General features: G+C 38.5%; 5 protein-coding genes, 4 long non-coding RNA genes and 1 pseudogene across 13 annotated transcripts in view; 6 read left to right on the forward strand and 4 right to left on the reverse strand.

Moving 5' to 3' along the window:
- The window catches only part of LOC146481178 (ubiquitin-conjugating enzyme E2 E2-like), a 14,339-nt gene extending 12,232 nt beyond the window's left edge, over positions 1 to 2,107 (forward strand). The window contains exons 5-6 of the mRNA XM_085108849.1: positions 292 to 394; positions 1,458 to 2,107. Of these exons, the coding sequence (XP_084964975.1) occupies positions 292 to 394; positions 1,458 to 1,555 (201 nt within the window). The 3' untranslated portion in view covers positions 1,556 to 2,107. The remainder of the gene's footprint in view (positions 1 to 291; positions 395 to 1,457) is intronic.
- Positions 2,108 to 10,701: 8,594 nt separating this feature from the next.
- LOC146481179 (mitochondrial assembly of ribosomal large subunit protein 1-like) lies at positions 10,702 to 38,140 on the forward strand. Of its 2 annotated transcripts, XM_085108866.1 has the most exons (4): positions 10,702 to 10,929; positions 11,047 to 11,279; positions 19,460 to 19,550; positions 37,526 to 38,140. In XM_085108866.1, exons 1-4 carry the CDS (start codon positions 10,731 to 10,733, stop codon positions 37,705 to 37,707), a joined length of 705 nt encoding a protein of 234 aa, XP_084964992.1. In that variant the 5' UTR covers positions 10,702 to 10,730; the 3' UTR covers positions 37,708 to 38,140. The 2 variants fall into 2 exon arrangements, with proteins under 2 accessions (XP_084964992.1, XP_084964991.1); XM_085108865.1 differs by having other exon boundaries at positions 10,702 to 11,279.
- On the reverse strand, positions 25,392 to 31,400 carry LOC146481180 (uncharacterized; annotated as a pseudogene). Its single transcript, XR_014864574.1, has 2 exons — positions 28,937 to 31,400; positions 25,392 to 27,046 (listed from the first exon to the last, which is right to left on the reverse strand). The product of XR_014864574.1 is annotated as an uncharacterized LOC146481180 (transcript).
- Positions 38,141 to 38,312: 172 nt separating the features above from the next.
- Positions 38,313 to 39,760, forward strand: LOC146481181 (uncharacterized). The gene is made up of 2 exons (XR_014864544.1): positions 38,313 to 39,108; positions 39,623 to 39,760. It is a non-coding gene; the product is annotated as an uncharacterized LOC146481181 (long non-coding RNA).
- An 8,653-nt stretch (positions 39,761 to 48,413) lies between these two features.
- On the forward strand, positions 48,414 to 54,556 carry LOC146481182 (uncharacterized). The gene is made up of 2 exons (XR_014864543.1): positions 48,414 to 48,648; positions 52,790 to 54,556. It is a non-coding gene; the product is annotated as an uncharacterized LOC146481182 (long non-coding RNA).
- Positions 53,943 to 68,468, reverse strand: LOC146481183 (uncharacterized). Its single transcript, XR_014864545.1, has 2 exons — positions 68,292 to 68,468; positions 53,943 to 54,917 (listed from the first exon to the last, which is right to left on the reverse strand). It is a non-coding gene; the product is annotated as an uncharacterized LOC146481183 (long non-coding RNA).
- Positions 62,423 to 68,034, forward strand: LOC146481184 (uncharacterized). The gene has a single exon (XM_085108850.1). The coding sequence runs from the start codon at positions 62,431 to 62,433 to the stop codon at positions 67,774 to 67,776; it is 5,346 nt and encodes a 1,781-aa protein (XP_084964976.1). The 5' UTR covers positions 62,423 to 62,430; the 3' UTR covers positions 67,777 to 68,034.
- A 124-nt stretch (positions 68,469 to 68,592) lies between the features above and the next one.
- Positions 68,593 to 99,441, forward strand: LOC146481185 (dnaJ homolog subfamily C member 7-like). 3 transcript variants are annotated; one of them, XM_085108858.1, is made up of 16 exons: positions 68,593 to 68,753; positions 68,835 to 68,929; positions 75,168 to 75,292; positions 77,034 to 77,147; positions 78,468 to 78,542; positions 84,538 to 84,656; positions 85,192 to 85,261; positions 88,869 to 88,952; positions 89,438 to 89,602; positions 90,037 to 90,128; positions 91,398 to 91,471; positions 92,138 to 92,284; positions 93,017 to 93,075; positions 93,649 to 93,733; positions 96,854 to 96,931; positions 98,103 to 99,441. In XM_085108858.1, the coding sequence occupies exons 1-16, from the start codon at positions 68,659 to 68,661 to the stop codon at positions 98,162 to 98,164; spliced, it is 1,539 nt and encodes a 512-aa protein (XP_084964984.1). In that variant the 5' UTR covers positions 68,593 to 68,658; the 3' UTR covers positions 98,165 to 99,441. The 3 variants fall into 3 exon arrangements, with proteins under 3 accessions (XP_084964984.1, XP_084964985.1, XP_084964986.1); XM_085108859.1 differs by lacking the exon at positions 93,649 to 93,733; XM_085108860.1 differs by lacking the exons at positions 88,869 to 88,952; positions 89,438 to 89,602.
- A 38,629-nt stretch (positions 99,442 to 138,070) lies between these two features.
- Positions 138,071 to 139,188, reverse strand: LOC146481186 (uncharacterized). The gene is made up of 2 exons (XR_014864489.1): positions 138,911 to 139,188; positions 138,071 to 138,375 (listed from the first exon to the last, which is right to left on the reverse strand). It is a non-coding gene; the product is annotated as an uncharacterized LOC146481186 (long non-coding RNA).
- Positions 139,189 to 139,403: 215 nt separating this feature from the next.
- Positions 139,404 to 142,656, reverse strand: LOC146481187 (uncharacterized). The gene has a single exon (XM_085108593.1). The coding sequence runs from the start codon at positions 141,667 to 141,669 to the stop codon at positions 141,130 to 141,132; it is 540 nt and encodes a 179-aa protein (XP_084964719.1). The 5' UTR covers positions 141,670 to 142,656; the 3' UTR covers positions 139,404 to 141,129.
- Positions 142,657 to 144,179: the final 1,523 nt, after the last annotated feature.

Raw genomic sequence — 144,179 nt, forward strand, 5'->3', positions numbered from 1 at the left:
CAAGAAGCTCTAATATTCAAATTGTCAATGTGTACAATCTCGTTTTTCCAAACCCAAATATGAATTACCAAAAAGCATAATCAATAAAAGCCTCTCCAGCCAAAACGTTTATTCAAAATATAAACAATACATATGCTTTTACAAGTACAAAACAACTCTCGATATTATTGCGTATGTGCAAACACATCATGTAATTTTTGCAGACACTTCTTGATATTTCTTCTTCTTCCATATTCAGTTGTCACCAGGTATCTTCAAAACCTAATAAAACATTCATCACTGTTGTTGCAGGGTATGATCTGTCTGGACATTTTGAAAGATAACTGGAGCCCAGCTCTCACCATCTCTAAAGTTCTTCTCTCTGTTTGTTCGCTTCTCACCGACTGCAATCCAGGTATACCTAAAAGTGGTAGCCATAAGATTCCATTGACCAGTTGCTACTTTTTCTAAACTACCCATTGGTGAGATGAAATCTGTAGCTACAAAACCCTTTCCATTGCTCAGAAAAAGTAGATGTTTGCAGTGCCAATTCATGCTTTCTGTGTGTTCATAAAATTATTGTCACATGTGTCATTGGTTGTTTGGGAGAGAAATTAATGCTTATCCCAGATGTTTTGAGTTCTCTTGTATGATATTATAACTTTATGAAAGAATTAAACGTTTTCATTTGGTTATACCCAAATTAATTTTTAGCTTTTACACAGTTTTGATAAATTTATATTAGGTAAATACACCAATCCTAGAAATTTAACAGACACAACATCCATTGTTAGTATATTTCTTTAAATTTTAAATAAATAATAATGAAAAAAGTACATGTTGATACAACTTCTTAATGGTTTATCGTACAGAAACTCCAGGGCCCAGTTGTTCGAAAGGCAATTAATGCTAATCCAAGATTAAAAGTTGAAGTTTTTATCTCGCTTGTTTAACATGGTTTAAAAGGCTAATTTCAAGCTAAAGCTTAAGAAAAGTCTAAGTCAAAACTGAGGGACAAAAATCTTTTGGAGAATCTTTATTAATTAGTAATTAAACTCTAATCAAAAGTTCTAGTTAACCCAGGATTAGCTTAATCGGGCTTTGAACAACTGGGCCCTGGTGTGTGTTATGTAGACACTAATGGACTCTTCACAAACCTTCAGTAGTTGTGCAGTACTTGTGACCAAGGGTTACCAAATGAGTATTTGCAGACATCCCACTTGAATTGTTGCCTCATTAGCCTGTATTTTTTAGAATACCCAGAAGCTAATCTTGTACCCAGATGTTTTGTCTTTGGAGAAAACATTTTTGAAGCAAGTATGAGGCAAAATTGGAATTTTCTATAGTCCTGAGTGGGTTGGGTGTGGGTTGTGGATATTTTCTGGGCTAGATACAAATATATATGAGTGGACTTCCTACAGCATCCGACCATGTAAGAGAACAAGATAACTTATGTTGCTGTTTTTGTTTCTATTTAGCTGACCCACTTGTTGGTACTATAGCATCACAATATGTTACTAACAGAGAAGAACATGACAGGATAGCAAAGGATTGGACAAAGAGATTTGCCACATAATTTAAAGGAAAAAAAAACATTATGCTATTTATTAAGAACAATTATGTCAGATTCATTTCTAAAAACAAACCTGTATGTAGAAATTATTTTTCATCTTTAGTGGTGTAATTAAATATTATTGTGAATTTGCATTGAAGATGACTTGCAAATACGTGACTATGGTATTTTTGCTGTTACTTGTATTTTATTGCATAAATAGATTTTTGCTATTTCTTTCCTTGTTATTTGTTACATTTTTAAAATCTTGTTTTGTTGTGAAGCATTAAATGTGTTTACCTGTATTTGTAATTGAGCAGATCCAATTTAGACCCAGAGAAAGTGACCGAGACTGTGGCACAAGTTACTTGTTACATGTCAAAGGCCCTGTGGCATTTGTTTATTCTGTATTATTTTTCGTGCCACATGGGGAAGTAATAAGATGTTTAGTAAATTACATTTGGATTTATTTAGATGACTATGCGGCAATTTATATGTGAAAACTTGTAAAAAAGCTTGACCTTAAAAAATATTATATTATTTGATATATTAAAGTATTTATGTCCGATTACCTTAGCTTGTTTCCTTTGGTGTTTTCGTACGTATAGATGGAGCTATATATGGTTAGACCTATTATTATTCCCTTTGTAAACTGCGAAGTAAATATGTGTGATGTATACCCACTCCCGCCCTACTCCTCAAGTGGGGTGTTGATTATAAAGCAGCCAGCGTCGCTCTTAGCTTTTGAAATAAGTTATATTTAAGGACGTCGACGTTGCTTCCAAATGTAAAGGTATTTCTGCGTGGTTTATGACTGTGAGAGAGTAGATCTTAGCGAGGGCTATTGAAACGCAAAAAGAAAATTGAGGGTAACCATGCATTTTTCAGAGATAATGAAGTAACAATAATTCAAAAAGGCTTTAAAAGACAACAATGCATGGCCTTTTACCCCTAATTTTCTTTTTTCGATTTCAATAGCCACTAATTTTAAAGAAATTCTTTTCCTGCATAGTCTCAAACCGCGCAAAACATTTTTGAATTAGTAGGTTAGCGTCCTTAAGAAATGAAGGTTTCTTGGACCGTCCCAAATAGCGCAGAATGTGAACGCAGTAGCAAAAGGACACTTGAGTAACGTTTCTGCTTTGCAGGCTACCAAAAGCAAAGAAATAAGGATAAAGAACGTGAAGTCTTACAGCATCAAATTTACAACTAGCTGACTTTCTTTTCAAGGGAGGGAGGGGGAAACTAAAAAAGCATCCTCTGGTCCTCCTTAGGGAGTTCCTGTCACAGGTTATATCAATCTTACAGCAAAGTTCACATCCAAATGATCCCTAAAAGGTCTCTATAGGTGGCATTTTTATGCCATTTTGCAGTGTTTTATGCAGCCGAAGATCAGTGAAGTGTATGAGGATTGAAGCATGTGACATTGTAAGTTTCAAGACATCAATGCATCACATTTTCCATCTTGTTGGTTTGTTACCGATCGGTACCGTTTTCATTACACATACCATTCCGAGTTACAACTTGGAATTTTGCCGACATAATCAGTCGAAATTGGAACTCTATTTCAGAAGAATGTCCTTAGGTAGGACACTGAACAACTGAGCCTTGGTCCAGGGGTGCAGCTTGGTTCTCCAAACCTTGACCCTATTTCAGACCAAAATATGGCATTACCCTTTTTCAGAGTTAGTGTCACAAAGCGGACACATCTCTGAACCTGGGCGTGTTTTCTGGAGTTATTGTATGTCTTCAAAACGATTTTATCGCACTCTCAGATTGTGTTACTAATCCTCAGTAAACCACTTTCAGCCAAATGACCCAATAAGCGTTCGAGAAAATCTTTCAGAGGGCAGAGATTGGTTGCAGAAAACTCCACTTGTTTTAAGATGCTTAACTTATGTGACCCGGCCCTGGCCTCTAAAAATTCAAACCTGTTTTCAGCCGAGACTTCATCTCTAGAAACCATGCCGCCTGTCTCTGTAAAATCTATAGTCGTTTTTAGACCAAAATGGTTAAAATCTATACCCATTTTCAGACCAAAACGGCTCAAACTAACAACTGAAAATGTAGTGCTGGCACAACGACAAAGGGCAATTTTATTTGCGCAAATATTTCAACTAGTACCCCTCAGTAGTCTTCTTCATGGCTCTCAAAAAATTTAAATTGGAACGTGAACGATAGTGGTAAATAGTTGACTAGTGTGCATGACATAGGCCGGGCCAGTTATTTACAAGTCTAACTTAGGAGGCGGCTTAAGACAATCAGTGCACTGATTGTCTTAAGCCGCCTCCTAAGTTAGACTTGTAAATAACTGGCCCGGCCTATGTCATGCACACTAGTCAACTATTTACCACTATCGTTTACGTTCCAATTTAAGGACCTCCAAATCTGTTTATAAGTGGTTTATTTTAAGTAGATAAATAGTTTGCTAGTCTGAGATGCAAGCCTTCTTGTTACCGTCAACAGCAGACGATGTTTAGATATGACTGGCTCAGAATGCGGTTTTGTTAAACACCGTCTAAACTGTCTTTAAATAACTGACCCTAGTGTTTATAATGGGTTGTAAGATATATACATGTAAGCGAAAAAAAAAAAGACCAGAAGTGATTCATGACTTGTCTGAGCCTCCCTTGCTTTTCGTCGGGATTGTAGTTCCAGAGGAATTAATCTAATGTCTGTAATTAGTGTGACCTGGCAAGTTGGCATGCATAGGAACTGTCGCTGCGGATCGTGTCGAAAAGTACACAAGAGTGACCACGAGTGAGAATGCATCACTGATGCATAATTTACCGCCTCCGTTACCTTTAAGTCTATCCCCCCTGGAGGGGAAGTGTTAGGAAGGCGTGACAGAAGAGGGCGGAAAGTAAGAATCTAAAGGTGGCGGGAGGCGGGAGAAATAGGAAAAATTACACAACATTACATTACAACATTAAATTACACAAATCGTGAATGGAGAAGTTAACAGTGGTAACCGTAACACAGTACTCACATCCAACTACGTTAAATCTAACGATTCGTGGACGACATACGGAAGTGTGACCTGAAATGTATAAAACATTTTTCGCATTGTGTTTGGTTAGCCCAGGACTCCAAAAATAAATCGTTTTTAAGAAGTTTTAAGAAAGTTTAAATTTTGAAAACTCGTTGGGGCCTTTGCAGTGGTTGGCTTTTAAAGGCAGAAAAAAAAGGAACTTTCCCAGAAATAAAAAGATTCGTATCATCAGCAAAGAAAATAGTGGATAGGTCATTGGTACAATTAGCCAGGTCATTGATGTATATTAGAAAAAGTAAAGGCCCAAGAACCGATCCCTGTGGTACCCCACATGTGATTGGCATAACTGCAGACTTTTCTTGGTTATACTTAACAATTTGTCTTCTGTTTGTGAGATAATTCTTTATTTATAACAATTGCCAGGTATGCCATAGAAATACAATTTTCGCAGAAGAATGGAGTTATTGACAGTATCAAAGGCTTTTGACAAAATCTTCCAGTGCTCTGTAAACTGATGCATGCGATTCCACCAGTTATCAATCAGTTGAATAACAGTTCCAATAAAAAGACAAATAATTGCCCTGGCGTGCAGGAATGCACGAAAACGAACTCTATCAAATTTAGCAGTATTCGGGTTTAAAAAGTCATTCATTCTCGCTGACGGTTGAGTTCAGATCTTGGCTTGAACAAGAGTGATCGAGTGCGGTTCGATTTCGCTACGAATCTAAAATGTATTAGTAAATCGGCCATCCCGATCCGTATGATCTTCCGTGACTCAAAATACCAGAGAGTGATAACATGTGATAAGTATTTTTTTTTTTTGTTATTCAGTTTTGGAGGTTTAATATTCAGTACGTTATTTTGTACCTTGCAGATTGGCGGTGTTTACTTTCCATCTTGGATTTCACTAGGTTCCTTTGTAAGTGTCCTTGTTCTACTGAGACCATACAGCCACACACTGGTCGGACGCAAATGACACTCTACATTGATTCATCAAAACGTTTAAACGCCGGAATATTAATCTATGCTGGAATAATATGATTCGCGCACCAGTTACCAGAGTAATCATATTAGCTTAACTGAATGAAAGCCATGATCTCCTGAGACCAGAACAATATTCTTCTGGCTTAAATCTAGAAAATAGCCTAGCGGGCTTTTTTTAAGACAGTATAAATTTCTTGTTAATTTGCAAAAAATTAAATAGTTAAACAAATGAGTCTAACAAAAGGTTAAAAAGAACCAAATCTGCGAATTTTTCTACATAAAAATGGTAAGTCATATGGTGCCTTCAAACAATTTCAAGCGTAGACCTGCAAAACAGGACCTGAAAAACAGTTCCATGGGGCACTCCAGAGATTAAGAGAATAACAGAAACTGGTACTAACTGTTAATGGAAACAAATTGACTTCAATTAATTATAATTTGAACTACAATGAGTGCTTATCTTTTAATTTATGGTTTTGAAAGTTGCTGATAAAACAAGATGTAAAAGAGCAACAACACTTCAACAGGCAATAGCCCCTGATATGTCATTCTACACTTTCACAGGGCTCAATCCTGGAACAATGTCATTGCAGGGGCGTAGCTAGCCTTTAAGCCATTAAGCACGGGCTTAATAAGAATTTTCGTAATTAGTTTTTTTAATGGCGAATACCCGCTATACCAAAGTTTCATTTTGAAAAATAAAATAATGGCTTTTAATATTATATATGAAAAAATGCTGAAAGGTTAATAAAGGAAAGAAATGTTTATACTATAGAACTTTGAAATAGTTTTGAAAACGAAAATTTAGTCGACTGTTGATTTCCGCCTTACAGCGGCTTTGACAGCTATGCGCCTGTAATTGTTAGAAAGAAAGTAGAACGGACATAAGCTGATCATTCAAAATGCTTGTCAATGACTTCAATCAAGAGATCCTCTCTTGCTTCAATTGATCAGTCAGTAAGAGTACTAAATAAAGCGTGTTATTTCGCAAATACCTGGAGGAAATCTCTATTTGCGTTCGTTTTGTGCACACACGAGAGGACAACAAGAAGGTGCAGGTACGGCAGGAGTTCCTTGGGTTTGTACAAGCTGAGAGTAGGACAGGCGCTAGCCGAGAGGTTTCTAGAGACGCAGCAGGGATATGGCCTGGATATGGCCAGCAGGGATATGGGCGCAGAGGGCTATCAGTTATGGGGCGGCAAACATGGCAGGGATCGCGTACCAGACGCAGTTTATATATGTCCATTGTAAGGCTCACTCCTTGAACTTGTCAATTGGACATGCTTGCAAGGAGCCCTTGGTGAGAAACATGCTCGGAACCCAAAGCAGATAGCTTTTGCGTTTCATTACTCTGCAAAGAGACTGTTGGCGTTTCAGGAGTGTTTGTCTCAAGATGCGGTCAGTACGGGTTGAGATGGAACGGCGCGCGTGAGACACGATGGGCGTTAGTAGGGCTGACTCGTTGTATACCTTCCGTACAGCCTTGCCAGTGGTGGTACAGGCATTAGAGAGCCTTGCAGAGGATGGAGACGCTGAGGCGAGAGGGTACGTGATCTCCATCCTGCAGTTCGACTTTATAATTGCGCTATGTGCAAAAGAGCATGTCCTTTCAAATACAGTCGCACGATCCACAATCTATCAACCTCATTGAGGCAGCCAAGGAGTCAAAGGAGGAGAGAGGAGGAGAGAAACGACAAAACGGTTAGGAGCGAACTGTTTGAACGTGCAAAGGAGTTAGCAGCAGGTTGTGAAATCGAGCCCAGTGTGCCAAGAATGTCTGCAATCCAGCGTAACCGCGCCAACGTACCTGCCGTTACACCACAGCAATATTGGTTCAGAGCCTACTTGCCCCTTGTTGATCATCTTATTCAAGAGGTCAATGACAGGCTGCTCAACCACAATGACCGGTTCCTGGGTCAATACCTCATACCTACGCAGCTCAGATCACTCAACAGAAACTACTAACAAGATTTACAATACCTACTCCCACGACTTGAGTCATAGAGTGGCCTTCGACAACGAGATCGTTTGATGGAAAGCGAGATGGGCGCTTGCTGAGGGGGAGAAACAAAACAACCTGGGGGATACACTAAGCTTCACAATTGAAGATCTCTATCCGAATGTTGCCACCGTGCTTACCATTCTCCTCACCATGCCAGTGTCCACTGCTACACAAGAGAGATCATTTAGCACCATGAGAAGAATGAAAACATACGTGCGGACCATTACGCTGCAAGAGCGACTATCATCTCTAGCTCTTATGCACGCATACAGGGAGATGCCGATTGACGTCGAGAGTGTCATCAGCGACTTCTTTGCGAGCAAACCAAGAAGGCTTGCATTTGAGTAATGGTTAGTCCGTAATAGTCATGCACATGATCATGCCAGGCAGTCTTTATTAATTTTAATTTTACTTTTAATATAACAAAATCCCACAAGGAAAAGGAATCGGCTGTGCATCTGTATTAAAGCATTATATTGTTGACTGCCAAGGATAAAATCAAAGGCTCCTGTGAGCCAACTCGTGAGTGCAGATGACACATAGTAATTGAAATTTAGACGGCTACGGAAACTTCCTCGAAAGCTAAAAGAAATTATATCTTTGCCCGATTATGTAACGAAAAATGACCATTCTTGTACTATAAAAATGATTGTCAAATTATTCTGTACAGATTGAATAAGCCGATTATTCTGATGCGCCGATTAAAAAAAATCACGTGTTTTTTTATTCAAAGTTCATAGAAGCACGCCATGTGCAGCTACGTCATGCAAATTCGTGTCCCCGATAGTCCGGGGCTACTGGATTTCGCGATCGGGCTAGTGGATTCAAACCATCAGTTGCCCTATGGGCAAGTGAAGTTTTTTTGGGAATTAAAATTGCAAATAACTGTAGGGCAAGCCGATCTCACAAAGGGAAATCTGTTCAACAAAGTATCGCATTACATTTCATGCCCGACATAAATGCGTGATGTTTTTCCTTTGGAGTTCAGTCCACGCAATCCTCAAGTAAAAATAATGAACTATGACAAGCTCTTGCTAAATAAGAATTATTTATCGACCGCGTCCTTTTGCTTTCCCATAAATTACCAGTTGTAAATTTCGAAAATGAAACATTATAATTTTGTTTACGACGTCAATGATGCGTGACATGGCACGTTCCGCTTTCGCGTGAAAACTGACAAATTAAATTATTTTTAATTAAATTATTTCTAAATTAAATTATTTTTAATTCTTAAAAGAAACCGCACTTTGTAGAAAAAAACGAAAAATCCTATAACTTTGCTCAGATTCAACAAAAAATCTCCATTCTTACACTAAAATGATTGTCAAATTATTATCTACATATTGAATAAGAATTTCCTGATGCGCCGTGAACAATAAATGTTCGCGTGTTTTTTCCACTAATTGAATTTAAAACTCATTCACTGCGCACGCCCGAAAGTTAACGACAAAACCGACCGACCGACCAACCAACCAACCAACCAAGTCAACAGTCAGCTATCGCTATAACTCGTTCATTGCGCTACGCGCATTCTCGAGTTAACTAGTAAGACTACCTGTTCCTACGTCAGTTGGACGTTGGCAAAGTTTCATACATATGACTTACGCTGTACAACTTGGGCTTAAGGTCATTCCCCTGTTTTGCAGTGCGCAACTCTACTGTGCACAATGGTAAAATAAAAAATTTACGCTCATTTCTAGCTAACTACTGAGTATCACTCAATCTGACTTGCATCTAACAACAAAATTCTTGATTTGCATTTTGCGCGGAAATTAAGGTGTTTTCATAAGACTCACCCCAGTCCCTTCGCGGAGAAACCAGTTTTGAAGCTCGATTTACCACTGCTTTGTGAAATATCTGCGAAACCAACCTGGTGAAGCTATTTTCTCTTTTCAGATTTCTAACCACAATATCGTTTGCCAACAACCGTGAAAATTTAAGGAAAATCCTAGTGTTAGAAATATCAAATTTTGGGCCTAATATCTAGCCAATGGCAATGAACATTTTGGCCTACCTTCAGAGGTAACGAATTAGATTATTTTGTTGAATATCTCAGTAGTACTGGTTAGGAATACTTTTCAAACAGTTTTCACATTGAAAATGATTTATGAACAGGGAAAAAATTCTATGAAATGAGCCGTTAACTGTTCTCTTCAGAAAATAATTCCTGTTTTTGGCAAATGCTCTATTATAGTCCTTTTTGTCCAAACATGCAGAACTTACCATATTTCAATGCTTCGTTGCTGAAGAACAAGCATGGTGACCCCCTCTTTTTATTTCATTTTCGCAGTTTACATATAGTGACTACGCCCCTGAAAGTAAAGGAACAGCATAGTGACAAGAAAACAGGGTATTCAGCAAAGTAATAACTACGGTAACAAAGTAACATCGTAGCAAGGTAACCAAATAACAGAGTAACAATTCTAACAAAGTAACGGGTTAAAAGGTAACAAGGTAACAGAGAAACGTGGAAACAGAGTAACACAATAATAGAGCAACAGAATAGGAGGACAACACAATGAATGTCAAAAAGTTGGGAACATAACAATAGGCCATTTTACAGTTGTGTGCTTAGTGACCTGGCGTTGAATTGGAAGCGAGGCTGGGGGTGACCTTGTTTTGATACAAACCTCACTGCTTTTCATATGTAGATCATGCTGTTCTTATGCTAACTAGTTTGCATTTACATATGAAAAACAGTGAGGTTTGTATCAAAACAAGGTCACCCCCAGCCTCGCTTCCAATCCAAGGCCAGGTCACTAAACACACAACTGTAAAATAGCCTATTATTACCATATATACAGTACCTGCCCCCGACATCTCGAGGCTGACCTGGCAGAGGACGGACGCAGGCAATCTCGTGCCCAGAGTCCTCAGGCTTTTTGGTCAGGGGAGAGACTCTAGCGTACCTCCAAAAAATTCAAATTTTTTTATTGGCTGTTCCGTGACGGTTTTCCATTGTTTTACCGCAGAAATCTGCATTCTCGTCCCCAGAGCCTCCTGTCCCTCTTAGCCGGCGGGAGCCTGCGGAACCTTCGTCCTCGTGCCCAGCCTCCAGCGGCTAAGAGGCCCAGGCGGCTCTGGGGACGAGAATGAGAAATCTGCAGAAATCTCTCTCCCGGCGACTAACCGCTGGCCAAAGAGCCTGAGGACTCTGGGTAGACTCTGGGTACGAGATTGGGACGCAGGAGACGCAGTGGTCCTGTGCGTGTTCATCAGGCATGTTTATGCGAAGTTTACTTTGCGGTCAAGCAAGTAGGGCTTATCCATTTGCTACATCACTATGCGTTCGGTTTTGTTGTTCACACTTTTCTAAGAATCTCACTGTCGATAGCTCAAGATACTTTCACCGCGAGCCTCGTGCGACCAGCTTTGATATTGATAGACTGAGGAAAGGATTCTTCAGATTTTCGTACAGAGGTATTAGTACCGGACATTGCTATCGCAAACAACGCTTTACATCTTATGATAAAAATGATGACCTTTCAAGGGATGAAGATGCAAACATTTCTAATATTTCGGTTTTTTCCGAAAAAGATGATACCTCATCCCGTACGAGGGTTAGTTCCGCTGTCGCAGAGTACACTTTAAACGAAGATGGTTACATGGACATACAAGATCTCGTGGATTTTCTTAAACGAGAGAGTGCTATGGACATTTGTGTGATCAAGACTGGTGGACACAGACGAAGCTATGTGGATTACTTCGTAGTTGTTAGCGGAGTGTCAACAAGACATCTGCGGGCTATGGCCAAAAACCTGGAGCAGCTGGTAGGTCGATATCTCTTTTTTTCGTGGGCTGAAGGGACCTGAGACAGCTAAAGCCAGCGACACACTCGGCGATTTTATACGCCGATCGGCGAAAATCGCCAGGTGTGCCCCGTGCAGCGATTGCGATTTTCGCCGATCGCCGCGATCGGCGTATAAAATCGCCGATATCTGGCGTGTCAGATATCGGCGATTAAATTCGTTCCCGGGATTTTCTGCGTTTATTGCTGCGAATCGCCAGTAAAGCCAACCTATTCGGCGATTTTATCACATGAGTTTTCGAAACTGCCACATCGCCGCGATCGGCGAAAAAAATCGCCAGGTTTGTCGGGAATTCACCTAAATTTACATGAAATTGAAAGAGGTTTTAAGAAGGGATAGAGTATAGAAAACCCAAGGTATCCAATCGATAATCGATGACAATCGATATCAATCTATATAACCTTTATTTACCCTCGGCAGTGTTTATAGCACAAGTGCTAGTGGGGCCGAGGATTAAACTTCATAAAGAAATAATACAAATTGAAAATAACATGGTTAAAAATCCCAACTGGCAGGAGGCAGACCAGCTGGCTATTTACAAGCGCAGCCGAGGAGTTGAACTTGGGGCTACCGAGAAACAACTCCAGCTAGTAGTCAGAACGGGACTTGAACTCGGGACCACCGGATTTCAAGTCCGGCGCCCTAACTACTCGACCACGCTGCCTCCAATCAATGTCAATTGATACCAATTGATGTCAATTAATCGATTGATATTGATAATCGATGACCAATCAATTCGTGTGGTTATCGATTGGTATCGATTATCAATACCAATCGATAGATAAATTGCTATCGATTGGTTGCAGATTGACGGAACCGGAATCGATGCATAAAAAACACAACTTTGTACGCTGTAATTATAAACACATTTCATTTTAATATTAACAGGAGAACAATACTCTCTTCTTTCTCTTTAACGTTAATGCCCCGTTCACAGGAATCCGTTTTTTTTGACAAATTTAAAGTTTGTTCCATGGGTCAATCTATTGACTTCATAAAACGGAAAGTGGTTGCATCGCACCTTCACAGAAAAATTCTGGTAACAGAAGTTGTACTTTTGCAAACAATGAAATTGCCAACAACAGCAGCATGAGTTGTTGCAAAATAATGAATAAAGCAGCAATACCTAGCCTTATAATAATGAACCTAATCACACATACAAACTAAAAAATCTATGAAGGCGCCAATTGTGTCTAAAAGAAATAAAATATTCAGCAGAAGCTAAAAAAGACGTTCCTTTTTTTCATCATACAGTCGAACCTGTATATAATGGCCACCCTCGGGACTTGAGTAACTGGCCGCTTAATACAGGTGGCCGCTTAATACAGGATCACTAAAAATACTCATTGGGTGTGGTCTATTGTCAATTTTAATGGCGTATCATACAAAAACACTTCATGCAATAGGACAATCAACACTCTTTCAAGTGATCAATACTTTAAACAAAGTTCAGTGCCAACTTGTAACTTAACGGCATAATATACGTAACATCGTGTAAATTGTCCTCTACTCTCCTACGGTATACAGTGCTGTATTTCTATGACTTACAGTTCACAACAAAATATCTCATGAATTCCGTCATTTCATAGTTGTTACGCTCAATGTTCAATGTCACATGGCTGAAGAACAAGTTAATTAAAGAGGAATTTCTTGCTAAAGAGTGAAGCATATTCAAAACAAACTTTTTTAGCGTTCGTAATACGGTACTGTACTTCAGCACTTTGCGGACATCTGAAAAGCGTTAACTATATTAAACGGCCGAGTATCAGCTTACAGTAGCTTTGTACATGTTATTTCTTTATCGTGATGCTGAATCGCTTTTTAAACACAATAAAACACCGCATAAAATAACATATGGCTTAGTTTCCATTCAAAAGTGGCCACTTAATATAGGTAAAAATAACAAAGAAAGACAAACATAAGACTGCCACAGGGTGGCCGCGGCCGCTTAATAGAGGTGGCCGCCTAATACAGGTAACAAATACAGCATTTGTATGAGCAAACAATGGGGACTTTGAAAACTGGCCGCTTAATAGAGGGTGGCCGCTTAATACAGGGCCGTTATATACAGGTTCGACTGTAGTAGTAAGGTCAGCAAGCAATGAGCCATTTTAGTTTTGGTGTTTGGTATATTCTGGGTCGGAATTTGTTTTACCAATTTCGTCCCCAGGGCTTCCTAAAACTGGCGGATGATCAGACAGGTAGAGTGCGTGACGTCTGTTCAAGGTTGCTGAGCCAATCGATAGCAATCAATGAACGGTTTTTGTGTGGTTATCGATTGGTCATTGATTGACCGATACCAATCGATACCAATTAACTAATTTTATCCATTGATATCGATTGATCGATTGAATTTCCGATCATCGGTTTCCATCGATCGGATACCCCGGGAGAAAATGTATTTTGGAACACCAACAGACAGTACTGTTGATACCCACGCAAGAGCACCCCAGGTTGCCAGTGGACTAACTACAAATTCTAATTTTAAAACTTCACTAAATCTTCAATATTTCTTATTACTCGGGCCGTAAGGCGGCACGAGTTAAGGTTTTGGTAGCATTATCAAATTCTTATTTGTTTTTTGGGGTCGCGATGGGCTGAGAGATAAGACTTCGGGCCACAAGTTAATGTTCTCGGTCTCGTTTTTTGTACTCGGGTGGCACGAGTTAAGTTTTCGGTCGCGTTATCAAATTCTTTAAATTCTCGGTCGCCTGAGGCGCCGAGTCTGAAGTTCACCACATTACGTGTCACATACTGGATGGCAGATGCAAGACACAAATGACTAAAAATTATAAGACTTATTCCTCTAGAATTTATCAACTTTATCAGAAACGGCATTCGCTTACCTAGAGAGGCATTTTCTATTTCCAAGGCGAAGACTCTTAAACTTAATGCGATGAACAGATGCGAAGAAACTTAATCTGTTTACATGTCTATTTTTATAGTGTCGTTTGTGCATCTTTTAACTTTCCAAGTTTTTCAACCATTCGTATTTCATCTTACCATTACTAGCACTTTAAAAATTCGAAGGTTTTTATCGTTTTTTATTTACTTAGCTTTTTTTAGTTCCTCAAGGTTAGTTTTGTTTAACCGAAAATTTGGCAACTAAATCAGCCTATGACCCCGCGGGCCAAGATAGATAAAGAATGATGTCTCACGTTTACTATAGAAAAACAATCAATGTAGAAACGGTTTCTGTCTTCAAATGAAAGGTGAATAACAAATGCTTTCCCCTGAATTTCATTTAAAAATATCAACAGCGAAACATTGAAAAACGTGCGAGGATAACGTACGCGTGATGCGTAATGTTACTCTAGATCATACCGGAAATTACGATCCATCATTGACCCGGCGTCACATACATATCAGGACCGTACAAATGGTTTCTGTCTCTAAATGAAAGGTGAAATCGTAAGGATTAAAGCCCGGGGATTATAAAAAGCATTCAATATGACAAATGTCGTTTTCCCCTGTATTTCTTCCTGACTGCAAGAAATGCAATTCTATCTGGTGGTTACTTAATGCCTCACTATATCTCTGTATCTATCTATTTTGGGGGAATTAGCGATGCTGGAGGTTATCACTGCTAAAAGATTGTAGGCTTACGACCCAAAAATCACCCAAAAATTCACAAAATACCCCACAACACAGATCCACGGGATAATGATAGGGTTTTTGGATTGCTTGAAATGTGAACAAGATACTTCCATTAAAGCCATGTTAAGTGGTAGAAAAATGGTGTTTTGGTGAAATCCCCCCTTAAGACGAACATTTTCAAGAAAATCGTTGATGTAATTGACATCAACCTAAAAGATGTAAAGAAATCCACGAGTTCAAGACTTCTGCCAGAGTTGTGAATGAAAACAGTAATTTTATGACGTTATAGAGTGTTTTCACATGACGTCATGGTAGGCTCGATTTCCGCCGTTCCCTCGGGTCCAGCTCATTTGCCTGAACAGCAGCTGGTAATCGAGCCTACGTCACGGCGGCCATGTTGGCGTCCCAAAACAAAGAAATGGCAGCCATGGACACCTCTGGGAATTGAGCTCTAGTTTTGTGTAAATACTTTCTTTTGTTTCAGTAAACCAATATGGCCGGTAGTCACGTGAATGAAAACACTCTATAGGACAAAAACAAGCTTTGCACCAAAACGAGGCTGTGCACGTCTAAGAACATGTGTCCCACATGGGAGGAAAAGACGCTGCCGTGTCTTATATAATGTTTTCAGCATCATCAGGTTATTAAGAGCTTCCTCGTGTGTATTTCCATTAAAGCCATGTCAAAATGGTGTTTAGGTGAAATTCCCCTTTAAGGAGGCATTCTTTTGGGCAATTTTGGCTATTATTATTATTCCGGTTCAAGAACAACAGAATAATAAACAGAACAACATTAGTTCCCAAATGAATGCAATTCCTCCTATTCCCATAAAACTGAAAACCTTCACAATAGAATGCAGTTCCTCTTATTCTGAGTATTCTGTATTCCACTCATTTTTCTATCAGGGGTAGATTGAACATAATAGTAATAAATAATAATAATGATTATATCCTTTTTAACTCGTGAATGCGCGCATGCGCAATGAACGAGTTATAGCGATGGCGGACTTTTCGCTTGGTTGGTTCTGTCGTTAACTTTCAGACATGCGCAGTGAATGAGTTTTAAATAATTAGTGGAAAAAACATGCAAACATTTTTTATTTATGGCGCATCAGGATATTCTTATTCAATCTGTAGGGAATAATTTGACGATCATTTAGTGCAAGAATGGAGATTTTTCATTAAATCTGAGCAAAGTTATAAGTTTTTTCAGTTTTTCAGAAAGTCCAGGGTCGTAAACTCAATTAGTGGAAAAAAAAAACAAGGAATTTTTTTCACGACGCATCAGAATAATCTTATTCAATCTGTAGAGAATAATTTGACAATCATTTTAGTGTGAGAATGGAGATTTTTCGTTGAATCTGAGCAAAGTTGTAGGTTTTTAGTTTTTTCCACAAAGTGCGGTGTCTTTTAAGAATTTAAAAATGATTTAATTAAACAGTAATTGAATTTAAAAATAATTTAATTTAAAAATTCAATTAGTGAAGTGTCGGCAAGACCTTGGGATAAACAAGACGCTTTTTAGAGAGTGTTTACGTGGCATGCATTGATGTATGTTTAGCACTGGTGGCCTTATTTATTGTAAGCCTCACTGATTTTTTAACCTATCCTCCCTTCGTGATTGAACTAACTGAATAGTTTAAGTCAGAAAGGTTGCGCGATATTGCATTGCGCTACTTGAAATTTTGCCGCCAAAAAATATTTCCCGCCAGCAAATTTCTTCAGCTGAAAGAAGCACTCTTAACTAAAAGTTCACTGCTAATCATAACTTTTTGCATACATGAAAACTTGACATCTTTCATCATATTTTTGCTTCTCATACAAAAGTATTACATCAAGTAGATTAGTTTTCTAAAAGAATTAGTTTGGCTGTCAGTTTTCACGCGAAAGCGGAAAGTGCCATGTCACGCATCAGTGACTTCGTAAGCAAAATTGTGCAAATTTCTGGTGAAATGGACATTTTTAGATCTTGTCAGCTTTCATAGAGGTTTCAAAGGGAAAAAAGTTTTCATTTTCGCAATTTACATCTGGCAATTTATGGGAAAGCAAAAGGATGTGGTCGATAAATTTTCATCAACTGTTTAATACATACCGTGTAGAATTTATTGAAATGCATGTGAACCATGAACGCAACTGAATAACTTTCTTACCGGAGTACAGGATCAAAACGTTTTTGGTACATTCATTGAATAATGAAGCATAATACAGACAACTAGCTTTCATTGAAATAATTCTTATTTAGCAAGAGTTGGTCATATTTCAATTATTTTTACTTGAAGATTGCATGGACTGAACTTCAAAGGAAAAATTTCACGCATTTATGTCGGGCATGAAATGTAATGCGACACTTTGTTCAACAGATTTCCCTTTGTGAGATCAGGTTGAGCAAAGTTATGTTTTTTTTTGTTTTTCCACAAAGTGCGTTGTCTTAAATTCAATTAGTGAAGTGCCAGCATAAACTTTGAATAAAAAAAAAAACAGGTGAAAATTTTTTAAACGGCGCATCAGAATAACCTTATTCAATGAGTATGGAAAAAGTTTACAATCATTTGTATAGTACAAGAATGGTTATTTCTCGTTACATAATTGGGCAAAGATATAATTTCTTTTAGCTTTCAAGGAAGTGTCCGTAGCTGTCTTAATTTAAATTACTGATGTGTCACCTGCATTCACGAGTTGGCTTACAGAAGCCTTTGATTTTAACTCCTAGGCTCACAGGTTACCCTGTGCAGCTTTGTAACTAATTTTAGCATCCAGTTGAGAACTATGCTACCATATATATATACCTCTATATTGTGCAGTTATCAATAAAAATTTCAGCTGCGTATTACAATCATCAGAAAATAGTAAGAGAAAGAAAAAAATTAACAAAAATACATTTAAGGAGGCTCACAACAGTTTTTCTGACATTTCTTAAACCTGAAACTTGCTCGAACATCAGAACAAATTATTCTAATGCCTCGGAATAATTAATAAATTTATTGTGAGGTATTAGAATAATTTGAAATTATTTTTCAATTATTGAAAAGCAAAATCTGTAAGGGCATTTTTGAAATATTTTTATTTATGCAAATTAAGAGCCTTTGGACTTATTTTAGCATTATCAAAACACATTCAAATAACTTGATATTGTAGCCAGTTTAGAAGCTCAAGCCTGGTACTTTCAGAATGTTTTGCTGTGATAAAAGACCTTTGGACAGAAGTGAGAAGTTATAAGTTTTATTTTTCTTGCGATTTAAACAAAAAATGTTGCAGTAACTAAAATCGGCCCATTAAAAATTATTAGTTATTAACTTGAAAATGTTCTTACTGATTTAATTTTGCCCTGAAGTTGTCTAGGTTGAGTAGTTTAAATCCTGAAAGTTTCGTTGTAAAGTGTCTGACCAGATTTCAAGATAATCAACGTTATTTTAAATGAAGTGCTTTACGTTACCATTGCTGTGGTAACAGCTGTTGCTTGGAAACCAACAAAAACATAAAATTTGATCATAGAAGCTAGCGTTCCATGTGAAACATTGATTAGAAAGGATTCACCCCAATTCCAGAAAAACTGTTGCGAGCCTCCTTAAATCGTTTGTAAAGTAAGTGAATGTTCATTCTGAAAACAGGATACATGTAGATCCCAAAAGAACACGAATAATGTCTATTATTATATAGCTGAACTGGTCTGTGCTGAAAAGGAGCATTCTGATTGGCTCCCTGAGCAATCTGAATTTTCCTTTATGGACCTCTAAGATGAATCACTTGTGTTTGTACGTTTGAAAGGAGAAAAGCATTTCAATTTTGACAAAAAAGGAGCAAAAATTTAGTTTTAAATTGAGCTTGGACTGTATGAAGTAGGGACTGTTCAAACCGTCATGTCAGAGTTTTTACTTTCTTGCACTTTCTCTCGCACTGCTTGAACATACATGTAAACAAGTTTCACATGGACTAGAAAGCAACAAGACCAAAATTTATAAATTAAAAACCTTACTGAACTACATGTAGCTTGTTCAGTCTGTATTGGGAAAATATTGTCTCATCCGTTTCTTCGCAACTTTCTGGGAGCAACATTTTCCCAACATGGAGGTCACGTTAGTTCAATAACATAATTGTTATAAAAATTATATTTCCCTACATTCGTGTTCTGGAATAGTCTTAAAAGAACATACCCTAAGTCACATAGTGGAACCCTGATACAATGCAGGTCAGAATGGTGAAATGAGTTCCCAAAACGTGTAAGAATACACCAGAGGTAAGTCAGTCCCCACACAAAGTCTTATAACATATTTAAATTCTCAATGGCCGCATACTGCTTGCGCTCAGAGGTCATTGTTCCACTGGTAATTAATTATTACACGTTCCCTAGTAATGTAAGCTTGGGTTGCCTGTGATTTTTCTCACAAATTTTACTTGTGGAAAATTATTTTTGTACATATTTGTCATCACATTGGTTATTTTGCTTGTGTATTAAATTTGTCATTAGCATGTGTATTCAGTTTTTTTGTTATTGTTGTTGTTGTGACATGGGTCCCATAAAATTAATGAAAGCCATCTTCATTGTAGTTCAGAGGCCTTGAGGTACGTGGTATTGGAAGAGATGGTCATGTTGTTGTGGAAGGTTTGGAAAGTGATCATTGGGTGGCTTTGGATATTGGTAAGCAGTCTATTAGCCTCTAATTACAGCTGCCTCTCTACATGTTCAAGTGATAGAGACAGCTATATTCACAGGCTCACATTAATTAAGTCAACTAAATTAGAATTAAAATCAGATAGAGGGGTTTTCAATAATTATTGAGTGTCAAAAGTAATTTCGCGTTTGCTTTGGTTTGCTTTGGTTTTTGCATTACTCTGTGATTGCAGGTTAACAAAACTTGTGCCACTTTCTCAACCAATGGGAATCCAAACCAAAACCAACTGTGTTTTCACAGCACACATTTTCCCATGCTTGGTGCCAGTTACATGTATTTGCTTCAAATTCTGATTGGCTCGTTGTATTGTTTACATCTGGTGCGATTGGCCAGAGTAATAATTATAACTTTTATTATTACTTTGGTTTTGGTTTTACGACACTGAATTGGAAACTGCTCTATCTTATTAGGTGATTTAGTGTGTACTATCACTGTATATGTTTACAAGTTGTGGCCACAGGGGTCGTCAGCACAACTTGTAAAAATGTACAGCAGTACTACACACCAAAACATCTAATAATAGATTTATTACTCAATTTGAGCTGTTTTGAAAGTAACAAAGAAAACTATGGGGACAACTGAAAAAAGTGCATGTATACACCTTAGAAAGCCATTTTTATGGTCAATTAACCTCCAAACCGGTTTTCTACTGTACAGATAACTAACTGTATGAATATTGAGGCATATTCATATGTGCCATGTCTTGCATGTTATTTGAATAGGACTATGTGGAAGTGGATAATAGAATGCTTTGTCTCTTAATGATAGTCTGTCAACAATTCATAAAGCCTACTGTAAGTGAGAAGATGTGTGTTTGTTTGAAAATAATGTTCACATTGAGAGTTAGTAACAACAATGGTTATCATTATAAAGAAAGTATGATGTACAAGGGGTGTAGACTATTTGTAGATTAACATTAATTTCTCCTTAATCTTTCTATTTGGTCAACTTTGTGAGCAATTCATCAAGCCAGAACATTATACTTTGCCTCATCAGTTGACAAGTTTTTTGGCAAAATGGGAACTTGTTTATAAACTTCACAACTTTGTCATTAATTGCCATACAGCTGTACATAAGACCTTCCCACAAGTTAGATGTTTCCTTACTAGCGACTGCCAATGAGGCTGTTATATTTTTGAATGTAAACATGTTGCTTTTGTTACATGTTCTTTCTGTTGGTTTCTAAATTCTTTGTAATTTCTGCTAAAATAACTGGTTGATGATGTTTGTTCAATTACTGTACATGTCTTTTTTATGTAACATGTTTTACTGCATCTTTGCATTTGTCAGTCATCCCTTCCAATACTCAAGGCTGGTAACTGTCCGGTTTTTAGTGTGGCTCTTTGTATCTGTTGTACTGACTTGACTTGACTTGTTGCTTCTATCACTTGGAAGGTCTGACAGATAAGCATTCAAGCATGTTGTAACTTGTTTAAAGAAATCCAGTCACGTAGCCGTAACAGTGTCCTATTTATCTTCATGAAAATGATCCTGCTCTGGCAGCACTTTTTTTGTGGTGTCACCACAGGCAGACCACCCTCTGTTTTTGTGGTGTAATTACTGTTTGGAACTTGAGACTTTATATTCACGCCACACAATCGGTTGAATTTTTTACTGAGTGGAGATATTTAAAGTCGCCTTTTACCTTTATCTTGATTGAGTCATGCATGGTATTTTTTTGCCATTCCGAACCATAGAAACCCAGTGGTGGTTGGACACGGGCCACAAAGCATGCTGGGGTGAGTTGTCGGTTTGAGCTCAGTTGAAACAAACCTTCGTGCTGTGCGGATCTCAAGGAATGACAAATTTTCACTTCGAAAGGGCAGAAAATCGGTTAATTCAGCAATTTATTCGATAAGTTTTCTCCAGTTACCGTTAGCACACATCGACTGACTAATTTAACGCTCAAAACGTTGGTTTTACACGGCGATCCTAGGGATCGATTGATGGAAAGCCGGTACAGCCGAAACTGCCCCATGTAATTACCACTTCCATACAATATTGCAAAACCAATCCTGTCGTCCTTCTATGAAATCGTACCTTTTGAATTATAATGTACGATCACAGGCTCGAAAATCTGGCATTGAAATATTCAGAGTTCATAACTACTGGAATCCTATTCTGAAGTAAACACGGATTGTAGGGAAATGAAGATTTTCAAGGCCTTGCTGGATAGGAATTTTGTTTTATCATTCTGTATACTGACCTATACTGGTTGCCAATGAGACTGGGACATGGAAAAAAGCTCTCACACAAGTTCAGCTTGCAAGAGTCATAGATTTTAGCCACACAGGAGTACTAAATATATGTTTGATATAATAAGTTCTTCAATAACTGTTTTATTACATCACATGTTGCATGAGGGAAATGAAAACATCAAATAGGCCATTTCCGAGTTGCCGTAAACCTCATTTTGAAAGTGAGGCTAAGTGCAAAGCTTTTCATATGAAAATCAGTTTTGTTTGCATATGAATGAAAACTAATTTTCATAATAAAAAGTTTGCACTTAGCCTCGCTTTCATGGTGAGACTTAAAGCAACTCGGAAATGGCCTATAGAGCATTTTCATTCATGTGACTACCGGCCATATTTGTTTACTGAAACAAAAGAAAGTATTTGCATAAAAATAGAGTTCAATTCCCAGAGGTTTAGTTTGGGACACCAACATGGCCGCCATTTCTTTGTTTTGGGACACCAACATGGCCGCCGTGACGTCATGTGAAAACACTCTAAATTAGTCAAAAAAACATTGTAAACAATGCCAAATACTCTACCTTCCTTTACTGGGCAGACCCTTACTTTGTATGAAAGACAGTGTATTGGATAAAGGTGAGGGGCCCTGGGTGCATGCTCCCTCTTTCAAATATTTAAAAGAAAATAAGGCCTTTTAATACAAACATCAATACACAAAAGAATGTTATGGAGATTATGTACATTAGTACCCTCAAACATAGAGAGTGTGAAAGCCAAATGGTAAGGTGGTAAGGAATCACAAATGAACAATAACAATTCAGAGTAAGTACAAATAGCTACTCAAGAATGATTACTCGTTTCTATAGTATAACAAACTATGATAGCAGACAATGACTTCACAAAAGTCCCCCCCCCCCCCTTCCCCATTACTACAGTGGTTCAGCCTTATGAAAAACTCCAAAAAAACTGTGAGCAATATTCTCTTTGATCTTGGAAGATTTTTAGTTCAGTATAACAAGACAGGCTACCAACAGATGAACTATCAAATCTCTGTTTTTATTTTATTTTAATAATAACAATCATATTAATAATGAAAACTGCTGCACATATTGCACATGTAATTAGTAACTTGGCAAAGGGGCACAGTATTATAGTCACACTAGATGTCCTCCTCTCCTTTACATACACTTGTCACTTTAAATCTACAACATATCCAATAATTATGTAATTGGATTGGAGAAATTTTGAAATACAAATTAAGGGGAACTCTGCTCACAAGGCATGCCCCCCACTCATAAGCTAAGGGCCTGTTTACATCGCAGTGTATCTTGTACACCAATGTGACGGTGGATGACTCGACATAGTTTGCAGAACATACCAGAGATTTCAGCCACTGACAACAGTCAATTACAATTGAGATCAAACTTGGCAAAGGGCGATAGTCACACCAGATGTCCCCTTCTCCTTTACATGTACTTGTCACTTTAAATCTACAACATATCCAATAATTATGTAATTGGATTGGAGAAATATTGAAATACAAATTGAGGGGAACTCTGCTCACAAGGCATGCCCCCCACATAAACTAAGGGCCTGTTTACATCGAAGTGTATCTTGTACACCAATGTGAAGGTGAATGACTCGACATAGTTTGCAGAGCATACCAGAGATTTCAGCCACTGACAATAGTCAAGTGCAATTGATCAAAATATTAGCATACATCTAATTTGAAGGTCATCTGGTAGAAACCTTTCTCTGGCGAGTTCACTGTTCAACAGTGTTGTCGGCCGAAGGCCGGTACTAGAGAGAGGGAGACAAGGCAGGCGAGAAGCCGCCGGCGACCGCTATGGGTCATTTACACCCATCTCAAGTTAAAGCACGCAACGTTTGTTTTACCATATCAAAATTAAAAAAATAACAACCTTTAATCGGGTTTGAACGCACCCAGAGTCTAGTCTTTTAGAATTGCAAATCTTATATTTCTAACAATATTTCTCACGGTAGCCGTACAAAACAGGTATCGAATTTTTTTTTTTTTTTTTTTAATTTTTGTAATTTTTGCATTTTGATTTTAACAATATTTACAAATTTCATGGTTATCAAGATCCTTAATTACATTTTCACCTTGGGTTTTAATCTCGGGTAACGGTACAGCATTTAGCTTTACGAATCTACTGCTCAATCCTGAACAACGTTTTTTTGTGATGAGTATCATTGACTCCATCCCAGTTCATTGGCGCACGATAATAAAAGAAGCTTCATTTCTACCAATAGTTTTTCCAGTCCCAGATGTTCCCACCATCACTGTTGATGGAAGTTCTTTAAAAATTTTTGATGTCACTTCTAAACAAATTTACCGCCAGTTCCAGGCGAAGAAGCAGGAAGTGCCTACTGCTCAAAAGAAATTGTCTGATAAATACCCACACTCTGCTGTCGATTGGGAGAAGGTCTATTCTTTATCCTTCTGCTCGTCCATGGACTCTAAATTAAGAGAATTTCAGTACAAAGTTCTAAATCGAATTGTTTTTACAAATGAAAAGCTCTTTCGGTTTGGCATTACGCAATCACCGCTATGTACTTTCTGCCAAAAAGAGGACGAATCCATCGAGCACCTACTCTTTTCCTGTAAGGAGCCCTGTGAATTTTGGAAACATGTCTTGTCCTGGCTCCGAGATAAGGATATCTACGTTGGCGAATTAAAGGAAGTTGATCTAATTTTTGGGAAATTCGACATTCAGGACGATTTTACTTTAATCAGTCATATTCTCTTGTTGGGTAAATACTATATTTATTCTCGGAAATGCCAAAACGCCAAGCCTTCCTTAAAAGGGTTCATTGCCAAAACGAAGAGAGTTTATTCTATTGAGCTCCATATTGCCAGGAAAAGAGATAAATTAACTTATCATTTAAAAAAATGGAAAAAGTTAATCAGTGTTATAGGTAGTTGATCAATGCTCTAATTGAAGTACAAGCAATCGTAATTGTATCTAGTAGGTTTTTTTTCTTTCGTCTAAGTAGCCTTCCGTAGATGTGTGTGAGAGAGAGAGAGGTAGATTGAAGGGCACTTTTGTCACGAAAAATAGGGCACTTATGTTGCATTAGGGCACTTTGGTCACGATAGGTAGGGCACCTTTGTAACCTCAGGGCACTAAAGTCACATTAGGGCACTTTGACAACGTTGAGTAGGGCACCTTTGTCACGTTAGATAGGGCACTTTGCAACGTTGCATAGGGCTACTTTATCACGTTGCATAACGCACTGTGTAACGTTACAGAATGCGTGGTGCCTCTATCTGAAAATGTTATCTATCAAGTATATTGTCTTGAATCATGTTTCTGACAATTTATAGAGTAGTCTGAATTTTTAGGCATATATGAGTTATATTTCGCAAAAGGTTTTCTTACCACGCTGTGCTACCTTTCCAAGTTTAAAAACCTCATTACTATGTTAAATTATTCTCGTTGCATAACGCACTTTGTAACGTTACAGAATGCGTGGTGCCTCTATCTGAAAATGTTGTCTGTCAAGTAGATTGTCTTGAATCATGTTTCTGACAATTTATAGAGGAGTCTGCATTTTTAGGCATATATGAGCTATATTTCGCAAAAGGTGTTTTTAGCACCCAAACAACGTAGGAGACAGCACCACTCGTGCAGGGCCATGTGAGTCTACAGTCTTGTGCTTCTTCACACTAATGATGTAATTTCCTTCACTTTGCTTTGCTTTGTTGAACTCATCCATGGTCATGTTGGCTAACACGCCCGATCTATGGGCATTCGCTACTGTTATTTGAGTTAGGATGAAATCTCGAATTAGTGTGTACTCTGCTTGGTTAACTTGAAGGCTGTGAGCCCCACCAAGTTGACCGATGAGGGAGATTGCCCTTCGCGTTGCTTCACTCTGTTCAAATTTGGCAACCATTTCGGGTGATACCAAGTTAGGAAGATCTTCATCCTGTTTCTCTAGATGCCTGCGTTGACTATCTTTCTTGTAAGATGACGACCACAAGCGGGCCTTCTCGTCGATTAAGGTAATGGTAGCATCGTCCACATTCACGCCTTCAGGACGCTCTGTTAAGCGAAAACTGCAGAAATATCTTAGACTTAACAGGTATGATTTAATTGTGTCCGGCTTGAAGGTATTTTCTGCATGTTTTTTTTTAGAACGTGTCGCGAATAAGTTTCTTGTCAAATAGTGACGCCACATCTTCCTCCGGATCAATAACACCTAGCATCTTGTCTAACTGTGAAGCATGTTGCTTTGATATCTTCTCAGGCTTCCTTCCACCATCAGCTGTCTGCAGCCAGCTGGCGAAAGAACGAAAAACTCCCTTGCTAGTTTCCGCAGTGCCAGCGCTTCCACCTTCACTTGTGATTCACTGTCAGATTTGCCTTCATAGCCACAGTTATCAGTAGTATCACCGCTACTCTCTGACCCGTCTTCTCCGCTAACTTCTCCACTGTCTTCTTGAACACTAATTCTTGCTGCACTGTCACTGTCACTTTGGTTACTGAGCCTTTTCTCAGCTTCGTCAACTGTTTTTGAAACTCGTGCTGACGATCGCCACGGTTTTATTGGTCGAGCTTCCTTCAATGCTGCTTTGTATTCCAAGGAGCCCTTCTTTATTCCCTTGTGTACTTGTTTTAAATGGTGGGACAACCGCTTTACTACTGAGCAACAGCCTGGAATAGGACACTTACGGTGGTGATGATAATCTTTCCACTTTTTGCTTTTCCGTTTTCCACGACCTCTGAAGAAAATCTTTCTCTCATTATAAAATGGGATGTCGCTTTTTGAGCTTTATTGCGTGCCCACTTATGAACATCTCTCAAATGGCGAGGAAGATCAACAACCCGCGACTTACATCCTTTTAAAGGGCAAATACGCTTTTTTCTGGGTTTAAAAGACACCTGACGAGACTTTTTCTTTCCTTTAACAGCACTGTCGTTCTCAGTTGTCGGATTGGATTTCTTATTTTCCTTTATATTACTGTTTTTGTGGGATTCCTGGCTAGATTCCTTCTCTTTTGTAAACTCACTATTGTTGTTATCAACTTCTACATTAGCATTTTTAAGTGTTTCGCCGGCGTCACTGTTACTGGGAGTCCAGCCAGTGCTAATTACCACCTCCTGAGAACAAAGATCATCTGAATCTCTGCTGCCAGGCAAAAAATACTCAACGTCATAATCCTCTTCATCGCAAGCTTCATGTTGTGTAATCGGCTCTGCCCTTGCCCATTCATTTCTCTTGTCTTCCAATTTTCTTCTGCACTGCAATTTCAGCAAAATAAAATGTAAGTTAATTTGTGCTGTCACTAAGACACGTATGCGGCCTCACCTCCAAAGAAATATTTTGCCAGTAGGTAGTGACCGCATTCAAGTGATACATATTGGAGTTGATGAAAATAAGTTTCCAGTTACGTGAGGATATCGTAGATAAACGGAACATTAGAAACTTGCAGTTCCCTTACCATAAAGCTTTATTTCTTTCAATCAAAATGTTGCTGCACGGTATGGGGTAATGTTGCTGCACGGTATGGGGTGGCTTGATGCAATGTAATAATTAGTGTTTCATTGCTTGTTCAACTAGTAATTGATTTGTTAAACAACACAGATTGTCAACGGACACTTTGAACTGAATGAATGGGAAACATTGAAACAGGGATCTATTTTCATTATCGATCGCTCAAGCCATTTCCGCTGCGCGCTGCGACTTTCAGCCGCTATAGAAAGATATGCGACCGTTCCGGCCCTTTACGGTCAGTTATTTTCTAAGAAGATTAATACCTGCAGGTGCATACACCTGAACTAGATATTTGTTATTTTCACGGCCTTAAAAAACGGGTCATGATAAAGTAATTATTATTCAGTGCCTCTCTGAGCGCCATCTTAGCGGCAGTGTAAAGGGCGACTTTTCTTTTGATATTTTAAAACAAGCAGGCATTAAAAAAAATATATAGTGACCAAAGCTTTCGTCACCAACGACACTGGATACGCCCTTTCAAGAAAATTATAAATGGCAAGAATGAATGAGAAATGGGGTTAATTTGCTATAAACAATGAACGCGCATTAACAAGGAAATATCTCGTTCGTATCAATGCCTGAAACAGCAGTTGGCACATTATGAAAGCAAGAATCACAATCGAGGACAAGAAGACAGCAAAAAAAATATAAGAAAAACGAAAAAAAGTAAAAGTTGGATCATGACTCAAACTTGACTCGGGCTCAAACTTTACTCGTGCTACGAGTAACCTCCCTTGTAACGGGACCGTTTGCCGTACATGTCCCCACGTCGATCTGTCTCCCACAATAACAACATCCAAAGGGCAGATTAATGTCACAGGGCATTATTCCTGCGTCACGGACAACGTGGTTTACTGTTTGACATGTACCAAATGTCCATCAACAGTTTATATCGGAGAGACTGGTAGTAGGTTGGCGGACAGAATCAGAGAACACCGCAGGGATGTCATCAATGGGAGAAATGACCTTCCTGTACCCGCCCATTTCAACCAAGAGAACCACACACTCGAAGATCTAAAGGTTGCAATTTTGAGGGCAGGCCTAGCCAACCAACAATACCGAAAGAAGCAGGAGATGCGGTTCATTTTCAAATATGGAATTGTTAGTCCGAGTGGCATGAATCAGGACTTTAGTTTTGCTTGAATTCGTTTTTTACTTTCTCGCGCGCCGGAGTGCGCCAGCACGTATGTTGCACGCACGCGCGCTTTTAGTAAATTTAACGAACTTTTCAGCGGTATAGTTTTTGTACCCTGAAGAAGGCAGCATTGCCGAAACGTCGGTTTGAAATTATCTTTCAGCGTCTATTTTATAACTTTTGAATTCACATGTACGAGTAACCTCGTTGGGAGAACTCGGATTTTCTTTTTCCGAGTATGCCTGCGTCACTGACTGCAAAAATGAACCATTTATTATTTATTCACCAGGGCCCAGTTGTTCAAAGCCCGATTAAGCTAATCCTGGATTAACGCAAACTTTGACTTGAGTTTAATTGCTAATGAACAAAGATTCTTCCAAAAGATTTTCGGCCCGTCAGTTTTGACTGAGACTTTTCTTTACCATTAGCTTGAAATTAGCAAACATAACATCACATTTATTTCACAACTCATTGTTTAGTTTTAAGGTACCTATCTTCTTACCTCTTCAATTCTTCTTTTATTACCAGTCATCAAGGCTTTTGCCAGATCCGACTTGCCCTTTGTTATGGCAAGAAGCAAATCTTTCGTTACTTCTTCCATGGTTGTTACCTAAAAACGCACACAAAGAAAGAATGGTCAATCTTAAATGTGGCTGTGAATCGATGGTGTTAAGGTTCTGTTCATACGGATTTTTCGCTGCGCCCTTTATTTGCCTTGCAACAACAATTTCTTGCTGAGTTAGTGAAAGGCAGACTGTCTTCTTCTTTTTGTTACTTTTCATAACCATGTGGCATGATACTTGTTTTTAGCAATTCCGGTGCAATGCTGGTTTCATTATAATTGTGTAGCAAGATGTCAGTAAAGTTGCCTTGTGTAAGGGGGCCCTCGAGCCAGTGGAGTGTTTAACCAAGAGGGTGTGCCAAGGGTTGGGCTGAGAGAAGTTTAGGGTTATAAATGAAAATAAATAAATAAATAAAAAAAAATGCCACACCACTCCACAATCCTAGTTTCACATGAGCCCAGTCCAATTTAAGTAAAGTTTCCATCTCGGCTGGATGGCCGGTTCATGTGCGGCTCTCAGGCGGTGGGAAAAATACAAACAAAAACCGTTTCATGATGCAAGGACTAACACTGAATCTTTCGACAATTGCAGTTCTTTCCACCAACGCCAACATTTGCTTAAACTGATTTTCATGTGATCGCTGCCAACTTTGCGTTTCACTGTCATCGATCGACCACATGGAAACAGCGTTCAGGTTTGCTCCAATCGAAAATCGTTTAAGATGCGTTGTAAAAATAAGCTGCAAATAACTTATCTGAAAATCTGACGCTGCATTTACATATTTTTTACCATTCAAATAGTCCTTTACTGTGGAAAAAGTTATTTATTTGCAAACCATAAAAAAGCACGTGTTACTCACCTTCAAAGTTTTCTTGAAAGGGGACTTTAGTTACGCCTCACAGAGTGTCATAGTTAATACGAAAAAGTTTTCCCAAGAAAATGTCGTTCAAACCGAAGAGCCAATTACATATATACTGGAAATATGAGAATAAAATCATTATCTAGTAATAAAACTAACGTTACAGAAAAGCCTAGAACGGTTATTCCTGGAAACATTGTGTGCTGAGATGAGATGTTTTTTTTTCTCGGAAGACGAACTATCGCAACACTGAGATCTTTATCGCTTAAAACAAATACCCATGAACACTTCAGCACCATCAGAACTGCTTTAGAGTTGTTATTGTTCGTTAATATTGTTAATGTAGTTCATGAGCAGATTTGGGGTAGTTGAGCTGAAGTGAAGTTTTCATTGAGTTACGGGAAAGCCCTACACACTCCGAAGGATAATTATCTGCTGTGGGTATGGAGCGAGGTTGCGTTTTCGTCGAGGTTTTTTCGAGCCCAGTCTTTCTGTATTTTCTAGATCTAAACCTGTATTTAGTTAAGTTTCTTTTTCACGTCCTTTACTTGAAATCTTTCTTCAGCTGGCTTCTTTTGTAGCCATCTAACCAAGAACAAATCACTTCCCAGAATTTACCTGCGCGGAAAATTTCCAAATTCCCGAGCCTGTGGTTGTAAGATAAAGGATACACTGTATATTGGCTGAAATTTTCTTTTAATACAGGTCCAAGAACACAAATCGAAAATAGTGACCAAGTGACGAACAATTTATCAAAACATCCCACTGAAAATGACGTGCTATAGGCAGAATTGACAGCCACGCATAGGAGATTGAAAAACGGGGAAGATGGAGACACCGTGCTTGCTTTTTTTCCCGGCGTGACCGTTATTGTAAGATTTTACTGAGTTACGCGAGAAATGTTCGAACTTAAACAACCAAAACAAAATTGTTTTTATGTAGCAAAAACTATGAATAGTGGTGAAAGCAAGAGCTAACTGAAATTGTTTGTCTGGGCTATAATGTCTCAGTACAGTGGTTTCAAATTGCCCGATCTTGCAAATAAAGAAATTAATTGCATTTTGAGCGAAAAAGATTGCATTGTGACACTGCCATGTAGAAGAAATAACCATTTATATTTGTTGTGCCAAGTGTGGCTGTAAGAACTCAAATATTTACAGAGTTATAACTTCATTTTTGTGACCGTTACAAAAGTTCCTGATCCCACTTCTAAAATCATACTTGTTTATCTTCTGCAAAGAGAGCTATTTGTTTTGATAAGTTTCGTGGATTTAAAGTTATATTTGAACACATTCTTCTGACGTGAAGAGATTTTCAAGAATTACAAAAAGAGATAATTTTCATCGAGCCTTAAAACATACTTGACAATAGGGCATTTATGCAACGCGGGATATCTGCAAAGCGGAAGTGCTAATATTTGAAAAAAAATTACTTAGTCACTTTCCTTTCAGCAATTCTTTTTTGTGAATGAAGAACATAACATTCTTTAGTCTTCTGTGGATTTTCAACTGAAAACTCTGCAATCTTCCAGAGATATAGTATCTTCTTCCTAAAAACAGTTTCTTCCTGTTACGATTTACTCTCGCTACTTCGCAAGTCGAGTAACAAGTATACGTTATCACGGCATTTTTTGTGCGAAGCAAAATCTCGGGAGATAAGACTTGTGGATGACGAGTGAATGCCCAAAAACAGTTTAGTGGGTTGGATACCCCTCAATCCACACAAAAAATCACTAAAAAAGCCGTTTAAAAGTACCATCCACGGACTAGGGAACTTACGCAACGTGGCAATGCGTTTTTAATTCCTTAAAAATTCTGAAATGCAAGTACAAAGTTAAAACTGTGTGTGGGTGTTGAATTGGTCGTTAGCAGTTAGGAAATAGTAAACATTAAATTCCATGAATCTTTTGAAGAAAGTTATAAAGAAAAGAGAACACGTGACCGAAAGTGCCCTACTTTCAATCTCCAGAGAGAGAGAGAGAGAGAGAGAGAGAGAGAGAGAGAGAGAGAGAGAGAGAGAGAGAGAGAGAGAGAGAGAGAGAGAGAGAGAGAGAGAGAGAGAGAGAGAGAGAGAGAGAGAGAGAGAGAGAGAGAGAGAGAGAGAGAGAGAGAGAGCCAGAGGCACGGGCACTTTTGTAACGAAAAAAGGGCACTTTTGTAACGCGATAGGGAACTTTTGTCACGAAGCTAGGGAACTTTTGTAACCCAGGGCACTTTTGTAACGTTACTGGGGCACTTTTGTAACGTTCGATAGGGCACTTTTGTAACAATAGGGCACTTTTCTAACAAACTGGCACTTTTGTAACTGGCACTTTTGTATCAAGTTGTACAAACTCTAACTGTTGTTGTTACCACTATTTAGAAAACAGGTTATGCACATGATTAAACGCGATAACCTAAAGTACCGTATTTATTCGAATAAACGCCGCGGCTTTTAATAAATTTTTGGCACTTAAAGGGGAAGTATCACGCAAATTTGCTGTCATTTCAAAACCCAAAAATGTTTTGTCTGTCAGCAGAAACAACGAAATAATTGTCAAGTTTGTTAAGAATTATCACCCCAGTGCAATAAAACTGTCGATTAGTGCCTCTGGCCAGTGACAGGTTTGGCCGGTTTGGATTGGACTTGAAAAATATTAGGTTAATGTTTTTCAAGTTCTCGCTTTTTTGTTTCCAAAATGCGCTAGAACAGATCACAAGTTGTTTCTTTCAAGAATTGAGTTGATTTCGTTCCTCTCGTCATTCTAGAATTATTTGGCAGCTGATTAAAGGTCTTATTTCATCATTGTTAACAAAAGATATCAAAACACCCATGATACTTCCCCTTTAAGATGCGGCGTTTATCTGAGGGCGGCGTTTATTCGAGGGCAGCGTTTATCGCAAACCTTGTAACAACAATTGTGATTTTATTGTCATTTAAACGTCTGTCGAGCTTATTGAATAACTTCCTACGCGCAAACACTGAGAACAACGTATTTGCAAAAGTCACTGGCAAAAGAAAGAGAGAAATCAGACTAGTTGTACCGGCAAGATTCTCGGCTGTTACCACGGAATTGCGCATCGCAGAAGTTTTAGAGAGGCTGAGCTAAGCAGCCAAGCTACGAAGTATAGCCACTTTGAACTGAATAACATTACAGTCGAGAAAAATAAATTTCCACGACTGGTTTAGATTGAATGTTGGCTTTTGTTTTTAAAGATGGGTACTTGAATTGCTTATATTGGTGATAAATAGATGCTTCGAATAAACGCCGCAATGTCGAGAAAGATCGCGGCGTTTATTTGATTTTTGCTAGTCCCTGCGGCGTTTATTCGAGGGCAGCGTTTGATCTAGGGAGGCGTTTATTCGAATAGTTACGGTACACTTATTTCACTTTATGACCGAGAGGCTGAAGCACACATTTCAACTTTTTGTGTATTTTAAGTATTGCTTGTGTTACGTCACTATTTTCAAAAGAACAAGATGCAATTTAGTTACTTTTGTTAACTTAACTGGAACTAACATATTCCTTTATTTCATAGGAAAATCAATTACAACAGAGTTAATAGCTTATTGATGCTGACGGGATATGATAAACGTGCGAGGGCGTTTGATTGCCCATATCCTGTGCTATGTTTGTAAAGAAAATAACTTCCTGAAAATTTTTAAAGTCGAGCACATTGGCTATAATTAACAAGCTTGCCGAATACAAGTTACAGTTGAAATCTACAATCTACCTTTTTAGTAATAAATGAAATTGAGTTTTCTTAATTCAAATTGTTGGCAAAGCATACCGTGAAAAAAGTAGCAATAAACGCAAGCTACATGAACTATCATACATTTTCAGGTATTCCCTAAAGCCGCAGCTACAACATTTCTTCTTCTTCTTTTTTTCCTTGTAAAGGTAATATGATTTTTGGAAATATTGTGCCACTAGCGCGTGGTAAGAATGGTACGTACAACAACCCTAACAGAGCTGAAGAAACAGCTTAGCAACTAACCTAAATGTCGAGTGTGTTTACATCATCCGAGTGCAATTTCCGCTACAAGAATATTCCAAACATTGCGTTAACCACGCAAACAAAAGAACAAATCGTGTGGCTGCGGCTATCTGGGTATTTTTCGACAACTGCAACGTTTTGCTAAAACAATGAACAATCTCGCATGCACTTGGATCAAGTGTCTTAATCATGGGCAATAGAGCGGTTTTCAGGTCAACATCAACAGTTATTGTTGCTCCTTTGGGTTGATGAGGTCTGAAATTGAACAGAAACACCGCGCGCTAATTTATTTTTTTACTGGCCAAAGTACTAAACTTTGTGCTAAAAAGTATTGAAAACCACTCCATTACCTAATGTCTTTATCATGCTTAACATTAACTCAACCGAACGAGAACAAGATAAACTTATTGCAAATACTTGCCATAGAAGAATTTTACAACAATCCGAGGTACAGCAAGTCCGCGAGAGGTGTAATCCTTGGAAAATCCTGAATGCCTCGTTAACTGGGCCTATTTAGATTGTGATTGGCAACTTTTTGCAACTTTTCGGGGAATGTGAGAAACTTTGTAGCAAAGAAGCAAATTCGTACAACATTTCCTCCGCATAGCAAATACTTGCCATAGAAGAATTTTACAACAATCCGAGGTACAGCCAGTCCGCGAGAGGTGGAATCCTTGGAAAATCCTGAATGCCTTGTTAACTGGGCCTGTTCAGATTGTGATTGGCAATTTTTTGCAACTTTTCGGGGAATGTGAGAAACTTTGTAGCAAAGAAGTAAATTCGTGCATGCAACATTTCCTCCACATCGAAACATTTAATTTTGAAAGCAACTTTCAAGATTTGTCAGAGATGCATTTTGTACGTATTCCAATTATCTTTTTATAAGCGATCTTTTGGAGCAAGTTTGACACAATCTTGAAAGGCCTACTCTAAACTAAGAAAGTTGATCCCACTCGCCTTTGGGCCCTTTTATTTATCTGCTTGTTAGCAGGCGTAGGTTGTTCATAAGGCCAAATTATCGCTTTTACGCGTCAAAGTTTAAAAATAGTGTTAAACAACCCTAAATGTTTTTAGGTTTCCCCATCTTGGAAGCCCTACTTTGACACCTTTCATATTTTAACCGTTTAACCGGTTGACGACCGTGTCCAATGAAACTAACAACGCTAAAACCATGAGAAAAGAGAATAGTTTCTTGGTATGGCCCTTAATAAATAATACGTATAAATTATGGCGTGAATTAAACTGCATAAGTTACATCTCAGACGGGCCTCTTGTGTGTGTTCCTTTAAAATGAATGAAACACACCCTTCGTTCAAAGTTTCACGTCGATGTTGACTGTTTGGATGTGTTCACACTTGTAAATTTCAATTTTATGATCTTGGGTCGCTTTGTTCGCGGCTTCGTCGCCTATAGATTGCGCAAGCAAATAACTCATTTGATACCGATTCTGGAGTTTTTTGAGAAGAAAAAAGGGGTGGGGTCGTTTGCATTTCGTCAGCCACCGCCTCCTTGTTTTAACCTAAGCCTAACTGGAAATTTGTCCGTAGACAACTAGATGTATTGAAATTCTGAAAAATCCTCTCAAAAAGAAAAAATTGAATAAAAACAAAGATATAATGGCAACTGCAGTAATAGAAAAACGCGAGATATACGCAAAAGGCAATTATAAGTAGTTAGAACAACAAAGATTTACAGGGCTGGTGCACCGTGCGTTAGTTATCGCAGTGCCTTCTGATTTCCATCATTGTCTTTAATGAATCAATTGAGTCCATAGTATCACTGCTACTTTATATTTTCTGAATTGAATTTGAACCTCACTGAGGTTTGCCTTGGAGCCTTTAGGGTGTTTTCTTGACACCGACATTGTGGTCAATCTATAATATAAAGGCTCTCACTATTAATTAAAACGTTCCTTTCGGATACGTTTCCGGATGTAGAAAGGCACAACAGCAATTTTTCGCATGTAAACCTACTCCCATTATACCTTTCATGATCATTCACCGATGCAATGAGTCACACATTCAACTATGTAAGCAATATATCAGTATCCTCAATAACGCAAAATGCGGCAAGGTTGAATAAACCCTTTTCACAGTGCTAGTTCCCTTGCATTTTATAGGAAAGACGTAAAATTTTTATCACTTATTTCTACTGTGGTTATGTCTAGATTGATGCCCCTTTTGGTTCTTATCTCTAAAGAATTTATGTAGAAATCACTTGTTGGAACTTCTAGCAAATAGGGACGTTTTGTAACGTTGCCGGTTTTAAGACATCGGTAACTTAAAAAATTCATAAAAAAATAAAAATACATCCAATTCACTTCAATCTTTCTTTGTCAAATTACCAAAGGACGTCTTAATCTTCCCTCAAAATCGTGTGAATGCTGGTTAGTTCAAATTGGCTAAATCGCTTTTCCAAAGTGACGATGCAAAAAACGGGCTTTTTCCGAATCGTGATTCTTTTCATGGACATGAAAAGTCAAACACAAACACGGCGAAATTTTCTGGGCCGAAATATCTCCAATTTAAATTACTGTGGTAATCGAGAGAATGGTATGGCATAGAAATGGTAAGGCAATAGCTACAATTTGGCAGGGAAATCGATCAAAAAGCTTTTTAAAAAGTGCTTACCACGGAGTAGGGATCTTTTGTAACCTCCTAGCCACAAAAAAGCGTCTTAATCCCTTTGATTTTAAAGTTACTTCTTGAATTTTGGCCTGCAAGGGGTTCATTATGAAAGGCTTCCACTGAAAAGGTGGTGTGCGTTACCACGTAAAAATCGGCAAATTATTGCAAAAGGAGGGAAATGTTACAAAAGTGCCTGACGATACCTATGGAGAGAGAGAGAGAGAGAGAGAGAGAGAGAGAGAGAGAGAGAGAGAGAGAGAGAGAGAGAGAGAGAGAGAGAGAGAGAGAGAGAGAGAGAGAGAGAGAGTGTGCGTGTTTTTGACAGTGCATGTTAATTGTAATCTTTTAATTTTCCTTGGCTGTATATATAATACTGTTTGTATGTTTGTTTTACTTTGCATATATACATATGTGTTATCACTTATCAAATATAAATGTAAAAAAAAAAAAAACTTAAATGAAAGGAATGTTAACATGACGTAGAATTGAAATAAAGTTGAGTATTTAAAAAAAAAAAAAAAAAACCTTGGGTTTTGTGAGGAATTAAACTGATTTTTTTGTTTTTTGTTTTAGCGGCAACGTTTTAAAATTGCGCGTGAATATTAAGGTGGGGTACACCTGAAAGCCGTTTTCACGCCGCTTAAAATCGGTCAAATGGAAATATCTTGTTTGCATTTCAAGCAACACAAAAACCCTCCATTCATAACACAAATCAATGATTTGGGGTGTTTTATGAATTTTTGGGTGATTTTTAGGTATATTTGGAAGGAAATAATTTTTCTTGAAGGATTGGTAAAATTAAAAGAAATAAGAAATGTTGAAGATTTCGTGAAGTTTTAAAATTAGAATTTGTAGTTAATAATTAATAGACGGATGTTAGTGTTCCAAAAATCATTTTCTTTCTTTTATCCATTCTTAAAACCTCTTCAAATTTCACTCAAATTCAGGTAAAGCCCCACCTTAACATGGTCTCAAGTTCCAAACTGTAATTACACCACAAAAACAGAGGGTGGTCTGGCTGTGGTGTCACAAATACAGTCAAACATGTATTTTCTTAAATTACAGGTAATATTGTTGTGCATTTCTTTCTCCCTGACGTGCGAGAAGTTTATGAACTGGAAAAGCTTTGGACGTTAGGACCCAAATTTGACGACCAGTCAAAGGCTATGTTTGAGCGAGAGGAATTTTTACGGGCTGCTGAGCTTGGATCCACACAGGATGAACATGCTGGTGCTGTTGATGAATAGAATGATCTCCATATGTTGAAAGTACAGTGAACCAGTTAATCTGTTACTTACTATCATTTGGAGGAGTATTATTAGAGCGACAAAGAAACAACGAGTGAAAGATGGCTTTAGATCGTCCTAGGCAGAGATAAAATTAAATGTAAAACAGAATGGGTGAAATCCAAAGCGACCAAGCTTATCATGGCGGATAAGAGAGTTGAAAACACCACCCATCACAGTGTTCTTTGTTTTTGTTACGGATGAGACCACTGTTATCGATATATCGTTTCAAACAGGACTCGTTTTGTGTGAGAAATTAAGGCTTAAAATCTGAGACTTTTTAAGCTAAAACTTTCAATGGTGATCCTTAATGAGCTTGAGAAAGTGGAGTGTTGGTGATTCTGCCAGCCATCCGAACTTCCGAATGATGAATTAAAAGTCATAAGTCGAAGTATAGATGGTTAATTGCGTGTCAGATTCATTGTTTGAAAATGTGCTTTAAAAGACTGCTTAGAATGATGCCCTTCCCCTCCCCTAATAACTTGTTCCAGGTATTCAGATAATGGGGTTCGACGCGAAGAAAATTTGCGATGTGTGCTAATGGTAATCGGGAGGGGGGGCGCGCAATTTTTTCCACGCCTCTTCACACTATCTGAACGCCTCGGACAGGCTACTTCCCCGATGGCTTTAATCTGCTAGCCTGACGTACTAGATTGATTATTCCCTCTTTATGTCAGAGGATGGTTGCGCTTCAGTTTTAATGCAACCTTGAACATGCTTAATAGGGAGTGGCTAAAAGTGCCTGGCAACTTAAAGTGCCCCTAACCCCTAAATTTATTTTAAATTTAAATAAAACTCCTTTTGCTTTGGATCATTTTGGCGAAAAAATGTCAGCCATAGGACTTTTTCTCGATTTTCTGTGATTTTTCAAAGTTCGTAAAATTGCCGCCACTTTGGTTCATGACCGTGAATTGAGGAGAATGGGTCTAGTTGTGGTCTGTGACGTCAACCGGGGAAGCATTGTTTGACACTCGAAGAGGAAATTTAGTGTGAAAGCGGAGTTAAATGCCAGATAGATGTGTTGTAGTTAACTATAACTACACTGTGCATGGTATTTCCGTTCATACGATTCCTTTCGTTGGCGATTTGTGCCCTGAAGCGAAGAAACGACGCTAAAATATAGGTGGACTTCGTAAAGACAAAAGGAGCTCAAAAGGAACCTACGAAGCACTTCGGACTTTGTTTGCATCACTTGAAATCAGGCCCCAGTTGTTTAAAGAGCGAACAGTTATCTCTTATCTAGCGGATAAATCGCTATCCACAGGACAAAATTCCTCGACTCGCATCATTTCGGTTGTTCGAAGTTTGGATACTAAAGTGTCATCCAGCCGCTATCCAACGGATAAAGTTATTCACAACAAGGTAGGTCGCATAACTTTTTTTCTTATAATAATCCACTGGATAGGACTGTTAAAAAAGAGACATGGCTGTTTGAACAATCAACAATTCAGTTGAGCAAATGAAATAACATACGTGGAAAAAACTTTGAAATGAAAGAATCAAAACATGAAGAAAATTTTCTCACAACAATTGATCGATGTTATTGCTGGCATTTTGTTTTCTGGGAAAACCACCCTTTGATTGCCATTTGTTTTAACATTTGCATAGACTGGTCAAGTCTAGGGAAAGCTATCTTGGAGAACAGTAATGATCAGGGCCTCATAACCTTCAAAGTTGAAATTAAGCGTTATTTATCGAACGCACAATTGTGCGTTGGTCACTCAGCTCAAAACATTAGCTAGCGCTGCCTAAAAATTTTGAAACAATGTAGACATTGTGGCTGAAAGAAGTGCAATCGAGCAATACGTTTTCTCAGAACTAGAGGCTTACCGTTTTTTAAAACGTAGTCAAACGCTACATCAATATTTTGTTTCAGTTCGACAACATGCGGACCGCCGAGGAAACGGACCTTTGGATTATTTGCACTCGAGGCGCTCTCGTTATTTTATCATTTTCTAATCGTTTTCAATGAAAACTGGTATGGTATTAAGAGGAATAAAATCGTAATACCTTACGGCAAGTCGTAGCATGTGTTATTTTACAAATATCTCAATTTCCAATCACGGAAAGCCGACCTTTTGAAGTGTAATTTCGAGCTATTCGCAGACACGGAGAAATGGTAACCTGCCGTTTCGCATACGTGTTGTTTCGCTAACGGACATTTCGCTAACGTCTTAGATCACTTCGTTGATGTATTTTATTCACAAAATACAACTTATATGTTTATAATTAGGGAGAAAAGTTTTTTTTCAATCTTGAGACTTCGTTATCAAGTGGGATTGTTCCCTTCTAATTCTCCTGCCGCTTTCTTTCGAACTCATTGAACTTCAGTCTATAATGTATTTATATTAAAGCTTCGAATGTACATTTGAATAAAGGTAAGTTTCGAATATACGCTTTAAAAGGACTCATCTATTGCACTTTGCGTAAAGTAACTGATTTTAGTTCTACTGCATCGACGCAAGTAGCCGTAGCGCAAGAGTTGATATGTAAACAAACAAGATGCCTGCTACACTGGCATTACGCGTGATGCTGGGGCTGATTCATTTATTCCAACTGTATGCTTCGCCGATTGATAAATCTATCCTTGTTAATGGAATAGTTTGAGTCACGACGATCGCGTTACGTTGTTTCCCTTGTGTTACGCGACTTAGACTTTCACCGGAAATGTGTGAAATTCTATTACGATAACGTAAGCTTCTCAATGACCTCTTTTCAGTCTCGCGTCGTGGTCTAAGACTGTCAAAGAAAGCACGATTCCTTCGCCATGAACTCACCAATTTCCACCGTTTTAAATGTCGAGTGCTTCTTAGAAGTTATTCTTTCGATTTGCCGCTTCAAAATGGTGACATTGCTGTTTGAAAACGGCACACTTGAGTCCAGAATATGTTATAAACAATGTGGCGCCACAATTTAATGCAGTTTTAATGAAGAAATCAAATGATGCGTTGACGTCGCACAGGTAAGGGTGAGTGGGTCCCCTCCCTCGCGATATAAGCGACAAAAATGGATTTTGATTGGCCAGCTGTTGTTGAAGACAATCAGAACAATACATCCCGAGTAGGAGAGGGGAGAGTTTAATGAATAAATTAATGTACCGATTTGTAGCTACGAGGAAGAAAAAAAAACAAGATGCCTGCTATACTGGCATTACGCGTGATGCCCGGACTGATTCATTTATTCCAACTGTATGCTTCGCCGATTGATAAAACTATCCTTGCTAATGGAATAGTTTGAGTCACGACGATCGCGTTACGTTGTTCCCCTTGTGTTACGTTACTCAGGTTTTCAAGGGAAATTGCGGGAATTCCATTGCGATAACGTAAGCTTCTCAATGACCTCTTCTCTGTCTGCAGTCGTGGACTAAGACTGTCAAAGAAAGCACGATTCCTTCGCCAGGAACTCTCCAATTTCCACCGTTTTAGATGTCGAGTGCTTCTTAGAAGTTATTCTTTCGATTTACTGCTTCAAAATGGTGAAATTTCCGTTTGAAAACGGCACACTTGAGTCCAGAACATGTTAACAATATGGCGCCAAATTTAATCTGTTTTTTATAAATAGATCAAATGATGCGTTGACGTCACACAGGTAGGGGTGAGTGGGTCCCCTCCCTCGCGATGTAAGCGACAAGAATGGATTTTGATTGGGCTGCTTCTGTTGAAGACAATCAGAACAAGATGCCTGCTATACTGGCATTACGCGAGATGCTGGGGCTGATTCATTTATTCCAACTGTATGCTTCGCCGATTGATAAAACTATCCTTGCTAATGGAATAGTTTGAGTCACGACGATCGCGTTACGTTGTTTTCCGTGTGTTACGCGACTCAGACTATCAGCGGAAATTTGTCAAATTCCATTACGATAACGTAAGCTTCTCAATGACCTCTTTTCAGTCTCGCGTCGTGGTCTAAGACTGTCAAACAAAGCACGATTCCTTCACTAAGAACTCACCAATTTCCACCGTTTTACGTGTCGGGTGCTTCTTAGAAGTTATTCTTTCGATTTACCGCTTCAAAATGGTGAAATTTCCCTTTGAAAACGGCACACTTGAGTCCAGAACATGTTAAAACAATATGGCGCGAGTTAATCCGTCTTTAATAAATAGATCAAATGATGCATTGACGTCACACAGGTAGGGGTGAGTGGGTCTCCTCCCTCGCGATATAAGCGACAAGAATGGATTTTGATTGGCCTGCTTCTGTTGAAGACAATCAGAACAATACACCCCGAGTAGGAGAGGGGTGAGTTTAATGAATAAATTAATGTACCGATTTGTAGCTACGAGGAAGAAAAAAAAAAACAAGATGCCTGCTACACTGGCATTACGCGTGATGCTGGGGCTGATTCATTTATTCCAACTGTGTGCTTCGCCGATTGATAAATCTATCCTTGCTAATGGAATAGTTTGAGTCACGACGATCGCGTTACGTTGTTTCCCTTGTGTTACGCGACTCAGACTTCCACCGGGAATTTTTGAAATTCCATTACGATAACATAAGCTTCTCAATGACCTCTTTTCAGTCTCGCGTCGTGGTCTAAGACTGTGAAACAAAGCACGATTCCTTCCCCAGGAACTCACCAATTTCCACCGTTTTAAATGTCGGGTGCTTCTTAGAAGGTATTCTTTCGATTCACCGCTTCAAAATGGTGAAATTTCCGTTTGGATTCATTTATTCCAACTGTATGCTTCGCCAATTGATAAAACTATCCTTGCTCATGGAATAGTTTGAGTCACGACGATCGCGTTACGTTATTTACCTTGTGTTACGCGACTCAGACTATTACCGGAAATGTGTGTAATTCCATTACGATAATGTAAGCTTTCAATGACCTCTTTTTAGTCTCGCGTCGTGGTCTAAGACTGTCAAACAAAGCACGATTCCTTCGCCAGGAACTCACCAATTTCCACGGTTTTAAATGTCGGATGCTTCTTAAACGTTATTCTTTCGATTCACCGCTTCAAAATGGTGAAATTTCCGTTTGAAAACGGCACACTTGAGTCCAGAACATGTTAACAATATGGCGCGACAATTTAATCTGTCCTTAATAAATATATCAAATGGTAGGGTTGAGTGGGTCCCCTCCCTAGCGATTAAAGCGACAAGAATGGATGTTGATTGGCCTGCTGTTGTTGAAGACAATCAGAACATTACATCCCGAGTAGGAGAGGGGAGAGTTTAATGAATAAATTAATATACCGATTTGTGACTACGAGGAAGAAAAAAAAAAAAAAAAAAAAAGAAATCGACCCGTTTTTAGACACGGTATGCCCCTTCAGGGCATCCCGCGTAACAAGATGCCTGCTACACTGGCATTACGCGTGATGCTGGGGCTGATTCATTTATTCCAACTGTATGCTTTGCCGATTGATAAGACTATCCTTGCTAGTGGAATAGTTTAAGTCACGACGATTGCGTTACGTTGTTTCCTTTGTGTTACGCGACTCAGAGTATCACCGGAAATTTTAGCCTCCCACGCAGACGTTCTTAGGGCAGGAACGCGTGACGAACCCCCAAGAACGTCTGCGTGGGAGGCTACGGAAAATTTGTGAAATTCCATTACGATAACGTAAGCTTCTCAATGACCTCTTTTCAGTCTCGCGTCGTGGTCTAAGACTGTCAAACAAAGCACGATTCCTTCGCCAGGAACTCACCAATTTCCACCGTTTTACGTGTCGGGTGGTTCTTAGAAGTTATTCTTTCGATTTACCGCTTCAAAATGGTGAAATTTCCGTTTGAAAACGGCACACTTGAGTCCAGAACATGTTAAAACAATATGGCGCGACTATTTAATCCGTCATTAATAAATAGATCAAATGATGCATTGACGTCACACAGGTAGGGGTGAGTGGGTCCCCTCCCTCACGATATAAGCGACAAGAATGGATTTTGATTGGCCTGCCTTTGTTGAAGACAATCAGAACAATACATCCCGAGTAGGAGAGGGGAGAGTTTAATGAATAAATTAATGTACCGATTTGTAGCTACTACGAAGAAAAAACAAGATGCCTGCTACACTGGCATTACGCGTGATGCTGGGGCTGATTCATTTATTCCAACTGTATGCTTTGCCGATTGATAAGACTATCCTTGCTAGTGGAATAGTTTAAGTCACGACGATCGCGTTACGTTGCTTCCCTTGTGTTACGCGACTCAGACTATCACCGGAAATTTTAACCTCCCACGCAGACGTTCTTAGGGCAGGAACGCGTGACGAACCCCCAAGAACGTCTGCGTAGGAGGCTACGGAAAATTTGTGAAATTCCATTACGATAACGTAAGCTTCTCAATGACCTCTTTTCAGTCTCGCGTCGTGGTCTAAGACTGTCAAACAAAGCACGATTCCTTCGCCAGGAACTCACCAATTTCCACCGTTTTACGTGTCGGGTGCTTCTTAAAAGTTATTCTTTCGATTTACCGCTTCAAAATGGTGAAATTTCCGTTTGAAAACGGCACACTTGAGTCCAGAACATGTTAAAACAATATGGCGCGACTATTTAATCCGTCATTAATAAATATATCAAATGATGCATTGACGTCACACAGGTAGGGGTGAGTGGGTCCCCTCCCTCACGATATAAGCGACAAGAATGGATTTTGATTGGCCTGCCTTTGTTGAAGACAATCAGAACAATACATCCCGAGTAGGAGAGGGGAGAGTTTAATGAATAAATTAATGTACCGATTTGTAGCTACTACGAAGAAAAAAAAAAAGAAATCGACCCGTTTTAAGACACGGTATGCCCCCTCAGGGCATCCCGCGTAAAAAAAGAAATCGACCCGTTTTAAGACACGGTATGCCCCCTCGGGGCATCCCGCGTAAAAAAAGAAATCGACCCGTTTTTAGACACGGTATGCCCCCTCAGGGCATCCCGCGTAATAAGCGGCAAGAAAGGTACTAATGGCATTTAGAAAGCCTTAGTTTAAAAGGAGTAATCTATTCGTCTTGGCAAGCCTTCTCTGAGATCTATACAAGTGGAATTTAAGGAAAGAAACAGATAAGAAATACAAACTAGCTCAATCACTGCGGCCCTTCATCCGCTAGCTAACAGCCAGGCGTAGTAAATCGATAAACCGATAATCGATAACAATCAATAGCAATCGATATCAATCTTCGGTTGATATCGATTTCCGATACCACTCGATAGGAATCAATAAAGAAAAAAGTTGTGAGTTCGATTGATACCGATTTCCGATGGAAATCGATAAGGATTGATCCTAGTTCTTACATACAAAGCGCTTAATAATCTGGCTCCAGATTACATATCTGAACTCTTTTGCCCATATCTACCATCACGTCCATTAAGATCTGCTGACCAAAGGCTATTAGCTACTCCTCGCTATAACACCAAGACATATGGAGCGAGAGCCTTCTCTGTCTATGCTGCCAATGCTTGGAACTCCTTGTCGCTTCAAATAAAGAAGTCCGAGACATTGAACTCCTTTAAATCTTCAGTAAAGACATATTTATTTCGTAAATTTTATCAATTAGAGTAGGTTTTTTAATGTGACTATGAAGTTTCTTTTATATATATATGTATTTTTCTCACATTTGTAATTGGCATTTTTATAGAGTTGTAAAGCATTGAGACTTAGTGTAATGCTTAAATATTATATTATATTATTATATCGATTGTTATCGATTATCATCGATTTTTATCGGAAACTATTTTTGTCAATTTCTACAAGTTAAAGATTGACACGATGTATTTTCTATGGTTTTATTGAGTCCTTCAATCGTGGATATGCAATGCAAATATCAACAAGCTGATACTAAAAGAACAAGAACAATAACAAAAATAATTTGGTATTTTTATCGATGTTAAGCTTCAGCGCGGTTCAAAGAAGAAGAGGAAGCTGCGACCAAAGTAGCGGTGTGCAACCCTCTTATAGCAACGCTATAAATATGAAGCAAAATAAACAACAAAATCAGTCTTTTTATAATTCCAGTTAATTACATTAAGAAAGAAGCATAGTAATAAATCGCAGAGTAACCAAGAAATAAAAAATAATCCAGTAGCACAGAAGTAATCACTTTTGCTCCATAATTATTGATAAGAAAGAACACATGTAAAAAGAAGAAGTAATTTTCTGTGTTTTTCGTCGTCATAAAATAAAGGCTCGACTCGCGAATTGTGATACATTATTGTTTGGAAGTGCTTGGAGAACGCCATAAAGGAGATGCAAGATGTAATCGACAATGGCCAAGTAAAAATATTTTAAAACCCCAAATCAAGAACTACCTGCTTAAATAATAAAATGTTTCACCATTTGAACGCGGGTCTCGTATTGCTTACTTAATAGTAACGCCATCTTTAAAACGAATACTCCTCCAGGGACTCCTCCGACCTTGGGATTAGTGATTGTTATCGATTACTGTCGATTGCTATCGATTATCATCCATTATTAAAAACTGAATCATTGTATAATGCAATTCGAGGGATTTGATTGGCTCAGCGGCCTTGGTATATGAGCCATTATACCATGGCCAAGAAATGGCGGCCATTAAATTGTCTGCTGGTTATTCTTGCACAGCGAAATCAGTAAGATCTAGCAATATTTCTTGATTGTTTTTAATAAAACAATTATTCCACTTGCGCTTGTTGGATATGAGATGATTATAGCCAACTCGGCGCTACGCGCCTCGTTGGCTATCTATCATCTCATATCCAACGCGCGCTCGTGGAATAATTGTTAATTATCTCAATCGATAACAATCGATAATAAATTTTTTCTGTGAGTTCGATTGTTATCGATTTCCGATTTCAATCGATATCAATCGGTGATTGATATCGATTAATATCGATGGTATCGATTGATTTCCGATATCGATTTCTATCGACTGACTACGCCTGGCTAACAGACAGCAGCGGACTTCCGATGAACGTATTAAATTCTAACAGATATACATGTACTAAAGAAATACGCCTTATATCAGGGGATCCATCGACAAGGAACTGTATATGCTCAAGATATGGGGAAAGTAATAAAACTTTCACCCCACTCGAGGGGAATTTGCCTTTGATTTTGTGATGTCTGACACGAGTGCAAACTACCCAGAAGAATCCACTCATTGACATTCAGTGCCGTTCGGTCGTCTCTCAAGCGACTCGACTCGCAATTATCTTTGGTCTCAATGTCGTAGTCAGGAATATAATCTAAGGCCTCTGAATCGATTGAACACTCAGAATTTGAACTACTCCATGACATTTCTCACTCGTAATAAGTAAACAGGAGAAACGTGGAGTTTTTGCGTGGGTAGATGATCACCAACGAAGAAACAACCCGGTTCCCCGGCTGACGTCATCAATTTGTTAGGACCCAGACCTCTCACAGCGCGGTATTGAACGAGAACATCGCGAGCCTTTTATGTGAACCCAGGAGATAGCATGTTAAGTATTTTACTGAAATGTTCGTGTTGGGTGCCATAGTCTCCCTCGTTCCCGGGGTCTCTCATCTTCCCGCCCCCTGGAGCGAGAGAGAAGAGACCCTGGTTTGGGCTGGTCACGTGTCTTCCAGATTTTAGCAGATTACAAATAAGCGGTTTGAGGGAGGGGCAGATAAGTGGGGAATTTGTCTCCACTTAGTCCACTGGGGGGGGGGGAGTCTAATTTTCGGGTAATTTACATATGGTAATTACGGACACCTAACCCTTTTGCCAGTACCTATCGAAACCCAAAGTAGACTGCCTGATTTAGGAGCAAACAGTAAACGGCATGTTTGCAATGTTACATTTCAAGTGTAACACATCAACAACTTTCGCGTTTGTTTGTTTGCTACATAATCCAGTTGACGTTCTTTATCATCACAATTTTTCTGTTGGATAATACAAGGTTGAGAGAGTCATCACCGGTCGTGCATGTACATGCATGCTATTTACAAGATAAGAGAGTTTCTTTCCTATAAGGGATTCAACCTGATTTACACTATAGTGTATGTGTATGTTATCATTTGTTTCAATGTCGGGAGCAACCTTGTTCCCAGGGTCTGTCGGGAGACACTTCCGGTAGCTCCGGCTGTGAGGTTTTAAGTTTTAATACGGCATCCGCTGTGATAAGGTGGGCCAATATGTTACAGTCAATTTCCGCCCGTGAGAAAACAGCAGATTGTGTGTCAAATGGTCGCCTACGGGAGGTTAAAAACAATTGAAAAGTTTTAAAAAACAATCATCTCTAAAAGTGGTCGCTTACGAGAGGTGGTCGCAAAGGGAGGTTCCACTGTATGTCAAATGGGAGTTTTCAGCAGACGCCCAAAAAGATCGGTAAATCTTCCAGCACTGCAGACATCAGTTGTTGCAGGCTTTGTAAATCAGCTGGAGTTGCTCGTAGAACATTTATGCAAAAGGAAATCGCGCATTGCTTGCCGCTGCTGAGGACATCTGTCGCCGGCCGTTGAGACAAGATAAATCGTTGCCACAGCTATTATGTAGGCCTTGCGAACACACCCCAACACCCCAACGAGGTTGAACCCGGACGCGAAGAAGTGGTTGGCCATCTTCCTAAGCTAATGGCACTACTAGCCTGTTCCAGGCTCTTAGAGAGACGCGCGAAGGAGAGGGCGAGGGGATGAAAACTAGGGGGGCTTTTCTCTCCCCCACCCCCCTCGTTTTCGTCCCCTCGCCCTCTCCTTCGCGCGTCTCTCTAGGAGCCTGGAACAGGCTAGTTAAATGAAGACTTCGAACGTTTGTTAGGATTCGTCATAGTAGAATACAGAGTTCTTTCTACTTTCGTTTCTCGGTGTCTGAACACTGATCTCAAGGATTTTACGCTCGATTTGTGGAAGAAACGTGGAACTATGAAAACAGTCAAGATTTGCTCAGGTAACATCGACCTACGGGAGGATAACATCGACCTAAGGGAGGTTAACATCGACCTACGGGAGGTTAACATCGACCTAAGGGAGGTACGTTTTAGAGCACCACGTTTGTATCGATGTGTTATACTGGCACAATCGTACACATGAAAAGCTTATTTGCAAGCATTAAAACTTACAATCTTGCAGGGGCTTTTCTAATCGTTGACCTGAGTGTCATTTCAAACTCATAACATCCACCTACAGGAGGTTAACATCTACCTAAGGGAGGTAGAGTAGCCTACAGTGTAAATTTTATAGTTTATGTTTTATAATAGTCAATTCATATGCATATAAGCTTACACTATAGCAGGGAAACTTGGGATCATAAGGAGCTTTTCTATCATTGACTTGAATTTCATAATTTTCATTTTTACCAACTCATAACATCCACCTACAGGAGGTAAACATCTACCTAAGGGAGGTTATGGTATTATAATAAGGAAGGATGGACTTGAAGAAAGCTTACGAATCTTAAGGGGCTTTTGCACTTCGTGTACGTGCCGCTTTAGAATAAATTTATTTGTAAAGAATTATTATTATTATTATTATTATTATTATTATTATTATTATTATTATTATTATTATTATTATTATTATTATTACCATTGTCATGTCATGGATCAGAAGCCAAATTTCATTCGGACTGTTAAGATCTGCACTCGTGTGTCTTAAAGGTTCTAGGACATTACGAAGAATCCAACGTGACATCAAGAACGGGGACATTGATATTGAAACCGCAGAAGGGGCCATTTGAGAGGTGCATATTTTGTTTAAGGTTTTTTTCTTTTCTTTTTATCAAGTGGAACTGATTTTAAAATGCCGAAATTCATTTTTTTAAAAACTTCATGACATTTGTTTTTTTTTTCTTTTTCTTTACAAATACATTATGCTTGTAAGTAGTCTCAGTTTCTTTTTTTTTCGCAATCGAATATTTAAAAAAATTATTATTGAAATTTTGCTTGAAAATATTATCTTTTTTTTTAATCGAAATGAATTGTAAATTGGTTTTTAATAGCTCTTTTTATATACATTATTTGCTTGCAAATAAAATTTTATGCAGCAATTGAAACTCTATTTTAATTACTTCATAATGCTGATTGAGGTTGGGAACATGGAATCGAGGGTATTGATTTGAAATTTGAATCCAAGATAACGTTTACTACTAATGTCATAGTTATGGAGCGTCGTATAATGGCTGGCGCGTCCATGATCTCGTTGACACACAACTTTTTCATCGACCCTCCTCCTCCCCCTTCCTGCCTCTTCTTTGTACTAAGATAATTAACATATATATTAGCGGTTTATTGCCCTCACCTTCGTAGGCAATACATATTTAACAAAAGTTTATATTCTTATTTATATTGGATATTTGGAACGTAATAAAGCGGCTATGTGATAAATTTCACATAGCCCTTTTTTCTCCATATTTAAGTTGTTTGTATTGCCTTTACGAACAGAGCACAGCACTTATTGCATTCTGATTAGGCTTGCCCTTCTGTGGGGGCAATTGAAGCATAAATACTTTTAACTGGTAAATAGCAATTTGTGTGGAATATTTTAATAAAAATTATTATTATTAAATTATTATTATTATTATTTAAAAAGCCTTTTAATCTCACTAGAATGAGATTAATGAGAGTTTTCTCATTTTTTTATTTACACTCATAACATGGAATATAATATATTATTATCAATATTAGTTTGTAGCCAACACAGACCTACGCTGGGCCATATATTCATCTCTTGAAACACTTTTACAGCCATAAAGATTTTCTGTGAGAGGTGTTATGGGTTTAAATAGAAAAATTGCAGGTGCATTAAAATAGCATAATAGCTGTTATGATGATTAAAGGGAATAATTATTGTTCTCTTGTTGTTGTTGTCATTTTTTCTTGGTTGACCCCATCAACCTGTAATTTCCACATTAAATTTTGCTAGAAGTGACTGTTTATGACTGTTGAAATGATAGATCATTTTTAAAAATATAACCCTTAATATGTCAGAATTTATTTTAATTTAATTTGTGATCTGACTTACAAGAGGTTTGACTGTTTGACTGCTTCATTTTTTATTTGCCATTAACCAAAAAATACAACATAAATACATTAAAGATGATACACAATATTCCTACTAAACTATTTACAAGAGTTAATGTGTTAAAGGCTAGGAAGCCTATATAGAAGCCTGGGGCTTATTAACTACAGTTGAACCTGCCGTATAACGGCCCTGTATTAAGCGGTCACCCTCTATTAAGCGACCAGTTTTTAAAGTCCCGATTGTTTGCTCATACAAACGCTGTATTTGTTACCTGTATTAGGCGGCCACCTCTATTAAGTGGCCGCGGCCACCCTGCAGCAGTCCTATGTTTGTCTTTCTTTGTTATTTTTACCTGTATTAAGCGGCCACCCTTGAATGGAAACTAAGCCATATGTTTATTTATGCGGTATTTTATTGTGTTTAAAATGCAATCCAGCATCACTATAAAGAAATAACATGAGCAAAGCTACTGTAAGCTGATACTCGGACGTTTAATAATAGTTAACGCTTTTCAGATGTGCGCAATGTGCTGAAGTACAGTACCATATCACGAACGCTAAAAAAAAAGTTTGTTTTGAATATGCTTCACTCCTCAGCAAGAAATTCCTCTTTAATTAACTTGTTCTTCAGCCATGTGACATTCAACATTGTTGATTGTCCTATTGTTTCCTTGCATAAAGTGTTTTTGTATGATACGCCATTAAAGTTGACATTAGACCACACCCAGTGAGTATTTTTAGTGACCCCGTATTAAGCGGCCACCTGTATTAAGCGGCCAGTTACTCAAGTCCCGAGGGTGGCCGTTATATACAGGTTCGACTGTATAGGCTTCCTGGAACTATAGGATAAACCATAGAAGTTAATGGTACTGAATGAAAATTCCAATTAATTTTTTTTAAAAGAAGAAAAAAAAGAAAGAAAGAAAAAAAAGAAAAGGTGTGTAGCTCAACAAAGAGTCAATTTAACTAAGAAAGAAGGAATTTTCTAAGTCTTTTGCCAAACAAACTGATACTTTCACTGCTTTGAATTTCACGACTAAGTGAGTTGAAAAACGTAGGACCTTGAAACCGAAATGATTAGTTCGACAATAAGGTATATAGAAAAGGTTGGAATTTCTTGTATTATAAGAATGTATCTGGCTTGCAAGAGTAAACATATCAAGAAAATAATTTGGAAGTAAGCTTCTTTTAAAAAGATACATAAATTTACCTATGTGGTATAAATAAATGTCAGAGAATTTTAAAATCTCCCGTTCTTTAAAAAGAACACCAGTATGAGCATCAAAAGAAACTTTAGATATTATTCTGATTATCTTTTTTTGCAGAACAATAATCTGATTTAAATTAGACTGATATGTCGATCCCCACACAGAAACACAATAAATTAAGAAAGGGTACCGTAAACTAGACTATAGTACAAGGAGCATAAGGAGCTTTTGGGAAGGCAAAAACTAGACTTATAAATAATACCTATTGATTTTGATATTTTTCTAGAAACACTAAGAATGTGAGGCTTCCATGACAAATGCTCATCGAGGATAACACCTAAGTTAATGGAAAGCTTGTTTGCTCGACACCATTGTCAAGCATTTCAGAATTCAAGATTCCAGGAAGTAAGTTGAAATCTTTGTGGGAGAAAAATATGTTTGTATCATCTGCAAAAAGAATAAAATCCACGACCTTTGACACGTTACACAGATCATTTATATAGAGTAGAAAGAGTAGGGGACCTAGTATAGAACCCTGAGGCACCCCGCACTTAATTTCACAAGACTCCGAACTGACACTCATTAAATTCCACATATTGTGGTCTATTGCTGAGATAGCTTTCGAACCCTCTAAGTGAAGTGCCACGAACACCATAATGCTCTAATTTTGAAATCAAAATGTTATGATCAACGGTGTCAAAGGCCTTGGACAAGTCTATAAAAATACCAACTGTGCATTCCTTATTGTCAATGACAGAAGAGATTTTGTCACATAAACAAGCAAGAGCATAAGCGCTAGCGGTGGAGTAATGCTTGCGAGAACCATACTGATTGTCAGAGAGAATGTTATGATTATTAAGAAACCTTAAAAGATAATTGTACATTACTCTCTCATTGTTTACTACAGTACATTAACAATATTGGTTTTATTTTATTTCTTTTCAGAATGCAATACTTAAACTGCACAGACCGCTGAAGAAACAGCTACTTCAAAGACACTTATGACTCCTTAATTCCACAAGAGACATTGTGTACTCAATTCATACGCATAGAAGCTTACTCTTCAGCAGGGAAACTTGGGATCATAAGGAGCTTTTTTATCATTGACTTGAATTTCATTTTATTTTTACCAAGTGATAACAATTCCACCTACGTATACAGGAGGTAAACATCTACCTGAGGGAGGTTATGATGTTTATAGCACCATGCAAGTATGTATTATAATAGGGAAGAATTGACTTGAAGAAAGCTTATGAATCTTAAGGGGCTTTTGCACTTCGTGCACAAGGCCCTCAAATTTGGAATGACAACCCTCTTGATTTAGGTAATTGGCTTACTATCTCGAATTGTAGACAAAAACTTAGAGATTACTTCCAATCAAATTGTGAATTCATGTCCTTTTGAGCTCTCGTATACAGGGCTTAGCTTAATTTAATATTTTATTTGTTATTTAATTAATTTTTTTCATTTAAGTTATTATTATTATTATTAGTATTAGTATTATTATTACCACTATTATTAACATTAATATTTATCTATTTATTTATTTATTTATTTGTAAATTGTAAAGTAATTGCACCATTTTGACCAATCTCCTGTATGAATTGTGCCATATAAGCCCCCAGCTTCGGCATCTCAATATCTATTTATTACTTATTACCATGCACTCTCTTGTACTATTATTATGAATAAAGAGCATTATGTATTATATTGTCTCAGTTGTTAGTTGTTCAATAATTATTGTTTTCAAACAGAAGAAAAAAAAAAAAGAGAAAAGTCCAAATTCTCCCATGTCAAAGGTACAGTGTAAATTCAGTTCAATTTCTCTACCCTAGCCAAATTCAATTCCCTTCTTCCCAGGCATGGTACATGGTCAAATGCCATGTGGTGGGGTGGGGGGGGGGGGGGGGAAGGCATTTATTTTTTGTTCAAATTTGACTTGTTCTCCAACTCATGACAAAGTTCCACCCGTATTTAGAAGCATGGAGCTTACTTGATAACAAATGACACGTCATGAGCTTAAAACATGAAAATGAAAACATTCAGGGGTGGTCATTTGGATCTTATGAAAAGCACACTCAAAGGTTCATGGGATGGCTCAATTTCATTTTGACCTTTACTTGAGGTACAGATTTGTTGACTTACAAAATAATAGCTCTTTATGTCATATCTTTTTGACTCAATAGCCATAAAGGTTAGCAACCATAACTGTAATTGAATATGGATATTTGAAAGATACATTTCAATATCAGGTGAAAGATTAAGTAGAAGAAAGACCCTCAGTTATTTTTTTTTTGGATTTCCTTTCACAACTGCTTAAGGACAGTGCCTACTAATAGCGAAGTATTTTTGCACGGTTTATCACTATGCGGGAAAAACAGATCTTGGTAACGGGTATTGAAATCCAAAAAGGAAATTGGGGGTAACCACACATTTTTTAGAGATGACTAAGCAACAATTATTCTAAAAAGCAGCAAAATACAAAGCAATGCAGGGCACCTTTTTCCAAATTGAAGCTTTATTATCTCTGAAAAATGCATGGTTTCCACCCAATTTTGGATACCAAAATCACTTGCTAAGTTCTGCTTTCTCCGCATAGTTTTAAAGTGCGCAAAAATATCCCTGTAATAGTAGGCACCACCCATAGGAAACCCGAGTATCTCCAGATGCGCAGAACGTATGCGCAGTAACAATATTAGGCACCGTCCTTAAGTTGTAGAAAGGACTAAGAATCTTTCTTCCAATTAAACATTACTAAAAAATGTTGGTCATTTTGTATCTTTGCACTCTAAGTGGTACATATATACCAATCTACACAATTTCCTGCCAGAGAGGAACAACATTATGACCATTTGCATCCAATCCATCATTATATGGGAGATCCTCCGTCAATTAACCCTACAAACTTGAATATCAAATTTTACATAATTTTGCCACATGATGAGAGGTCAAGCTTGACAATAACAGTTCAACAACATCTGTTGTACACAATGTCTTTTGAGGAATTAATGAGTCATAGGTGTCTTTCAAGAAGCACTTTCTTCAGCGGTCTGCACAGTTTAAGTATTGCATTCTGAAAAGAAATAAAATAAAACAATATTGTTAATGTACTGTAGCAAGCAGTCAGACAGTCAAACCTCTTGTAACTGATCACAAATTAAATTAAAATAAATTCTGACATATTAAGGGTTATATTTTTAAAAATGATCTATCATTTCAACAGTCATAAACAGTCACTTCTAGCAAAATTTAATGTGGAAATTACAGGTTGATGGGGTCAACCAAGAAAAAATGACAACAACAACAACAAGAAAACAATTGCCTTTAATCATCATAACAGCTATTATGTTATTTTAATGCACCTGCAATTTTTCTGTTTAAACCCACAACTCTCACAGCAAATCTTTATGGCTGTAAAAGTGTTTCATTAGATGAATATAAATGACCCAGCGTAGGTCAGTGTGTTGCCAAAAAATAATATTGATAATGTGCAGTTCCAGAAAATATCCATCCCCCCCCCCCCCCCCACGGAAGGTCAATGGAAATTCCGAGGGGGAGGGGGGTTAATAGACGGAAATTTCCGAGGGGTTGCGGGGTGTTCCTATGAAGAATTTCTCCAGAGGGTAAGGAAATTCACGAAAAAATCCTAAGCGACGCACAAAATTGGCAGACAAGAATTTTCAGTCCCCACTACGGAAAGTTAATTATAATCCAGCACAAAAGCAGCGCAAACGATGAATCATTCTGGAAAAAGACATTTTGGTAGAAATGTTGTCTGGTTAATCCTTCTGATAAGCGAAAGTAACGCGTGACAGGTATTTTTACGCGGGATGCCCTGAAGGGGCATACCGTGTCTAAAAACGGGTCGATTTCTTTTTTTTTTTACGCGGGATGCCCTGAGGGGGCATACCGTGTCTAAAAATGGGTCGATTTCTTTTTTTTTTTTTTTCTTCGTCGTAGTCACAAATGTGTACATTAATTTATTCATTTAACTCTTCCCTCTCCTACTCGGGATGTAATGTTCTGATTGTCTTCAACAACAGCAGGCCAATCAAAATCCATTCTTGTGGCTTTATATCGCGAGGGAGGGGACCCACTCACCCCTACCTGTGTGACGTCAACGCATCATTTGATATATTTATTAAAAACAGATTAAATTGTAGCGCCATATTGTTAATATGTTCTGGACTCAAGTGTACTGTTTTCAAACGGAAATTTCACCATTTTGAAGCGGTGAATCGAAAGAATAACTTCTAAGAAGCACCCGACATTTAAAACGGTGGAAATTGGTGAGTTCCTGGCGAAGGAGTCCTGCTTTGTTTGACAGTCTTAGACCATGACGCGAGACTGAAAAGAGGTCATTGAGACGCTTATGTTATCGTAATGGAATTTTACAAATTTCCGGTGAAAGTCTGAGTCGCGTAACACAAGGGAAACAACGTAACGCGATCGTCGTGACTCAAACTATTTCATTAGCAAGGATAGTTTTGTCAATCGGCAAAGCATACAGTTGGAATAAATGAATCAGCCCCAGCATCACGCGTAATGCCAGTATAGCAGGCATCTTGTTTTTTTTTCTTCCTCATAGCCACAAATCTGTACATTAATTTATTCATTAAACTCACCCCTCTCCTACTCGTGGTGTATTGTTCTGATTGTCTTCAACAGAAGCAGGCCAATCAAAATCCATTCTTGTTGCTTACATCGCGAGGGAGGGGACCCACTCACCCCTACCTGTGTGACGTCAACGCATCATTTGATCTATTTATTAAAAACAGATTAAATTTGGCGCCATATTGTTAACATGTTCTGGACTGACAAGTGTGCCGTTTTCAAACGGAAATTTCACCATTTTGAAGCAGCAAATCGAAAGAATAACTTCTAAGAAGCACCCGACAATTAAAACGGTGGAAATTGGTAAATTCCTGGCGAAGGAATCGTGCTTTGTTTGACAGTCTTAGACCACGACGCGAGACTGAAAAGAGGTCATTGAGAAGCTTACGTTATCGCAATGGAATTGCCCGCGATAAAACCCGGAACATGGAACATTCCGGAACATCCCGGAACACGAAAAAAAAAATGATAATAAAAAAAATTGAGGTAAAAACAATGAAATAAAATTAAAATGAAGGAAAAAATGAAAAAAAAAAGTGTCTGTGTTTTTTTTTATGTAAAATGAAATCACATTGTATCTGAAAGAAATTCATATAAGAAGAAGTACGGAGTAGGTGGGGCGGTAGGATAAATGGGGTGTTGTAACTGACCACACTGAATGAAGGCACAATTTAGGTTATGACGAGGCTTGGGGAGCCTCCCACTTAAACTTAAATGATTGAAATTAAATGTTGACTTAAAGACGACGTTTGCATAGAGAGCAAAATTTCGCAATAAATATTATCAGGTAAGGTCTTCATTAGAAGAGATGATTGTTAAACACTTTAACTCGGAGATGTTACTCGGAGATGTTAAGCTTTAAAAAGCTTAACATCTCTGAGTCAGCGCTTTTACATTTAAATTAATTCCTACTACGTAATACCTTCGTAATGAAAAACGACCCTCATGGTGAATTGATAAGAAGATATTTAAACTTTCCATGAATAACGCACAACGTCTTCTATCGATTTGTGATTAACAAGGATAAGTCCTGTTTAAATTTAAGGGCGCTTTTGACCGCGGAAGCCTTTTTAGTGTGAAGTAGTGCATAGATTTTGACCACTTTTTGCTGAATAGGGTGAGGCTGGTCTGGAATTGGATATAATTTTCATGAGCAAACGGGAGTTTGCCTAACGAAGTCCTACTCACATGTTTGACATGCATATCGGTCTTTGAACCAATTTAGCTTCTTATATGTTACTAGCGGGTCATTTGGATCATTTGGATGGTATGCAATTGACAAGAACGTCGTGTCTGAAACAGGTTAGGAAAAATCACATATCTTGGTGTGAAATTAGGCAAGAGTTTCAAGAAGCGCGCTAGCCCCGGTTGCAAGATGTAGGTGTAGCCATAATTATTTGTCAGTAAAAAACACCTGACCGTCTCTGTGTCTTAACCATAAGCGAACTGTCATTTACGGCTAAAGAAAATACGCTACTTTGGCTGGTTTGGAGCTTTAAAACCCCTTCCATTTACCGAACAATTGGTTTGAAACAGGGATTTTTGCGCAAAATGAAAGGAGAAAATACGATGGAGAAACGCCTGAGGGTGTTTAGTGCTCATTCGCGTATTCCAGCCGAGCTGGAAATGATCCATTTCTGGCGCAGCGGACGATAAACACGTGCTGCAAATGGAGGGAAAGTACTTGTGCCTCCATTCTGAGTGTGGTCAGTTACAACACCCCATTTATCCTACCGTCCCACCTACTCCGTACTTCTTCTTATATGAATTTCTTTCGGATACAATGTGATTTCATTTTATATAAAAAAAAAAAACAGAAACTTTTTTTGTCATTTTTTCCTTCATTTTTATTTTATTTCATTGTTTTTACCTCAATTTTTTTTATTATCATCATTTTTTTTTCGTGTTCCGGGTAATGTAATTTCATTTTATATAAATATACACACATTTTTTTTCATTTCTCCCTTTATTTTATTTCATTTTTTTTGTATCTTAATTTTTTATTATCATCTTTTTCGTGTTCCGGGATGTTCCGGGATGTTCCAGGATATTCCAGGATGTTCCGGAATGTTCCATGTTCCGGGTTTTATCGACGGCCAATGGAATTCCTGCAATTTCCCTTGAAACCCTAGGTAGCGTAACACAAGGGAAACAACGTAACGCGATCGTCGTGACTCAAACTATTCCATTAACAAGGATAGTTTTATCAATCGGCGAAGCATACAGTTGGAATAAATGAATCAGCCCCAGCATCACGCGTAATGCCAGTATAGCAGGCATCTTGTTCTTTGAAGTTCGACTTCGCGGCGTGATCAGTCAGCCTCATATCATGCCGTGCATGGCTGTGACTTCACAATCGTTTGAAGTTCGAGTTTTGAATTAAATAAAAGCCCTCTTTACTCGTATTGAAGCATCAAATGAGGAGATTAAAAGGTTTCTGAAAAAAGCAACTATTTTGATGAGCATGGCCTTCTCGTAGTTCCACAGGCTAGTTTGCGGTTGAAATCTATTCTGACATGACGAAATGTACAACACGCGGACGGGCGTGCTGTCAGCGCTGTCGTGTTCGATGAATTTCTTTCCCACGGAAAATTATTTTACCGCGGCCACAAAACGTGTAATTTCAACAATGCAATCTTTCACAAACAAGATGCCCCTCTAATGGCATTACACGGAATGCTTAATGTAGCCCCAATTATTCCCCATTGTATGTTTCGCAGATATTTAAAAACTATCCTCCCTTGGCAATTGAAATAATTGTCTGAATGGTTTTATTCAGATATATTGCGTGATACTTATCGTTGTGTTCCTAGGAATCATACCAGAAATAACTATGCAATAACGTCATGACCCCGCTGAACTGGTCTGGCCCCTCTAGCTCTAATCCTTCGCGTTGATTATTCGATCTGTTTTTTAAAGCAGAGTTTCTTTGCTGTGAACTCTCCCAATTTCCACCGTTTCAACTGTCGAGTACTACCTAGAAGTTATTATTTCGATTTACTGCTTGAAAAAGGTTTGTTTTCTCTCTGAAAACGGCAGATCAAAGTCTTAAATTCATACATGTGGCCGCCATTGAACAAAAACAACTTTTCGAAATGATGACTTGCTTTGACGTCACACAGGTAGAGATAAGTGGGTCCCCTCCCTCGTGATATACGCGCCGATAATAGATTTTGATTGGGCTGTTTTTGTTCAAGACAATCAGAACAATAAATCCCTTCTGGGAGAGGGTAGAATTTAATCAAGGTTTAATGAATAAATCAAATAATGATTTGACGTCACACAGGAAGGGATGAGTGGGTCCCCTCTCTCGTGATATGTGCCCGAATAACAGATTTTGATTGGGCCGCTTTTGTTGAAGACAATCAGAACAATACATCCCTACCAGGGGAGGACATATTTTAATGCATAAATTAATGTGGCGATTTGTGACTACGACGAAGAAAAAAAAAAGATACCCGACCGAAACCAAGACATGTCATGCCCTGTGGGCATTCCGTGTAAAAAGATTTCTGGAAGAAAGATTCTGCAGAAGATTCAGAAGATTCTGCAGAGATATTTCCATCCAGTGAATGAGCATTGGAGTTGAAATTTGATCCCGTGGCACCAAATGCGAAACTTTCCCGATGTATGCAAATTTTGCTCAAGATTGAATCCCATGGGACGTGAAACAGCGACGTTTATTTTATAAAAACCTGACATAAAACGTTAAAACACAAACTTCTTTTCTTTCTCGTATTTATTTCATTCACGATCTCAGTGCCGAGACGTGAATCCATGGACTAATTAATTTTGAAGTTTTCAAAGGAGAACCTTTTGAAACTGTTCACCAGTTCACAAAGGCGGCTTTCAATTCTTGTGCATGCAGCCAGCTTTCGACTGGGTTTTCAAAGTTCTTCAAAATTCTACTTGAAAAATTAAAATCCAGCATCGTGTATTCAATGTGCAACTTATATTCATAGCGGTTTCTTCGCGGTATTAAAATAGCAAACGTTTTCCTGTGGAGGTCGTGTTTTATTGACGTAAAAATCGACCATTTTAGAGTTTTTTCCAATTTTTCCGGATATAATTTTAGCAAAAGGATAAACAAGTAAAATAGCGAAGTGTTGTAAATAGCTGAACTAGAGTAGTCGACGTTGCTTCAATAATAAAAAATTGATCGTAATAGTGTGCGTTGTCAATTTTCTTAGTCTAAATGGATTTTGAACTTCTGAGGGGTTCAAGGAGAAGGGTTTTAAAACCCCGGAAATTCCGGAGGGGTGGGGTCATCATAAACCCTCTGGAACGGAAATTCCGAGGGGGTGGGGGGTTAAAATAAAAAAAAAAACTTCCGTGGGGGGGGGGGGGTATGGATATTTTCTGGAACTGCACAATAATATGTTATATTCCATGTTATGAGTGCAAATAAAAAAATGAGAAAACTCTCATTAATCTCATTCTAGTGAGATTAAAAGGGTTTTCAAATAATAATAATAATAATAATAATAATAATAATAATAATAATGAAAATAATAATAATAATAATTCTTTACAAATAAATTTATTCTAAAACGGCATGTACATGAAGTGCAAAAGCCCCTTAAGATTCGTAAGCTTTCTTCAAGTCCATCCTTCCTTATTGTAATACCATAACCTCCCTTAGGTAGATGTTTACCTCCAGTAGGTGGATGTTATGAGTTGGTAAAAATGAAAATTATGAAATTCAAGTCAATGATAGAAAAGCTCCTTATGATCCCAAGTTTCCCTGCTAAAGTGTAAGCTTATATGCGTATGAATTGACTATTATAAAACATAAACTATAAAATGTACACTGTAGGCTACTCTACCTCCCTTAGGTAGATGTTAATCTCCTGTAGGTGGATGTTAGGCACCGATCGTTTATTACGTCCTGGGGGGAAGGGGGGGGGGGCGGTGGTTTTCTAAAAAATCGAGTGTATGAAAATTTTACTCCCAAAAAAATCTTTCAAGCAAAAGTTTTACCCCCCACTGCAATGACAGTTTGAAAATTTTACCCCCCCCCCCCCCCCCCCCCCATGGTTGGCCTGATGGTTGAATTGTTGAGAAGGTCCCGGGGCCTGTCTCTCGAAAGACCCATAATAAGATTTTAAAATTCAGTATTCAAAGCTAACATAAATTGACTTCTGTTAAGAAACATTTGTCACCAAAATTACTTATTGGGCCTGGTAAGTTACCGGGTCTTTCGAGAAACGGGCCCCTGGCCACAACGCTTGGTTACATGCAGAAGTCGCTGGCTCTCTGAATCTGAACTGGCAAGAGAAACAATCAGAAGTTAAGCGAAATTCAAGTAAGGGAACGTACCTTAGAATATCTCTTCAATGTCTTGATAATAACGATGTTTTGTTATTGCTGGAGTCTATTCTTCAGTCGTCAAAAGAAGGTACACAGAAGGTCAAAGCAGCTCGGGGTTTGGGAGCAGTACAGGAACATTTGATGTATGGATGTGGATCAAGGATGTGGATATATAGATTTTGAAGAAGCCTACCATCTCTATTCGTCTTTTGGTCAATTTTTTTGCCCAGAAAAAACAAGCCTTCAGAGATAAACTGCTTGATGAAATACACGGTTTGCCTGTCTATGTCATTACTCAACCTATTACGTGCAAGATCTTTGTCGCTCTGAAGAATAGTAGCGATATGGAGAAGTGTCTAGTCGATGTTACCAACTCTAGGATTGATGAGAAGAATGGTTGCGAAATACATTTAGTTAGTTAAATACATTTAGCTCGTTTAAAAAAATTACCCCCGTCAAAAAACACCGCCCCCCCTCCCCCCAGGACGTAATAAACGATCGGTCCCTTATGTGTTTGAAATGACACTCAGGTCAACGATTAGAAAAGCCCCTGCAAGATTGTAAGTTTTAATGCTTGCAAATAAGCTTTTCGTGTGTACGATTGTGCCAGTATAACACATACGATACAAACGTGGTGCTCTAAAACGTAGTGAAAATATACGATGGCTGAAGCAGCAAAGCTCAGGCGAAGGACAGCTAAAGCGACGCTAACCCGACTCAACAAAGCTCTGAAGAAAAAACTAAACGGTAACAGGCCGAGAGAGGAAATAACGGAAGCCCTTCAACTGGTGAAGGATGCATACGCGGAGTTGATCATCAAGCATGACGCTTACACGGAGCTGATCGAAGACGATGAAACCTTTGAACAAGAAGAACTATGGTTAGAAGAATGCCAAAACGCTTATCTGGAATTGGAAACTAATGCGCTGGATTACATTAAAATGAGCATGGAAAATGAAAAACCGGAGGTGGAAGAAGAAATTGCAAACCCACTGACAGACAACAATGGAAACCAAGGTGAAACCGGAACCCCACCCCCAGACAACAATGGAGACCCAAACAGTCATGAAGAAACTGGTGAAAGAGGGAATGAAAAGGAGGAGAATGGTACTGAAACCCTTGAAACAAACTCCACAAGTGCATCAGCCATAGCATCGACCGCCAATCACAATGTAAACATGAGCGGAGTTGGACGTAACAACCAAACAAGTAATGAAGCGCAAAACAGTGGTCATACCCCCTGTGGATTTAAGATGGAAAAACCAAAAATGCCCCGGTTTAATGGTGATGTTAGAGATTACGCTATTTTCCGAGCTGACTTTAAGCATGCAGTAGACACCCAGTATGGCAAGAGGGATGCAATCTCGTTGTTGCGTACGAGTTTACAGGGACGACCGTTAGAGTTAATAAAGGGCATTGGCACGGATTATGACGCAGCCTGGGAATATCTGGACTCAATATACGGGGACCCCAGATTTGTAGCTGACACCGTCACTCAAGATATCGTAAGATTCAGACCTCTTCGCGAAGGAGAAGATGCACGTTTCTGCGATTTGGTCCACCTCGTTCAGAGAAGTTTTAACACGCTTAAAGAGGTTGGTCGTCCTTATGACATGGATAATAATCATATGTTGGCGTTAATCGAGCAAAGAATGTGCACCGACGATCGCAAAGTATGGGCGCGTCACTTGGAAAGCGACGGTAAAGAGGCAACTCTAGCACAGCTGATAACATGGATGAATGCCGAAATGAAGTCCAGAGTGAGAGCAACGGCACCCCTGAGAAACGTAGGCCAACACCCAAGACATCCTGTTAACCACGTAATACCACAAGACAGCAACACCCGAAACAGCTCTCCCTCGCCCAAGTGTTGGATCTGCCAGACTTCAAGCCACTGGGTCGATCAGTGTCGAAAATTCACCTCACTCAGTCCGCAGGAACGACTCACAGCCACAAAAGAAAATCATGCCTGTTTCAGCTGTTTAAAACGAGCAGGAAGAGATCACCGGACTACATCATGTTCAAGGAGAAGACAGTGCCCTGAAAAGTCAAATGGAATCCAGTGTACGTACTATCATCATCCGCTTCTACACGCAGCATTTCAACCAACCGTCGCATCGATTTCTTCCGCAAAGGACAACACAACAGCTTTGTTGCCAATTGTGCAAGTGGACCTCCTAGGAACAGGAAGTCGGCGAAAAATCGGAAATGCCTTGCTGGATTCAGGAGCGCAGATCAGCTTGATTCGAACATCCATGGCCGATGAACTTGGACTAAAAGGAAAGAACATTGTAATAACGATCACCAAGGTGGGCGGACAGGAAGAGGAGCTGAGGACGAAGATGTATCAAGTTCGCATGGGATCGCTTGAAAACCGCAGTGTTTACACAATTCAGGCCATAGGAATTCCCTGGATTAGTGATGAAATTCCAGAAGTAAGGCTTGACGACATAGCGAGACAATTTGGCCTTAATAAAGCACACCTTCATCGAGGATTTGGAACGGCAGACTTGCTCATTGGTATTGATCAAGCGAAGTTTCACGTAGGAGAAACAAAGGAGGCCGGAAACATGATCGCGCGACACACGCCACTGGGATGGGTGATATTTGGAGCAACACCCAGCCAAAAGTTAGAGGAGTGCCAGGTGTACCATGTCAAGCTTGAAACACCCGTAGATTTGACAAACTTCTGGACAACGGAGAGTATGGGCGTGTCCGTAAATCCTTGCAGCTGCGACGCTGAAGAGCTTAGTCCGATAGAACGAAAGGAGGCAAAGATCATAGAAGTTTCCTGCAGGAAGGTGGACAATCAATGGCTGATTCCGTACCCTTGGAAACGAGATCCACGCGAGTTACCAAACAACAAGGCACAAGCATTCAAGAAACTAGAAGCGACCGAGCGCCGACTGCTGAAAAATCCCGAGTACGCAAAGGCTTATGATCTTCAAATGGTTGAAATGAATCAGTTACAGTTTGCCAGGAAATTAACAGAAGAAGAGACCAGGAGACACACAGGCCCAGTCCATTACATCTCACATCATGAGGTTTTACGGCCGGAGAGTAAGAGCACACCCGTACGTATTGTGTTTAACTCGTCTGCAGTATTTCAGGGACACAAATTGAACGACTATTGGATGAAAGGACCCGACTTGTTAAATGACTTATTTGGAGTGGTTCTCAGGTTCCGGGAAAATGAAGTTGCTTTCATGGGAGATATTTCGAAGATGTACCACCGAATCCGCATACCAGAGACAGACCAACATGTACACAGGTTCCTCTGGAGAAACTTACAGACGCATCGCGACCCAGATGTTTACGTGAAGACCGTTTTGACCTTTGGAGATAAACCAGCCCCAGCGATGGCCCAAATAGCCTTACGCAAAACCGCAAATGAAGCAAATGAAACCTTCCCCAAAGCAGCGCAAGTAATCAAAGACAACAGCTACATGGATGACATTTGCGATTCTGTACATACTGAAGAAGAAGCCCAAAAGCTTACCGCGGACATCGACAGCGTCCTCGAAACTGGAGGATTCAAAGTAAAGGGTTGGCTGAAAAATGTACCTCGTAAATCCGAGAGTGATCTGGAGGAGACAAACGAAGCAGCTATTCTACAGTGCAACAGTGAAGAAAAAGTGTTGGGCGTGGTATGGAACAGTGCCAGCGACACGTTTACTTTCAAAGTTAGAGCGGATTTCCTGAAGTGCCAAGAGCCGATACAGCTTTCCAAGCGCAAGATCTTAAGCCAAGTAGCGCGCATATATGACCCGATCGGCTTCGCAACAGCATTCCTAATCAGAGCCAAAATAGGCCTCCAGGAACTTTGGAAAAAAGGCATCGGCTGGGATGAAGTACTGCCCGTTGAAGTCTCCGACAAATGGCTAAGCTTCTTTAAAGAGATGGTGAAACTGAACGAGACAAGCTTTAACCGATGTCTTACACCACCTAATGCGGTTGGAAAACCCATCCTGTGCATTTTTTCTGATGCCTCTGAGGAAGCATTTGGCACCTGTGCGTACTTAAGATGGGAGCTGGTCAGCGGAGAATTTGAAGTACGTTTCATCGCAGCAAAATCAAGAGTGGCACCTCTCAAACGATTAACCATCCCCCGTCTGGAGCTCCAAGGAGCAGTTTTAGCCTCAAGGTTGTATAAGACGATACTAGATGAATCCCGTTTCCAGTTCGCGCGGACGGTCTTCTTCCTGGACAGTAGGATAGTGTTAGCATGGATCTGCAGCGAAGAAAGACGTTTCAAGCCATTTGTTTCAATCAGAATTGGAGAGATCCAGAACAACTCAGACCCTGCTCAGTGGAGGCACATCCCTGGGGAACTCAACGTTGCTGACGATGTTTCTCGTGGTATCACTGTTCAAAGCTTAACCGGAAGGTGGCAGCACGGGCCTGACTTCCTACGTCGTCCCGAAGGGGAGTGGCCACAAGATTCGTCATATCCTGACATAGCCGAAGTAGAGAAAGAAAAGGTCAAAGTTCACGTCGTCTACGAGCAAAGCAAGTTACAGCAACCCATTGATTGCAAAAGGTTTTCAAGTTGGCGAAAGTTGGTGAGAGTAACAGCGTACGTATTGCGATTTGTGTGGAACCTGCGTGCGTGCATCTACAACAGATCAGCAGAGGGAGTCACAGCAGTGAAGCCTATTAAAGACGGCTCCCTCTCACCCGAAGAGCTGCAAAGTGGCGAGAAACACTGGATACAGGAATGCCAGACGAGCCTGAAAGATCGCCTCAGCAAGGGAGAATTAAGCCAGCTCAGCCCGTACAGAGATCCGGAAGGTGTCTACCGAGTAGGTGGTCGAGTCGACAGAGCCCTATTTTCCTATGAAACGAGACATCCGTGTCTACTCCCTAGAGAGCACTGGGTATCACATCTGATAGTGCGCCATGTTCATCAGTGTGGTCATACCGGTATAGCTGCCACAGTAGCCAAGACGAGGAAGAAGTATTGGATAATTGGAGCACACGATCTTGCCAAGTCAGTCAAGTTCAAATGTGTCTTTTGCCGTAGAATGGACGCGAAAACGGAATCTCAAGTTATGGCAGACCTTCCGCCCAGCCGTATGGCCTCGTTAACCCCGCCGTTCCATTACACGTCTTGCGACTACTTTGGCCCATACAGCGTCAAGATTGGCCGTACAAAAACCACCAAGCATTATGGCGTCATTTTCACGTGCTTGAATACCAGGGCAGTCCACCTGGAACTGGCAGTTGATTTGACAACTATGGAATTTATACAAGTTCTAAGAAGATTCTTTGCCTTGAGAGGAGCACCCTCTATGATGATTAGCGACAACGGGTCCAAGTTTATCGGAGCGGAGCGAGAGCTTCGAGAAATGATCGAAGGATGGGATAAAGAGAAGCTGCGCGAGTACTCAGCAGAAAAGGGGATGTCTTGGCAGTTCACCACCCCAGCGGCGCCACACCAAAACGGATGCGCTGAGGCGTTGGTCAAGAGTTGCAAGGTTGCTCTTAAAAAGGCAATTGGTGATCAAGTGTTGACGCCCATGGAATTACAAACGTGTCTTCTAGAGATTGCTAACCTCGTGAATCAACGTCCGATTGGCCGTATTCCGAATGATCCAGACGATGGCTCGTATATATGTCCCAATGACATGTTGCTTGGACGAGCGTCTTCCCAAGTTCCTCAAGGACCGTTCAGACAAACCAAGAATCCACGACTCAGAATAGAATTCGTCCAGAAAATAGTGGACTCGTTTTGGAACCGCTGGACAAGAGATGTCTTCCCGTCCTTGATCCCACGAAGAAAATGGCATGCAGAGAAGCGGAATGTACGAGTGGATGATTTCGTCATGGTTCAAACGCCCGGCGCAGTTCGTGGAAAGTGGAACGTCGGTAGAGTGATCAACGTGTATCCTGGGCATGACGGCAGGATCCGTAACGTCAAGGTCAAGACCCGCACAGGAGAATACGAAAGACCCATTACCAAGATTGCGGTGATCTATCCAGCAGAAGGATATGAAGACGACCCTTAAGAAGATGAGGACTACGCCCTCATCGGGGCGGAGAGTGTTTGTGTGACTGTTTGACGATTGCATTACTTTTTAAATAACTTTATAAGAGACCTGATTTCCGTTTGATCATAGCAAATGCTGTCAAAATATGTAACTAATTAGTCTGCAATTTCACTAGGTCGGACATCGGATTAGATTTAGTATTGCTGCTATTCGGAACGTTTTCGGTTTACAAGTTTTAGTTTTGGACGTGATCTGTTTATGTTAACATGGAATCCTTTCATGAAATCGAATAAAAGTGGTCCAGCGGGGTGAAAATCCCAGAGGTTAGCGAGAAAACACGGAATCCAAAATCGTATAAGATTCTTTAATGATTAATATTCAATTCCAGATCGAATATTAATCATTAAAGAATCTTATACGATTTTGGATTCCGTGTTTTCTCGCTAACCTCTGGGATTTTCACCCCGCTGGACCACTTAGGTCGATGTTAACCTCCCGTAGGTCGATGTTAACCTCCCTTAGGTCGATGTCACCTGAGCAAATCTTGACTGTTTTCATAGTTCCACGTTTCTTCCACAAATCGAGCGTAAAATCCTTGAGATCAGTGTTTAGACGCCGAGAAACGAAAGTAGAAAGGAAGAACTCTGTATTCTACCATAACAAATCCTAACAAACGTTCGAAGTCTTTATTTCACCGACGTCGTCCGCCATTACTACAAAAAGAGAGTGAATGCAGGTCAATTTCCGGTATAATCGGATCTCGGATCGTGGCTGCTCCGAAGAATAACCCGATGACGTCACCTCCCTTAGGCCGATGTTATCTTTTCTCAACACTCCAGGCCACCTCTAAGGCGATACCCCTGACAGTGGGGACTGGAACTAGTACAGTTGCCTTGAAACATGGCCGACGTAGAAAGAGAGACGGAGACTCAAAATTCGCATCAAGAAGATGTACAGCAAATGGATGTAGATCAGGAGGAGCCTGAAAAGGACAAGTATGATCACTCATTTATTACAAACATACTTTTTCTATCAGTAAGTTCAAAATTATTTGTGATGTCACCTTTCTGTTTCAGTGGTGCAATGGCTCATGCAAAAAAAATCGAAGGGAATAAGAAATACGTAGAGAAACACTACGAAGCGGCTCTCCAGCTGTACACAGAAGCAATAGGTAACAGTCTGTTCTTATTTATGTCTGGATGAAACCAAGGTTGCCATTAAACACCATCAAATTTATTTAAATATTAGCTTGCCCATGTGACTCGCAAGATGCCGGTACATCCTTTTACATTGCTCGCCACTGCCTGTTCATTGATCCGTTCTCGCGAGCGCCGATTGTAATGGAGTCGTCGATGCATTGAAACCGCATGGAAACAGGGTTTTACTGTTGTTTTTAAGCTTAGTGCAAGTCAGAACAGTGTTGACTGACATCACACCCGATCATGCAAAAATTAACTGAAATAATTTCTGATCCATGGCAGGAAGAGGTGTTTTACTTGTTTCACTTTGTGGTTATTGGCTTAACATGTTCGGAAGCTTTCTGTACTTACCTTGGTTATTTTGTGAGAATATCCAAGAATGTGATATCCTTGTTAAACAAACCCTGATACATCTATCTGATTTAACTAAATGTTGTTTTTAAGCTTAGTGCACGTCAGAACAGTGTTGACTGACAGTACACCCGATCATGTAAAAATTAACTGAAATAATTTCTGATCCATGGCAGGAAGAGGTGTTTTACTTGTTTCACTTTGTGGTTATTGGCTTAACATGTTCGGAAGCTTTCTGTACTTACCTTGGTTATTTTGTGAGAATATCCAAGAATGTGATATCCTTGTTAAACAAACCCTGATACATCTATCAGATTTAACCAAATGTTCACGATCATAAATTCAGTTGAAGCCGGTCGAATTGACAGTAAACATGGAATTAGGTTTGATGAGTTTCAGTAATCAAACATAATGGAATGCCCCAAAAATTTCCAGGAATAAAATTTGAATGGTCGTTAAGTTAAATATTGTGCGGCAGTAGCAAGAACTGATCATGTTTTGACTAATATCAAAACTAAATGAATTTCATACATTTCATTTTGTCTTGCATCTGCACTCTGACAATGCATACAGTGTAGATGACATCAAAATGTGGTAAGAAAAAGAAGAAGCCTACTTGCCTGTGGTTTGTAGGGTGACTGATGTTCTTACCATGTTTTGATGTACTCTGTGTGTTATCAGAGTACAGGCCCACAGGGTTCAAAATAAAATCACAGCTTTTAACCTGAATTTTGTCAAGGCCCATTTTTCCCAGCTGTCAATAATGAATTAGCACTTACATTACCCTCAATAGTCAACAACATGATTTATTACAGTACTTCACTTTCCACAACTTCTGTGTGTGTACTGCTACACTAATTAACAGGAATCTGCCAAGAACCTGTTGCTTAGCACGTGACCAAAATCTTCCAAAATTGAAATTTCAAGTTCTTTCTTGAAAATCCTCTAAATTATAAACTGATTTTAAAACGATTTTGCACATGTCACATGTTTGAACTGCTAAAATAATGTAAGCATCATAATCTTTATTTTAATTAACATGTTTCCCTGCAGCATAATAATAATAATAATAATAATAATATTATTATTATTATTATTATTATTATTATTATTAATAATATTAATAAAAAATAATAACAACTCTATTTTAGTGTCAAATCAGGCACACTATCCTAATTAAAACATACAACAATCTTTAAAATTTGCAACAATCAAATCCTGGGCTACAATAACTATATACAATAATAAAACATATCAGTAATTAATAATTACTTAATTCAAATCTGTATCTATAAAATCTACAATCTACAGGCATCTAAAATCTAGCAATCTACACTTGGGGCAGTTGCCATTACAAACGTCGTTCTCCACCAAGCTAGTGAGATCTCTTTTTCTAATATTGGCCATGAAGGCTGTTAACGGCTGTCTCTCTCTGTCTCCTGGGCTAAGTTTGGACCAAAGTCGTGGTCCGAAGAACTTCAATGAATGTTTCCAATGCCTGATGTTGTTAAATCGTGGGATATAGAAATCAGAATTTCTCAGATAATGATTAGATGGCATTCTGCTGAACAGGTCCAGAATATTCTTAGGGAGTAACTTATGTTTGACCTTGAACATAAATATTGCTACATCTTGCAGACGCTTGTTATATAATGTAGTAAGACTAGCGTGTTTTAATAAGTTGTGGTATGACAAGTTCCAGTTACAGAAAATTGCCCTGAGACCTCTTTCATTCATGTTCCAGTTTCTTTCTACCTGAAGCCTTAAAAAAATGCCAGACTCGGTTGTAATACATGTATGTAAGATGGGGTAAAATCGCTGTCTTATAAATCTAAAGTTTGGCTTTGGTAGGGATCAGTTTCCTAAGCCTCATTAAAATACTGATCAGCCTTCTTGCTTTTTGCTTCCAAACAAAGCATCATGAACAGCTCTCTTTTTTAGGTGTTTGTTCAAGCGTAAAACATACATCTTTGTCTAGACAAACTCCCCCATTTCTTCACTCACAAACATGGGAAATCTGTTCAGTAGAGCAATATGAATACAAAACTGAATTTAATTTGAACGAGTGAAAATGCTTAACAACTGGCACTAAACAAGTTTTTTTGCAAAAAATCTTGTACAAGTCACTCACATTCATGTATGTTGGTCACATCACTCAGTTACATCATTTGTGCATTTGTATATTAATTACAAACTCCTCTAGACCAGTCAAAACCCGAGGTTTGCCCTGTTCATTGTATAAATATACCGGTAATTGTATGTAAGGTTCATTTATTTCACACCATTTACATAAAATTAACATAGAAAGAAAAGTATAGTTACAACAGATGATTACAAGATGAAATAATTACAGTAGATTAAAAAATGTATGTGGTCTACTATTGTGTGATTGTGATTGTGTATGTGTCTAATATTTGTAAAATAATACATACACTGTATATGGAAAAAGTATTGCAGAAGGTACAGTATTTGTTTTCTTGTACATGTTTAAAACAAAAGTTGTATTTGTTAAGCGGCCATGGGCTTGACACCTTGCTTCTAGTAACACCCTTTCTTTTTTTTTTCTGTAGTTTTCACGTCACTCACCCACCCCAGAGCTCCAAGTGTCCCTCGGTCAGAACATTAATTTGCGAGTTCGAGTCTCGGCCAGGAAGGAGAGAAATTTTTTTTCTCTTTTCTTTTCTTTTTTTTTTTTTTTTTTACCAAAATTATAACACACTGGCAGACCAAGCTCACTATCCATTAACATGAACATGAAATATTATTGATGTATAGAATTCATACTTTTCTGTATTGCGAAGAAAAGAGTCATGTTGCAAAGCTCCAGTAGAACAAGATCGTAGTCCAAGTTAGCAGGGATTATGTGTGAAATGGAAAGAGAAGATATGATGTAGAAACGTATGAGGGTGTTCCAAGCTCATTCATGTGTTATCGTGGGTCATGGTAAACGTTTCAAATGGCAGTGGAATTGTATATGAAGTCAGGTTTTAAACCGATCAACTCTTGCACCAACCAAAACCAGCCTCAAGGGGCAGACATGGTTCTTGTGCTCCTTGTGACATAAATCACTTTTACCATCAGAAGATATTTTGGGTACAATTCAATTCAATTCAATTTTATTTTTCACACGTACAATGAGATTCAATACAATACATAAAAAACAATAAACATTTATATTACAAAGGAGGATTAAGAAGAATTAGGATAAATTTGTTTGGTTTAGTGTGAGCAGTGCCCAAAGGAGCATGCTGCTTTCGAGTTGGGCACTGCTTACGATCGAAGAGAAAATTATTTCGGTGGAAGAGAAAATTATTTGGAAAGGTTTGAAAAAGAAAAAGAGAGTGTTTAGCAAACGGATGACAGTGAAGAACTCTACATTACTGTCAGTTCATAAGCAAATTTTTCCTGTATTTGGTTTTAAACGAAGAAGCGGAGTTTGATTGCTTAATGTTACAGTCTATTGTTTCCCATATTTGTGATGCTGCGAATTGAAAAGTGTGTTTACCGTAGTTAGTACGTATTTTTGGTCTGCTAAAATTTTGTCGAGATGAAAATCGGGTATTGTACGAGTGCCGAGAGGATGCTGTGGAAATAGAGTTTGCAAAAACAGGACATATTTGATCATTTATTATTTTGAACGTGAAAATGGCAACCTTGAGTTTGAATGCATTGTCAATGGTTAGAATTCCCAGTAGATTGAAGTAAACAATGGCATTTTCTCTTTTGTGAGCAAAGAATATATTTTTTACACATCTGTTTTGGACGGTGCGAATTTTGTTGAGATGGGTGGTGTAGGTGTTGCCCCAGCTTATTAAACCATAGTTGATGTAAGGATAAATTAGTGTATAATATTTCAGAGTATTCAGGTCGACAAAAAACCTTAATTTATTGATAATTCCAGTATTTTTTGATATTTTACTTTTAACGTGCTTAATTTGTTGTTCCCATTTAAGATGTTTGTCAATATAAATTCCGAGATATTTAATAAAATCTTGTTGTTCAATGTCGTGGATTTTTATATTACTTACACGCTTATTTGGAGAGCTGATAATCATAAAATTAGTCTTTTTTACAGTGTAGTGTAGTTTTTTACAGTGTATAGTGTAGGGCACTAATGTAAGAAAAAATTTTGCAAAGTGTGCCTAAATGAGCATGTTACCCATGGAATTTTTTCAAAAACTTGTCCTTCCTAGCCACTGGAATGAGAATCGCTGATAATTCTCACATTCCTTGACAAACTGTTTGTAATAACTGCTCTCGTAATGTTGGACCTGGGTAACACTTACCATCAATTGAACCTTAATTAAATTGAGTAAATAGGCCTCCAAATTACACTAAACGTTTTTTTTACAAACTTAATCCCTACACTAACTGAGGTAAGCTGCATGTAACATTTTATAAGAGTTGAACACTGTAGATGCAAATCCTGTCATGAATGGTATGGTAGAGTTCTTGTGTTCACTTTTGGCAAAATTGAAGTTGTTTTTAGTTTTTGTTCATAAAAAACTCTATGAAGTATATTTTTATAGGTCATGTGGAATGCTCTAGATGCTGAAGTATGTATCTCTGCTATCTATCTGTCACTATCTCTGCTATAGCTGATATGTTGTTGCTTTTTAATAGTATGATTCGCCATTGTCTTTGTCGTTGTTCTCTGAAGTGTAAAGCTCACCGCCTTTTTCAGGCTGTTGATGTCGCTTTTTGAAAACTTGAAACGTTCAGATTAGATGCTCAAACTTCACTTTAATCGAAGACGGATTTCGCCGTGAACTTGATTTTAGCAGTTTCGAAAGCACGTTTTTTAAACAGATGTTTTGGTTTCAAAAAGAAGAGAGAAAAAAAAATACAGACTGTCTTCGTGTCGAACCGGTCCCACGAAAAATGTAATGGATTCCAGTACAGTGAGTCAATCGCTTGCGCCAACGAAGAGACGACAATAACGGTGCTTCGATTATACCATCAGATTACTTCGGTGTATCGGTTCGAACAGCGAGCGGCTAATACAACGCTTCGCTGACTTTACTGTTCAGTGAAACAAAACCGTTCTTAAAACAAAAGATATCCAAAAGATGCCGCTAGGAAAACTGAGTTTTTTTGCATACGTTATTTCTCGAAAACGAAGAGCAAACCAGCGAAAGAAAAAAATACAGGGCAATGTTTGTTGACTAAAACGAAGCCCACATGTAAAAACTGAGACAAACCCGTAAAAAAAAAACAGCCCAACATTCAACAAAAGGCGGTTATGCCTCTAGCCGTTAATGGTTTACTTTACTTTGAAACGAAGGAAGAAAAAAAAGAGAAAAAAAAAAGGCTCCAGGTGCGCGGATCGAACTGACGTCCCGCTTCCAGGATCACTCAATCGACTGGACCGCACACCACATTAATCCCTTTGGCCACCGAAGGAACTTCTCTAATCGAAGTGAATTTCAATGATCCCATTGTAACATCGGAACGACTTACAAGCGCAAAAAGCCACGCTTCGCTGCTTTGAAACAAAAGGTTTCTTTTGTTTCTCGTTCGAACAAAAGATTGCAAAGACACGCCGCCAAAAAAACTTGGTTTTTTGCATACGTTATTTCTCGAAAACGAAGCGCAAATTAACGGAAAAAATACAGAGCATTGTTTTCCCATTAATTTGAAGGCCACATGCAAAAATTCAGGCACTTTTGACAAAAAAAAAATTTCAGGCAAATTTTCCACTTAGGATAGTTTTCCACCAAGCCCTTCAATTGTTTTCATGTTTTGTGGGTACAGCCTCTTTGTATGCTCCATTTGGAGATGGGTGCTCTTTTGGGGCAAATACTGTTGTCATGTTCTGCTCATCAATGACACTGAATCATACCAATTTTGTATTTTCAGAGTTGGCTCCTACAGTAGCCACATATTATGGCAATCGCTCAGCAGCCTTCATGATGCTAGGAACTTATGATAAAGCTCTTGAAGATGCACAGAGTGCAATTAAACTTGATGAAAATTTTTTGAAGGTTAGTGTGTGTCTGAGATGATGATAAACTACCATAAAGTAAAAGAAAGTATTTTGCCGCTTTTACTATAAGCCTTCATGTCTTTCTTGTTTTTATCAAAATTGTGCTAATATTATATAACTATTTCAGTTTTCAATGATTTTGGTAGAGATAACTTCACCTATATTAATTTTAATTAGTATTACCACTAAAGCTCCACTCTGTTAAGCTTCACCTTTTTGCTGAAATTTATATCAAACACACTGTATATCTTACCTACAAGACCTTGAAGTTAAATAAGGCATGCAGATCCTCAAACAAGATTACAAAACTTTAAAATGAGCTTTAATTTACTTCTCTTATTCATTTCACGTCTTTCACAACATATTGTTCTGTTTGTACATCCTGGAAACTGTGAATATTATTATTTCACTATCATTGAAAAGGCTACTAATTCCAATAGTAACCAGTTGGAACTTTACATAAGTACATGCAGTGGCCAAGTGGATAACTCACCAGACTCCAGTCTTCTGGGCTTTGAACTTTGTGCATTGTCCTCACGTAGAGTTTGAGTAAGCTTGCATCTTCTCCTTATCAGTTACTTGTTGCGCCTTATAAAAAGGACTCTTAGTTTAATAGCATCGCTTGTCATGTAAATGTCTCATCTCTTGTGGCAGGCACAGTGAACAAAATTTAATTGAAATTTATTGCCCCTGCGGGGTTTTGGCTGAGGCATCATTTGAGCCCCCACATAATAGTAATTACAGTTAAAATATAAAGTTTGTATATTCAGAAACAATCTTGATGTTGCCTGAACAGGGCATGCACGGAATAAATGGGTAATGATGACGTGGCACTCTTAAGGGGTAATAGACAAATACACATAGTAGGGGTCCTGATTGTTAAGCGGGCATCAATTATTGCTTGTCAATTTACACCCCTGAAACATCAAGAGAAATACCAAATTCAGGGAGTTTTTTTGAGCAGAGAAATCATCCTTTGAGGATGCCCAAAGCACAATTTGATGGGTTTATCAAAGCGAATGCTGAAGCAGTTCTTTGAATGAGTAAAGATTTTTGTGGTAAGTTCAAGTGACATTATATCCAAGATCTTCTATCCTTAACCCTTTGGTGAACAGGAAACAAGTGAAAGACAAATGTAGACACAAACTATGTGTATTGTAGTTTGCTACAATCTTTATTGATTTTTTTTTTAATATTGAGTCAAGAGTATTTTTCACTGGAAAGAGGGAAACATTTTGAATCCTGTTTTCTTCAATCTTGGATCTTCAATTTCCTCGGAACTGGCGTATTTTAAAAATAACAGCATGTATGGGATGTATGCTCATTGTAAGTTTTAATTTACCTGGTTTTTATGACCTACAATTTTTGTACGCGCCAAAATTGAGAGTTTTCTGATGTCATTCAAAATTTTATGCATGTGGTTACTGGTAACCAACTTCGTGCACAAGACCTAAAGCAAGAAGTAATTTTAAGCAGCCAGTCCTCTCGAAAAATGTACCATGAGACTAGAACTTTATTAGTCATGCCACTATTGTGGAAATCTCTTTCCTGATTCTGAGATAACTGTAGGAGGTACTTGGACACAACCTAGTACATGTAATTTTTTTATAGAAAGCAAATTTCTTGGACTCTGACAGCTGCCTGCTAAATAAAGTGTATCAATAATTATTGCTTACAGGTTTACATGTCATGTATCTGTACATGAATGACATTGATCTCAAGGGTGTTTTTGGTCACAGGGTTATTACAGGACTGCTAAATGTCACCTTGTGATGGGTTCTATTGGAAATGCAGCAAATTATCTGCAGAAGGTCCTTGACAAGGACCCCAAAAATAAGGATGCTCAAAATGATGTAAGTATGTGTAATGAAATATTTATACACTTGTCAGGTATATCATGAGCAAAATGTACCAGTTGCATGTATCCATTCTCACAACACCCAATCCTTACAATTTCTACATAAACCTCTCAAGACTTACATGCTCTCTGAGAGAATTACCAAAAAAAAAATGTTCAAAAATAGAATTCAAAATATAATGTTGAGTGTTCCGTAAGGAGATTCCATTATTGACATACCGAGATTATCTCTAAAGTCGAATCCTCAGTAGCAAACATTAATCACCTACAGGTATGTAACAATTCTTTATCATTCCTCATTTTAACCAACCTTGCCATAAACTTCGTATACAGGTGTAAATCTCTCTTTCTTTTTCTCTCTCCTTTCTATTCTATCTAATAATATTATTGTTCTTTTTTTTTTTTACTACAAATGTATATAATTTATGAAATAAAAAAAAATTGTAATTAAACTTCAATAAACAGGCCTGCCAAGACTAGCACTATTTTAAATAGGTAAAAATTAAGAAAATGAAGATTTTTGTTGTTGTTGCTGTTCGTAATAGAATGTTCTAAGCCACTCATTACGGTGGCCGAACACAGTTTGCGCGCTTTACAGATTCTGTTAGTGGTACGCAAATCGATAAAGTGACCCCTCAAATGGATAATAAAGTTACATTTTGATCCTAAATAACTAAGTTTCCTCGTTTCTGGACCCTTTTTGTTTTCTTTCCGAGCAAAAAAGGTCATTCACCAAGACCTTTTGCATGCTTTTCATCTTTGCCATGAAACCCAATTAAAGCCACGCATGCGTATTTGACCAAAAAATTGTGACTGGTTGTTTTTGTGGAAATGAACTGTTTTCTAAGGAACCGCTCATTAGAATTTCGTGACATTTGGCATGAAATTAGTTCCCTAAAAGCGTAACTTGCCCACAAAGAGAAACCTAAATCTAACAGAGGGTATCTTCACAAAACATTAAAATGCAAAATCAATATTTACAGGAGATCTCTCTGTTAAAATTACATGAAAGTAGTGCAACTGTGTCAGTGTTTTGTGAGTTTTTCTGGATACAAAAAATGGAAAAAATCTAATGAGTACATTTTCTAAAAATAAAGGAAACCTTCTATTTATGGACGTTTAATAGTTTGCCACGTTGCCATGGAAACGGTACTTAGCTCAACAAGACGTACGAAAATACATTCCTTCTTAGTTAGTCTTACACCATACCAATTTTGGGCGTCCAGAAGTACATAGTTTCCAAAAAACGTCCTCTAACACCTGTACACTAAAACACTGTATTCGGCCACCTTAAGTTGATCTGTTAAATCATCAGCTACGTACTACACGAATGGTTCAAGAATATGAGTCATCAGCATTTCAAGCTCATGATAAAGAGGATTACAGAAAGGTATTTCTTCCTGTTCATATATGTGTAAATGATGGTAGGTACAGTGTAGGACTTAATTGGCAAGCCAAGAGACCCACAACTGAAAGACCTTAACATGGTTTCTGTAGTATGAACTAACTAGAAGCATTACTACCCCAGGGGTACATGGTTTCTGAAATATGCACTAACTAGAAGCATTACTACCCTAGTGTTACATGGTTTTTATTGTATGAACTAACCAGAAGCATTACTACCCCAGGGGTACATGGTTTCTGTAGTACCTGGTATGAACTAATTAGGAGCATTACTACTTTAGGGGTACATGGTTTCTGTAGTATGAACTTATTAGAAGCATTACTACCCCAGGGGTACATGGCTTCTGTAGTATGAACTAACTATAAGCATTACTACTCCAGGGGTACATGGCTTCTGTGGTAATTGACCCAGCTAGAAGCATTACTACTCCAGGGGTACATGGCTTCTGTAGTATGAACTAACTAGAAGCATTACTACCCCAGGGGTACATGGCTTCTGTGGTATGACCCAACTAGAAGCATTACTACTCCAGGGGTACATGGCTTCTGTAGTATGAACTAACTAGAAGCATTACTACCCCAGGGGTACATGGCTTCTGTGGTATGACCCAACTAGAAGCATTACTACTCCAGGGGTATATGGTTTCTGTGGTATGACCCAACTAGAAGCATTACTACTCCAGGGGTACATGGCTTCTGTAGTATGAACTAATAATAGAAGCATTACTACTCCAAGGGTACATGGTTTCTGTAGTATGAACTAACTAGAAGCATTTCTACCTCAGGGGTACATGGTTTCCTGCCCACAACCTCCAAAGTACTTTGTCAGATTCCCATATATACGCCAAAGCAGAAAGACACAGTATAAAGAAATTGTTGTCTTCTTGCAAACAACACAACACAATGTAGAGACCAGCCATTAAATGCTGACTTTGCAAAAATCTGATTAAGAGTCTGATGTACTATGCACAGTCTGAAAATGTATTTAATTGCGGGCTCAAGAGGAGCAGAAGAAGAAGATTTTGCACGCCATATCTCGATTTTGGAGTAAAATTGTTCTGCCAAAATCGATCAATAAATCCTCGTAAACCAATCAGAATCCATTTTCACTCAAACAATAATAATTATTTTAAAAGGTGGCCGCCACGTTGGCCAGTGTATTTGATTTTCAAAGCCAAAGTTTTGTATCATTGGAGTGTTTATGTACATTTAAAAGATTGAAAATGGAAAGAAACAGTTTTTTTAAAACTCAAGAACAGCAAGCAAAAACTCCATTTGAGATTCCAAGCGAACAGACAGTGGAACCGAAGCAGATAACATCTACCATGTTCTTTTCACATGAATACTCTACAAATATGGCAAATATTGGACTATTTAAGCAGTGCTGGCATGTTTGGCTAATGAAAACTCTGTCGAAGGGATGTATAATGATGAAGAAAGTGATATAGACCAGCAGTTAGAAAACTAAAGCGAGGAATCGAGGTAAGCGGTCAACAGAAGCCTTCATGTCTTTTCGCAAAAGGGACGTCATTGAGCCAAAGTTTTGAAATGCGAAGATATACTCCTCAGGTGACCTTTTTTGCATAATTTTGATATCTTGTCTAGTTCTTGAATATTGCCCATGAATTCGTATCTGTTGGTAAAAAGGCCAACAATTTTTGCTGAAAGCATCTTTTGAGGGATGCAATTCAAGCTACATGTATTTGCCCAAGCGAAATTGGTCCCGTAATTTGATCAGCTGTTATTGTCCTATGGAGAAATGCATTTCTCGACTGTGTTTTGATGGGATTGTAATGGCAAAAGGCTATGTAGTTTTCGCAAAGGAGCCTGGAATAGTTTATTTGACATAAATTATTTGGAGAAAAAACATACATATCTGCAAAGAATGATTTCTTCTTTGGCTTGTCCATGATTAAAGAGATATTGCTTCAATGGATTCTGCCTCACATTTTCCCCCTTGTAGCAGTCCCAAATATATTTAATACTAATTGTGGATTGGCAAGTATTGTTGTTGTTGTGCCGTGACAACAACAGCAACTAAAACTACATACTACTACTGTGATCCTTAAAAAACAAGAAGATTTTCCTTTTCCAGAGTGTTAAATGATAGTACTTGTCAGCTGTCTGGTACAGTGTACCTAAAAATCAAATCAAATCAATCAAAACAGAAGTTGTTTAACAAATCGACGGCAGTTTTCTATGGTCTATACTCTTATAGACCATAAAATGACGTCATAAAATGTTCAAAACTCAAGTGAGACCACAAGCCGTAGGCGAGTGGTTTCACTGCCAAGTTTTGGACATTTTATAGCTATATTTGACATTCCTGTGAGTGTGAGGGGGTTGGGGGGTTGCTTTGTAGAGGGGTGGGGGAAATTTTTGGTTTACTACCTAGTGACCACTGATATTCGAGTTACATGTAGTAGCATAACCCAGTTAAAATTTTGTCTAGATAGACAGTGAATTCTTAAGGGTGCCCATGAACTGGGGTAAACTATCAGGTAAATTATTAGTGGACAATGGATTTCATTGAACACTTAGTTCGTAGTGTGATATTAAATATTCTTGGGTGGATGCAGCTGCAATAATCAAGTATGATAATTCAAAGACTGCTTCAGTCACAAATGATGATGATAGATATGCATTATTTTATAATTTTCGGAGTAATTATATGCAGTGGGTAGGGGCGATGGAGGACAAAGAAAGTTTTCCTATATGGTCAAGTAGTACCTTGCAGATACTTTGCCTGCTGTTTTTTACATTCCCATGGTTCCTCATGCTCATTCACATGCAACGGGCCTGTGGAAGAAGCAGTACATACAACTTGTTGGCATCACCACTTAGAAGCCAGGTGGTACATGCATGTGTAGTCTTGTGAGCCACAGTTGGCATAAATCATTACATTGCAAACTGATCATAATAATTCATCATCAGTACATACTCTATAAACTCTATAAGCCATTTCCGGGTTGCTGTGAACCTCATTATGAAAGCTAGGCTAAGTGCAAAGTTTTTATTATGAAAATTAGCTTTGTTTGCATATGAATGGAAACTTATCTTTGCACTTAACCTCGCTTTCAAAATGAGGTTCACAGCAACTCAGAAATGGCCTATTGACTAGAGGGACTCTATTGACTAGAGCCCCATCCTAAGATGGGGTGGGGTGAGTAGTAACACTGGTACACCTAGTTCGTTCATGCTACAGAAATGACTCTGTGGGCCATCCTTGGTTTGTGTGGTTTCAATTAAAATCTTTTGAGGGCATTGCTCTAAAACTCAAACGTGGTTCACAGAGAGAGGATTGAGGATAGATAGTTAGATATTAGATAGTTTTTTTCATACAACCTTGCAACCCAATTAGGGTTGAATTATGTCATATTTACAGGGTAAATCAAATAGAAAAATGAAAGAAAAAAAACATTGAATCACTACCTAGTGATTATTGATTATAGATTATAGAGCATTGATTAAAGATTATTATATTCTAGCTGTGTATGTTTGACGAAGCTTGTAAGGACTTAGTCCCCATTCACATACATACATACGTACATACATACATACATGCATGCATGCATGCATGCATGCATGCATACATACATACATACATAAACTATTTACTCTGGAATTTCAGAGTACATTATGTATAGCTAAACTTGGAGAACACAAAAATACAGTAAAATGTTACAGAAATACATTATGCACATATACCTATATATATATCTACGGAAGCTGATAAGGGTCACAAGTTGTCGCTTCTATTCCTAGAGGGATATCATTCTATTACAATGTGAGAGAGGGGGTGGGGGTGTCAGGAAAAATTTAAGAATCTAAAAGAGGTTTGTTACACTTTGTTAGTTTTCTAGTTTTATAAATCCCCCCCCCCCCCCATAATATATTTTTCCAAGTTGTCGCTTTGGAGTTGTCACTTCCAAGTTGTCACTTCAGAGTTGTCACTTCCAAGTTGTCGCTTCCGAGTTGTCGCTTCCGAGTTGTCGCTTCCAAGTTGTCGCTTCCAAGTTGTCGCTTCCAAGTTGTTGCTTCCGAGTTGTTGCTTCCGAGTTGCCAAGAGAGCTTGGGAACTAGTCGGTGGCTGTTCCTTTCGCCGCCGCCATCTCATCCCGGCGGCACTTTTTGCTTGCAAACTCAGATTGCTTGCTGAAAAAGAACAAGCTGTAGAAGAAGAAAAACAGAGTGACGCCAAACGAAAATGAAAAGCTGAAGTGGAAGTCACATCCTCAACGGAGGCCAAAATCAGAAAAACGGATGAATCCGTGAGAAAACTAAAGAGACATTTGGACCCATTCACTCCGTCACAACGTGCGGGCAAACATCCTGCCAGACGAACAATTTAAAAAAGACATTCAGGTGGTTAAGCAAAAAGCCGCCCAAGGTTTTATTTCTGCCTTAGCCAAGTTTCACTACGGCCGCCGTGAACAACAAAAAATTAAGCTTCAGCTGAGAGATAAAACAAAGGCTCGCCGTATTGGCAGTCTGAACGAGAAAGGCTTGTCAAACAAATCCAGAAACAAATCGTCAACGCAGGACATTGCAAAACTGTCAACTCTAGCAGCTCAACAATCTCAAAACAAGAATGTCAAATGTACCGCACATAAAATTAATTGTAACTTACGCATACACTTCATCATACCTTGTAAAACGCTGCTGTTTATACGTACTTTGTATAGTTTACTGCTACTGTTTCTTGTAAATACTAACACTAATAAAATGTAATTTAAAAAAAAGAATGTCAAATCTACAGGAAACTGTAAACAATAAAGTTGACACATTACTTCAGCCTATTTCTAAAACACAAGCGTCTTATCTTAAAGACACTACAGGCTTTATCAATTTTATTGAAAAAACGAAAGTCAACAAGAATACATTCCTTGTATCAATGGACGTTACAAGCCTAAGGATAATATTAAAAAATTTAAATCACAACTCCTTGGTAGAGGCTACCCAAATAATCTGATTAAAATTTTATTAGATGTCAAATTTACAGAAAGGTCATCGGCATTGAAGCAAAAAGACAACACCCCCAAACAAATATTGCCTTTCGTAACACAATATCAACCATCAGTGCCCAACCTCAAACATGTTTTAATGGGAAAATGGCACTTAATACAAAACCAGCCTTTCCAATGAGAAATCTTCAAAGAGCCACCTCTAATTTCCTTTAAAAAAGGAAAATCTCTAAATGACATGCTTGTAAGAGCAAAAATATAAAGAGGTTACACTTCAAAAATGTTCCCATTGTTAGAAGTCATGCAGGCCTGTCACCCCGTGGTATCTCCTACGAAACAGCGGGAGTCGTGTTTAGCCTGTCAACCCCCTTTAACCCCATGATGAGAAGCCGCCAGGATGAGATGGCGGCGGCGAAAGGAACAGCCACCGACTAGTTCCCAAGCTCTCTTGGCAACTCGGAAGCGACATCTTGGAGGTGACAACTTGGAAGCGACAACTTGGAAGCGACAACTTGGAAGCGACAACTTGGAAACGACAACTCGGAAGCGGCAACTTGGAAAGGACAGCTTGTGACCCTTATCGGCTTCCATAATATATCTATATCCATTCACTCTTGAAAATGTTTTGTGCAAGAAATCCAGCCAAATAGATTCAAATATTTAAAGGAGGAAAACGTAACGCTAAAAACTTTCAAGGATAATACATTATTCTCATTCATTCACCAGGCTTGAAATATACCATTTTCATTCAAATCCTAGCAGTATGGAGGATATTTGTCCCATGAGCCTAGTTTAATGGGTTTTAGTGGGAGTCTCCTGTAGCTCAGTGGTAGAGCATCCGAACTAGTAATCGGAAGGTCTTAGGTTCAACTCCTGACTGGAGCACTCAGATTTTTTTTTCCAAGTATGCCTGTGTCACTTTCAAGAATAATACATCATTCTCAATTTTTACACAGTATCCATAATCTTTAAAGTAAACACAGCTTACAGTAAGTCTTAGTATGTTCTTTTGTTCAGGTGGTGTTCTGTATGAATCACATTCTTGAAGTTTGTCCAGCCTGTACACTTTATAAAGTGATGAGAGCAGAAGCTTACTGCCTGATGGGAAAATACAGTGAAGCTTTAAGTGATGTACAGTAAGTCAAACTTTCATACAAATTATTAGGGGATTGGTCAGTATAAAATGCAGACTGCAGACTAGGTATAAAATGTAGATTGCAGACTGCAGACTGGGTATAGAATCCAGACTTAGACCAAAACTGTCTCATCATCAAATCCATGATATATTTTCAATTTTCAACTTACGCTAATGTCACACAATCGCCTTTCTGAGATCATCTCCCAGGAAATTGACATAACTAGATGCTTTTTGAAAAGCGTTAACCTTGAAATTATTGGCGTTACTTTCACGCTTAAATGGAATTATAAGCCTTGCACACCTTAAGCTTCTGTCGCATGATTATAAACAACCCAGTAATAAGATATTTAGGAAATCATGACGAAAGCAGTTAATACCTGGCTACCAGCATCTAATGACACCCCTGGTTGAGACACAGAAAAAAATGATGTGTTTTTTGTTGTGATGTATTTAAAATGATGGGCAACATGTCATGAAATCAAAGTTTTTAACCTCACCCATTTATGGCCTCTTAATGTATTTTCTGTCACCAGGAATATCTTACGAAATGACGCCATAAATTCAGATGCTCTATATGTCAAAGGACTTTGTCTTTATTATCAGGTAATGTATTTCAGTTACAGTTTAAGCATATCACCTTGAATGGTATAACTCTGATCCACAGCTGGGGATTTTTGAGAACCTGAAGATTATGAGAATTTACTTCCTTGTATATGGATGTGTAAAATATGCATGTGTTGTGAGTGTGTAGCAAAACGTTTGCATCTCCATGTCTCTTGATGCTGTGTTGATGCTTACATTTCATTTATGCTGAAATGTAAGCCATGAAAGAGAAAGTCAATGACACTAAACTGGTGGAAGTGCAGACAAATACAAGGAAATTAAAGGCAAGTGATTGGAAATACACTTCACAGGTTTCTTTCCCTGGGCTATTGAATAGCTTCAACAAGAACACTCATCCAGTGATAAAATAATGTGGACACAGAAAGGCAGGGAAAACTGTTACAAAGGGGTGATGTAAAAAGCAGATATAAACAAACAGTGTATTTATTTGCAGAAACACAGTCAACATACATGTACGTGTAGTTGAACTGACCATGTTGCAAATAGAGACAAAGTGAAGAGTTTTGCAAATCTTTAATTTATTTTAAATAATATAAAAGAGAACAAAACGGCTCATTATTACTTGGGAGCTTAATTTATAGTAAGCTGGGTTACATGTAGGTTAGGAACTGAAACACTATTGGCATGGAAGTTTAGTCTCAAATTGTAAAGATAATTAAAAAAAATTCACTTTTATAACATTTCTGAGTTGATAAACAACCCGAACACTTTGTATAGTTGCTCTGTCATTACCACAAAAACAAAACGCATAACCCAGAAATGACCTTTGAAATCAAAATACAAAACACCACCACCAACATTAGCCACCTCCGCTTCTCACAAAATCACGGTGAAAATGCGTTATTCTTTGTCAAAAATCACTGCTTTTGACGAAGAAACAACTTTACACCATACATTTCTTTCTGGCGACTTGCAATGTTTGCCCCCTGGTGATCCCAGAATCCTCTGCGCATAACATAGGTCTCTGATTACTGGCAAATCATTCATTAATATTAATAATACCTACAAATTAAAATAAACATACGAACTAATCTATAAGAATTAAAATCCTAAAATAAAGAAATATATACATTCGCATACATATCCTGATTCATTGATATTCTTATAAAATTAAATTTTTTTATTATTATTAAAATCTTATTAAAAAGCTCTAGAAAATAAATAAGTCTTAGCTAAACGCTTAAAGGTGTCAATGTCCTTAGCTTGCCTTACTGACAAAGGAAGGCTGTTCCAGAGGACTGGGGCAGCTACCATAAACAATTGATGCCCATAGTCTTTTTCGTGTTTAACCTCGGACTTACCAGCAATACACCATTGTTGTTTCTACACAATTGATAATTTGATGCTGTGAATGTGAATATTTTCATACAAGAGTATGAAAGTATCTGTGATCCCCAGCTTTGTTTTGATTCTATACAGTGTAGCTGGAATTTAGATGCTTCTAGTATTTAGCTTCTGGTGATTCAGAGTAACAAGTCTGACTCCCATTTCTTTATATGTTTTTTGCTCCACATTCAATTAAAAATGTTTAACAACAACTTCGCTCTAGAGTACTCTAATAACAACAAGACAGGTCTGGCAGTAAATGGGACTATGGACACTGGGTGCTTCCTAGGATAGCAACAAGCGTGGGTGGTAGCGACACTCCCAGGAAGGTGTAAATGGGTGGTTAGCGAACACACCCTGCAAAATAAATTGGGCGGTTAGCGGACTCAAACCCCAAAGCACAACCACTAAGTGGGGTGGTTAGCGGACACAAACCCCAATGTACGAATGTGGGCGGTTGGCGGACACACCCAGAGATAATGAATGGGGACAGAAACCCTTGGGCGGTAGCAGACGCCCAGTGAATGATTTGGGGTGGTAGCAAACTCACCCAGAGAATGAAACCCCCCCGACCCAGTATTTGTATGTAGCTAATGATAAGGTGGGATAAGGGACCCACCCAGCCTGCCATGGGCCATAGCTAAGTGGAAGGTGTGCACCCAGGCCAGTAGTCCAAGTTTATTTAAAAAAAGGGGGGGGGGGGGGTAGGGGAGGGGAAGGAAAACAAACTTACAATGGATCAAAATATAGCATGTGTGCTATTCATACAAAGACTGGCATGTGGAAAATACATGCACGAAAGTGCTGTTCTTAAGACCTGATATGCAACAGATGGCGAAACTGATAATATTCGGATAAGCACATGCACGCAAACCTAAACGATCTAGGAACAATGACATGGGTATGAGTGCTAATATAAATAGTAAGTTCATGTAGCGAACATTGTCCATAGTTCCGATAACAAGTTCCTTGGAATGTTCGTAATGCACGATGTCAACAAAATGGTAACTCTGTGGTCACGCCATAGTGATAAGCAACACAGTTAAGCTCTTTGTAGTTAACTGTACTTTACAGTAAAGTGAGCATTATAACATCATAAGTATTTTAGTTTGTGCCTGAAGTTATCACATTGTCTTTACCCTTTAAGCCCCAATATCAACACATGATTCATATTCTCACCACTTTCGTTGATGTATTGTATTACGAACTAATTGGGAGAATTTGAATAAACATCATGACATTTATCTTTGGTGATCATTTCCTTTACTCTTGTGACCTATATCAACCAGTGATAACAAAGGAGAAATTATGTCCTGGTCACTATTGACACTTGAAGGGTAAAGAAATCCCAGCCCTAAAAATAACTGTTTTCAAGTAAATGTGAACCCTCTAATCTTAATCATATGCATGGTTGGAGACATTTCTTCAGGTAACTAGCATTGCACAAGGTCTCCAATTATTTGCAAGTACCTTGTAAAACTGTGGGTGTGACATTTTAGGTGCAGGTACCACCACAGTGTACAAATTCTACTTATTTTGTTCATATCTATGAGAAACATGTGAAGTATATTAATTTTTTATGCATAAAATATATAAAGACTTATTCAGGAACATCTCATTAATCACATTTTTTTAGTGAGCAGCACGTCTGCACTCTTAAAGTTGTAAAACGATTTATTTTTTAATTAATTAAATTATTTTTAATTATTAATTTTGGGGCCCACAGTTTAAGCTAAAACCGTGGGCCCCAAAATTATGTCACACACAAAATATGTCACACCTTGCACACCTTTTTGCCTGTTTCCTACATGTAAATCCGCTAGCGTAGGTGCAGTTTTACGTAAGGTAAAATTTATTTTAGTCTTTTTTGTAGGTACATGTATATAATACAGGTTGCTTATGCTGTATTGTAAAACTCCCTGACGAAGTGTGTGTTAGTCACATGAAAAGCGTAGGAGAAAATAAATTATTGTTTTACAACTGTAAGAGTTCGCGGACATGCTGCTCACTAGTTTTATCATAAAAATACATTTTTTTATGTGATGGCTTAATTCAAAGAACAAAGCAAAAGAACTCATTCAACACAGGCTTTGCTTGAGTTGGGTAAATTCTTCAAAACTCAAACCAGCAATCTTGTATAAACTCATCTTCACTTAATACCACTTAGGCAGGATGTTAAAAAACAGCAGGACGCTGGTGTAAGCTTTTACATTTATATTCACAAGATCATTTGCCAAAGATCATTATTTTCCTGTTTCAGGATTATGTTGACAAAGCTTACCAGCATTTCAATGTAGTTCTTAGACATGATCCTGATCACAAGAAAGCAAAAGTAGCCTTGAAGGTACAGAGTTAGACATTAATGTTTTGCTCATGTTCAAGAGCCATTGTCTGTAAGAGCTAGTACATAGATCTGCAAAATTTACACTTTTACTTCAAGATGAATTCAGTCAATGCTCACTTTACACGATGCCAACCTTTTGATTTGAAGAAATATGGGCAAGTTCATTATCTCCTTGGAATCATGTTAAAGTGAAGTAAATACAGCTCATTCAAGGTTTAATTTGTAGAATTGAGGTATATTTTTAAGATGCCATACTGTATATTGTGGCAAGTCAACATCTCCAATTATCTTTTTGAATGATTGAGATATTCTACTGTCAAAAGTGCAGCTACTTACCAGTACTGGTTCAACATGTCCAACATGACCGGTTATGCATAATATTATGAATACCTTTCCAAACAAATCATTTAATTATTGAAATTAAAAACAGTGGTGCTGTGTACATGATGAAGTCAAGTGAAGTTTTTTTTTCTGTTCCTGTTTAGAAAGCAAAACGTCTCCAGTCTAAGAAACAGGAAGGAAATGAGTCTTTCTCCAGTGGCAAATACCAGGAAGCTCATGATATCTACACAGAAGCATTAACAATTGATCCCCTTAATAAATCAACTAATGCCAAACTTTACTACAACAGAGCACTTGTTTGCTCAAAGGTATGAGAGTTTGTTTTCCCAGAATGGTTGGGTGATTCTTTCCAAGTTAGCTGTAAAAAATGTCTTGTATATTTGATGTTTACAACAAATTAAATTATTTACAATAGGTTGTCATTTGCATAATATGCATATTATAATTTCTGCTCCAGGTCTACTTATTTATTGAAACCTAAAGCTGCAAGTCTTTAATAAGTTTTTCAGTAAAAATGATTTTTCTTATCTATTAGAAGTAATTTTTGGGTTGTAGCAGGTTCTTACATGTTTGTCTAAATGACAGGCTTTGGTTCAATTCATTAGGTTCTCATATACACACTGTCAATCAAAAACACTCTCATAGCAAAGGTGTTTTGGCTGAAATGTTAGGTATTTGATGTGATATTTAGACTTTCCTTTGCTTAAAGAATAGTAAATGAGACTGAGGAGTTTGTTTTCAGCTTAACAAAACAGGGGAAGCTATTGATGACTGCACCCAGGCAATAGAGTTGGACCACACATACCTGAAGGCTTACATCAAACGAGCAAGATGGTTAGTTCACCCTCCTCTCCCTGCTCTTTTTCACAGCTTGAGGGTGGTGATGAAGCACCACATAGTATCTATAAATGTTCAGACAAACTTTCAAGGATGAAATTGAATGAGGGCTGCTATCACTTCACCCTTTCAATCCAAGTTTTTTAATAGCCTCCCCAGTATTAACTTTCCTATTCTCCTCACTGCTCTTCATATACTTCTTATGGTACTAGCTGGGAGAATTTGTTTGAACATCAAGACATTTCGTGTTTTGTTTCCTTAATTCTTGTGACCTTTATGTTTGATCCTGCAGTGATTTTACAAGATGAAAGTAAGTGCTGGTCACTATTTGGGCGAAGAGGATTAACAAAACAAGACTAAAACACCCTGGGATATTCCCCTGGGGGTACTCCCCTATATAAGCTGTATAGGTATGTGCCGCCCCAAAGGGTATGGTTTTTGAGCCGTTTTGGTCTGTAAATAGGTATAAATTTTGACCATTATCATCTTAAATTAAGTACGGTTTTGAAGGGAACCACAGGAGTGTATAAACGTATTTCTCTTTTCCACTCCAAATGAATAGTAGGGAAAGAGAAGTATCTTAAATGTATTATTCGCACTGATGCGAAGCTTAATTATGCTACAAGCCAGGTCTGAAAACGCGTATGAAGTTTAGAGGCCAGGTCTGAAAACGGGTGTGGAAAGTGGCATGTTTTGATCTGAAATAGGGCAAGGACTACAATTCCGATGAGGGCCCCCCCCCCCCCACCACCCTGGGGATACCCCTCTACTATGGTAGGTTTGTGTAATAGTGAAGTTATAACATCTTACTTGGCTTCAGCTAGCTTGCGGATCTTTTTGGAACGTCAATTGCTTGGAACAGTCATGCTTTTCTACTTAATTTGAAATTCATGAATTTTCCTAGTGTACCTAAGCTACGTGTATGGATTCTCTTATTCTCGCAACTAAAGAAAGATCTGATTGTAGTACAGTTTTGGCTGAAGTGTGCTCAATCCATAGCACCATTACATGAGTAATTTCTAACTAGCATTGGCACCAAACTGGCCTTAAAAGTTTGTGGTTTAAGTAATTTCTTTTCACAATATCTATGCACTGACAAGCACATGAATTTCTGAGTAAAGCTTCCATGGATCAACACATACAGTATTACATACGGTATGGAAAGCTCTTTGATGCTCTCTTGCTACACCTGGAGCAAAAAAAATATGAATTCAGGGTTAATATGGTCTCTACAATTATTAATATTCTCACTCAATTATTTTCCAGTTACATGGAATTGGAAAAATATGAAGAAGCTGTAAGAGACTATGAGAAAGTTTGTAAAATGGACAGGTCCCGAGGTAAGGTTTGGCCAGGTTTGGTAAAGGCCTTCAGGACTAAAATAGGAAACATTGTTGTGGAGGCAAATGTTTCCCAGTTTAGCTGTACGGGAAACATGTTGGAAAAACAAATTTTCCTGCTCAGAAAAGAGAAAATATTTTTGCTTCCCGGACACAAATTTTGCTTCCAAAACATATGTTTCCCAGTTTAGCCACCATGAAAGCAATGTTGGCTAGTTTCCAGTGCTGCTCATTAACAATTTTCCTTGCAACAAAGTCAGTTTACTGTTATGCTCACCCACGACCCTTTGTTTCCTGAGACAATTTTTCCTCATTTGGCCACAGGGGCGGCAAACATTTTGTTTGCTTCCCTCTAATTTAGCCATCCCGGAAACATAACAAGAGACAATGTTTCCGCAACCATGTTTCTTAGTTTAGCCAGGCCTTAAGGTTTGATGTGGGGTGAGTTTCAGGGTTTTGGGGGTATGTAGAGAGTAGGAAAGGGTAGACATGATCAGTGTTTATTAGCCAGCGTAGCAGCTATTTCCTGAAGTGTGAGAGGCATTTAAAAGTTGTTCTCAAGCTTTGAATAGGAAATGTCTACTATGTAGGCCACTGGTTTGTTTTAGACACATTCCTATTCTTGATACATTGTAATGTGCTTTCTTTGATGGATTGATTTTTCAGAGTATCGAAGAATGTTAGAGGAAGCAAAACTGGAATTGAAAAAGAGTAAAAGAAAAGATTACTACAAAATATTAGGAGTTCCCAAGGGAGCTACAGAAGAAGCAATAAAAAAAGCTTACAAAAAAGAAGCACTTAAACATCATCCAGGTGAGAAGCAAACACAGCAATGGTCATTTTGTATTATGTGTTATTAGGAGAATAATAATAATAATAATAATAATAATAATAATAATAATAATAATAATAATAATAATAATAATAATAATAATAATAATTTAACTTATATTGCGCAATATTATTAACTTAATTAACTTAATTAATTAACTTATTGCTATTTTCAACTGCGCATTACAATTTTAAAAAAATGAAAGTAACAGTTAAATGAATCCATTTTACATGAATATCAGCAATAAAATATTGTAAAAATAACTTCAAATATATAAAAAGTATATATACTAATATATACACTTGAAGAAAAAGAAAACCAAGCCGAAATGGTAATAGTCTAACGATGTGCTACCTTGTAATAATATGTCTTCAGAGATCTCTTGAATGAGTGAACAGAAGATGTATTGCGAATGTCAGCTGGTAGACTATTCCCCAGATTGGGAGCGGCCAATTATCTATCACCAAGCGTGCTGAAATACCTGCATGTGGGAATATTCAGTCGTATACCATTATTCTAGGATCTACGACTGTATCTCCCGCTATTGCTCTTTACAGATACTTGGTTAGAAACATATGACGGAGCAATTCCATGAATAGCCTTAAAAGTGATAAGCAGTATCTTAAAATCTATACGATATAATGATCAACTACATGTAAGGATATCTTGGTAAGTATATTGAGCACTGAACTATCACATTCCATCTTGTACAGATCGTCACTCAGGAGCATCAGAAGAAGTGAAGAAGAGTGAAGAAGTGTTGTTCAAAGAGGTCTGTGAGTTGCAGTTTCTAAAAGCAATTAACTACTACTACTACTACCTTCAGTACCACCACCACCTCTAGGCACAGACTCAATTAATTTACACTGAAGCTGTGACAACAAAAAAACTAATCTATTAAAAAAAAAATCTCAAACTCATTAATTATTCATCAAGAGAAAACAAAGAAAATCACTACTGTGACCGTGGTTTGGATATGTGTTCCTGATTACTATAAAATTTTGACAACTTTGGCCTTGAATTTCTCCAAGAATTATTGATAATAAATTTGAGAAGCCATATCAAACACTTAAAAGTATATTTCATTAGATATCCAAACACCTCGAAATGAAAACTCGGCTGCGCCTGTTTTTCAACGCACGTCCCAGTGTTTGGATATCTGTTTGAAACACACCTTCTCATGTTTGATATATTACTTAATTAAATGATAATAATGAGATGTGAAGAAATACTCAATGAATGAAAACTGATTTTCGTAATAAAAAATATGCACGAAGCCTCGTTTTCATAATCTCACGAAGTTCAAAGCAACTTGGCAATGGGCTATTACGATTGTTTATTTTAGGTAAATGAAGCGTACAGTGTATTATCAGATCCCAAGAAAAGAGGACGATATGATTCGGGACAAGATCTGGAAGATGCCTATATGGGTATGTCAGTCATGCAAATTGATAATGATTAGTGTCAAAGGAATATAACATGCCACCGGTATTTTAAGTGTCTAACTGTGGTAACTTGCAGAGGTAAGGGCAGCCTCCGAGTCCTTTTATCGGATTAGCCAGCTCTTGGCTCACTTTACAACGATTTTCTACTTTCTCCCGACTTACCTCAAAACTAAGTAAAGTCCACAAACATAGCTTTTCCGTGGCGTTATATCATGTATCATTGTACGCTGATTTCGCTGTACTTCATTTCTGAGGTGGCTTATCATTAGAGTCAAATTAGTTCTCACGAGTCCTTTTTCACAAGTTTTTTTAAAGTGAGATTCACTGTAAATGGTTTGAATCCAGAAGTCATATCACGGACGTTTTAACAATCTGAGCGAAAGTTGTCATCAGAGTCGAGTGAGTCGTTTAAGTCACGTGATTCTGATGATGACTTCTGCACAAGTTGTGGGAACGTCAGTCAGTGTTACCTCCTCAGCACTACGTTCATCCGGGTGATCATAATTTCTTGACTTAGGAGCTGAGAACCGGAGTACTGAATACTATTGACCAGCCTTGGGGAAATGGCAAGTGGCCACTCAATATGGGTTGACCGCGTGGTAGAAACGTCAGTTTATTTGAATACCAACACTAGGAGACTTGGGACAACTGTTGCACATAACACAGTCAGTCTTGTTCACAAATTAAAGTTTTCAATTGTAATGTCCTCTCAAGAATATCCTGTAATACAGTTTACTACAACAAGACCATATAAAGTAAGTCGATATATGTCTTATAAAAGGCAAACGGCTTAAAAGGCAAAATGTCTGTAATTGAAGAAAAGAGCGTTACTAAAAAATGTCCTGCAAACATGTATGTCGCTGTGAAAGAGAGTTTCAACGACTAAATTATATCATTTCGTCATTATAAAAAGTCTACAGGGTTTATTGTCACAAAATCAAGGGATTGTCACCAAGCGTAGTGACAATGGAATTCAAGACGATAATAAACCTGTTAAAATGTTTTTATCAGTTGTCACCTATTTCGGACTTTAATAACCTGTATTGAATACGTGGTGGTCACTTAAGGACGGTGCCTACTAATACCGAAGTATTTTTGTGCGGTTTATGACTATGCGGAAAAAGCAGATCTTCGCAAGGGCTATTGAAATGCAAAAAGAAAATTGGGGGTAACCACGCACTTTTTTAGAGATAATTAAGCAACAATTGTTCTAAAAAGCAGTAAAATACAAAGCAATGTATTTTCTTTTTCCAAATTGAAGCTTTACAACTAAAGTTGTCACCGTTAGCTCGGAAAGACCAAAGACGCGAGGACGAACACTCAAACACTACCAGATGGCTCAACAATAAACTTAAACCTCTGTCGACCAATAGCTACAAAAAGGACCAACTTTTTCAATTTAATGGTGAACTCTACGAGCAAATTGACGGAGTGGCGATGGGCTCTCCCTTGGGCCCACTTATGGCTAATACGTTTCTTTGTTCTATCGAGGAAAAACTACAAAACGAGAACAAATTGCCAGATTTCTTCAAACGCTATGTGGGTGACACGCTAGCTGCAATCAAACGTGTACCGCCTTTCTGGTGACTTTGAACAATTGTCATCCATCCATATCTTTCACTATGGAGATCGCGACTAATGGTAACCTGCCATTTGTTGGCATTGAAATATGTAAGAAAGGCTGCAAGCTAGAAACAAGTGTTTACCGTAAGCCAACAAATACTGGTCTGCTCCTTCACCATCAGAGTCATGTCGATAACCGCTACAAACTGAGATCTCTAGTCAAGACAATGTTTAACCGTGCTTTTTGCTTGTCGTCGATCTGGGATCTATTTACAACAGAATGCGAACGCCTCAAACGATGTTGTCTAACTTCAAGTACTCAGATTCTCTTATGAACTCTATCATTGCCCACTTCGTTACTTCTGTTACGTCGCGAGAACTGATACCGACGCCTCAAACTGACAATAGCCATCGGATAGTCTTACCATTCAAAGACCAGAAGTCAGCTGACATAGTAAAGAAACATCTCTCTGACTTGAGCAAAAAAAAAAAAGTGACCACATAACACAGCCAATTTTCAGAAGCCGTAAGCCACCCGTGATCAATCAACAGTGTGTTGTGTATAATTTTGTATGTGATCTGTGTGATGCAGATTACGTCGGCTATACCAGCCGTCACCTACATCAACGCACTGATGAGCATCGGTTCTCGGGACAATTGACAATTGACACAATTGGCGACCTGACAAGCAACTTCACTATCCTAAAGAAATGTCAGGGAAAGCTTTATTGCTTAATCTTTGAAATGTTGTGGATTTGAAATGTTGTGGATCCAAGTCTAAACACCCAGTCAGACTCCATACGCACGAAACTATTTGTCTAACCTAGTGAACAGACATAACACTCACCTTGTAATACCTCACTGAATGAACACTGGACAGTTACTTTTATTCTTAATTTCATTTATTCTATTTCACAGCTTTTCTTTCTGTATAAATTATCTTTTGCTACATTCTTTACTTGATGATGGTGCCAAGATGACACCGAAACGTCGTTTCGTTTTTTTCACTTATTTTTATAGTCAACTGTTTTTCTAAATTTAATCTTATTTGAAGCTTTATTATCTCTGAAAAATGTATGGTTACCCCAATTTTCTTTTTGGATACCAAAAGCACTTGCTAAGTTCTCCTCTCTCCGCGTAGTTTTAAACCGTGCAAAAATATCCCTGTATTAGTAGGCACCACCCATAGGAAACCCAAGTATCTCAAGATGCGCAGAACGTATGCGCAGAAACAAAAGTAGGCACCACCCTTAATAGGGGTAAAAACAATAGAAGAGCTCGGGACGGCCAAAAACTGGCCGCGGCCGCTTAATCGCTAACTAGAGATGGCCATTTAACAGGGGTTTTATTTACAGTATTAAACTAACAATGGACTGTAGTATTCGCTGCCCGCACGGCTATCCAATTTTTGCCCCAGCAAGGCATTCCATACCTTTAATCAGCACCTCCAGGGTTTTAAGCCGGGTTTGAGCAGTAGAATTGACTTAACCTTTGACGATTTGTGCAGTCTTATTACAACCTTTTTTCTTTCTATTTTGGTAGATTTCGATCCAAATTCAATATTTCAAGCGTTTTTTGGAGGACCTGGATTCGGCGGCTTTAGCTTTGGTGGACCAGGAGGTAGGTACAGCCTGAAACAGTCACGTAGTTCAATTGGTACTTGGGGTGTCACTCGACACTTTTTGCTGTGTGCTAAATTCCTGTCGTGATCATTATAATTTACTTTAGTGAATGTCTTTAGATATAGCTGGTTTCCGTGGTGTGTTCGGAGTGTGTGGAAGTCACAAACCTTATAGAGCAGTTTTCATTTGAGTGTCGTTTAGCCAGTACCAAAGTATGAATTCCCTCTAAACGTTCACCACAGACGCAGTGAACGCAATGAACCAATCAGAATTTTACAATAACTGGTGATTGGCTCGTAGCTATAAGAGTACAGGCAATAAAAATAGAGACATTAAGCACCAGGGTTTTTGCGTTAACGGCAAACCGGAAACGGCAGTTTCAGGTTAGGCGTTTGGCATTTGACGTTTATGGCTTCTACCGCTTTAGCTACACGATAGTTACACCGATCACTTGAAGTGGCCGCCATATTGAATTTGCGAACAGCGGTAGTGCTGTTTTTCATACAGCAACATAAAGCTCCATGTTCGCTCTTTCGCGTTAGTTTACACCTAAACATCAACATAAAGACTTGCTACATACAAATCTGACATTTTTACGTTTCAAAAAATTGAAAAGTACGACTCAAATCGCTGAGGTAAATGACTGACGTGAAAACCAACCTCTCCACGTTGAAAACCGCAAACGTAACGTCAGAGCCTTGTCACGTGATCTCTAGCCGTTCGCCGTCTGAGGTTTTTGCCGAAAAGCTTGGTGCTAAATGTCTCCAATGACGTCAGATGTACGCGCGCGCTTTCTTGAAATAATAAATAAGATGTCCAAAACTTGCCAGTGAAACCACTCGGCTGCGGCTCGTGGTTCCACTCTAGTTTTGAACATTTTTTGTCGTCATTTTATGGTCTATAAGAGCATAGACCATAGAAAAGTGCCGTCGATTTGTTAAATCGAAGTTATTATTTGTAAATGACAGCAAACGCGGGAAAGCGCCTTTGACAAAATACGATTGATTCAGAAAGTGCAATTGCAAAATTAATTTCTACACGCAAGTGAAAACCGCAGTTGGTGGACGAAAAAGGAAAAAGTTGCGGTGTGTTGGCATTAAGTTGTGGCGTGCCACGAACTTTCTCTTCCCATATAAATACTTTAAACGGTAATATATTCTGTTCCTTAGGCGGCGCCGGTGGTTTTTCGTCTAGCGGATTTCCAGGTGGATTCCATTACACGTTTGGTTAACTTCACACATCCTTCACTCATCATTCTGTGCTGAAAGAACAAAGCTACATCACTGACAGCATTGCTAGCTCAAGCTGTTCGCCGCCACTGCTGTTTTGTTGCGCAAAGAGTCAACTGTATCAAAAGAACCAATACAATATGTCGAGATTTCGGAGTTACACAAGGCTGGTACGGTTTTGTCAGCTAAGAGACTTGCCCTTTCGTGCTCATCTCAACCCTGTCACTTCCATGAAAGCACAAGCTTGTGACTGGCCACAGTTTAGGATGCTATTTACAGACTCGAAGTGGGTATAACCACATCACGTGATGCGAGGCTTGTGTGTGGGAGTGAAGGGTGACACTTCTATTGTTTACTTTCTGTTCGGCACAAAACGTGTGTAAGGCGGTTGTTTTTTCTTCTTCTTTTGTTGAAAGAAGAAGGAAAAAGGACTCGTCTGTGCTCAAGCCAGGGAAAAACGGACATGAACTGTAGTAAAAACGGTTCGATGCATACTTTTAGAGACATCCGGTTATAACGCTTTTTAAATTGAGTGCAGGAAGGAACTTTGCTTGACTGTGCTTTGTGATATGTTAAAAATCGCGCCACTTGCTCAAACAATTAGAAGTAAACCCAAGCTTATTGAGGCTTGAATGCACGCATTTTCTCGCTAGCGTGATACGTGCTTCGAGTTCTAGATAACTGGTTAATTTTGCCGTTTTTTGGAGTCTGTTATTATTAGTTAGAGTTGTATTGGTTTTGGTTTTACGGAAATATTTTGAAAACCGCTCCCCAACAGCTGTCTTCGCTTTTTCGACAATTTTAACTCTGCACATGCGTGCATTAAAGTTATTAAAGAGGCTGTATGCCATTCAAATTAAAGTGACCTTTACAGTGGCCAGAAAAGAAAGTTGTATATTGAATAAAGGGAAATTGTTAAATTCTTAGGGACGTGGATATCTGTGTCTGGGGAAAGTTAGCCTGAGTATCAGGCTTAAAAAAATTATTTATGTCCAGCTCGAAACTAACTTTACTCCACGTTGTAAAATGAAAATGTTAACAGTTTTTTCTTTTCGTGTTTCTCTACAGTTTTTTTGAATTATGTTAACTTGAAACAAAGTATTGTCGAGAATAGAATTTGAGGACTACTTTCAGCGCTTTTTAAGTTGTTATAATTTGTTTTACTTTTCCTAAATTTTAAGTTCGTGTCCACCGTATGTAATAATCAATGAAAATATCCTAAGCCAGACAAAAGTATTTTGATATAAGCAATCTGCTCAATAAAGTCTTAAAATCTGAATTCTGTTTTCTTTGTTTGGTAAATCGAGTGATCATCAAATTGTAACAAAAAACGTTCGGCGGCCGAGGGTACTACATGTAAACTGTGTAACCCTCCTTACTAGAGTATTACTGTTTAGTTATCTCCGACAATCCAAAGCAGATGTTAACGCTTTGTCACAGTAAATTGAGGCATTACGGGTCGAATTCGTAGATCTGTTTCGATAAGCGTTGTCAGATTTAGCCCTCCAGTTTACGAACGATCCAAAAGAAGGGAGACAATGTGAAGTAGCAAATCTGCGTAAACTTTAAGGATGTCACAAACGTTTTTCTCTGTTTTGTCTGTATGGAGGAGGCGGTACTCTTTTTGGTATATCCCATTAAAGAAAAGACGTGCGTTTCTGTCGCGTGGAATTTAATGCTGCTAAAATGCAGTGTAAAATAAGAAATGATTTTTTCCGCGGAATAGTAAACTATGATCAATTTTTAGCAGTTTCTTCAAAATCCGCAATACGCACTTGAAAAAAAGTTGCGAACTTTTTCAAGTTGCAATCCAATTCTATCCTAGCCATCTGCAGACAAAAATGATTGTCTGCTAGGTCTCTCAAGGCGAGTGAGACCTCGGGAGGGTACAAAGTGCCCGAGAACGTTTGCTTCTTTGGCAAACTGCCTTTCTGGTGTCCGTTTATTCTGTGGAACCGCCTTTTCGTGAAATTGGGGCGGGATGAGGGAGGATGGGGATTAGGTGTGTAGTTGGCGGGCGTAGATCTCTTCACATATTTTGTTCCTTTTTTCTTTTCAATATTTTTTTACCCGAGACATTTTAATTCATTCTCAAATATTGAAGTGTTAGCCTGTCAAGGCGAAAACAAAACCTGTGTTCTGTGGATCCGCCTTTTAATTGACTGTGTGGGTGGGGGTGGGGGAGAGGATTAGTAAGTAATTGAAATATTTCACAGAAATCACCTTCGTTGTTGCAAACTCTTTTTTACACCATGTTGTGTTGTTAACTGCGTTTTCCCAAGATTTAACCATTTCTTGTTTCAAATTGCGTTTTGCGTCAAGTCTAGGTTGAGAATGACCATTTTTGTTCTAAACTGTGTTTTACACCATTTTGTGTTGAAAATTGCCTTTTGCCAAAATTTAACCATACCTTGTTTCAAAATGCGTTTGCATCAAGTCTAGATTAGAAATGATTTCATCTAATTATACTTCAACCATTTCTTGTTTCAAATTGCGTTTTACAGCAAGTCTAGGATGAAAATGACCTTTTTTGTTATAAACTGGGTTTTACACCATTTTGTATTGAAAACTGCCTTTTCCCAAATTTTAACTATTTCTTGTTATAAGAAACCTATTTTTAGTGATTCGTGTAATGGCGATATTGGCACATTAAAATAATGGTTTCGTTTATTTTAAAATAACACTACTAGGGCACAGAAACTAGTATCCGGCAATCATTTTTGTCTGCAGATGGCTAGGATGCAATTGGATTGCAACTTCTCAAACTCATAAATAATATATCAAAAGAAAACAAAGAAAATCACTACCGTGACCGTGGTTTGGATATGTGATCCTTATTACCATAAAATTTAGCCAACTTTAGCCTTGAAGTTCTCCAAGAATTATTGATAATTTGAGAAGCCATATCAAACACTCAAAAGTGTGTTTCATCAGACATCCAAACACATCGAAGTCGTTTAAAAAAACTCGGCTGCGCCTCGTTTTTGCAACCTTCTCAGTGTTTGGATATCTGCTGAAACGCGCTTTACTTGAAAAAGCTCGCAAATTTTTCAAGTGCGTATTGCGAAATTTGAAGAAACTGCTAAAAACTGATCCTAGTTTACTATTCCCGGGAGAAACCATTTCTTATTTTACTACAAGTGCTTTAATAAGATTGATTTCACATTAAAGAACACGTGGTTCTCAAATGTTTCAGCTGTTGTCACCAACATACAGCAAAATCTGCGTGGCAGTGCTCTCTTTAATATAGGGGCAGTATCACCTATATTTAGTGACCCTTTAGGGAAGAAACATATATCTATTCACCGGGACATTAAAATAATGGTTCAGTTTTGTTAAAAACAACCTGACTAGTTCACAGAATCTGGTATCAATCATTTTGGTCTGGAAATGACTAGGATGGAAATGGATTGCAACTTGAAAAGGTACGCCAATTTTTTCAAGTGTCTTTTACGAAACTTGGAGAAACTTCTAAAAACTAATTATTATAGTTTACTATTCCACGGAGAAATCATATCATATTTTAATCGCAGTGCTCTAACAAGAGTGATTTCACGTTAAAGAGCAAAATCTCCGTGACCGTGTTCTCTTTAATGTAGGGGCACTATCACCTATTTTCAGTGAGTGTAGCTATATGTCGTGGGTCGTGGGTAGTGGGTAGAGGTCGTGGGTCGTGGGTAAAAATTAAAAAAAAATTAAAGAAAAGCGAGAAATAAATAAAATAAAAGTACAGTTGTAAGACTAATTCTCAGGGAAGATTTCACACGAAACGCATTTTTATAGCGGAGCTCCGGCGCGCGCGCGGAGCCTCATTGATAAGAGATTTTGGTAAACCCATGTATGCGAAAATTTTTGCTTTTGACGTCACTGTCCGTCCGGCGTACATACGTCCATGTCACACTCAACCAGTGCGGCAACCCGCGTTTTTTTGGCGGGAAGTGGGATGGCTTAAAGAACACTAATTTCTTGTATTCGTTGAATATGTTGTCAAACTACAGATGTCGAGGAAGCAGGCGACTAATAAGCAAACTTAGCTTGAACCCCGAGAGCGACTAACAAACAGGCGAAATGTCAGTTGAAAACATGTGGTGGGTTGGGTGAGTAAGTAACTCGCAAGTCGCATAGAAATTAAATGCATTTTTGCAGGCAACTGTTAGTAATTTTCCATATTTAACATACTTCAAATTATACGCAAACACTTAAATCGTTGCCATACGACAAATATTCGTGGATAAATCAATTTTGAACATTCACAGAGCTATTCACAGAGTTATGTTTTGTGTTGGACTTGTGTAATTCATTCGCAGGGCACATTTGTAAACACGCAGTAAACGTTTAAATATTTCGGACCACGACCAAGCATTATTTTTCCTGTATTCTTCTTTTGTTAACGTTTACTTATAGACTTGAACTATTTCTGTAGGAGAAATATTCACAGAGTTATGTGTTGTTTTGAACATTTCGTGTTGGACTTCTCTAATTTATTCACCATCCGCAGTGCGTAAGTTTTGTAAACACGCTCTGATTTTAAGCGCTCACTGAAATATTTCGGACCACAACCAAACATTATTTTTCCTGTATTCTCCGTTTGTTAACGTTTACTAAAAGACTAGAATTATTTCTGTAAGATAAACATTCACAGAGTTATGAATTGTTTTGAACATTTTGTGTTCGGCTTGTGTAATTCATTCGCAATTCGCAGCGCATAAGTTTTGTAAACACGCTCTAATTTTAAATTAAAGCGCTCACTGAAATATTTCGGGCCACAACTAAACATTATTTTTCCAGTATTCTCCGTTTGTTTACGTTTGCTTAGAGACTAGAATTATTTCTGTAAGATAAATGTTCACAGAGATATGAATTGTTTTGAACATTTTTGCCAGACTTGTGTAATTCATTCGCAATTCACAGCCTATAAGTTTTTTAAATACGCTCTAATTTCAATTGCTCACTGAAATATTTCGGACCACAACCAAACACCTTTTTTTTCTGTATTTTTCGTTTGTTAACGTTTACTTAGAGACTAGAATTATTTCTGTAGGAGAAATATTCCCAGAGTTATGAATAGTTTTGAACATTTTGTGTTGGGCTTGTGTAATTCATTCGCAATAATTCGCAGCGCCTAAGTTTTGTAAACACGCTCTAATTTTAAATAAAGCGCTCACTGAAATATTTCGGGCCACAACCAAACATTATTTTTCCTGTATGCTCCTTTTGTTAACATTTACTTAGAGACTAGAATAATTTCAGTAGGAGAAATATTCACAGAGTTATGAATTGTTTTGAACATTTTGTGTTGGACTTGTGTAATTCGTTTGCAATTCACAGCGCATAAGTTTTGTAAACACACGTTAATTTTAAGCGCTCACTGAAATATTTCGGGCCACAACCAAACATTTTTCTTGTATTCTTTTCTTAAATTTTAGTTAGAGACTAGAATTATTTCTTTAGGAAAAATATTCCTAGAGTCATTAATTGTTTTGAACATTTTGTGCTCGTCATCCGCAGCGCATATTTGTAAACAGTACGCCCTAATTTAAAGTAAACGTTCAAATAATTCGAACCATAACCAAACATTATTTTTCCTTTATTTCTTTTTTTGTAACGTTTATTATGAGACTATAAGTATTTTTGAACGAGGAATATTTACAAAGTAATAAATTTTGAAACAAACATTTTATTTTTCCGAGCGGCTAAATTGCGCGCGAGGAAACATTACGTGGTAGCCAAATGTTCTTTATTGTACGCATTTCAAACTTTACACAAACGCTTTAATAGTTTCCACAGGAGAAATATTTGAGAGAGAGCGTAACTTTTTCATCCATCCACAAGTGTTTTATGCTCTCGAACGTCATCGGAATTCAGCAATGTGATCTCGCACGATCAACACGAACAGCTTATGGTTCAAAACATTTTCCGCTGACGTTAATATTACGTTCATACAATAAGCAGAGTAGCATGTATATAAATGCTATTAAAAAGGAATTGTGGAGCTCCGCTTTTAGGCTTGGCTAAATATGTATATCAACAAGAAATGGTTAAAATTTGGCAAAGGCAGTTTTCCACGCAAAATGGTGTAAAACCCAGTTTAGAAGAAAAAAGGTCATTCTAAACCCAGACTTGATGCAAAACGCATTTTTAAACAAGAAATGGTTAAATTTTGAGGCAGTTTGGGAAAAAGCAATTTTCAACACAAATTGGTGTAAAACACAGTTTAAAACAAAAATGGTCATTCTCAACCAGACTTGACGCAAAACGCAATTTGAAACAAGAAATGGTTAAATTTGGGAAAACGCAGTTTTCAACACAAAATGGTGTAAAAAAGAGGTTGTCTTCGGGCGACTTGCCAATGTGATCAGTCCAGTTACTAAAATGTAGTTACTGTCTTCCACATGGCATATTTAAGACCAAATGGCTGAAAAAGAGAGTGAGACAAAAAACAAAACAAACAAACAAACAAACAAAAAAAGGCTGACAGCGCCACCTCTGGACACTTTGCCTGAGCGTTGTACCATGACGATGTACCACGAGATTTCGGTCCCCGGATCGCTTATGCCACAAATCTAAGATTTACATTACAAGGATGCGGGATTTAATGGAGCAATATTTCGATGTTTATTTCATCAGGCAATAATTAAAATAGAAAAGGCTACGAAAAAAAAAACACTTGTGATTTGAAATTACAATTATGTTAGAGCCATTGTGACAACGATAGTGTTGTTAATGGGCACCTTTCTAAAGGCTGGTTTCCATATGATCGCGGATCGCAGATCGCAGATCGCAATAAGGTCTGCGATCGTCTGCGATCATATGAAAACTACTTCTGCGATCGTCTGAGATCCTGCCATCGCGATCGCAGACGATCGCAGAAGATAGAACCATGTTCTACCTAAAGGCTGGTTTCCATATGATCGCGGACGATCGCAGACCTTATTGCGATCTGCGATCTGCGATCCGCGATCATATGGAAGCCAGCCTTAAGGGTAAAGGTTTTAAGTCTATCAGGACCTTGTTTGAATTCCAGCATGATTCTCCGCACTCTCTAGACAAAAAGATAATTCGATATATATAAAAAAAAAAAACAGTACGAGATCGCTCAAGCAAATTATTGGAATGTGCTACTTTCAAAGAGGCCTTAATGATTAAACATCGTACGCCCAATCTGAACTCGGGCCGGACTGATCATGAAGGCGTCAAGGGACCTACACAACAATTGTAATTTCAAATCACTAGTGTAGTTTTTTTTTAGCAAACTTCTCTGGCTCGCTAAAATCTGCTGTACGCTATCGCTTGCTGGCAAGCTTCAAAAATTTCTCTTGCACTGGCTGGCATTGTCTTCCTTTTGCTCTTTTCAACTTTACTGGCTAGTTGACAGAAATCACACTAAAACCTGGCACTAAAGTCTTGCTCGCTGGCAGTGAAGAGCGGGTATTTTTTCCCCTAGGAACGTTAAATAGTAAGCAAGATTGACGTGGGGACACTCAGCTAGTGTTGAGTACAACATGCGATTAATTTTCTCCAAAAGGGTCGTTGAAAACTCTTGGTTAAATTATCTGTTACTTACTATCATTTGCAGTATTATTATCAGAGCGACGAAGAAACAACGTGTGAAAGATGGCTTTAGAGCGTGCCAGGTATAGATAAAATTGAATGTAAGTCAGACAGTTGAAAACACCACGCATGCATTGTTCTTTGTTTTTGTTACTGATGAGATCGCTGTTATCGATATATCGTTCCAAACAGGACTCGAATTGTGTGAGAAATTAAGGCTTAAAATCTGAGACTTTTTATGCAAAAACATTTCATGGTGATCTTTAATGAGCTTGAGAAGGTGGAGTGTTGGTGATTCTGCCAACCATCCAAACCTCCGAATGATGAATTGAAAACCATAAGTCGAAGTATAGATGGTTAATTGCGTGTCAGATTGTTTGAAAATGTGCTTTAAGGGGGCAATTCACCTAAACGCCATTTTTCTGCCACTTGACATGGCTTTAACGGCAATTTCTCATTCACGTTTTAAGCAATCCAAAAACCCTATCATAATCCCGTGAATCTGTGTTGTGGGGTATTTTGTAAATTTTTGGGTGACTTTTGGATATATTTGGGAGGAGTAGTTTTTTTTAGAAGGATTGGTTAAATTAAGAGAAATAAGAAATATTGAAGATTTAGTGAAGTTTAAAAATTAGAATTTGTATTTAATAATTAATAGACGGATACCAGTTAGTCCACTAACAACCCGGGGTGCTCTTGCGTGGGTATCAACTGTCTGTTGGTGTTCCAAAAATCATTTTCTTTCTTCTATCCCTTCTTAAAACCTCTTTAAATTTCATTCAAATTTAGGTAAATTGCCCCCTTAAAAGACTCTTTGGAATGATGCCCTTCCCCTTCCATGATAACTTATTCCAGGTGTTCAGATAATGGGGTTCGACGCGAAGAAAGTTTGCGATGCGTGCTAATGATAATTAGGTGGGGAGATCTGGGAGAGAAGGCCAGTCACTTCTGCTTTTTTCCCACGCACAATTTTTTTCACGCCTCTTCACGCTATCTGAAAGCTTCGGACAGGCTACTTCCCCGATGGCTTTAATCTGCTAGCCTGACCTGCTAGATTGATCATTCCCTCTTTATATCAGAGGATGATTGCGCTTCAGTTTCAATGCAACCCCGAACATGCTTAATAGGAAGTGGCTAAAAGTGCCCGGGCCGGCAACTTAAACTAAAATCTCTAATCTCTAATTTAAGGACGGAGAAGTAGTGTTTGTAACATGCATCCACGAAAATTCTTGGTTTTCACATGACGTCATAAAAAACTGAAATTCATAACTAAACACAATTTTGGGTTTTTATCTTCATCACACATAAGAAAATCTAAATTTCCATCGGCTTGCTTGTTTTCAGCAGGATAGCATTCTTTGTTTTGAAAATAGAGCAGTTTGAATTTTAGATTTTTGCGCAGTGCGTGACAGAAGGATTGCTGCTCTAAACATGTCACGTACATGAAAACATGGATTCGCCTCGTGTTTTTTTTAGGTCTGATCAGCTAACATGTAATAGAAGCGTAAATGTCAATGTGTGAAAGTTCAGCAGAGAGAAGAAAGGCTTTGAAATAGCCAAGGTAAACTCCAGATGTTTTTGCTGGTTTCCGGCCGCCATGTTGGTGCCCATCAGACGGGGCACCAACATGGCGTCCCATACTAAACTCTGTTATTTTGCGTGGTACATTTTCTCGAATAACTCGATTAGGAGATATGGCACAGCCCTGTGGCTTTCACACGTTGTTTATGTATCACTCTTCTACAACATATCAATTTCTTGACTTTATCTATTGAATGGTTGAGGATTTTATTTTTTCACTTGCGTGACGATGTGTGAGGTGAAAACCACCTATTAAAAACAAAAACAAATTCATCCACGTAGCATGATTTATTCGATAAATTTCAGCTCAAAATTTTGTAACTCTAGAAAACGAACTTCTTTCGTTTTCGGATAGATCAGCTGGCGTTTCGTTAAGCTAACAACAGCTAGTAAATTCGAGAACCTATACGAATTTTCCACCACTTACATTTTCAGCTAAAGCATCCGAACAGATCACATTGTATTACCTTACACAAATAACATGCCTTTAAAAGGCCTCAAAACTACCTGGGAACACAGGAGACAGCATGTTAAGTATTTTGCCGAAATGTTCGTGTTGGGTGCCATAGGGGGAACTAGAAATTTGTGCCGGCGCTGAAAGGGGGGTTGCGCAGTACTTGCTAAGGTTTGGAGGGGGGACCTCCAAACAATGAGGCAAAAGATACAAGTCACACAGTGTACGCAACCCCAGTATTTAAAATGACATTTGGTATTGCCGTTTCTTGAATAGAAGTTTGTTGAGATTCGAAAATAAGTGTGTTGCAGCAATGCAACAGTAATTAAACAACGTTGGAACTCTTATTCTATAACTGCAGCAGTAAATCAAAAGCAACTGGATCTTAAAATTTACAACGTTACAAACACTGCAAGATAAAACTAATTACACGGTGCAAACTATGATTCACCTGTTACCGACTATTACATCGACCTCAACAAAAGATATTGTAAAAGGTATCACGCAAAAATGAGCAAAGCCAAACCTAGCCAAAATGCCTTAAATGGTATAAAAATCACAGTCGCTAAACAGACACTACAAGAGGTCAAATTCAAAATAAAGTAACTACAATTTAAATTTGCGAAAGCCACAGCTCTGATTCAGACACAGAAATGACCTTTGAGACGTGATCAGTCTCGATCAATTCCTCCAAATAATAATAAAAACAACCACGTCGTGTCTCGCAGGACAAAGTTAAGGAAGAATTTCTGAATTTGATTGCTCGTGTGACATCCGATGACGAAGTACAGCTTTTCAATCACCACATTCGCCCCTTGTAAGGAAATTTTTGCGTCTAGATATCCGGAATCCAACCAATGGAATCCAGAGTCCACTAAGTTGGCAGAAAATCGCCGTTCAAAGATAAGAGGAGACATCAAATAAGACTACTTAGAAACCGGTTAAAGAAGTGAGGCATGATCCCTCAAAAACTGTAAACCTTTAAGGGGTACTGTCATGGCGATTTTGTTGTATTTTGGTCAAGACAGCTCAAATATTTGACAAAGAACATGAAATTGTTCTTGGAGCATTGGAAAAAAATACTAAGTTGTCCTCTGAGAAAGAACAAATTATAATCAGTTTTTAGCGACTTCTCTACAATACACAGGAAGAACTAAAAAAAATTGGGCAATTTTTTCAAGTTGCAATCCATTTCCATCCTAGCCATCCGCACCAAAAAATAATTAATACTAATTTCTGTGCACTAGTAGAATAAAAATTGCTAACACAACTGAATAATTATTTTGACCATTCCACCAATGCAAATACGTTGTTTGGCTATTCAAAGTGACACAAAAAATTGGTGACACTGCCTAAAAAAAAGTGAACATGATACAAACATCAACTTCGATGCTAGTCTACAGATGACTTTGACCATGTTAGGGGCTATTCACATGATTCCGGAATGAGTGAGTTTCATTCCGCAATGAGTTCGTTCCATCTCCATATATTTCTCTGCACCTGTTTACATGATGCCGAGACGAAATTGCGCCCTCGCACAAGTCATTCCGCAATGAGTTCATTCCGGTTTTCAATCCGAATGAAATTAAAATGAGAACGAACTTCGTTCCGAGATGAAAAATCGCCCGGGGCGAGTAGCACATGCTTATCTTTTTCAAGATGGCGGATATGAAAGTAAAGAAAGATTCGGTTTGTAATGTAGATGAAAATGGGACGCAACGAAAACAGAAAAATTGCTGGACGTTTTCATTAGCTATCTGTCTGGCCCAAAGAAGCAGCCCTGAGGTCAAGTTGTTCGAAATCGTGGCAGCTATGCCATTAATATGCACAACGATGTTTCGTGCGAAAGTCGCGCCATCTTTGTTTACTGATGCGCGGGAACTTAAACCATGTGAGCCAGAGTCGGTCGATTTTCACATGTGAATGCGGCACGAACTTCATTCTGGAACGAAACCCATTCCAGAATGAGTTTCATTCCGGAATCATGTGAATTAGTTATACGGAGGTCAACCACGTTCTTAATGTTTCCACTTCCGTTCGATTGGCTACGGAGGGAGTATTGAATGCGAGTAATGAAAGGAAGTATGAAAGGATAAAAAGAAAAAACAAGACAAAAGAAAAACGATTTGAGTTATGGCCCAACTTTTGGCTAAATTTGAACATAGCTTTTAAATTGATAAATTCAAACGTTCGTTATTTTTTAAAAAAAGTGCAAAGATATATGAATTGCATTGTTTCGGGCTATTAACCTGGTTATTAAAGCTGGTTAAAGACAGCTAATCATGTGCAAATTTTGCTGCTGTTGAAGAGATATGGAGTGAAGGCTGCTGGTGGTGGTTATACTATGATACGGAAGAATTTTAGGGACATGATGCGCATGGTTCTCCCCTTGTGTCCACTATGTGGATATGAATAGGGAGTTTAAGAGACGAGGACGTCAACGGTAACGAGAACGCCGCAAAACAATGGGCTTAATGAGTGAAAACAATCGCTTTGCACGTGCGTTTTGCATTTTGGTACATTTCTTTACCGTCCTCTGCAAAATAACAACGTGAAATGACCAAATTTTAGGTTTTCTCGAGAACGGGAGCGTATGACGCAAAATCTTCTTTATTTCTCCTTACTTTGACGTCGTTGATACTAATTTTGTTCCTGGAGAGTTCGCCAGCATTTTCCAATTTAAATGATTGCGCAAGAGTTACAAAAACGAGAAGTCATATTTTTAAATGACGTTCCTTAAACTCTCTAATCTGTAACTGATACCCTTATCATTCCCATAATTATATCAGTCACGTGGAATCAGTCAGAGGAAGCAGAGGAGTCAGATTTGATGTAAATTCCAGCTAGTTAAATTCACTGGGGACATCGAAAAATTTTAATTTTTTTGATTGGCTGTTCCGTAACGGTTTCCATTGTTTTACCGCAGAAATCCTGCGGTAATAGAGAACTTAAGAACGAGGTTTGGCCATCTTACCGCAAACGCCAAACCGCGGTTTGCGGTTAGCGGTTTTCACGTTAGCCGTCTGCCGATATTTGGGACTTAAGATCCACGGGTAATAGCACTGTTGAATTATGAGAAATTAATACAAAAAAAGATGCTCCGAAGGTGAGATGTGAATTTTGATGTGTTTGTTGGATTTTATTGATAATGAGAGCAGAACACAAAATCACTGACCCTCTTTAAATCAGACAAGACGACAAAGATCTGCTGGACGTTATGCAGCTGGATGAGAGCAGTTCTGAAGGCCCGTCTTCGAGCGATGAAGATCTGGATTTCATGTTTCTAGTATGCATTTACATATCATCAGAAATCTGCTTTTATTTGACATACTTTGTTTCTCGCAGTTTAACCACAAAGTAATCCTACTGGCAAAACAGTTCCAGCAACAAATAGCCGGCTGCCATGTTTGTTTTCAATTCTTTCGTTCGTTCACTTCTATTTTAGCTGACAAATCGTCTTCAAAATTACGCTTCTATGAAAAAGAACTCGATAACTAAAAAGTAGTGTTTCCTCTCAAACGTGGGATTGTGATGTTTCAGAGCGCAAAAAACTTGCGGTAAATCACTTACCTCTAGAGCGTGGTCTTGACGCACAAACGTGAACCTCAAACCGCAAGGCACTGGTCACATGACTTCTTGACGTTCGCAGTTCGCAGAAAATGCCGAAAAACCTCGATCTTAGGCCCGGTTCATACGTCGAACTTTACATGAGCCGAACCTAATACCTATTAAGGTGGACCCAAATAATTAAGTTCAGCAGTTGATTCAGACATCGAACCTAATTGAAGTCGAACTTAATTAAAGCTAAAGTGAGAAAATAGATTTTTGTGGTCAGCGGCTGTTGTTTTTTCTCAACAAGATTCAAAATGGCGGGAAAGATGAGTTCTGACATTGCCTGATTTCATACCGTGGGGGTGTACGAGTCTGTGTATTATGGGTTATGGGACTCAACACCCACATAGCCAGAAAGAGCACACCGAACTTTACAACATTCTCAAGTTTGGTGTTAATCAAGCTAATATTAGGAAAGATACAGCCATTCAAAAACTCCAAATTTTACTAAGAAATGTATGGAGCGCCGGACGTGACGGACGATTTGTCCGGCGTTCCATACATTTCTCAGTAAATTTTTTATGTTTTTGAATGGCTGTATCTCGCCTAATATTAGCTTGATTAACCCCAAACTTGAGGATGTTGTTGGCTATGTGGGTGTTGGGTCCCATATCTCATAAAACACCGACTTGTACCCAGACCCCCACGGTATGAAATCAGGCAATGGAAACGCTTGTTTCGTAAAATGCAATTGGGGGTGGTCAATAGTTTATTTTAGTATCAGTTTTTATTGATATTTCTTATAATTCTTTATAGTTATTATATTTTTATATAAAATGTTTAAATTCATGTAAAGCGCTTTTGATCATTTTAATGTTAAAAGGCGCTATATTAAGTGAATAAATTATTATTATTATTATTATTATTATTATTATTATTATTATTATTATTATTATTATTATTATTATTATTATTAAAATAATGAAGACCGGCCAAACACGGTTCCTATTGGTCGAAATAGGAAGAATATGACCTTCAATACTAATTTGCTCTTACGAGTACGTCTTTCAAAGATCTCCCTTTTCTGTACGAAAGTAGGGAAGGGTCTTTAGAGATCTCTCTTAGCAGAGGCTGATTTTCTATCAAGTGCCATTTACTCATCTGAATGGTTTTAGGTTAGGCACAGAAGGGCGATATTCCGTAACAAACGGCAAAATGTTTTTGCGCGTTTTTTGTTTGTTTTGTAGTGCCGACATTCTTTCGCTGAAATTGACTTCTGAGAGAGTTTTACCCTTAAGGAAAACGAGGTAACCTCTGTAGCGTAATCTCTGTTTGAATAGAGTAATGTTTTCTGCAAATGTTGTTTTTAAAGACTTTTTTCTGAGAAGTCTTCACGCTTCGCCTTTGATATAGCCTGTATTGGAAAGTTTCTGTCGGTTTGAAGTGCGTGTGCACATCAAGAATAGATTCTTTTTTTTAAATCTTTCACATCTCAGACAAGTATATTTAGTTGTTTCTAAACAAGAACAAGCGCATTCCTCTTTTCCCGCCATCTTGTTCAGAATGAAGTCGTTTGCGCATGCCAAGTCGATGGAACGCGCAAACCTCTGGGATAGATATAATTTATATAATTTATACGTAGCGTATGCATTTGGTTCGGCACATGTAAAGTTCGACGTATGACTCGAGGTCGAACTTTTGCCGTTCTATTCGACTGCACCAGTCGAATAGATCGGCGGGTCGACCCAAACACAAATCTGTCGATCCTAACTGATTCATACGTCGATCTTTACATGCGCCGAACCAAATGATTGGGTTCGGCTCATGTAAAGTTCGACGTATGAACCGGACCTTAAGGTCTCTGATAAAATTCGATATCCCCAGCGTCTTCCCGGCGTTGCCCCGCTGACCAAAAAGCCTGAAGACTGTGGGTACGAGCCAGGAGGGAGGGGTCAACTTCGGCTTTTCGCAATCGGATTGCTTGTCCGGATGTTGCAGGCCATCGTGACGTCACTTCCTGTAAAACCCGGGGAGTTTGAATGATTGATAAACTACAACCTCGCCCAATTTTTTCCTTGGATGATCAGTCAAATAATTCTACGCCAGGCCATCAAAGAATCATAGCTATGTATAAACCTATTACCATAATACATGAAAGCAGCAACATCGCTCATGAAATAAATATTTCAAGTATAAAAACACGCAAAAGTTTGACACTGGTTGATAGCTAATGCGACAAAACAGTGAAGGGCTACGCCTCTATGAAGAAAGATAACTTAAGAATCCAAAAGAATTTAACAAAGAGGGAAAAGTGAGATCTTACTGTGGTTTAGAGCTTTCGACTGGCCATTAAAAACAATTATCTTACAACTTAATAAAAATGATCAGTGGGTTTAAACGCATTTCTCCGGTACTGTCTGGTCGAGCGCTCGTAAAAAGAAAGGCGAAAAACATTTTTTCTAAAGCTATCGGAAAAGCTACGTTGCAAAGAAGCCTTCAGTACAAAGTAATTTGCCAGTTGGTAATTGTTAATGGGCAACGGGATTTGCTTTTTGCTTAATTATCTCACAAAAACGGGAAAACATGACAAGACTTCTCCTTGCGAGACCGAGCGGCTGACGCCAGCTTCAAGGCAAAATAGTCCAAACATTCTGTATCTAAACATCAAAATTCTAGGGGCAATGCACAATGCACACATTCGTTTTGTTGATCATTTCAGGTGATAAGTTTATTTTCGTGACAAGATTTCTCCGTATCAGAGATATAGAGAAAGCTGAGGATATTGTGAATATGTTTGGCCAGAAAACTGAGCTTAGGAGTATGCGATTTGGTGTGAATTTTCGAGAAATTTCTCGCAAAAAGTAATGATCAGTTCGGTTTCCTCGGGCGTCCGCATGTTTTGCAAGCCTTTTTTCAAAATTCTAGGTTGCTCAACAAAAGTCTTCTTTACAAAGGTTAAATGGATTAGGTAAATTAAAATAAGCTCCTTTGAATCATCATTTTGTATCTATCAATCTTTTCAATAATGTTGGAGGCAAATTCTATAACTTCAGATCAAGTTTCAGCAATGAACACAAACTTTTAATTTTCACTGTCTTTTCACTCGGCGAAACAAACGCACTGATCATTTTTATAGTTGAATATAACCTACTAATCTCAACTGGAACGTTTGCACTATGATTTGAGCCAAATGTCAGTTTCACCAGTACTTTGTATAATTAATAAGATGTAATTTTTCTGGCGCGGACAATCTCAGCTTTTTCGATCAGCGCAAGTACACGTAACTCTTCACTGCAATATTTTCAGCATAATTCATGGTTGAAAATAAATGAACACTTACCTATAACGAGAAAGGAAGATTAAAAGTCTACTCAGCAAGAAAACAAACCCCATCCGGAGCCTGGCTGGAAAAAAAAAGTCGTTTGATGCAACAAAATCACCAGCGCCATTTTCGAAACTGGACAAAAGCCCGCGCTTTACAGGAAGTGACGTCATGATGGCCCGTATCATCCGGACAGCCGAGCCCACGAGTTGACCTCTCCCTCCTGACCCCTCCCTCCTGGATTGCTGAAAGATTATCTCCAAGACACAAGCCGCATGCATCAATGACTGTGGGCGCATTACCTTAGTTGAGCTAACGGCACTTCGTGCCTCGTTCGGAAAAGCTTCGCTTTTCCGGCTTCGCCGAAGGGCGACGATCATTTGTCCACAGGTGACCATTGCCGGCTATATAATCTTTCAACAGACGCGTAATAAAATCTCATGACGCTTTGTTTCATCACGTCCTTGTATCAACAATTTGCCGCGCAATTTGACGGTGAATTAACCTTCAGCCTCGTTTGTGGTCAGTTTTCCTGCAAGGGACTGGGACCGACCGAGAAAACTGAGCTGGTTGCTGCAAAAGTTGCTGCATGCAAGCGCTTGGAAATTTCTTCTCGTTATAGTACAAGTATTTCCAAGTTCAGCTTTAATTTATAAGCGGGAAGTCACCGTTCAAGGTGTTCTTATGTCACATGAAAGGTAGGTATTCATGCTGTTCACCTGAAATGTTCGAATTCAAGTTGTTCAATTTAATATTGTTGATGTTCTATAAAAATTAAACGCGGGAGACAGGACACGTTCATCAGTATGCATTTAAGTCTTATGTATAGACTAGAAATACGCGACTCGCAAAACCTCGCGAAGTTAGGGCTGGTTGGACAGTTGATTTGAAGTGATGATGTCTTTTGTCTTTGCTCTGTGGTTTCCTGAAAGCTCCTTCTTCTTCGCTGCTGGCGAATCTGTCTTGTCTTGTGCGTTCTCCTTTGGTTCATTTCATCACAATTTGGTCATGTTCACTCCTCGATAAATAAACACATTCAGCCCGCAATGAATAAACATGAGTTGCATCTGACGCCAGCCTGTCTTCCAAACTGTTGCTGCCGGAAAAATTTCCGCACAGCCCCTACATTAATTATGCATGCTGATGTATTAATTATGTATGCGCTTCATTGTTTTTAAAGACAATAACCTATTCCCATGTGTTTTGCATATATACATTGCAATTAATACTTACTGCGTCAATATAAGAGGATTTCGTCGCGTCATGACTTTTTCTCCACTTCTCTCTCCATTTTCTTAATCCCATTTTCTTTCTTTCTCTTCCCCAGACCCCTAACGCTTTTCTTTTTCTTTCTTTTTTTTTCGGTCTACCTACCATACCGTGCCTTGAACTGAAGCCTTGCTGTTAGCGTTGGATTCCCTGTCCATCTGCTTTACCACAAGACTACGAGGAATTTGTTGGAAATTACCCCTCAATAAATATATTTTATTTTTTGTAAGCCACATAAAATCTACATAACAATACAAAGGCAATTTTTTCCTGTGCGTTGCACTTGCCTTGCAATTCTCACGAAAATATGCGTCATTTTTACCCCTTGATTGGCTGGTCTCAGTTTGGGTCTTTCTCCTAGTCATAGCCCCATGCAACCATGTTATAGTAGTGAGTTGTAGAGCACAGACGACTTTTTGCCGACGTCACTTTTTTTAGTTATTGCTTGTGCTCCGAATCGTGGTCTTATTGTTTTTGTGTCCTTTGCTGTTTCGTCCATCGCTTCCCCTAAGTTAATGTCAATGCCATGCTACTGCGTCTGTAATTTGACTGACCTTCGCACATCGTTCCAAGCCTTTAATCACCTTTTAAAGTCTTTAAAGCCGCCTAATATCCTTGCGGATTACAAATGGTGAACAGAATAGTACAAGGAACACAATCTAAACGCGTCGTCCGTGAAATGTCCGCCAGTTGGGTGCAGGAATGCCCTAAAGACGAGCAATATTGGCATATATTGTAAGATGCCAACCTTTACGAAGTTCACCAGGACTGACAAAGCATTGTAGCGCTCTACGCGCCCTTCGAGATTCGCCGGAGGAAGACGAAATATCAGATACCGTAACACGCGAAGTCCGCATGTCTATGCAAGCGAGAACCTCTGGCTTTATTATAGGAACGACAGCAGCAAAAATAGGACGTAAAACAAAAAGAAAGGTAAAGAAATACTTTATTTTTGATAGTTTACGGCAGTTGCAATTAAAAACCACTGATTAATCTGCCGTTCTTTTTACGGCCCATGCAAAAACATGTCACTCAATCCTGAACATTTTTAAAACGTGGACATTTTAAAATGCGTAAAAATTGATAAAATTGTCAAATTTTGTTTAGATTTTCCGTATTTTTTCACTAAAATTTGAAGATTTTGGCAAAGCCCACATAGACTTAGAAAGAAAATACAAAAACTAAGAGGAACAAAGCGAAGTAATCCCAGCGGCGCACTATTGTTATCCCTATTGTTTCCTTTGAACAAAGACTGTATGCATAATAAATGTATGGGGCTGTGCAGAAATCTTGCCTTGCTGCTCAGCAACCTTCTCTTTGTCTGACATCATTCAAACTTCGTTTGCACTGTTGCCAGGCACAAATTTATTAACCTCGCTTTACGACAAAATATGCATGAAGTGCAATGACTAATATGTACTGACAATACGCAAATATTTATGAAAAGGCCCCTTAAAATATCCTGTTTCTGCCCCAATAAACGCACGTGATTTAAATCATGTGGCACCAACTTCTTGTGCATTTCAAGTATTTAACGGGATAACATAGGCGTGGGTCACTATGCTCGTTGTTACTGTAGACCCACCCCTGTATTTATTTGTTAGGGACTAGCAGTAATCATAGATTATGGGAGTGCGTTCAATACCCTACATAGGACAACTTTAGCTATGATGGGCCCTTTCCTGTTCATTTAAATTTCACTTTATTCATTTTCCAACTTGAAATAATCACAGATAATCACAGATTATGGGAGTGCGTTCAATCACCTATATAGGACAACTTTGGCTATGGTGGGCCCTTTTGTGTTCTTTTCAATTTCACTTTATTCGTTTTCCAATATTTTCCAACTTGAAATACAGCATTTCATTATCACGACAATCATCATCACAAAGTATTTGAAGTTTCCCTTAGGAATTGATAACCACATTTTTACTGCTGCTAACACAGCCTGAATTAAAACAAAATTAAGGTTACCATGTACCTGCAACGGTGCGTCGAGATTAAAGGCCTGGCTTAACTAGGAAACGTTGTGGAAACATTGTTTCTTGTTATGTTTCTGGGGTGGCTAAATTAGCAAAAGGCAAACATATGTTTTGCTGCCCTGGTGGTTAAACGAGGAAACATTGTTTTGTAAACTGAACAAAGGGAACAAAGGCTCATGCATGTGCATAGTAATAAACTGACTTTGTTGCTAGGAAACCTTTTAAATGAGCAGTACTGGAAACTAGTGGACATTGCTTTCATGGTAGCTAAACTGGGAAACATATGTTTTGCAACCAAAATTTGTGTCCGGGAAGCAAAAATCTTTTTGACCTGAGGCAAAAACATTTTCTTGTTTCTGAGCAGCAAAATTTTTTCTGCAACATATGTTTCCCGCACGGCTAAACTGGGAAACAGTTGCCTCCGCAATAATGTTTCCCAGTTTAGCCAATCCTTAATGGACGTAGCATCTCTTGCTTATAACACAGATATAGAGAACCCATATCAATTTAAAGCTTATAGCACTGGCTATTCAAATATTTCATTAGTTTTTTAAGAAAATAAATTCCTGAGTTTTCTGCACAGTTGAAACTAGAAGGTGCAGATCTTTGTACTAGAGTTTCAAACCAATGTGATTTATTTATTGTTTTTTTTTTTTTTTTTTTTTTGAGGTTAGGATCCCAAAGGCTAAAAAAATATTGTTGGGGTTTTCCTTAATTAGTTTTATTGCGTTCCAAAGAATTAGACAAATATTATTTGGAATAACTGTGAAATTAGAATAAGCAATTTTAAGCCCAGCTATTACAGAAATTATTACAAATCTGGAATTATATACACCCAAGATCTTTTATTTAATTTAAATGTAACAGATTCTTATAATTACCTTTCAAACAAAGTAAATAAAACCAATATTCTACAATGGGCGGGTCTTCGTTGGTCTAAGGGACAAAAACCTGTCTCCATTAATAAGTCCTCCAACATTCTCCATCGACAGTAAGATATTTGATGTAATGAAAAAGAAATCAAAAGAATTCCATGTGTTACTTATCAGGAAAAAAGCACAACTTCCAAATATCGGCTATAAACTAGTGTACTGGAACAGCAGCTAAGAACTGTTTGGTTTAGAATAGAAAGGGAAGGTTGAAAATGGCCCATTTTGCCTACACTGTCTGTGAAACAAGAAAACTCAATAAGGACAAATAATGTGTATAAATGTGTATATTAATTAATATAAAAACTCAAAGTGTATTTAAAGGCATGTTGGGCGCAGGTGCTTATTTGTTGCAAAGTTCCCATACAAAGTCATACAAATATAGGGCTCTGTAACTGGTAATAATCAAAGAGTAGGGAGTGCATTCAATGATATTGATACCAGTCTCTCTCTCTTTTGTCAAGTTGGTGATGATGTCGTCCGCCCCTGCAAAATCTGCAGGGGATGCCAAATAAGTTTCTCAAGAACCATTTCTTCGGCAAGAAAAATGAAGCAAAAGAGACTGGCCTGCAGCTAATATTGTCCCATAAAATCTTGATTCAAATCTGTTTTAGGGGTGCATTCTTTCTCGGTCGAATGCAATTACTGTTAGAATGCAGGTGTGTGCTTGATTTCTTAATAAAAGAGAACTCGCAGTACTCTTATTTGATCAAAGTACAGTCGAACCTCCCTTTGCTCCCTCTTGTAATCGACCACCTCTCACTAGCGACCACTTTAAGAGATGATTGTTTAAAATTTTCAATTGTTTTTAACCTCCGGTAGGCGACCACTTGACACACAATCTGCTGTATCTTTCACAAGTTAGAATTAAAAAATGTGTTCATATTTGCCAAATAATTACAGCGGACGCCGTAAATCTCACAGTCGGAGCTACCAGAAGTCTTTCCTGATATAGCTAAGCATTGAAACAATTGATAAAATACACATGCACTATACTTCACACTGAAATAAACTTTAATCAGATAGAATCCGTTGTAGAATCCCTTGAAAAATTTAGACAGCACTACCTAGAGTTATAAAAGAGTCAAGTTTCTTTTACAATAATTGTCTCAATTGCTGTAAAGTAATTTGTGAGATACTGTCTCAATTGCTGTAAAGTAATTTGTGAGATACAAACAATAATCACCATAAACCCTGAGATTTTTTGCCTAGAATAATTTTGGACCAGTCTCAATGTACTTGTAGCTAATGAAAGTTATTACTTTGGGTTTCGCTAAGCACCTGCAAAAGGGTTAGGTCTCCGCAATTACCATACTAAATTACCCGGAATTTAAACACCCTGTGGTCTGACCTCTGGTAAGCGACCACCTCCTGTAAGCGACCACATATCCTTGACCTTGACATTATGGGTGGTCCCTTACGGAAGGGTCAACTGTATTTACAAAATGGTATAGAAGAAATTAAACAAAAAAAAGTTATGCGAACCATGGTTCAAATTAATGCTACAAATTCAATTTGCATTAAATTGTAGCATAGATATCAGAGTATATGTGTGGTGAAGTTTTGTTGATATAAATTGATTTCATGGGAGCACCTTCCAAAAATTATTGAAATTAGTGCACTGTGTAGCACATTCGATTATTTGCCCATTTTCAATTTACACATTGCATAAATTCTTCAACACAAAATAATTTATTTGTCACAAGGTGCCAGTATCTCTTGAGCAAGACATGATTATGTCAACACATTCTAAAATAAAATGGAGCCATAACTCCTTGCGCAACTTCAATATGACATCATTCAAAATGGTGATGAAAAGTTGAATGATACATGTGCCAAACAAAACAGATCCCCTGGTATGCACCAAACACTGACATGACAATACAGGCACACCAACAGATTAGTATGCATCTCTTTTGTCAAACACAGTAAGCTTTAGAAGGGAAGATCGAAGGCTTTGAATTCTAGCATGATAAATTTTGTGCCTGTCAAATCTAATAACTTTCAATGAAACTTGAAATACAAAAAAATTGGAGTCATATATAACACAAGGGGTTTTGACTGATCACTAAGTGTTCAGTAAAATCAAGTTTCTTTGTATTCTTCTCAAGAACAAAACTCAGACACAACACCATGTTTTGAATTTGGTGGCTTACAGCATTGCTGCAAAGCACAATCCATTCAATAAAAAAAAAAAACAATCCTTATGCACTTCCAATGTTTCCCAATATCTTTGTTAACTTTTTATAGAATCAGCACTCAACCGTTCATGATATAAAGTTTTTCAAAGTAGCAGTCCTTCCAATATAATTTTTGCCTTATGAATGTATACATTCATGGCCATGAATCACCCATGACCTTTATTTAGGTTATATTTTTCCATGACCTATGTACATGTACAGGAAGCTGTCGTGGAAGGTTTTATAAGCTCAAGTTTTATCCTGTTAATGGCTGTGCTTTACTCAACCCTTTGAATCCTATTGTTGTCTACAAGTTCTGCATAGATCTGTAAAGGTTTTAATTTGTCATCTTATTACTTCAGAGTAAGACAGATCACAAAAGACGCTTTTGGAGATCCACTTTAAAGCAGTGCGGTGAGTTTTTAATAGGTAAGCATGGTTTTAGAAAATTTCCTTATTTTTGTCATGTCCTGCCTAAGTAAACCCAATTTGGAAAGATTTCTGCACAGCCCCATACACTGTTATATATGCACTACTTCCATTCTAACCGTCTTTCAAAAACAGCGAGCATGAATAGAGTTTGCATTGGAAAATGCGTACACAGTAAATTTATTTATTTATGGGGCTGTGTGGAAATCTTCCCCTGAATTTTTTAGGATTTATCCTATTTCATTAGAGGAATGTTTCAGTGCCCCTTCCCCCCCATCCAACACTAAAATTTTTATGAACTTTGCATTTGTAGGCATATGGATGCACACTGTCTTTCATGGGGGCTCAGTGGTGAAGTGGTTAGCACATTGGACTTCAAATCTGAAGGTCGGTAACTCGAGGTCTAATCCCATCACTTGCCCAACAGGCAAGTGAAGTTTTTTTGGGGGGGAATTAAAATTACAAAATTACTGTGAACCAAAAGCCGTCTTTCAAGCTGATATCAAAAAGGGAAATTGTTTGAAAAAAGTATTGCATGACATTTGCATTAATTAGTTGTCATGCCCGTCATAATGCGGGAAATTTTTCCTTTGTAGTGTAGTCCACGCAATTCAAGTAAAAATAATTTGAAATATGACTAACCCTTGCTAAATAAGAATTATTTTAAAGCTAGTTGTTCGCATTATGCTTCATCCTTCAATGAACGTATCAAAAAGGTTTTGATCCTTTACTTCGGTAAGAAATTCAGTCAGTTGCATTCATGGCTTTTGCATTGACACGTAAGTAGTGAGGGGGGCACCAGTTATTCCCCCTTTTTGAGGGGGAATCTCAGTTACTTGAGGGGGAATAAATTAACGCCGATGACGTCATGGCTTATTATCTTGATCACTCATAGGATGATGTCATGTTTTATTTTAGTCTTACCAACAGGTTATGTACTGGTTTGACAGGTTTATCAATGATTTCATGCGTTATTTTTAACCTATGGCAGTCATGAGCGGTATGACCGGTTTGACAGGTTTTTTAAGCATTATCTTAAAATAGAATAATTGCATCATTGGGGTGGAAGGGCTTCAGTGATTCTGTAAAAACAGAAAGAATGTTTAGTGGTATGCTATCTTTTTACACCTGGTCGAGTGGGATCTAAAAATTATTTAATTATCCAAATGTCGACTAGTGTAATTCCCATGTTTTTGCAAACTGGGCAAAAGGAAACAAAATAATATAAAACTGATGAGTTACAGTAAAAGTTGCAAAACATTTTGATTACACTAAAGAACTAAATACTTTGTGAAAAATCCCATTATTTTACATATCTATCTTGTTTGCCCGACTTAATCGTAATGTACTTTTCTAGCAAAAATTTGTCGTGAACTAGAGATACATGTATAAATTCACCAAACTGAAATTTATTCCTGGCACTGGCATTAACATATAAATAATATTTTCCTATAATGATAAGATGGTTTAGGGCTAAACAGTAGTGAGGAGAGTGAAATACATCTTGTCTTTCTTTTCTGGAACTGTGTTGTAGAATTTGCAGGATAGTAAGCAACTCAACATCTCTTTATTCAAGATGTCGACCGGTGAAAGCACATTGGAACCATTTTACTTGATAGAAAGCTACTTGAAAATAGCATAAATCAGAAGACAAAAAACTAAAAAAACCCAAAGACCAATCAAATGAAAATAAAAGCACAAACAAGATACTGTACAATGTAACTATCAAAGACCTACCCAACCATTCGTTCGACATTTTAGCTGACTGGTACCGTGTGAAGTACGGTGTTGGCTACCAGAATATAGCCGCAATTGATTTCAGTGAACCAACCAATTAACTGATTTCAACGTCCATACAACGGGAAGCCCTTTGTCTCGGGGCCATGGTAAAGTGATCCATCTATATAAAGTTTTTCTACTTTGAAATATGAGACATCCGTCTCTCGCTTGGTGGCTTTTAGTACAGGATGTAACTTTTTCCTGATTTCTTCAACTTCTTTAGGAAAATCATTGTAAATTGCAAGGTTGCAGCCTTTTATCAGATTATTAATGAAAGACTTGATAACCTCTTTGTCCTGGAAGTGGGATAAATTGACAATAATAGGGCGTGGCTTTAGCTTTTGAGTGTTAGAAGACGCTTGATGCAATGATATCGAATGCACCCTGTCGATAAGAATATTTTCTTCATCTTCTCGTGGAATCTTTAAGTCATTGCATAAAAAATTCTTTGTTCGATTCATGGTCATGTTTCTTTATTCCGAAGTATTTCAAATTACCTCTGCCTTGTAATTCTGCAAGTTCACCTTCAACGGATTGAAGGGATGCCTCGATGGCTTCTTGTTGTTTAGCAACTTTATCTTGCAAATCTTTCACTTCTTTTATTTCAGTTTGGGAACCCTAAAGGCTTTCTTGCATGCTTTTCTGTTCATCTTTAAGGATTTGATTTGGTTCATATAAATTTCCAGTAGAGGGATTAACTTTTAACTAAGAGTCACTTTCTGTAGAATTGGAGGTGTTTTGATCGTAAACCCTCTACATCTGATAGCAATCTCACAAAGCCATGCAAAACTTTCAGCCAAAAAGGAGCACCAAAGAATAGTGCATGGGGATGCAGATTTTGCTTATTGCCTTTCCATGCCTTCAAAAAAGAAATCTTGAATTTTTGAGCATTTCGATCTATGTCTGTTCAATACATTTTTAAATGTTTTTGCGTGAGCAAAGAGCATGGCAACATATGTTGCATGACCATAGTTCATGGCCATCATCCATTGTCCACAGTCCATGAGTTCAACTGTCCTGATTTAAGTTTATGCTGCAAGATGGAGACTACAACCTTAATAATATTATTGTGACAACTGAGACCCCAGAGACAATATTATTATATTCTTATATTATAATGATATGGCTGTGAATGATCTCCTAAATTCTTGCATCCTTCTGAGAAAAACTGTATTTAATTAACATTACGTAATGTCCGCAACACAGAGATCTTTTTAATTCTTGAAAATAATTTACATCATTTTAAAGTAATATTTATGCTGCTCTTTTGGTTTAACATAAACCTTACTGTACTTCAGAAAACTTACCCAGGAAAGATTTCTCTGTTCAGAAATTGTTTGAGTAAAAGTGTTGTGGACATTACGTTGCGGACATTACATTTTTTCTAGCTTACTAATAGTGACTTTTATGATACATTATAACATAGCGCGGGCGCATCCTAATATAATTCCTATTGGCGTCATCATGGTACATTTCTCAACATATGCACGGCCGTGCATCCATCCGATGACGTGTGCAAGTCAGGTGAAGGAAGCACGCGCGCGCTATGTTATAAAAAGCTTTTTACAGAGAGACAACACCATAAAAAATGTATATTTATAAGAGCTTGTCGAAGTTAATGAAATGTTAAGATTAAACCGATAAGAGAAACCACTTTCACCTTTTTTTTCCCAGAGAATTTTGTAATTAATCAGGAACAAAACCTGTTTTCCAGGAATCGTTTACTTTATTTTCACTATGTTATAAAAGAATTCATTGGTTCATGCTTTTAGCTGTGCATATATCGAGTTATGGATGCACTTGGGAAGTTTGGAGAGCACTCAAGAAGCTAGAGTTGCTCTCGGCTACGCCTCGAGCAACTCTTACGCTTCTCTCGTACTCTCCAAACTTTCCGCATGCATCCATAACTCGATATACGCACGCTAAGCATGAACCAATTCTTAACTTTGAAGCCCTGAACAGAATATGATTTATTCTAAACACCAGTGCTATCAATAAGTAATCAAAAAGAATTTTTTTTTCATTTCTAAGGATCAAGGAAAACATGCTAACCTTTTATTCAAAGCAGACAACAGGAAAAGTGATAATCTATATGTACACTGTAGGTAACAAATCTTGTAAATTAAAAACTTCCAGCGTAAAATAACTTAGAACTTTTGTCACAACAGCACAATCAAATCTACAAATAGTCGGGTGGCTACGTGCAGAAAATTAACCGGATCTATACAGAGCGGACAAAAGCACCAAATTTGGCACACAGCTGCCTTAGGGTATACTGAACATATTTAGGACCGGTGCCCAACTGAATCTTTTTTTCCTTTACTTGTGGAGCAAATAAATTAAATATAACCAAAATTGGCATTGCCTGGTTACCAAGCATATTAGGGAAAATGTAGTTTCAGGCAAAAGGATTATTGAAAGCTGGTCAACACTACTTACAAGCAAGAAAAATAAGTCAAGCAGCGTTGATGCCACATTTGATATTTATTTTCAGTAAACAAATGAAGTTCCATGATGCTTTGCAAGCCTGATTGGGAGCCATTTTTTCTAATCACTATGCTTCTTAGGCATACAAAACCGATAAAAATTCTGTTTTTTTGACATGATGCTAACAACCTCTAGATTTTTACTCACTCTCTGGATAAAACTCCAATTCGAGCAAATGAAAACATTAGAGTGCTTGTCATGCTATAATTGTTTCTGGGCTGCATAGACCTACAAGTGAAGTTAAAGCTCACAAACTGTTCACCTAATGCGGACCTAGTTAAACACCAAAAAGTCAGAACCTTAAACTAAGTGCTGCTTGACTGCTTTGTTCCGCGTCACACGTTTCAATTTAGTAATTTGTAAGACTAACTCCAACGGTAGCGTAAAAAGTTCACATTTCATTGACGTTCAGACTGACTCAGATGAATTGAATATCACTGTTGGCTGTGGTTACATTTGCATTTGCAAAGCGGTGTGCACTGCAAGCTATACTTGACACATTTACATCGAGTGCATTCCTGTTTACATGAACACTTGATCAGCTCTTGACAAGCCTTTGAGACCTCTGGAATGGTTATCCAAACTGGTTTCCACGTGTCCCCAATTTTCTTCCATCCAAATTGATCTGGATAAGGAATGTCCTGGTTACTTGCATCACTTGTTGCCTGCTTGCTCGTAGGACCGCCCTCTCAAAGTGCTTCAGAAGAGCATTCTAACACAAAAAACATTTTAAAATTACTCTCTTTAGCGCTATAATAATCCTTATTTAACTACTTTCTTGAATTTACCTGAGTGGGAGGTAGATTTTCGATTGCTCTGCTGTGTTTACAAAACAGATTCATTCTGGCCTCGTTGATAGAATCCAGTGGGCTTGACTTGTCATACATAACGATGACAAGCCACTCTAGATTACGAAAATGTTCTGAGTTTTCATCAAGCTGCTGGAATGGATGGGTGGATAGGAACTCTAAGGATGGTGTCACAGTGTGGCTGCAAAGCTCCCATGCTTGCCAGGCCGACCGCTTGCCTTTACCATTGAATGCAGACATTGTGTCGCAGCCACTAAAAGCATGGAAAACAGGGAGGGAACGTGACTTCTGCTCACCAAGGGCAGCACAAATTTTGTTGATGCTGATATACTTGAAACTTCTGCCCATTCCAAATGCAACCCATACATCAACGTTAGCATTGACGGCTTTCAGATCATGAAACTTTCCCACAAGAATCACTACCACATCCGTATCAACAGTTCTGACAAGAATTGTGCTTGTACCTTCAGTGAGCAAGTGTGACGCAGATGAACAACAATTCGCATATCTGCTTCCTCGTGATTACAGTCGGGCATCGAGCTTGCTGATCCACAGGTTATCACTGATTGCCCTAGGAGATACATAAACGTATATTTATAAGACGTTCTAATTATCATTATTTAAACAGATGATACTTGACACCATGTAAAACAGTGTACCTGAAGTTATCGCGAGGCTCTTATCTGCTGGGAATTCAAAGGATGACACCTTTTTGGTAAGAAACTGAAACAGCTCTGTCTTGTTTGTAGAATCTCGAAGAAACTGCATCCAATTCAGGGGCAACTTCACTTGACCTGATACTTTCCTTCTAGTGCCTGTTCCTCTTTTGTGTCTCGTAGACTCTTTCAGACCATCTGCAACGTACTTATCCCACACAACATCTACACGCTCAGAATTTTGCAGTTGGTTAACAAGATGCGGGATGAAAATCGTGTCTGCATAATCATCAAAGGTGACCACACCTTCAGTGGGAAGGCAATGCACGATAACAGCTCCATCAAGTATTTTGCAGTCAAAGTGAGTGGGAGGATTGTGCTGTTCACTGCATTCTGGCAGACAACCAAGCAGGTCAGACTTCGCTGTTGGTATGCGAAGGTTGCCAAACTCAGAGAGGGATGGTGGAAAAGACTGCACTTCATGGGAAAAAAATTCTGCTAGATCACTGTCTCTACTTTGCATTGCAATGTATAACTGAGCAAAGAGAGCTACATTATTCTGAAGAACAGAAATTTTCTTCCCCTCTTTAGAAGCCGATTTTGGTTGTGGTCTCCTGAAGAGCGGTAAGTTGTTCTTCTTCATTGGGTCATGGATTGACTTCGTGCGATCAACTATAACTGCCTTCAAATACGTTGAGTACTGCCTCTTTCCCATATCCTCAAGGGACGTTACTGTCTTAGTAACTTCAGTGTCCATGCAATCTCTACTGTCAAGCTTCACTAGTTCTGGAAAGTCGTCTTTGAAGGGGTTTCCCATACTCCTGATAGCACTGGTCAGACTATTCACTTGGCGTTGGAATGTTCGTTGGGAAGCTTGGCCTGTCTCATGATTCTGGAAGTTTCGGGGGTTCTCTGGATAGTTGTCAGTTAGGTACTGTTCCTCAAACTGGATGATAAGCCTTGCTGTTTCTGGGCCAGATAGCATCCATCTTCTAAATTAACCACATTATATTATTAAGTAAACAAGTTATCTTTCAATGTAAACATCTTAACGTAAATCCTTCCCTTCCACTTCTTAAAGCAAAGCTAAAAATGCTTATTAGTTGGAGTTTGTCATAGCTGAGCAAAATAATGTTACGGACAGTCATAATGAAAAATGGAAAGCGATCCTCCATCATCATTCAAAACCTCTAGACTTATCTAGCGTGTCTTAGACTTATCTAGTGTGTATTAATTGAATAGTATGTAATGAAATAATGATTCTGGAAAAAAATTAATGCAAATTGTAATTTAGCTTGTTGAAAATTGTATACTTAAGTTCTATGAAAACTCTGTTTTGTGTTTGTTTGGTGTTTTTGTCAATAAAGTGTTGTGAAAAAATCAATCTTCTGAGATTTAAATAAAATAAACTTTGCCAAAAAGCCCGGTTAATATATCAATAGAAAAATTTGCTGCCACAAAACTCTGTTCCTAGAATTACCTAAAGGCAACTGGATTCTCGGTGAGTCCAACGGCACCACCTGCTGACTTCACATCCTTATTCGCCTGCTCATGCGCTTGATCTATAGGTATGGCGGAGAATTTGTTGTTTGTCTTGGAAAGAACCCAATGACCCTCCTGCTCAAACTCTTTCCTAACTGAGGCAGGTAGAGACTTCATATCCCTCCAGTGGATGGACACCCATCTGGCATAGTTGATGTGATCAAGAGAAAAGAACAGATGAACAAGCCCTTCCAATACTTCAACGTACAGGCAGAACAACTTTTCTCGATGAGCACGGATGAACATGAGAATGAGGGTCTCGTAAGGAAGAATGGTGTCCCAGAATAGAAATGTGGGGCTTCGCTTGCACATTTCTGATTCCCAAGTGGTCATAGATGGCTCCCCCTCGTCACCAACAGTATGAGAGTAAGCTTCCTCCTTCAACTTGAAAAGGGACAAGAGTGTGACTTGATGTGCGTGCCTGAAAAAGGTGGGATATTTATCAATTAATATGAGACACTAATCAATTGTAGGTACCAAAATTATACAGCATGTTTAGGATATTGTATAAAAAGCCCAGTAAATTATGTTTCACTGAAATACCTGGTCCGTGTTAAGTGTGAAGCTTTCAGAAATGATTCGGCAACACCAGGTGATGCAACCTCTGCCTCAACAAGAGCAGTTGTTCAGCTGGATGCATCAAGTAAATCTCCAAGGGTATTCCATAATGCCATCTCCAAGTGTAAGCCTCCAAACATCACAACGTATTTTTCCTCTCCGTGGGATTCCGGCCACTTCCATTGAACCATCTTGGCAAAAGCAAACAAGGGCTGATCGAGGAATATAACTGGAATTTGAGCTGGGTTTAGAAATGTTATTGCCTGTTTCAGTACGTCCATCCCGTGCTTTACCATAGCAGGAGTGGCAGCTTTCTCATAAAAGAGAGGTAGAAGCGCCGATAAAGCAGGAGGATTTTTTTCAACTTGCTGCTTGCTGGAATGGTATGCTGCCCATACTATGGTATCTTCTGATGTGAGGTCTTCTTAATTCAGCGTCTGGAGCGCATGTTCTGCCCAGCCTTTCTCTTCTAATTTACGAGCTTCAATCATACCAGTGACCTCACGCATTTCACGTTCGGGAACTGACGTTGCTGTTGTTTTAAGTTCAGTCGGTGGAACAATTGCGTAGCTGTCTGGAATTGAATGCTTGTCGGAATCAGAAGGGGGCACTGTGATTGGCGGTCGATTATCACCGGAATGACATTCCGTAGGAAACTGGAAGATAGATATTCCCGTTCTGTGAAACGGTGATGTTGCTGTTGTGAAACTGGGGTTGCGGTCTAGGTTGTCGAGAGCTCCAACTGAAAATAAACCTTTCTTGAGGCAGACGGGCGATACGCAACCATCCTCTTTAAAACGCTTAGAAACTGCAGTGGCCAACAAATCCTCGATTTCCATTAATCGATCGTATGACACGCTTAAACCTAGCTGATACAGCTCAGTTATCAGTTTTTTGCATCAAGTCAACGCATGAATGTTCAGGCTGAGGTAAATTGGTAGTGGTGGCTCTCACAACGCAGAGTGCCGCAAAGAGCTGGATGATCGTTTCTTTGCATTAAATAGCACTGTTTGGCAAACCGTTAGGCAAGGCTGGGATTCCTTATGTTCTTGCTCCTTTATGTTCAGTCCATTCATTATCATTGAAATAAGACACTTCAAGCTCGCAGGCACAGAACTTTCCTGGCACCCAACTGGAAAAGTACCAGAGAATGAGAAGCCCTTGTGGGAAAACAAATCTCTTCTAACGATCTTGGCAGCTTTTGCTAAAACAGCAGCGTCGTCAGAGAAGTCGCACTCTTGTAAAGCTTCTTTGACAATGTTCCGAAAATCAGCACGGTTTGTTTTCCATCATTTTGTTTCTTTGCTTCCTGGAAATGATCCAAAATCTTATGCTTAAGTCTAAATCGATTAACTGATTTGGGATATCCTAAATCGCTGAGACGATTTTCAAATAGCGAATGTAGCTCTGGAAGTGGAAAAAGCAGGGTTCCGTTTTCCACAGAGTTCTCGATGTATTCAGCTAGTTCTACAAACGCCCTTGCTTCATTAAATCTTTCGTCTTCGTCAGCTTCCAAAGTTTCGGCACTTTACGTTTTTCTTTGGTGGGATCTGTGTTTGTTTCGTAGGTTTGTCAAACATTTCATGTGATATTTACCTTCGATAGCAATCAGGTCTCCCCCTGATATTTTTGCCAACAGTTTGAGGTCTTGCAAATCTGTGAAAATTCGGCAAAGATTGCTGTCCGCTTCAATTGTGGAGAAGCCATGAAGTACACCAAGTTTATTTCCCTCGCCACAAAATAAACACCTATTTTCATCACTTTCTACCACTTTATGACGTTTATTGGATTTAAGATGTGGGTTTTCATAGCCATCGGATGGTGGGCTTTTTCTCTTTTGAGCTTTTTTCAGCTTGGACGAGCTAAATTTTAAGTGGCAGGACTGATGCCATTTGGCGTTATTCTTTATAAGGTCATCAGTTGTTGTGGTATCAGTATTAAACTTCAGTTCCACTGGCAGAGAATTCAGGTCCTTAAAGTGGGTTACGTTGGTAAGAAAGTTACTGTAAACATTGCTGTCAAATGAGTGGGATTTCATGGGACATCTTAAAGCTTCATGAGTACTGCATTGGCAAATGATACAAAGATCCCAATTTAGTGACATCTCTTTGTCTTCACACTATTATTATCACTGATTCGAATCTGAAAGCAAATTTACCAAAAAAATCTTATAATCTATGGAAAAATAGCCTTCAAGGCAGCTGAATATAAGCAACCTTAGCTTACAAAGACAATAAGATACTGAAAAATATTAAACGTTTCGAAAGCTGCATGAAAAATGCGGTAATTTTGTGGTACTTACAGTTTGTGTAGTGATCCACGGAGGCCGCTATCTTGGATGACCGAGTGGAGGCTAAGTACTAGTCAAAACGAAAACTTCGGAAACTGGGCCTAAATGAAATGTTCTGTGCCATTTTTTTCGCTGATAGCGATAACGGAGAGCTGTTAAGTGTTTTTCAAAGCAGGTGTATAAATTTTCTGGACAATTTAGGCTAAATTTCTTGCAGTCACAGTATTAACCACAGGCCACCCACTACAGTGGTTTTCGTACATATTTGGTACTTCTATAAATACAAACCCAGAAGAGATCAAGCAGGGCACCGGTCAAAGTTTTAACCGGTATGCTCTAGCCTAAAATGTGTTCGATCCAACAAAATCATGTGCATGAAAAACAACTGCATGAATAATTCAGTCAAAATGCACAGATATAACACAACATCTCATTGGTCTGTAGAAGACTTTGGAAGGACAATCCTACTTGATCACACTGTACAGTGTCATGCTGCACAGCATTAGCAACAACAAAAGGGCCTTTAAGGGCAATTGGACCAAAGAAAATGCAAGACATATGAACTTCTTCAATGTCATCCCTCCCTCGCCAAACGTATTGATCAAGTACTCTGTGTAAGAACTTGAACTTGACCAAGTTGTTTGCAATGCTGAGTGTCCTTCCTATATAGTATTTGCTTAAGTAATCAATATCATAATACTCCTCAATTGCTACAGCTGGCAGAGTTATGTTATGCAGGTTCTTCTGTGCAGACTGAACAGCATGCATTGCCTAAACGGAGAGATAACAGCCTCTTGGATCATTGGGCCAAGCCCTGCTAGACACCTTGGATACAGGCAAATGTAGGCACCACAATCATAGCTATTTCTCTGCTGAGGAATGTCATCTTTGCTGTTGCAGATGAAAGCCCACTCCTCCAAGTTGCAGCTAAGGTACGGATGGTCCTCATGTAGATAAATCTGAAGCAAACTTGGAAGTAGTAGAGGTGCTGAATTGTTTGCAAAGCATGCAGCATTTACACCCAAAGATAACATTCAATTCCCTGTTGTCAGTATACAGAGGATCCAAGCGGAAGGAAGTACTGTCAAAATCTTGTTCCCATTCTCTACAGCTGCATGAAGTACTGTCCTTCCATTGCAATCTCGAATGCTCTCTCAAATATCCCTCTGAGAAGCCAACTCACTGATGAAGGTTTTGTACTCTGCAACGTCACTTGACTTTTGTGCCTCCCACTCTCTCTTTACAAGGCTGTCCAATTTAGCATTTTCCTTCTGAATGCTACTACTGCCATGCACTTCACCAGAGTAATCAAAGGGTGCTGAGAGCCAGCTCATTCTTGTAATGGACAATTTTCATTGTGTCTGTTATTGCTGGTCAGTCTGGATCGAAATTGGTGGAGCTCGGAAAAGAATTTAGTGTGACTATCTTGGCCGCTTTTATTGGTTTTTATTGGATCGAAAATTGGTGGAGCTCCGAAAAAGTTTTAGTGTGACTATCTTGGCCGCTTTTATTGATGTGTGTGTTGTAAGTTGAAGAGCTCCAAAAGAAAAGCACAATAGTAAAGTAATGATTACTTACCAATACGAAAAAAACAAACAAGCGCCCCTCCAATATGGCCGCCTCGATCTACCTCTTCGTCCTTCTGCTTCGTGCAATTGAGCGTGTCAAAAAATCATTCTGGGTACCTAGGGTTTGAAGATTTCGACTTCTTGATCTATGTTGCACACTTTAGAAGTGCCGAAATTGTGATTTTATGTTATTTATTTATTAGTCTGTAGAAACAGTTAAATTCTTGCACATGTGTATTTCAGGTGTATCAAAGTTAATTTTCCATTTACTAAGGGGGAGGGTAAGCGTCAAAAAGTGTCATTTCCATCTATTTCCAACTTCCGGCCCACATTTCAATGCCCACGAAACTCATTTATTGCACCATATGACGCAAAGAATGAGCTTAAAACTACTGTCCTCTTCAGGAGGTAGCATTTCAAAAGCTTTTTCAGCTTCAGTAAGTTGACGAACTGTTTCTGTCATATCTTTTTTGTGTTCTGTCAAGGAGGCCAGAAATTCCTGGTGTCTTGCAGCTTCAATATTAAAGGTTTGGCTTTTCTGGTCAAATGCAGATACTCCTTTGCATGTTCGCATGGCACACCAAACTCCTTCCCAAACTGCTTGATGATTGCTGCTGTTCCTGTCATTGTAGCATTATTCTCTAAGGATAGTGGGAGAACCAGTGTTTCTGATAATGCAGAGTTGACCTGATTGTCAGTTCTGGCACCTTGATATCCAATGCAGGGGTTTTCTTTTCTCGGAAGTCTTGCTTTTGCAACCATTGACCAAATTCTTGGTCGTCCATATCTGCCAGTGTGTTCTCTGAATCAGGAATGCAGTTGGTGGCCTTGTCCAGTATCTGTAAAAGATAGTTATCTTTTATTAAATCTATTTGGTAATTTTTTGAGTTTGTTAGCCTGGAAGGAGGGGCGGGGGAGGGGAGACGGGAGGTTAAACAATTATTAAAGCTATGAAATAAGCATAAGAAAGCGAGAACACCAGCAACATGAGCATAAGCAAAAGCATAAGAAGAATCATTAAGCTGCATCTTCTCACTTGAAACTAGTGCGACATAAGCATAAGCACAAGAAGAATGAACATGTTTGTTGTTTCTTGTGTTGGCTTATGCTTATGCTTATGCTTATGTTGTGCCATTTTCAAGTGAGAATCTCGAAAGATAATCACCTATAAAAGTGTCGTCTGCTGTCACTTCCTCTGCACGCTGACTCTCCTCTGCCGTTTCTTTGCTTTGGAAGAGATGCTGAATTTCCTCTAACTGAGGCACCAACAAGCCACGAACAGTGAAGTTCCACACCTTGGGACCAAACACTTTAAATAGGCGATGGTGACGTCAGTTCCCATGGTACAAATTAATGTTATCCATGAGTAGGATAACAGGTGTAGATGGTGGTGCAGCGCCATTGATGAGATCTTGAAACTGATCCAGCCTCTTATCCAAGTATGTCATGCTACGTGAAAAAGGGACCCATTTAATTCAGAGATACATTGTACATGTACCTATTGAAACCTAAATGCTGTCTAATCAGCAACACCCTTGAAAACAATGAATCCAACTGTTTTTAGATAACGTCCTATCAGCAAAAAAGATGTAAATTTCTTTGCTCATGATAAATTTTCTTTTGTCTGTTTAAGGTTGCAGAGAAAAAAAAAAGAAAAAAAAGTTATTAACCATTCACAGTTCGAGTGTCCCCACTGTAAAAGGCTTGGTTTATGCATAATGTAGTTTGCAAACAACACTTGAAAAATTGGGTGATCCATCACTGAATGTTTGCAGATGAATGGTGTTCCAATGTAAGGAGAGCCCCATAGACTGCAGCATGTCTATGAATTGTTTACCACTGCCATATGAAATGCAAAGGAGCCCAAACATTAAGGGAAAGCAATTTCATGCTTTGGAATTCCTAATGTTTACCATGAAGGCTAAAGTTTGCAGTCCACACAGCATCTTTTGAGAGTTGGTCTTGTGGACGTTCCGCTCTCGTTGGTTCGAAATAACCAGTGCTTCAAGTACCTCGTTAATCAAGGGGCACCTCTCTTTAACGGCTTGTGAGAATTCTTTGAAAAAAATTGTAAGCTTCTTGAACAGAAACATCTCTTAAGGACTTTAATTTCTTCTTTAATTGTTGATTTCTGATGGTTGGTCAGGTGATCATTACAGAAACTTGATTTAAGCCTTTTTATCTCTGCTTCATATACATTTACCAGAGTTTTGAGGAGATTGTCTCTTGTCTGGGCTTCTCTAGTGTAGTCCATAAGCATTGCAGTCACATCTTTTCCTTCAGTATTCGCAGCAACCAGGGCTGACCATATCTCACATATCACTTGTTCTGAGGTCTTCAGGTTTTCTAGAAGATGTGATGATTCTTCTACAAACAGTAGAGACACAAATGTTAAAAAAATAAAAAAAACCCTCCTTTTTGTCTTTGTTTATTTGTTTACCTAAGTTGTTATTCACAATTGATCTCAATATTGACCCTCTTAATAAAAAAAATATTACTACAGGGTTGGAAATTAGCGCTCGCCCACTCGCCAATGCGAGTGTGAATCGTGTTGGGCGGGTACAAATCAAAGATCATTCGCCCGGTTTGATGAGTACGATTTTGAGTTAAGTGTAAATTCACCAGCAGCTATTTCTCAAGGAGCGTCACAAGACTTTAGAATAAACTGAGTGTAGCATGGTAAACAACCTCGTATTTAACTGCAATAATTGATACAAGATTTATTAATAGGAAGAAAATTTCATAAACAGTTATTTAAAGGCGAGTGAAAACCTGTCCTGGCAATTGTAGTTTCAGAGTCACTCGCCCGGATAGCGAGTGCCCTTAAAATTAAATCTCCAACCCTTTCTTCGATTTTAAGGTAAATTTGAATATCTCAGAATTATGTACTACATGTACTAATTGGACTACATCATCAAGCTATATGTGAAAGGGTTATAAAAGTTTTGATTATTATACATACCATTTATAGGTGGCGATGATCTAGATGCGTGTTGCTATGTTACACTTTAACGTGAGATTCACATAGAAAGATGCAACTTTAGCCAGGGAAACCAACTCAAATTTATAGCCATCATTATGATGGCATCATTACATGCTACTGAAGGAAAAAAAAACATCCAAATATACAAAGTCTGTAGAACAAATATTATTAAATGTAGGGCACTATGACTTTTATGAAACCTTGAACGATAAACAAACATCAAATTGAAAGTTAAAAAGGATATTGTTTTATTCCTTTCTTGTCCTCTCTTCTAATGTTAACCCCAGGAAAGATATCCTTAACAGCACGGGTAACCAATTTCTGTCTGTCATCGTCAAAGCTTGCATATGCAGGGACACTCATGACTGGAATTTCTGAACCCTCTTTAAATTGAAAGCCATCCTTCAGAAGTACTCGCAAGTTTTCCCTTCTTTCATTCACTTCTCAACCACTGGGCCTCCCCCCTGTTAACAAACAAAACAACAAGCAAAAAAGTTACATTTAAATTGGTACTCATTAGGACTGTTTGAACAGGGCTTTATAAAAGAGCTTTTATGAGAATTATAACAAATAAATCTAGATGTCTTGGGCCAGATATAGAACCAGAAGCCATTCCGCCTTTCACATTTTTACCTTCAGTCATACATAAATGTCATACTGTAGACATAAATATAGGAACTCATGACAGTCTTTAAATACATATGGAAACGACTCTTGAACTAAAGAAACTACCAATCTGAAAGAAAAGGCTAGCTTGGTAAACTAACAAATTTGTTTTTTACTTACCTACTTCAAAGCGTTTTGCTTGTGGCATTTTTGAAATCTTCGACGTTCGTGTGAGGTCATGTTTTCCTCGTCTTACGCCTGCTCTCAACTTCTCTTCGTTAAACGTTTCCATCAGAGAACGAGCATGTTAAGGGGTACTTATATGCCGAGTTTCACATCCTAAACCATAAAAACGGACGTTAAACGCGCATCTAAACTTCAATCTGACTGACTGGTTGGTACTTGTTATAGGTTATGGCTCATGTTCTTAATATTACTTTCCATGGTTTTCAATCATTTCGGGCAGGCACAAAAGATTGTAGCAGTTTTATTAGACCCCGAGTTCAAAAGCGTGTTAAGGTCGCAAAGGTCAGTTTACATAGTCAACGTTTTAAATTCGGGCCAGAATGTTTTGCATTGAATGTTACTTTAGAACAAATGAAACAATAGCTACAAGTGCTACGTAATTCATACCTTTTTAGCGAGCTTTCTGTACATTGTAGAAATCATCACATCTAGCAGGAACGATATATACATTTTGCCGCGATTCAAAAATACGTTTAACAGCAGAGATTGCGTTACAGTTTGCGCAGACCACTTACCCCCAGGGGGAGGGGGACTCCTATATCAAATTGACGAGTTGATCGTCGTAAATTTTGAAAAGTACCACTAAAAGGTACCAGAATTTGTTTTGTAGCCGTGGTCTGTATAATTTTCCCACTTAGTGGTTCCAATTCTAAAATGAATACGCTAAGTGACAGTTGACTGATATTTATAATAACTTTCTCTTATATGTTTTCGCTCAATACCCTAAAACTGGCTAAAAGGTACCGCCATACCTTTGACAGGTACCAAACCACGAATTTTAACCCCTGAAAGCTACGATCACCCCCATCAATTTTTATATAAAGGTTCATCCCCTGGGTACCCTGCGAGCAGAGGCCATTCGACTTATCTAGGAAGATCAAAGGGCCTCTGCTCGAATGGTACCCCCAGGGCGCATGCCAAGGGTAATTTTTCACTGCCCCTTCGATACAAACTGTAACCGCGATTTACTTGTGAGCTGTATTTTCTGTCACTGAACTTTCCACGTTGGTATTCAGATCGCTTCAGTTTGTTTATTTTGCTCTGCAATCCAACTTTAATGCTCGATTCTGGTTTCACGGCGTTCAAACAAATTGAGCCGAAATGGTATCGTGTGAGTATGCCTCGATTGTTGGAGGACAATGTGGACAAAGTGTTGGAAATCCAGCGAATACCCAATGTATTCCAATCAGAGATTGTGGCACAGACATTCGAAACTATCTAAGGGCCACGGGGTTTGCTGACTGAACACTGAAAACTGAGGCGGAGCCTCTCGTAGGCAGAGCAGGTATTGAATTAATGTAACGCAAAACTCCTGACCTTAAATAAGAATTACCTTTAATAACGCTTGCAATTTGATTCTGAATTACTGGTTATTACATCCACACACATTTACGATTTTTAGTGATTTTTTTTTAAGTTATTTGGCCCTGTGCTTTGTCACTGTTACAGTTTCCCGACGTAAAGAATGAGAAGCTTAGTGGGGAGGCGGCAGGGTAAGAGCGAGGAGGGAAACGGGGTTGCATCACCACTGTCGTCCCTATTTTCCCCAATATTTCCTGCAGTACGACTCTCACCTGCTACAGTCGACCACAGTACATTGTCAGCAGGAATAAGGGAGGAGCGTAGGGGGAGCAATTTTTGTCAGAAAGAGGGCCAGGGTTTCACAGCCTGGACGGCACAGCTACGCTCCTTTGGCTGTAAAGCCAGTTCTACAAAGTGACATAACTAACTGACTAAACTTCAGGGCAAAATTTCCCTTGATATCTTTGAAATCGATGACAGCCATCTAATCAGGTCTATTTGCTCAAGACATCGAGATGCTTATGGCATCAGACGGCGCTGCCAAAAGCGATTCTGCGCCGGTCCTACCAAGTTGGGCAGCTAATCATTTCAAGCAATTTGATGATGACAAGATGACCTCGATATTAGTGCCTGTCGGCTTTCGCAAGTACTCTAAAAATTCAAAGCATAGCACCATATATTCAGGCAACATGATCTTGTTGGATCGTGTTCTTACTTTGACCCATTAAGGCCAAAGAAACCATACTTTGTCTGCTCAAATTCCATTACTGATGGATGAACTATCTTTTATCGTATGAAAACTATCATACAACAGACAATTTTTGTGAACAATAAATTGAAAATTGGGTCTTATCCAGATGAACTAGACAGTCACATTGCTTTTAACTCTCCTTGAGTAGCATTCATGGTAGCCTCGCGAAACGCCCCTCGGGGATGGGAGCGATGAGAGGCAGCTGCGTTAGACTGAAATTTGAAAAACTTTACCAAAAATCAAAACAACTGCGCGAGTGTAGACGCAATCAGATAAAATTGTTTTAAACCAAAACCGTAATCTCAGCTTGAACTGATTATATAATTAATTGTCTTTGGGGCCTAGCTGGACGAAACATCGATTTCTTTCCCGTAGACAAGGGCGTAAGTGCAAGGTCAGCGGTCTACCGGTGAAATGTATGTAACACAATCTTTGTGACCAAATGTATAAAACGGCCTAACTAAAGTGTTACGATGTTTCCTACAGATGTCCCATATTTCTTAAACATCCAGTGTGGCCGCTCAAAGGTATGAATTATATAGCACTCTTAGCTATTTACTCCATTTTTTTCAAAGTAAGATTGAATGAAAGAAGTCCTAGTTTCATTTTATTCCATATTTACCAGTGTTGCGACCAGTTGACAACGTAAACTGACCCGTGTACGGCTTTTGAACTCCGCTAAAATCTTTTGACACTGCCCCTAAAAGATAGAAAACCAAGGAAAATAGTCTTATAAGCATAGGTCATGCACAGGCAGTGCCTTGTAGCAAGAATTAATAAACCATTGTTGTTTGAAACGTTTTCATGTTGTGTTTATCTGAGTTTTAGCAACGGAATGCTGTGACAGAAAAGCTCAAATTTCACTAAAGTACTACTTGTAATTCGCGGCCTCAAAAATTTCCTTCTGTGTTGCCCATAGTTTTGAAAGCGGATTTTATAAGAAGAAATGATGCTCTTTCACGTGGTGTAAATCTTTATGCTCAACGCCATGTACCAGTTGATGATTTTAACCTCGCAAATTTGTCAATTTGGCATCACGAGAAATCGCTTAAAAAATTGTAAATATTGAAAAATCTCCTAAATATTTAATTTTCACTTCAGATGAGTAACATACCATTCATGATGTCCATAATTATGTACTTTATCAGACTGGATGTTTTTCGTTTGGAACAAAACTGGTTTGATTTTTAAAACAAGGTCTTCGCAACATGTGGTGTCAGACACCGAAAACCCGGTTCAGGAGCGGTGAATTCAAGATCATAGCTTCACATCAAAAATAATTATCGGATCGAAGTAAAACATGTATTTCTTTCTTGTTGGCTATGTTGTGAATTTTTTTGAGAATTTTGAATTTTTCGCTATTGCACACCTCTGGTTGATATTTACAGACATCCGCTCTTAAGAGCTTTTTTTAGCCAGAAAATCAGCGAAATTGATTTTACGAGTTCCGCCACGAAATGCTCGATATTTTCTGACCGCCACTCTTAAAAACACACAAATGCGACATGCAATGAGTTTTAATGATATAAAGACATAACATTGAATGCTTTTATCTAAAAATCTCATAAATTTAACAAATGGTAAACACCATAGCATGTACTATTGAGTTATGGGTGCACGCGGGAGGTTGGTAAGCACGAAAGAAGCGTAAGAGTGGCACGAGGCGATAGCCGAGTGCGACTCTAGCTTCTTGAGTGCTTAGTAAACCTCCCAAGTGCATCCGTAAGTCAATAGTACACACTATGGCATGTACCATTTGTTTTATAACATAACACTGAGACATTGGGACAACAGAGCTGCTTTTATTGAGGTACATCGCAAAAAATGTTGGTGTAGTCTTACATGACAGGAGAAAATAAGCGCGCGAAAATTCATTCATGACAAGCGACTGCACACCAGCAACTCGATAAAGTTTAATCACGTTTCCTGAAATATCGATCAAAATCCTCTTTCTAAGGTCTGTATCCAACAACCGGTGAAATAGTTCAATAGAATTATGAACAAACTCAGGGAAAAAAGTAGTCAGCCGTCCAAAGTTATTAAAACACGAAGGACTGAATTTGACATTGATTCAGAGAATGAACCATTGAAAACAATTTTCACATTTTGAATGGTGCATTCGCTGAAGAGCGATTTCGTTGTCACTTGTTTAGCCTGGAACGACGTGGATTGCCGAGAAGTTTCTGATGGCTGGCTGTGATTGTTGGCAGAAGGAGAACTGAAGCTCCTGACAAGACTTTGCTACAGTTATGGAGCTGTGAGGTCGAAGGCCGCAAATTGTAGCTTACCAGAGACTGCTCACTGCGGTGTCTAGAAATGGCCATTATGTGGCGGTTTGAAATCCCGGCGTTGGACCAGAGAGTGATGGCAGTGGCTCTTACACAATGGTTTGGGTAGACTTTGGATAAACGTGCTTCTTCGTTGATGGTCTTCATCATTTTAGTGAGGCTGTTTATTCCAAGCAGTCGTGCTTTGTACCAAACGGCATCTAGAGCCATGCTATTTTTCTTGGGATATTGAAAAAACGCAGTACACTTTGGATTGACCTTCTGGAGATACAATTTGAGGGCCTTGTGGCCGTCACCTTGGTCTTCGGTCTCATACATTCTGGCTTCTTTTTCTGTGCTTTCAACGTCCTTAAGCCCTCCGGGATGATTCTTTGATAATTCATCGTGACTCATGGTTGCTTAATTTCTTCCAGCCGCATCGGTTTCAAACTTGAAGCTGTTCGTTGTCAAGCTTCTTTGCCCTTCAAGGCACCTTCTGCAGAAAAACAGGACGACATGAAACCAAACGTTTCTCAGTAAGGAAACCGGTGACGACAAGGACAACACTTCACTTGATTTCAGCTTCTGGAGGTCTTCTTCCTCGATAGCAGGTTTGTGCGAGACATTTTCTTTGCTGCTTCGTTTTAGATTTTTTATTTGTGCATCTAGCATGAGGTTTGATCATGCAAATCTTGGGTCAGTTGAAATTTGTAGGCCTCTGCTAAATAGCGGGGCATTGAGGAATCTTTCTATCGAATGGCAAAATCCCAGCAAGGTAGATTTACTGTAATCTTTGCCCTTTTTCGTTCTCAACTCTACATAAAATCTGCGAAGGTTTTGATCTAGCTGACCTATTTTCATCGCTTCAAGCGGGGTTTGAATTTGTTTTTCTGCACACCATGCTAAATATAAAACAAAAGGAAACGGACTATCAAAATTTGGTTTGTAATTGAACTTAACTCTTAAATATTTTTTCATCTGTCATCAAAGTAAGCGCTTTTTAAAATCGTGACGTAAAAACAACAAATTGAAAATGTAATTTCGTCGACATTGTCAGCGCATTAGCATTTTATTGGGTTTATACATATCTTAACAGGAACAATTTCTTTAATTAGTTGTTTTGTCTTTATCGTAAAGTTTATTAATGAGTTCCAACTAAGCTTTAATAACCTGCTGTTTACCTTTTAATGTGGACACAGACCAGTTTGTGACTTCTTTTGTCTTTTTTGAGTGTCGTTCACTTATAAGGTCGTCAAGATCGCTTTCGCTTAAACTTGCGAATCTCTTTGCAGGTGGCTCGGCAAAAATACTCCCAAATAGGTCGAGGGATGGATATTTTGTTTCTTCTTCAGACAACTGAGAGGACAGTTTAGCATTTTTGGCAGAAGGGATGTCAGCCATTATTTTGGAAACAATCTCTGTCAAAATATTTGCTTTATAAACATTTCCACACACGTCAGCAGCATATACCCCTGGGCAAATAGTAGATGCTGAATTGACCAAACAGAGCGCGCGCTTTGCTTTAGTTATGTTATAACTCAAGTTCTTCATCATGTTCATGCATTGTCTCTTTGACACTTGGTAAAATAGAAAACTAGTTAATGTTAAAAGAACTGTAACTGTTCACAATGTCATCAAACGCTACACATGCTGAGGGCTAAAGGCCAGTAGTGACAAGCTAAAATATAATATTTACACATATGTGTACGCTTCTACACTACAACTCTTTGGAAACTATGGAAAGAGCAAACCACCTAAATGCTCTAAAGAATTGTGAAATACATGTTTTGTCTCAATTTTTTCTCTTAACTGTAACAACCTGTTTGCCGAATTTTGCTTATTAATTTAAGGTATGCCATTGAAAACATTGTCTGGCTACTGTATATCTTTTCACGTTTAAAATGTTAAGAATGATACTGTTCGACTAAGTCTTCCACCTGATCTTGGGACAGTATCCACCCTTCTGCCGTCATCTTCCAAGTCAGCAGCTAAGGATGTAGCATTTCTTTGACGAGGAGTCGCAGATGCCCTTTGCTGCGTTTCCACGCTTTGAAGAAATTCAGTAACGATAGACATATCCTTCTCAGGTAACGCATAAAAGTCATCTTCTCTTTCTTCTTGATTTATCTCAAGGTGAACGTTGCCAAAAAGCGATGTTAATGGTTTTGCCACAACAGTTTCCTGGTGGTAATAAAGATGGCTGCCTTCAGAAGTGCGACAGTGTTTAGATACAATAACCCCGACATTCGCTGGTTTGTTACTAATGTCAACGGGGCGAACATACTCGATAAATCCTTTGGTTCCTTTTTGGCGCATCCTTTGTAATTGGCCCAAGATTAATTTACCAGTGCAAGTAGGGTTGTACAACACACAGTCGTCAAACAAACCAACAGAATCATTGCTGTCTGTGGAACCACTGTCACCGGCCTTCTCACTTTCCATTGATGTACCTCCACCCCGTACCCTCCTAAGACAGTCTGTAGACAGTTCAGGGTTATTTTTCAGTTCTGCAATAACTGTACTTTTATAATGCCTGCCAACACCAGCTGCTAACAAAGTAGCACTTTTCTTTTCCGCCTCCTTGTCTGTGTGGAAGCTGTCGAGAAGAGGATTAACTATCTGATGAATATCTTCAACCTCATCATCAACTGCATCACAGAGACTGTCAAAGTTACTTTCGGTTTCAATTTCTGTGTAGTCTTCCAGTTGATGCTCACATGCTTCTTTCCTTAAGCCTAGAGGAACTGGTCACCTCTGCACTGGTCTGTGTCCACAGTGTTCGCAAAGGACACTCAAACTGCTGGTCTCATATTCCTCACATTCATAACATTGGGTGCACTTTCCACGGCTAACACCACGCTTGTCTATACCCATTGGCTCTGACATCCTGTGATCTTTCCTACACAGATCAGTACATGATTTAA

The sequence above is a fragment of the Pavona decussata genome, unplaced genomic scaffold, assembly GCF_977016875.1.
Source record: "Pavona decussata unplaced genomic scaffold, jaPavDecu1.1 SCAFFOLD_51, whole genome shotgun sequence".
Classification (NCBI taxonomy): domain Eukaryota; kingdom Metazoa; phylum Cnidaria; class Anthozoa; order Scleractinia; family Agariciidae; genus Pavona; species Pavona decussata.

Coding starts and splice junctions, on each gene's coding strand:
- LOC146481187 (XM_085108593.1), bottom strand. CDS start 141,669: ATGAGTCACGATGAATTATCAAAGAATCATCCCGGAGGGCTTAAGGAC.
- LOC146481185 (XM_085108858.1), top strand. CDS start 68,659: ATGGCCGACGTAGAAAGAGAGACGGAGACTCAAAATTCGCATCAAGAA. Junction 77,148..78,467: donor ATAAGGATGCTCAAAATGAT/GTAAGTATGTGT, acceptor TTAAATCATCAG/CTACGTACTACACGAATGGT. Junction 90,129..91,397: donor TACATCAAACGAGCAAGATG/GTTAGTTCACCC, acceptor ATTATTTTCCAG/TTACATGGAATTGGAAAAAT.
- LOC146481179 (XM_085108865.1), top strand. CDS start 10,731: ATGTTTATGCGAAGTTTACTTTGCGGTCAAGCAAGTAGGGCTTATCCA. Junction 11,280..19,459: donor CCAAAAACCTGGAGCAGCTG/GTAGGTCGATAT, acceptor TCTTCATTGTAG/TTCAGAGGCCTTGAGGTACG. Junction 19,551..37,525: donor TTGGGTGGCTTTGGATATTG/GTAAGCAGTCTA, acceptor CTTAAATTACAG/GTAATATTGTTGTGCATTTC.
- LOC146481184 (XM_085108850.1), top strand. CDS start 62,431: ATGGCTGAAGCAGCAAAGCTCAGGCGAAGGACAGCTAAAGCGACGCTA.